This window comes from Ctenopharyngodon idella, chromosome 16 (assembly GCF_019924925.1).
Source record: "Ctenopharyngodon idella isolate HZGC_01 chromosome 16, HZGC01, whole genome shotgun sequence".
In the NCBI taxonomy this organism is placed as follows: domain Eukaryota; kingdom Metazoa; phylum Chordata; class Actinopteri; order Cypriniformes; family Xenocyprididae; genus Ctenopharyngodon; species Ctenopharyngodon idella.
Window position 1 is genome coordinate 13628725 of NC_067235.1, and position 144179 is coordinate 13772903.

Genomic DNA, 144179 nt, shown 5'->3' on the forward strand with positions numbered 1-144179 from the left:
GGCTAGTTGACTTGCGACGTCAGTTGCATTGCTTTACTGCCATTCACGACTTCTCTCCTGTGGCCTCATGGGATAGTAAAGTGTGTATGGGTACATCTCAATCAGTTCCCTAGTTCAGTACTCAAGGCACTGATCAGGGAGTCAGCCATTTTTAGGGCCGTCTCAATCGCAAAAACCTTCCAGGGCAATGAAACGTTTGCTCCCTAATAAGTCTCACAATGCACCGTAAAATCCAGGGAGCATCGATGCTCACTATTTTCCCTTACCGGAAGTTCTGAAGAGTTAATTCTTTCTATACTTTAGACATGTAGAACATATCTGCGTTTGAGCATAAATATGTGTGTTGTAGTTGCGAGATGCATCGTTCCAAGATGTAGGTTAATCAATATTGGTCAGTCGTATCCGACATAAAGGATCCGTGATCCAATGAAACTGTGACCACAAACTTGTGTGAAAGTGAATGAAAGGCAATAATTAGCAATATGCATTCACACAAATAAATGTTTATTTGAATGTTACAATATGCGTTGACACAAATTACTTTATTTGAACGTTTCATTGATATAATATGACAGTGAGCTGTTAGAAAAGAAATGCCATCATAGCATGATGATGTCAGGAACCTATGAATCGGCTTTTTGAACAGGTTCATTGACCCGAACTGTCCGAAAAGATCCAGTTCGCGGAAATGAATCGGAGTTTGCATCACTAAAGTAAACTGACTCATTTTTTTAAAGTTAGTAGAACTTAAAATGTTTGTGACAGGTGGGACAGGACCGAGAGCCGTGTAAGCGGAGCAAGGCCAGTGTGGTGCATAGGTGTCTCTCATTAACAATCACGTCACCCGCATCCCTTCATTCCCACAGTTCTCAGCCTTGCCAAACTCATTATTATGTTAATTTAATACGGTTCATTTACATAAACATCACATTCAGATCTTGGTTAAATGTTAGATAGCAAATAACATGCTATTATAACTATCAAAGAGACTGTCATTATATACTTGCATGTATATAATCAAACAACAAATAGTATTTATGGTCCTAAAAGTTTTGCAGCTCATCCTCAACCTAACCACAGGCTCTACTCTTCACCACAATGGTAACCCTACAAAACTAAGAACCCCCTGTAAATCCCAACATAACACAACATTAAACACTAACTTATGTCTCCCTATGTTAATCTTGTGCAAAAAACACACAAAATAACACCTAATTTCAACATTTATTTGTACAGCCTGACACAAAACATGCTGGGAATTTGAAATCTGCTGCAACTCAACTCAATCATATTAAGTTCAGCTTACTACAATGAAATTTTGAGTTCACACAATTTTTTCCTATTAAGTACAATGAAATTTCATTATTATTTGAATGAAACAAACTCATTTCATTTCATTAATTTCACTGTTTGGTTTTACAGTGTAGATGTTTTTTAAAAAACAAAAAAACAAACCATTATTATTTATATTTCAACATAAACCCTTCATCAATAGACACGTAATAAACATAATGTAGCTAACATTTATGGCTCAAAATGTTGCAGGGATATCTATCATAAAGTATCATGTACTTTTAAAAAACAAACAATTAATGTCAGAAAGATATCTGTGCTGTTGTTGTTCATAAATACCAGTAGTGACGTTGTACATTGAGGCTGTTGCCATATCACTGGAAATAGAGCCAGGGTCCTTACCAGTGCCCCAATTTTATAGCCTACGCAATATACTGATTCACAACCTAAGGAGCTAAAGAGCTGATTGAGACGCACCCCAATATATGCACACATCAGGAAATCACCAGAAGTAGTAGGCTAGGTCTCTAAGTACTTTTTGCCTATGTTTTATGAATACTATAAATTTGGGCATACTACTATTTCAAATAGGCTACTGTTTTTCACCTAGAGGGAGACCGGGGGCGATTGTAACAAATTTTGGTCTTGTCGCCATTACTCAAAAACCATTTAAAAATATTTGGAAACAATTTTTATGTCAGTAACTTGTATCTGTGTTCTACTTCTTAAATGTTTTTACAAGCAATGTTAGAGTCACAATACTGATTAAAACATTAGAAGTCAAATGTTACATCTGCCCCCACATGCGGAGGCAATTGTAACAACACATGTAATACCTCCATATAAATACCAATGGCCACAATAAACTCCAGAGAATATGGATATAGTTAAAACTATTTAATATCCACTACATCTGTATTATTCAGAACAATTAATTAACTCCCCTTGCTGTTTTCCTTGGTCTGAACCTAGGCATGCTGTGAACAGAGAGTAAACAGGGTCTACTTAGTAAAATGGATCCCCCAGATAGAGAGGCAAAAACTCTTTTCTTACATTATTGGAAAAAATAATCTATTTTGATGTCCTTACTAAATTGGACACTATTTTGATGGCGTCGGGGCAACTGTGATGCAGTGTTACGCTGTACCACCCCGTGACAAGCAACCCTGCTAGCTAGAAACAATGAAGCTAATGTTTGACAAAGATATCAAATATTAGACAACAGATTGGTCATCAAAACGAGACAGGTTTAAATTCACAGACATTAATGGTTAAGACAGTATGTAGATGAAACTGTAGTGTAGATGAAAAAAAAAAAAAACTTTTATACCTCAAAAATGAGTCTTTGTATAAAAAAAAACTTTACCAGTATGATTTAGAAGCTTGTCCTTTGGCATGCAGAGAGGGATCTCCACAGAGCACATGCAAAATTAGTTTCATGGTTCTGTCTCGTTTCTGATTGATGTAATTTGAGATGTTACAGTTGCCCCCTGTTACAATTGCCCCCGGTCTCCCCTACTACATAGGAGGTAAGTAGGCATATTTGGACAAAGGGAGAATCTTTTATTTAAGAGAAGCAATAGGCCTATTGTAAAATGTAGCCTCAGTGAAGCTGTCACTTTGTGGACAAAATCACCCTTTTATGTTTAAACCAGCTACTTGTCAAGCTATGTTAAAGGGTTAGTTCACCCAAAAATGAAAATAATGTTATTTATTACTCACCCTCATGGCGTTCCACACCCGTAAGACCTTCGTTAATCTTCGGAACGCAAATTAAGATATTTTTGTTGAAATCCGATGGCTCAGTGAGGCCTGCATAGCCAGCAATGACATTTCCTCTCTCAAGATCCATTAATGTACTAAAAAAACATATTTAAATCAGTTCATGTGAGTACAGTGGTTCAATATTAATATTATAAAGTGACAAGAATAATTTTGGTGCGCCAAAAAAACAAAATAACGACTTATATAGTGATGGCTGATTTCAAAACACTGCTTCATGAAGATTTGGAGCGTTATGAATCTTTTGTGTCGAATCAGCGGTTCGGAGCGCCAAAGTCACGTGATTTCAGCAGTTTGCCGGTTTGACACGCGATCCGAATCATGATTCGACACAAAAGATTCATAACACTCCGAAGCTTAATGAAGCAGTGTTTTGAAATCGGCCATCACTATATAAGTTGTTATTTTGTTTTTTTTGGCGCATCAAAAATATTCTCGTCACTTTATAATATTATTATTGAATCACTGTACTCACATGATTTAAATATGTTTTTAGTACATTAATGGATCTTGAGAGAGGAAATGTCATTGCTGGCTATGCTGAGCCATCGGATTTCAACAAAAATATCTTAATTTGCGTTCCGAAGATTAACGAAGGTCTTACGGGTGTGGAATGGCATGAGGGTGAGTAATTAATGACATTATTTTCATTTTTGGGTAACTTAACCCTTTAATTTTATGTTAGATAATTATATAATGTTTATTAAACATATCAAATGGATTCAACCTATTCATAGAATATCCAAGTTAGCCTACTACAGTTTTATACCTGCAGTAAATGTAGATTTTAGGGGAACTGGCTGCCATGGTAATTTTTATATTTGAGGTTCAATATCTAAATCTTAAAATTGACGTTATTGTTAACAACTGGTCAGCATAGAAAAAACAGGAATGATATTCTCTGTAAACTGACAGGGCATCTTCAGTAAAGAAGCGCTCTTAACAGACGTTAGTTCCCTACTCACAGTTCGGTCATTCAGTCATTAAGACCTACTGACACCAGGAACGAAAGGAAAAGGCGAAACGAATCGGCGAAGAATTAACTGAACACCGTCTCTTCTTTAGGCTACTCTTCACCGTTTCTTCTCGGTCATTCTTTGAAGAGCTATGATCATTGTATGCGAGGGAAGTCTCCATTTGTTGCTCTCTGAAGTCTCGAGACCCCATGCTGAGTTTTACGATGTTACTTAAAACCCCCTCAGATCTGAAAAGTTTAGCCACTGTTGTGTCCCTTTTTATCTCAAAGCCTCAACAGAACTGAAGCCTGGACTGGGCAAAATGGGGTTTAATCTGTTCCAGTATTTGTAGTACAGTAATTTACCTTGATGACCACCGCGTCTTCCAAAATCTCAAAGTTACTACAGTTATTGTAATACACGTTTTAGCAGAAAATAACAAATTTTAAAAAACACAAAAGATGCAAAACAATAGGCTATTTCAAAATATTGTGTAACACTGTACAACGCGGCTGTTTTCTAGCTAATATGACCGTATAATATATGGGCAGAGTCAAAATTATTTTCCCACAATAATGGCTTGTTGAAGAGTTTGATCTCCATCACGCGCCAGTCTGTCCAATCACAGAGCTCGTGTGTGAGGCTCTATGCTCGCGCGCATTTCTGGGGGGTTTATGTCCATCCCCCTTCAGCAAAAGCTATTTAGTCAACAGCTGACCGCGACCACAGCAGCAGTTGAGTGAAGGAAGGATCGCCACTAATTAGCAGATTTGACTGTGGAAACAGACGAGAGATGATGTAATGAACTTTTAAAGCTTTATACGAGGATTATCCGCATTTACTGTTACAGCGCTGTTCAGTGGAAGTCTCGAAGAAAAAAAAAGACTGCTCATATATATGGAAGAGAGTACCAGATACTTTCAACAGCTTCTGTATATGTCCGATGTTTATGCTTTGTGGTTATGAACATTAGTGCGTTTTGAGCACACGAGACTCGTTGCATTATTTCCTAAACGCTGAGGGAAAGAACTGAAGATGAAGGGAGCGAAGGGAGCGATGGCAGCAGCACTTCAACTCTGTTTGTGTATCTTGGCCGTAAAGGTAAGCTATTCGGCATCATATATATATATATATATATATATATATATATATATATATATATATATATATATGACGTGTAAACTCGTAACAGTTGGTTTAGTTTTTTATTTGATTTCTGGTGGCTGTAAACGGATGGTTTGGACTGCTCATATTTTCCGACGGTACTGGGTCTTTCCAGTTACTTTTTAATTAGGGGAGCTAAAGTGTTGTAACACTGTTTAGCTTATTATAACGTCTCTAACTCAATGATTTTGCGCTTTATAGGCTATCTCCCTATTCCCATGTTTTTCAGCTACAAATTAAAGTAGTTTAGAAATCCACAACTTATCCCTAAACAGTGTCAATGAATGTAAAGTACAAAAAGTGCGCTGTTGTTACAACCTCTGCTAAGTTGTAGCACTAATAAAGTTTGTGGTAACCAAATTTACTTGTTCAAACTAATTAAACACCCACCCTCATTTCATTTTAAATTTTTTAATTGAAACAGAGAGAAAATTCTAATTCAAAATAAATTCTGAAACAAATAGGAATAAAAACATAAGCTAAGAACTCTAAAAACATAAAAAATAGTCTGACTTTATGTCAGTGTAGCTTATAGAAATACATTGGAAAGTGTTACAATTAATGTTATATATCATATTAAACAAGATAACCTGATTTAGATGACACTTTATTTAGCATTCATTAACATAATATTCACAAATTAAATTAGCCAGGCATTAAATTTTACTTTCTTACCTCAAAATAGCAGGTTAAGAAAGAAATTTTAGCTAAATTCTAATTGGTTACGCTAACTAAACTGCATTACAACACTCCCTGTTCTCTCATACAATGTGTTCTTAACTAGCATGTTAGTCTGTCAGGGAACTGCAGCTTTATATTTTGCAGAATGTTTTGGTAAGTGTGTGGATCATGTATTTGTTTTCATGATTAGTTTTTAATAAATCCTGGATATTGCCTGGCACAAAAGCAAAGAGGAATGTAACACCCTGTGTCTCATTGTGACCTGCATAGCATAACTTTATGGGTTTTTTTGTTTTGTTTTTTAATCACGCTTACAGTGCTATATCCTGCTGTTGTTCTTAGCAGGTATAAAATGTTGAATATTTACCATCCAAATGGAAAGATATATTCCATCTTGTTTTCCAAATGATAAATTATGCTCAGAGAAATACGCCCTGCGGATGTCAAAGCAGAGCCAAATGGCCCTGTGATTTATTCCCGTTTAAACGAACGCCAAAATAAAAGGCTGCTTTCTCACAAATTAAAACAGTTAATCACACAACAACTGATTAATTTGTTCTGACTGTTACAGATGGATGCAAAACTTAAACGATGAATGTTTTTGCTTGATAATTTTGCACTCTTTTCAGGTCAGTGGTAGTTAATTAAATGCTACTGGCCTGATCCAGATCCATGTCTCCTGGTGTGTTCAAACAGTCTGTGGGGGAGCCAGGGGTAGCAGCAGACCCCCCCCCTCATGTCTGTTGGTTGATAGGCAACCACAGCTTAAGAAATGCAGGGGCCCGGGATATCCGGAGCATTGTAATTATCATCATTTTCTCTTGGTCTGTGGAGAGCGAGGGGGTAGAAATCGCAGCTCAGTAATTTGACTTTCCATTTAGCCACATCGCTTTACTTCTTTCGGTGGGGGCAGAATTGCGGTTTCCTCTTGAACTCACAACCTCTTTTTTTTGATAAGATTTTTCTTCCGCTCGTTTTGATAGAGAAGTATTTGGCGGCAAACTGACACTTTTGTAAATGATCTTGAAGTTCTACAGGCCCGAGGCTGTGTTTAGCCTGTCGTGAAACGGATCTTTTGCTACTGTTGGCTGCAGTGAGATAAGATAGCGGTCAGTCTCTAGCTCTGTCTCAGTGGATGTCTGTCTGTGGTTGTATGTTTGGCTGGTGGGGGTGAGGGGTCAATCACTGTTGCCTCCTGGGGCTCATGGCTCCTTTCATGTTTTCATCATTCAGACTGCTCTTTCCAAACTCGCTCATGGGCAACATGTGCTCATATATTATATTATATACAGCATTGGACTTAAAGGGATAGCTCACCCAAAAAATTATAATTCTGTCATTATTTACTAACCTTCATGTTGTTCTAAACCAACATGACTTTCTTTCTTCTGTAAATAAGATATTTAAAAGAAAGTTAATGGGGTCCGAAGTTGTTTTGGACCCCACTGACTTTCATTGTATGGATAAAAACAGTGCTTTAAACATCTTCTTTTTGCGTCCCGCAGGTCATACAGGTTTAGAACGACTAGTAAATAATGATTGAAATTTCGTTTTTGGGTTGACTATTCCTTAAGTTACAAAAGATCCCTTCATTCAATGTGTGGGGCAGGTTTGACCTACATTATCAAATGTGGCATCCAGACTGACATTGTCCTTCAGTGACGGGAACGAAATGTTTGGGTAGATCAAAGATGTTTTGTGTGAAGTTGCTTAATTCATATGCATTATCTCTCTGTATTATGTGGACTCAGCACTTAGGCTGGATGTGTCTGTAGTGTTCATGCTCCCCCGCCCCTCCTCCTCAGACCACTACATTCCTGCTCTGCCCAAATGTTTATAGGTGATATATCATTTGTCCCCACTTTGTACATTCTATTTAGCTAGACTTAGGTACAAATTATATGGTGAGATATTGTCATTGAGGATGTTAAGTTCTCCCTCAGCTTACTTTGGTTAGTATTAAACACCATATTAGGAAAACTGTTAATTCCAATGGTACTGCTCAGAAACCTCTGTCCTATCTTTCCAACAAATAATGTTGGAAAGATAGGACAGACCTTTTTTTCCCCAAACTTTTTTCCAATTAGTTTTAATTTATATGTACAGTACCTGTCAAAAGTTTGGAAACATTAATATATATTTTTTTATGTTTTTTAAAAGAAGTCTCTTATGATCACCAAGGCTGCATTTATTTCATGAAAAAATACAGTAAAAACAGTAATATTGTGAAATGTTATTACAAATTAAAAGAACTCTTTACTTTTTGAATATATTTTAAAATGTAATTTATTCCTGTAATTGCAAAGCTGAAATTTCAGCATCATTACTCCAGTCTTCAGTGTCACATGATCCTTCAGAAATCATTCTAATATGCTGATTTAGTGATCAGGAAACATTTCTTATTATTATCAATGTTGAAAAAAAGTTGTGGAAAAGTTGAAAAGTTTTGTGGAACCTGTGACCTGTATTACTATAACTACCAAGGACATTGAGGAATATAATATAAGTTTCTTTAATATTCAGATTTGTGGCTCAACAATATGGGCTTTTTGTGGAAGCTTGTTTCCACCATGAAACAAAAAATAAAAAAGGTAATTGCGACTTTTTATCTCACAATTCTTCTCGTAATTCTGACTTTTTTTTTCTCAGAATTGTGAGATATAAACTCACAATTGTGAGTTATAAAGTCAGAATTGTGTGATATAAAGTCAGAATTGTGAGATATAAACACACAATTGCGTGTTATAATTTCCAATTGTGAGAAAAAAGACTTTTTTTCTCAGAATTACGAGTTTATATCTCACAATTCTGACTTTATAACTCGCAATTGCATGTTATAAAGTGAGAATTCCAAGTTTATATCACGCAATTCTGAGAAAAAACATCAGAATTGTGAGTTATAAAGTCAGAATAGTGATTGCATGTTATAATGTCCAATTGTGAGAAAAAATACTGATGTTTTTTCTCAGAATTGCGAGTTTATATCTCACAATTCTGACTTTATTACTCACAGTTGCATGTTAAAAAGTCAGAATTGCGAAATATAAACATTTCTGAGAAAAAAGTCAGAATTGCGAGTTTATATAACGCAATTGTGAGTTTATAACTCGCAATTGTGAGTTTATATCTCGCAATTCTGAGAAAATAAGTCAGAATTGTGAGATATAAAGTCAGAATTGCGTGATAAAACCTTCCATAGCTTTTTTACATGGCACATTCTTAAACATTTAAATTTAGTCCCTTTCAATATATTGAATATTTGGTTAATCGCTACTAAGCTTTGCTTCTTTTTAAACAATGCAAAGATCCTGGTGTATCAGCAGTAGGCAAGTGTGGCTGAAATGCAAAATGAAGGTATTCTTTTTACTCACAAAGTGAAGGTTGTTGCCCTGTGGGCAGCTGTGTACAAATGTGTATTGGTGTTTCAATGAGATTATGAGCTTGTGCGCTCATTCAACAGGTTTACACACGCTCTCTTGTCCCAACAGAGATCAGAGAGAAGAAGAGACAGACATCAGAGAGGTTGCATGGGTTTTGCTTTCCCGCTTTGGAGGAGCTTTGCATGTTAGGCATCTGTTGGCTCTTGTCAGAGCCCCAGGGGGCAATTGTGAAGCAGAGGGGGTGTGTGAGGGGTAATTTTCCTAAACATATGCATGTTTAAGATGCCGCAGAACTGGCCTCCTCTATCACACCTGCAGAGCTGCGGGGAAGATCAAAGTCTTCTCTCTTATCCAAACAGACGCACTCACACATCACACCCTCCCCTGAGGACTTGAGCTGCATCGCCGTCCCATTGCTGATGCCTCTGTTTGAAATGGGTGCAAATACACATAATGTTCCATTCCCATGAGCCAGGAGTCTTTTTAAACATCCCCTAATGATGCTCTACCTCCCTCGTTCTTGATACTGTTAAAGCTGTGTGAAAGGGTGTGTTACACTCAGTCACTATTTACACCCAAATTGGAGTGTTAAAGTCACACAGACTCCTTAAACTAATTTCTCTCTCTCACACAGGAAACCCTGTGCAATTTAAATGCCTAGACTTCATTTTTGTACAAATTATATGGCCATTGAGGATGTTAAGTTCCCCCTCAGCTCACTATGTTTGGTGAGAATTAAACACCATATTAGGAAACTGACAAAGAAAATTCCAGTAATACTGCTAGGAAATATCTCTCTCTGTGTGTGTCTGTCTATGCCTTCCCTTCCTTTTCCAAGAAATTATGTATACTTTTTTATAAGCCATCTCTCTTACCAATCTTTTTTTTTTTTATGTTTTTGAAAGTCTCCAATGCTCACCAAGGCTGTATTTATTTGTTCAAAATACAGTAGAATCAGTAATATTGTGAAATATTATTAAAATGGATATAATTTAAATAGCTGTTTTATATTTTCTGTAATGCAAAATCTCTTATGCTCACCAAGGCTGCATTTATTTGATCAAAAATACAGAAAATTAGTAATATTATTAAAACGTATATTATTGACATTCCTGTTCTAATATCTATAATGCAAAATATGCGTGTTAGATGGAACATAGTGTTTCTTTCACACATGTCAGTGAGCAAACTACATTATATAGCAAGTTCTCCTCCAAATTAAAGGTTGTGGTTTTATGAAGTTGCTCTTAATGAATATGTACTTTACCAGGCTTATATTGTTTAGAACTTTATGATCTTCTTTACCTATAATCTTTATAATCACCATTTATATTGTTTTTACAGCTTTTATTCCACATATTCTTTGAACATAATTGTCTGGCTGAAGATATATGTTCTTGTTTCTGCTCTGGGGACCTCCTCAGTAGAGAGACTGAGAGGGTTCGAAAACTCTCAAACGTCATTCTGTCCTAGTATGTCACTGAGAGCAAAAATATACTACAAATTCCATTTAATTATTATAATTAATTTGAATTTGACATGTGGTGGTGTGTTTTGCAGGTGGCTTTTGGCAATGACTGTACCAGTGAGCAGTTCACAAACTCAGGCGAATGTTGCAGCATGTGTGCTGCGGGCACTGGCTTGGCAACCAGCTGTGGCCAGGAAGACACCAAGTGTCAGCCGTGTCAAGATGGTGAGTGTTTTTAAAACAAACTTTCATTTGTACTTTGAATAAATGCCTAAATGTGAATATTGTTGTTTTGCAAATGTTTACATCCATATTCTTGATAAAAATCACTTTATATATGTCCCAGGTGTGTCGTTTTCTGACTCTGAGAGTCTTTCAGCCTGTCGGCTGTGCGTCCGCTGCCCCCCCGGGATTCCTGAGCTGGCACGCTGCACTCCCACTCTGGATACCCATTGTGATTGCGGTGAGGGTTTCTTCCTGTGGCGGGAACATAACAGCACAAGTGGGCTGTGCGCGGCCTGCTCCATGTGTGGGTATGGAAGTGGAGTCGTTCAGCAATGCGGGAGGCTGGGAAATACCATATGTGAGCAGTGTAAACCAGGGACTTACTCAAGAGAGCGGAGCAACAGGAAACCCTGCGTGCCCTGCTCACGCTGTAGTAAAGACGAGGTGGAGATCAGATCCTGCCAGCCGGACTCTGACACCGTCTGTATGGGTGAGTGTGATGTTCATTAAATTCTACTGTGTCTTTATGTAAATGATCTTGGGTGTATGTACTGTAGGGAGCAATTTATCAAAATGAATCAAAATCATGATATGGCTTAATGCGATTATTAAATCGCAAAGAATGTGATTTAATTAAATAAATATATGCATATATGTGTTTCTTAGATACTCAGTTCTTTATTTTACAATGAAATATTACAATAGTAATATTTCTTATTTTGTTTAATATTGTTATTTAGTAATAATAATAATAATAATAATAATAATTATTATTATTATTTTATAGTAATTGATATATAATCATAACATGTTTGGCCAAGTTGTGCAGCCCTACAAACAAGCACAGCAAACCTGGAGCTTTTTTTATTTATTTAATACAATTTTAAATCGCACTTGCAATTTTTATCAGAAAAAGTACAATTCAATTTTCCCTCAAATCATGTAGCCCTATACAACAGGGTGATTCACCCGTCCTGATCATAATGAAGACAAAAGCCTCATTAAAATATGAAATTCTTGTAAAGATAAATTAAGTAATTTTTATTTCTTAGTAAAGAAATTGTGAAACGGTTTTGTTAAAATATTATAAATATTTAAAAACATTTTTCTGTAAAAACATAAAACAACATTAACACATTTTTTTTTTCATAGAGACGACCCCTGCAGACAATATCATATTAGCAAAAATGTTTAATAAATGATTATTTTACCTTTTTATAACGACAAGATTAGTTCAAATTTTAAAAAATATATATTACAATATGGTACTAACCTCGAATAAAAAAATTTATGAGTAAAAGAATTCATGATATTTGTAAAAATAAAGTTTAGTTTGAGAAAATAATTTTGTTAAAAAAAAAATTTTTTTTTTTTTAAATAATGATTAATATTTGTGCACTCCCATGTATTCAAGGTGTAAGGAAAAATATAACTTTTACTTTTTATTAAATTTATTTGGTTAAAAATGTTTTTTTTTTTTTTTTTTTTTTTAACCATGTGAAACCAACATGAATATAAAGCATGAAACATGAAGAAACATGCTTTTTAAACTAGATTTTTACTTGTCCAAGATACTTTTCTGTATCTTGCACACTTTTATTCGTCATTGATTTGACACACCTGTTAGTAAATACGGTTGTCAATCTCAAACACTGACTGTGTGAACGTAACCTGATATGCATGTGTGTCTTGGATGAAGTTTGTGCCAAGCTATATATAAAAACATTTATGCATGTGTGTGTGAGTGTGTATGGTTAGATTGTTAACATGTGGCGGACACCTGTGTTCAGTCAGAGAGAAGCCTTTGAGAAAATACAGCTCTCACTTTGACTTCAAATGTTCTGCTCATTCTTCAATGAGCTTAGCAACAATCCAGTCATGATCAAATTAAGAAGATAAACACTTTACAAAGATTTTGTTTGATCTATAAACAATCAAATGTTTCAATTTTGGCTTTTTTATAAGTATAAACTGTGGATTGCATGTTAAACTGTGGCCTGAGGTGTGTTAAATCGGTTTAGAGGTTAACCAGCTGGCTAGTGGGTCACATCCCACGCTGCCTTCTGTTCCCTGCAGGGAGGAGTCACCAGTTAGACCACTCGACCTGCCGAGGTCAGGGCAGCCACACCGAGTGTTTGATCCGTACAGGCAGCCTGTGGGGTGTGTGAGAGAGCGAGTGGACAAAAGAATGCATGCATCTGTGTGATAGTGTGTGGGGTGGCCTCGCCTGCACGATCTATTTCAGGATGGAGGGTGGGGGACATGAATCCTCCTGACCATTCCACACTTTTCAACATTTCGATCTGGTATTTAGTCTGTCAGCTGTTCCTGCACCCACTGATGATGTGTTAATCAGACTCACAGCAGATGTGCGTCACATGTGGGTTTCACGTGAAGGCTAAAATGAGCATCTGCATTTTTTTTGCAGTCTAGGTGTTTGAGTGCTCTAGGGTGTACTTGAGTGTGCTTCAAATGTCTAACTAATGTGAATCTAATGAGTTTCCCTTCATTTATAAAGACAGCTCAACTACTCATTTTTCAGATTATATCTATTTGGCATATAGTGTACATTTTGTCCTCAAAGTTGATGTGTTAGAAGCAGGAAAAATGGGCAAGCGTAAGGATTTGAGCGAGTTTGACAAGGGCCAAATTGTGATGGCTAGACGACTGGGTCAGAGAATCTCCAAAACTGCAGCTCTTGTGGGGTGTTCCCGGTCTGCAGTGGTCAGTATCTATCAAAAGCGGTCCAAGGAAGGAACAGTGGTGAACCGGTGACAGGGTCATGGGCGGCCGAGGCTCATGGGGAGTGAAGGCAGGCCCGTGTGGTCCGATCCAACAGACCAGCTCCTGTAGCTCAAATTGCTCAAGAAGTTATTTCTGGTTCTGATAGAAAGGTGTCAGAATACACAGTGCATCACAGTTTGTTGCGTATGGGGCTGCATAGCCGCAGACCAGTCAGGTGCCCATGCTGACCCCTGTCCACCACTGAAAGCGCCAACAGTGGGCATGTGAGCATCAGAACTGGACCACGGAGCAATGGAAGAAGGTGGCCTGGTCTGATGAATCACGTTTTCTTTTACATCATGTGGATGGTCGGGTGCATGTGCGTCGCTTACCTTGAAACTTTGGGTCTTGCCATCCATGTGGATGTTACTTTGACACATACCAACTACCTAAGCATTGTTGCAGACCATGTACACCCTTTCATGGAAACGGTATTCCCTGGTGGCTATGGCCTCTTTCAGCAGGATAATGTGCCCTAATACAAAGCATAAATGGTTCGGGAATGGTTTGAATAGCACAACAACGAGTTTGAGGTGTTGACTTGGCCTCCAAATTCCCCAGATCTCAATCCAATCAAGCATCTGTAGGATGTGCTGAACAAACAAGTCCGATCTATGGAGGCCCCACCTCACAACTTACAGGACTTGAAGGATCTGCTGCTAACATCTTGGTGCCAGATATCACAGCACACCTTCAGGGGTCTAGCGGAGTCCATGCCTCGACGGGTCAGGGCTGTTTTGGCAGCAAAATGGGGACCAACACAATATTAGGAAGGTGGTCATAATGTTATGCCTGATCGGTGTACACACTGCCCGGCCAAAAAAAAAGTTGCTGTTTGGATTTAAATAGGCAAACACTTTGATTGGATCATTATTGCAGTGATTATAATGTTTTTAGCATGTTATATGTTTGGCAACAGTTCTTCTAACCCTAATTGATGGAGTGTGTAGCTTTTCATTTTTTAAACAACCATGTAGAAAGACGTATCATGACCATATTCCAGGATAACAAAGTCAAGATTCATCAGGCTCAAACTGTGAAAGAATGGTTGACAGGGAGCATGAAGAATCATTTTCACACATGAATTTGCACCTCTGAGTCCAGACCTTAAATTCATTAAAAGTCTTTGGGATGTGCTGGAGGAGACTTTACAGAGTGCTCACCTCTTGCATTGTCAACACAAGAATCTTTACCAAAAAATGATGCACCTCTTGATGAAAATAAATATTGTGATGTTATCTCCTTTGAATATATAAAGGCATTCAAAAGGACTTATTCTGTTAAATCTCTTTTTGCAGTGAAAGATCTCAACATCCTGTCCCGGCCATCTGGTTCTGATGGTCCGCGGGAATTCCCCCGATGGCCGACTATGAGTGACGAAACAGAGAACAGGAGCAGCCCAGCACCAGGGTCCGGATCCACTCGAATCACACCACAGGACCAAGGGGGCAACAACAACAACATCCTGGTCTACGTGTCTGTACTGGCTGCAGTGGTGCTCGGCCTGCTGCTCTACGTTGCCTACAAATGGTGAGGTCATACAGCGATTTAAAGAAGAAAAAATACGCTTTACGTGGTTATACAAATCATTTCACACAAATTCATTCTATTTGTATATGTAAGATATAGAATACTATAATGTGTCTGTGAAGTGAAATATTATTCTTGTAGGTTTTTACTGTATGACAAGTGTGTGATTTGGTGTGTATGTACAGCTGGAAGTCATGTCAGCAGAAGCAGGCTCTGGTGAAAGCACGGGTTGGCGAGTTGAATAATGCCGGGGAAGGAGAGAAATTACACAGCGACAGTGGCGTGTTCCTGGACTCTCACAGCCTTCAGGAAAACCAGCCCAGCAAAGGTATGAGAGGACCGCTTAAACACAGATATATTGTCTAAGGCTGAGAATCGATACAGATTCCTGATTTGATTTGATTCTAGAAATCAAGACCGCAAACTCTATTTATTTAAAGAACTGGCTCATAAGAGTCATTCGTTCTATTCATTTGCCTTTTTGAACTGTTCATTAAAAGAACTTGCTCATAAGAGTATTTTGTTTTAATTCGTCTTTTTAACTGTTCATTAAAGGATTAGTTCACTTCAGAATTAAAATTTCAGTTGAAAAAAATTAAGGTTTTTGAGGAAAACATTCCAGGATTTTTCTCCATATAGTGGACTCCAGTGGGGTTCAATGTGTTGAAGGTCCAAATTGCAGTTTCAGTGCAGCTTCAAAGGGCTCTACACAATCCCAGCCGAGGAATAAGGATCTTATCTAGCGAAATGATCGGTCATTTTCAAAGAAATAAAAATGTATATACTTTTTAACGACAAATGCTCGTCTTGCACTGCTCTGCAATCTGCCAGAAAGGTCACGCGTGATGTAGGCGGAAGTACCGCGGTAGGGCGAAAAACATCTAATTTTCTCCTACAACTTCAAAATCGTTCGATAACGTTGTTTTTCTTTTTTATGTAAAGGGCGTTTGACTTAGTCTTTGCACGTTCACTTTGTAGACACTGAATCAGTACTTCTGCCTATGTCACCCGTGAGCTTTTTTAACCTGATTACATCATGCGTGGTGGATCGCAGAACAGTGCAAGACGAGCATTTGTGGTTAAAAAGTATATACTTTTTTATTTTTTTTAGAAAATGAACTGATCATTTCGTTAAGACCCTCGGCTAGGATCGCGTAGAGCCCTTTGAAGCTGCACTGAAACTGCAATTTGGACCTTCAACCCATTGAACCCCACTGGAGTCCACTATATGGAGAAAAATCCTGGAATGTTTTCCTCAAAAACCTTAATTTCTTTTCAACTGAAGAAAGAAAGACATGAACATCTTGGATGATATGGGGGTGAGTAAATTATCAGGAAATTTTAATTCAGAAGTGAACTAATCCTTTAAAAGGACCAGCTCATATGAGTCACTTGTACTATTCATTTATCTTTTTGAACTGTTCATTAAAGGAATTGTCTCTCATATGAGTCATTTGTTCTATTCATTCATCTATTTGAACTGTTCATTAAAAGAACAGGCTCATAGTAATTTGTGTCATTCGTCTTTTTGAAATGTTCATTTAAAAAACTTGCTAATAAGAGTCATTTGTTCTATTTATTCATCTAAAAGAACCAACTTGTAAGACTTATTTCTTTTTGGGATTCATCAGCCTACACTGGTTGTGTGGTATGTATTTTGATTCTTTAAAATAACTGGTTCATAAGACTCAGTCACAGCTGGAATCCAGCTACATTTGTTGCACTATATGTCTTTGATTCACTAAAAAGAATCGGTTCATAAGAGTTGTTCACCTACTGGACTACACTGGTTTTGTTGATTTTTTTTTTGTTGCATATATTTGGTTGTATTGTCACTATTAGTGTACTGTAAGCTGCTTTCACAAAAAGTGTCCGCTAAATGGCTGATTAGTAATTATTTGATCCCTTTCTCATACTCTCGGCAGGCAGTAAACGGGACAGCAAACAGGACACGCGGCTTTATGTAAACCTGCCTCCCCACAGGCAGGAGGAGGTAGAGGGGCTTCTCGCAGAGGGGGGCAGTCGGAGCTGGAGGCAGCTGGCCGCCACACTCGGTTACGAGCAGGACCGCGTGGACGTCTTTGGACGGGGCCAGGACCCCATCCACACCCTCTTAACTGATTGGGCCCAACAGGAAGGGTCCACGTTGGGCCTGCTCTGCTCCGCCCTGGCACGCATCGAGCGGCCGGACATCATCACCGCCCTCACCGCCACATCTCAAGGAGTGTCAGTGGTCTGAATACTTGAATATGTTTCTATGTTCGCCTTCATAAAAGTGAAAGAGACACTAAAATGATAGAGGAAGAGGGTCAACCGACTCATTTTCGAAGGCTAATGCCTTGCAGCATGCACTAAGACTTTGAAGAGCAGGATTGGAAATAATAAGGGGTTTTATTCAACATAAAGTTTCACTTATGTGTTTTATTTCAACAGCCTGAGATGTTCCGCCACCTCAGAACATTTTCTGCTCGAGACAGATGTTTCCTCCAGTATTCACGGGCAGTTTATGCTTAATAATATCCTCTTTGTAGTGTCAAAACAAACTCTGTTTTCTCCGAGACACATTCATGCTGAACATTTTCATTGTCAGTGTTTTGGCTGGTTGTGGTTTCAGTAGTGGTTGGTATCAAAGAACACGGACATTTCTGCGGCCTCATGAATGACAGTTTTCCATTTTTGCGGAATGGCATCATAGTGCCGGAGAAAGCATCATGCATGCGATTCAATCGTGCTTTTGTATTTATATTTCAGCGCTTCTGTCGTTCAAACAATGGTCAACACCAAAGCTGGACAAAGTATTCAGCTTTTATACCATGGCTTGTCAAGGGCAATGTTACACTGTGAGGTGTTTTATGTTTTCCAAAGAGGAAAACCACTAAATGGCCTGCACAAGGGAGTTGTATATTCAAGAAATATATAGATACACGGTCGAGTTGCCATAGGGAATGATCCTCTTTGACAAAGACAAAAGATGTGTCTCGTTTACACATTTGCTTGGTTTGCACTTTAACCAACAATGCAACCTAAAAGCAAAGTTATGTTTTTGTGAGTTCTGTGAGAGAAAAACTCTGGTGCCTTTACTTTGAACGCTCAGGTTTGTGCTTTGCTAGTTTTCTCTACCATGTATGTATTTTAAGGTCATTTCTGTATGTTAGTGCTGAGTACTGGGTGAGACTTGATGGTTTCTGTGCTGAGATGCTTTTCATATTAATAACATCCATGTTATGTATCTATCACTTATGTTTGTCCTTTATAATAATGAAATATTGATGTTTAGAGGTATCTTTGTATTTTTAAAAAAATAAATAATACATTGTGTGAGCAAAGAATTTGTCATTTTTATGACCCTAATGATGTATACTGGTGCAGTGTTACAGTGAAAACAAGATGGGATCCTGAAATTATAGAAAATCTCTTGTATTTCAAAGGCCTTTTCTGCACCATTAACCCAAACAGTCAAATCTGGAGCCGCCTGGTCTGATTATCCTCTTGTTGTTGATTTAATCATAATAATACAAACATCTCTTTGCCCTTCCTGTACATCTAAGGGACATGCTTTGAAAAATACTGTGTATTTCACTTTAAAACCATAGCGAATGGTGAAGCTGTCTTGTTTTTTTTTTCTGAGCTAACTGCTCAAATTGGCAAAAGAGGAAGCTGCAAGCAAGAAATGTAAATCTTTTTGAGAGCCAAAACGTTTGTTGTGCTAACGCCAACTCGACACCCAAACAAAAGCAGCAGTTTCTTGGCAGTCAGAATTTCTGATAATGACAAGCGTTCACAATAGTGTGCTTTGTTTACATAAAACGCGTTCTTATCTGCACGCCTTCCTGTGGTTATGACAACAGTCAGAATTGTAGGAATGATTTAAAAAGTGGGTAGGACACATCTTATTGCATATGGGATAAATAAAGTAGAAATAGCTCTAAGTTAACAACTGCATAAATGGAGGAAGCCTCCACAGGAGTTCACTTGCCTACAGGCAATGTTAAACGGGGAAAATAATATTGAAAAATTATTTAATTTTATGTAAAAAAAAATTATTTTAAATCCCACGACTTTAAAAAGACAAATTCCTCTAAGTAAGAATCATCGACCAGGCAAAAGCAGAGCGCGAGCGCTTGAGCAACGCACTGCCAACTTGCTATCAGGTGGTACATACGTCACGTGCGCGGACGTTAGAGTTACTTTCAGGTGTCGACTTCAGGTAAGCTGCTGAAAACACTTTATCTTTATAAAGTTTAACTTGAAAGATTCTCTTCTAACTATTACAAACAACAGTAGTCGAAAGATGCCGTAAAAGAAGACCGTTTACGCTATAGCGCCCCTCACGGTTATTAGGGTGACCAGACGTCCCCGTTTTCCATAGACAGTAACAAGTGAGGTTTCAGTGATATTAAGAGGAAATGTCTCCAGTTTCAGAAATATGGTCACCTTAGGTGACACTAAGAAAGCAGAGTATACTAACGTCTTTTAGCTGGGCAAATGTCCAGCTAAAAGACACCGCTGAGGGTAGAAAGGACAATTAGCCCTGCTGTCATTGCAGAGAAGTTTTGCATCTCAGGTGTGTTGATTTCCTAGCACTCTCTCTTCGAATGAAACGTGTTAATGATTTCTGTGACTGATCTGTTAAGTGAGAGCAGGGACTTGGGCGGCTCTGCATGCCGTCACGTACTCCAGACGGAGCTGCTTAACTGCGGTCTGGAGCAGCACAGCGGAATGCCCTGGCCCTGGAGCTCTGCTCAAGAAGGGCTGGGCTGAGGGGAGGGGAAAACAAGCTCTGCTCAGATGGTTAAGGCACCATGTAGGCAGAGTCTGAGCCCTGGAAGAGCCTCTAATGAAAGCAGTGCACCACTTTGATTCTCTGATTTAATAGAGCCAGATCTGTGCTGTGGTGGCAGTCTCTCTCTTTGAAAACAGGGAGTTTAAAAGGGCTTAAAGTCAACATGAAACCAAAATTACTTTAATATTTGGTCATATTGTACAAACCCGATTCCAAAAAAGTTGGGACACTGTACATATTGTGAATAAAAAAGGAATGCAATGATGTGGAAGTTTCAAATTTCAATATTTTATTCAGAATACAACATAGATGACATATCAAATGTTTAAACTGAGAAAATGTATCATTTTAAGGGAAAAATAAGTTGATTTTAAATTTCATGGCATCAACACATCTCAAAAAAGTTGGGACAAGGCCATGTTTACCACTGTGTGGCATCCCCTCTTCTTTTTATAACAGTCTGCAAACGTCTGGGGACTGAGGAGACAAGTTGCGCAAGTTTAGGAATAGGAATGTTGTCCCATTCTTGTCTCATACAGGCTTCTAGTTGCTCAACTGTCTTAGGTCTTCTTTGTCGCATCTTCCTCTTTATGGGTGAAAGATCTGGACTGCAGGCTGGCCATTTCAGTACCCGGATCCTTCTACGCAGCCTTGATGTTGTAATCGATCCAGTATGTGGTCTGGCATTGTCATGTTGGAAAATGCAAGGTCTTCCCTGAAAGAGACGACGTCTGGATGGGAGCATATGTTGTTCTAGAACTTGGATATACCTTCCAGCATTGATGGTGCCTTTCCAGATGTGTAAGCTGCCCATGCCACACGCACTCATGCAGCCCCATACCATCAGAGATGCAGGCTTCTGAACTGAGCGCTGATAACAACTTGGGTTGTCCTTGTCCTCTTTAGTCCGGATGACATGGTGTCCCAGTTTTCCAAAAAGAACTTCAAATTTTGATTCGTCTGACTACAGAACAGTTTTCCACTTTGCCACAGTCCATTTTAAATGAGCCTAGGCCCAGAGAAAATGCCTGCGCTTCTGGATCATGTTTAGATATGGCTTCTTTTTTGACCTATAGAGTTTTAGCCAGCAACAGCGAATGGCACAGGTGGATTGTGTTCACCGACAATGTTTTCTGGAAGTATTCCTGAGCCCATGTTGTGATTTCCATTACAGTAGCATTCCTGTATGTGATGCAGTGCCGTCTAAGGGCCCGAAGATCACGGGCATCCAGTATGGTTTTCCGGCCTTGACCCTTACGCACAGAGATTGTTCCAGATTCTCTGAATCTTTGGATGATATTATGCACTGTAGATGATGATAACTTCAAACTCTTTGCAATTTTTCTCTGAGAAACTCCTTTCTGATATTGCTCCACTATTTTTCGCTCTTTTTATACCCAATCATGTTGCCAATTGACCTAATAAGTTGCAAATTGATCCTCCAGCTGTTCCTTACATGTACATTTAACTTTTCCGGCGTCTTATTGCTACCTGTCCCAACTTTTTTGGAATGTGTAGCTCTCATGAAATCCAAAATGAGCCAATATTTGGCATGACATTTCAAAATGTCTCACTTTCAACATTTGATATGTTATCTATATTCTATTGTGAATAAAATATAAGTTTAAGAGATTTGTAAATTATTGCATTCCTTTTTTACTCACAATTTGTACAGTGTCCCAACTTTTTTGGAATCGGGTTTGTACATAATGCATCAGGGCACATTCTTTCAAAGAAAAAAAAACCCTAAATTTTCTTATTCAAATATATTTTATAATGCTTAATAAATATTAATAAAATAATGGTAAATAAATTAATGTAAGTATTGTTCCAGAGCAGCTTTAAAGATTTCTTCCCCCAACTATATGCCTATTTGGTTATTTCTTGCTGATAAAAACCTACCACTAATTGTGATTATTTCCTACTAACCTATAGAAAGAATGAAAATGAAACAGCAATAATATATGGGAACACTATTTTACAGTGCCGTAGTTACATGTTACTACATGTACTTACTATAGTAATAACAGTAAATTATGCATAATTACAAGTAACTAACCCTAACTGTAAAAGAAAATTCATCTATTTTTTTAAATACATGTTACAGATCTTATTGTTCATGCATGCATGTTTCATTCTTCTGGCACACGACACTGGTGATGTATGGTGGACTTCTTCAATCATTTAGTCCGCTTAAACTCCGCCCCTCCACAATCACCTGAAAGCTCGCATTCATTTGAGTGCAACTACAACATCTCAAAATCCAATCAACAACTGATGAACAGAACCAAGTCCCCGCCCTACATTTTTTCTTTTTTAATAGTTCATTACCAAATAGTTGTACGTCACAATACAGAAGATTTGTCGCTTCTTCAGTCTCATCTTTCTTTTCTTTAAACCCCCCTATTTTAGGCTACTGTTGTAGTTAATGCAGCCTTTCTAAAACCAAGGACTGGGCCTTCAAACTCCACATCAGAGGGTAAGAAAGCCTTTATATGCATTTAAATGTTGACTTTAGTAGTGTTAAGCACCAGAATGCTGGTTTAAACATTTAAACCTAGTCACCCAGGATTAAACACAGTAGCATTTAATTTCTGGACGTTGATGTACTGACACTTTCTCCAACACATAGGCATGATACAGGTGATAAGAAAACCAAGCCTTATTTTTAGAAAACAGTTTATTTTATCTTAAAATGTTTTTACACTCAGTATGACAATGTGCTTGCACAGTACTTACAGTGGAGTGGGGTGAGACTCCTATTTGCACATAAAAAAAAAAAAAAGATCCAAAATCTTTCTACAGAGAAAGTAAAGGAAAAAGAAACGATAATGACACCCCAACCTTTAAAACCCAACCCAACATATGAAGCAGTGGGATAGTGCGGAATTCTGCTTTATTTAGGAACACCGGAGATGCACCGGCGGGATGGAGGACTCGGATCTAGTCGCATCCTTCTAATCCCATTTCCCGGTCTGGTATACTTACACATATTTACACAAGACATCGTGGACCTTGACTGTCATTTTACAAAGTCTCTGCTAATGGTCTCAAAAACTAACTCTCAAAATATTCACATATAAAGCAATATAATACATGTTTGACAGATTTAATGCAGGTTAATATGGTGGGGTGAGTTGATTAATGGCCAGAGCTTATGGGATGGTAACCTGATCAATCCTTACATGACGGCCACAAAAATAAGCTACAAACTGCCTGGATGGCTTCACATTTGCCTTTGTGACATGGATAAAAAAATGTTAATGTAAAAACAGTGTGAAAGACCTTGATAAAATATCATTGCTACATAACCTTGCCCCCAAGAAGAGAAGAAGAGAAATAAGACCAGGGCAAATGGGGTTAGATCACAGATCTGCACACTTCATTAGCCTAAAATCCATAAAAACAATGCTGAGCTGGGCGACCCATGGCCAGTGAGTCCAAATAGACAAGTTCTGTGGATAGTTTATCTGAGACATATCATAATCCTTAGCGTCTGTCTTTCCGCTTCCCTCTTTCCTTGACTAATATCAGCAATTAATTGGACCTTCAGCAGAACAGGCAAGCTAACAAAAGCCCTTGGTAACAACTACAGTAATGGAGTGGGGTGGCTAAGGAAAAGGATTTTAATGGTCCACTTATTCTCCCCCCCCCCCCTTCTAGAGTTTAGGATGATCTTCTTCTGCAAAGTGATGAGACTTGCCTTTTCAATTTTGAGAAGACAAAAAAGATCTTGGAAAGAGTCTGTGTAGCACCCTTGGATTGCGTCCTCCACGCTTCATACCGCAGCAGTTTTATCTCATGATTAAAAACGTCCCCTTGTGTGGGACGGCTCAGGCAATGCCCTCTACCAGAGCAGCATTAGGGACATGGTTAGAAGGTCAGAGGAATAAAACATGACTCGTGCTGGAGCCGCTCTGTCCCGACGCACCAAAAAGGTTTAGGCCAGCAGTGTTCGGTTGGAAAGAGCTGCCAGGAGGTTCCTGGGTTTACTTTAGGCTAGTTAGTCCAGCTCTGTGTCTTCCTTAGGTCGGTACACAGGGCCAAACTTCTGCATGTACTTCTTGATGTACTCCTTGGTCTTGTGTTTGACGTTCTCATTGCATTCAAGATCTTCAGGGTTCTTGCAAGACTTTAATTCCTTGTTCATTACACCATGAGTCAGCTATGGACAGACACACAAACAGGTTTAGAGATGTAAAAAAAAAAAAATCAGCTATAAACATGACATGCAGCAATCCAATTACATCATCACAAAAGTCTTCAGTGAGCACATGATTTGCTCACCCTCATTCCATCACCAGATGTATATGACTGACTTTTTTTTTTTTTTTTTTTTCTTCAAATGATCAATTTGTTGTAAGTGAGTCCATATACTACAAGTATACAGATCCCTCAAAATATATAAATAAAAAATAATCATAGGCAGAGCTTATGCAAGGCTGGGCAAAGCTTATCCTTCCCCTGGCCACAGACTTGAAGCTAGCATGGAATTTTCTCACTCAAACCACTACCTGCTGCTGCTTCTGATTGCTTTTAAAGGGAAAAGCTGTTCATAACTGCTGGTCTGGGATCAGTTTCTCCATAATAATAGCATATTGGCAATTTGGCAAACAAGTGCGTATCTGTGTTTGTGCTATGGAGAACGTCAAAGGCTTCTATTTACAACGTGTTTTTATAGCACTGAGCATTGTAGCCAATCAGACATTTCTGTTAATTTCTTGCTTCATCGTGATTAAGATGAGTGACCGCTTTTTACTGATTATAAAGGGACTGTTTACTTTCTAGGAGATATAAAATCAGTTCAGAATTTGAATACATCTTTTGTTTTTCTTGCTTGACCAGCAACCACATAATGCTGCAAAGTTTCGGGAGTGACATCTGCTAAATTCATGTATTTGAGTGATTATTATAGTCATGAGTGATTTTTTTTTTCCTTTCACTCAAAATTTTTTTTTTTTGTCTCGTTTGAATGGGTGGACGAGCCGTCAGTCTGAGTGGGCCAGTGCCACTCTGGCACTTATGTAGCCTTGCCACTGCCTCTGACATGGGTTGGGTTTGGTATTAGCGGACTCGGGTCTCGGGTAATTCAAAATAAATATTTTTTTTACGGAGTGGACCAGAGAAGACCTGAATTCTTTTAAACTATGCCAACCCCACACACACAAAAAAAAAAAAACTTATAGCTGCAAGATCCATCAGGAAACACCACAGGTCTCTGCATTATGCTGCATCTTCATGCAGGGTTTTTCTTTTGCATGCAGAAGTAGTTCACCAGAAATTAGGTAAATAGCATTGCAGTCAACACTAGTGGATCCATGATTTATTAGGCTATCGATTTAATTTGTATCAAGCTATTGAGTTTTTCCAATCCACTGGTCACAGTTAAAAGCCAAATCCAAAAATCACTTGTGTCCATTGGGCAAGCAATAATATAAAGTAAATAAATAAATGAAAATGAATGTAGCAGCTGGCCTAATCAGTCGTCAGGCCACCGGGATTTCTCCTGGTGCTCCTGATGGCCTATCTGGGCCTGACTGGTGCGTGTGGGGCTGCTGGCTGTGTACACATCGATGTCGTTTACATTCTGTCTAGACGTGTTCACAAAAAATTGCTGTTGAGTCAGGTCTGATGTTATTGATGAAGTATTTTATTTATCCTGTATAACACAATTGTAGAAACAGTTTGAAAGCCAGATGCGTTTTGAAGGCCTTATGGCCTACGTGGCTGTGGGAAATAATTATTTACAAAGGTCAGATGCATCTGAGAAAGTTGTGTGGCCACTGAGCAGTTTTGCTTAGCCAGGGGTTTTTCCAGTAAGCAACAGGTGGCTGTGAAAGAATAAGACCATTATTAAGAGGTGTCACTTGGAGGCTTCTTGCCTCTGGGAAAGAGTTGATTGTCCTTGGAGAACGTTATATCTTGCCTCTGATAAAGGGCTTACCATCAATTGGCAGGTTTCCACAAGAGAGAAAGGCTAGAGAAGAAAGACTTAATTGTTTGAAACAGGAGGGGTGAATCTTACCAGAGAATTAAGTCACTTGGTTATTGCGAAATAACAGATAAGAAAAATGTACAAGAATAGTTCCCTGGCCAGAGATGAATTCAGATGTCCTGCAGGCATCTTGGCTTTGTTGCTTTGTCCTTTAAAGTCTTATTTTGACTTCTGGAACTCTGCCTCTTGAGCTTTATTTGCAAGAAAGGGATGGCTTTCCTCCACAACATTATCAGGTCTGTCTCGGGTCGGGTTTTTCTTTTTTAAAAATGTATTTATTCACGTCAGGTTCGGGTAAGAAGTGATACGGGTACAGATCTTTGGACCCGAGATGACCTCTACTTCTCACGCGAGTTTCACAACATGCTTACGTTTCAGTCACATGAACGCATGTATGACAGTTGCCCGGAAGCGGTGGTTTATAGTTTAAAAAGTTTAAAATATAATTTGTTTTCTCACACACCCCTTATTGTTTTGCTTCAGAAGACATCATTCCATCAACTGTCATATCAACTGTGATGACCTTACATTATATGGACTCTCAGAGATGGATTATTTCTCTAAAAATCTGTTTTTTTGTTCATCTGAAGAAAGAGTCATTTACATCTGGGACAGTATAAGGGTGTATAAGCAATTAGTCAGTAGGTTGGCTGATGTACACAACTGATGTATTGAACCATTTTTTTCTTGTTGATAATCCATTTCACACAGATGTTACAATAGAGAAGAAAAAAGTAGATGCTAGATCTGTTTCACAGTTTTAAAAAGGTAGGTAGGGCTGGGCGATATGACCAAAATCTTATATTACAATATGAGTAATTTTATATAACGATATATATAACGATATAGTTTTGCTTTAAATAAGATTATGATATCAACATTTTCCATATCACTGAAATTTCATAATTATCATCAATTTCAATAGAATTAAAAAAATTAATACTAGCCTAAAAACTCAAGCTTACTGAAGACAAATAAACTGTGATAAAGAGTTACAAGAATACAAACTACAATAGAACAAAGACAGATGAAATAGACCTACATGAAAAAACTTCAAGCACTAGAAAATGTATAAAGTAATCAAAGGTATAAAAAACAATGCATAGTCTTTACTGTGTAAATTATACGTTTATTCTTATTAAACTTACAAAAAAGCAAGCAGTGATAGATTTTCTCTCTTTTTTGTTGTTTGATTAGCATTAATAATGACAGCAGGTAAATTTGGATGCCGTCCCTTTAAGACTGACTGCACCGATCCATTAACTCGAGCCTCGCTGCTAATTGCACTTAAATGGTTTAAAACCACTTGTTTTTAAACCGCAATGCTTAAAAACGCATGCAAATTATAAGCTTTCGTGACCGTGCAGCATAGCAAACTCACGTGAGCGTAACCTTGACAGAGACGATAGTCCAAAATCTCTACCAGCTGACAAATTTCAACCGGCTAATCGTGCCTACCAGTATATCGCCCACCCCTACTTATTGTGCTTAATACACTTTAACATCAAGCACGTCTCTAATTCGCGATCGCCTTCTGAGAGAGGCAGGTTTCATGCGCGCACTTTGGCAGTGTGCCAGTCAACACGAGCGCTGCACCGAGTTCCTTTTCAGGATACATTGCGCTTATAACTTTTAATATCAAGCACGTCCCGCTCTTTATATTCTCATTCATGCATTTCCTCACTCTGAAGTGTCAATAGTGCAATATATTTACATACTACGATATAGCAAAATCTCTAACGATAGACATTTTATTTCGTGGTAACGATATATATCGTCATATCGCACAATCATGAGCTTTCACGTTAAACATGGAGACTGGAGCTTTCAATGTTGCTGCTATAGCTTCGGAAAGAAAAAAGAAAGAAGATAAAAAGACGAGTGTGCAAATTATTTGCTGAAAAGCAGAGAACAACACAGCCTTTCAGCAAAAACAACTAGAGTGTGTGTGTGTGTGTGTGTGTGTGTTGTGTGTGTCAGTATATGCGCATGCTGTAGGGTTGCAGCCATTGGGCTATAATAACATTCATAGATCTAGCCTATGTGAGATAGTTGTGTATGATTTGGCAACAGGGGACAGCCTACTATACACTGGTCAAAATCGGACCGACTCCCCAAATTTTTTAAACACGTTTAAACAACGCCTGCGAGCTCGTACGACAGCAAAAAAAAGCACCGTGTGCACCCAGCTTTATCTATATTTGAGCATTCAACAGGACAGACATATATGCTTTTTGCAAAAAGAATGTAATTTGTCTGTTTTTAAAAAGCATACATACACACGTTACCTTTCTAGCAAGATGTTTAAAGTCATCTGTGTTACTGATACGGCCCAGCTTGCAATCTGGCTTGCGGTACGGATTAAGGCAATGCACAATAAACTGTGACATCTGAAAAAGATAAGCAGGAGAAATTGAAAGGTTAGACAAGTCAGACACATGAGCTACCACTATAATAATTTGATAAAAAACCCAGGAGAATCTAAAGCTCACCTCCTTGCGGAAGACTTCTTTGCTTTTTTTGGCCAGCTCACTGGATGTGTCTGCCTCGGCGGTCTTTGTAGAGAACTGTGGAAAGGGGTCAAACAAAAAACCAATGCATGAAAATATAAACTGTAAATTCTGACAGTTTATTTGGAACATAAAAAACACTGACGGTTTATTTGACATATTACTCATGTAAGTGTATCTAGAGATTGCTTTAACATTCTTTTCCAAAACATACTGGGGAGACTAAATTCTGCAACAAGCAACATTAAAACACTGCAACTCCCAGAGCCCCCTTAGGCAGCCGATATGACAAATGAGACAAAAATCATGTTGAATCAATGCCAAGGCTGTCAATACACTGTCCCAAAAAGAAATCCAAAAGGGCAAATCCCTGCACATCAGACAAAATGCTGACATACTGACAACAGACAATGAAACTCTTTGGTAACGATATCTGTTAAAAGTTTAATAGTTACAATATTTTGAAGTCTAAAATGAAAAGGCAATTGCTGAAAAGACAAAAGAGATTCTGCAAAGCTCGACTCCCAAACGAGAAACCACACATAAATGAATGCAGTTTCAACAGCTGGGTTTGATTAGCATCAAAGAGAGCCAGAGAAAACACCAGCAAAAGCCTGAGAGAGAGAGAGAGAGAGAGAGAGAGAGAGAGAGAGAGAGAGAGAGAGAGAGAGAGAGAGAGACAGAGAGAGAGAGAGACAGAGACAGAGACAGAAAAAAAAAAAGAAAGATACAGAGTGGGTAATGGGGGAAGAGAAGACTGTAGTGAATGACAGATCAAGATGGTTCTGACCTTAGAGATGACATGTCTTTAAAACAATGTTTACTATAGCTTGTTTTTGACTTTGTTTTAATTGGGCTTGGCCCGGTCATACCTCTTGTTTATTTGCAACAGATAATGTCTTAAAAGCCATTTCCTTTTAAATGCTGAGGCAAATCTAAGTGGTCTAAGTGTTCTCTTCGAAAATCCAAATAGCTTTTCTCTATTTGGATGAACACCAGCTGCGAACCATTCCATCCTAGATGGCTGGAACAACATCTTCAATTATCCAGAGAGGCTGGGACAGTTTTAGGCCCAACATGTTATGTACTTAAGAGAACACTAGAGTAGGGATTATTAAAAAAGTACTTAAGTTCTAAGTCGATACTAAATCAATCAAATATAAATTAACATTAAAAAAAGAAAAAAAAAAAAAAAATTAATACCAGTATTTTGGCATTATTGGATACTTAATTTGGTAACAAAAATGTCTGAATGCACGTCTTGGTCAATATGACCATACCAAGATGGATATTATGTATATCTGCCAGTTTGTGTAAAAGGAATGTAAACAGGACGGACAAAATAATCAAATTTGTATAAAATTAAAATGCTTACAATAAGTCAAAAAGCAATACTGACAAGAGAAAAAAAAAAAAAAAAAAAAAAAAATTTAACACCCACTGCTCTTATCGAATTCATTTCTTTGTTTCTTATTACATCAAAAAAAGGTGTGTGTCAACAGTGTAATTATAAATGTAATTACAGAAATTAATTACAGATGTAATTACATGCAGGCATTTTTAAGATATAAGTACAATGTAAAAACATACACAATAAGTGCATTGTATCAAATGATTCATTTAAATGTAAGTACATAGTAGTATACCACATAATATAAAGTGGGACCAATAAAATATTTTTTAAATAAAGACGTGTGTTCTTTAGCATATTATATGCCACATTCTACACTTAAGTATCATAAACTGTGCACTTCAGGGAAAAAAAAAAAAAAAAGGTAATATTTCATGTCTCAAAAACCCCACTCATCTCCTTAGAATTAAAAGTAGGGTGGGCAATTTCTGAGAGGCTAGCAATAGCAAGCTAGCTTTGAAAACATAAGATCCAACCCTCTCCAAAGCCACGCCTCATCTAAAACACATGAATGCACACAGCAGAGTCTGCAAAGTGTCAAGAGAGATGGCATTAAATTACCTCGTGTCTCAAAGCACATAACATTAAAATAATAATGAATGTAAATGACTTAAAAAGCTCAGACTTGTACCACCTGACTGCTGCAGATTAATTTCAGCATTGATAGTGTTGCCATAGAAACACATAAATCAGAGTCAAGAAATTCAAGTAGAACGTCACGGGTTGCCATCCTTTAATTACAATAGTTATGGTGTAAACGCATCATAAGCTTGTTGTTTTTGTTCATGTGGAAGTGTAAAAGGCGGCTGCTGTTTGTTTTTGGTGCTCTGTGACTGTCTGTCTACAACTCTGCATAGCCTCACTGAACGCGCTGATGACGTGTAATGTCTGCGCGAGCGGGGTGTGCGGAAGAATGCAAATACATACGTTGATAGGCAGGTAGGACATCCTATTATTGCATTTGGACCGAATGTAATGATTGGATGAACATTTTTTGGTCCTGAGACTTCAAAAGAAGATATACGTACATTTTTTTTTTTTAATATTAGGACCACTTCTATTATTGATTGCTATCAGGATGTGAAGAGTTTCAACCAGTATAACAAAGTGTTTACTGCTAAGTGAAAATTATTGCCTACCCTGCCTTTAACCCCTTAAGCCCAAAGTGTACCGCTGGCGGTACACTACCCCCCGTGAAAAAATTCATAATCAAATTACTAAGCAATCACTGACAGGAATAACAAATAGGTATCATTTTACAGCTTAGAAACTCAGCTTTTTAATGCATCCAATCATTTTCAACTCTTAATTATTGCAAAGTCATCCCGTTAAACCGGAGTGTACCGTACGCGGGGCGCCACCTAGCTACAAAAAAATTAATAATCATTTTTCAAAACTCCTACATTGATCAACACAAAATAGGTGTCATTTGAAAGCTTAGAGTCTGAACTTTACAATGAATGATTAACTCCTAAGTACTGCTGAGTTGTTTGCTGAATAAAAAAAAAAAAAATGTTTTCATAATTTATGAAATATTTTTTGTGCTATGTACTGCAATGTGTCAAAAACATCATACAGCTCAGATAATCATGTGTCATATGTCATTTGAAAGGTCTCACGGACTAGAATACAAGAAGCATAATTGTTTTAGGCTTTGACTAAACTTCAGCGAGTTTTTGTATGTGAAGCCCCGCAAGACCCATATGTAAATAATATACTGGTGAGGCATTTATGTCATGTTTTTGCACATAACTTCATGAAACATGCTCCGATTGTGGAAGTTTGCACATTATTTACAGCAGATTCTCACGATTAAAATGACAAGATCAACATAATCCAACATCAACATAATCCAGTAAGTCAATCACGAGATATCTCTCATGGAATTACGACACATAAAACCCCACAGGCGCACAGACGCTAACTAAAACTAAAATGTAGCTTTCATGTGGCATTTTTGCTTATAGCTTCATGAAACATGCATAGATCGTAGAAAAAGGCACATCATTAATTACAGTGGATTCTCCTGGTTGAAATGAGTCCAAAACCAACATAATCCCTTGCGTCTATCATGAGATATTCCTTGTGAAGGAACGACTTTAAAAATGCCCATTAGGGGACGTCAAGGGCTAAACAAAAAGGCTACCTTGGTTCCAAATGCTGTAACTTTTGATTACTTTATGCGATCACCACAAAATTTGATCCAGATGCAGCTCACATGTATGGGATCTTCAACAAAATTGTCCTCCTACCATATTTCCTTCCTGAATTATTTCATGTCAAATAAGATAGATGTAAAATTTCCCTTGAGCAAACTTTTATTTTTTGTCTTTTATCAGCAGTTCCTCAGCAGTGAGAATGCCCAGATTTATTTTTTTACTTTTTTTATTTTAAATTTTAAGTTTTCTTTCAAACGATACCAACCTTTTGACTCTCCTTGCTATAGTTTTGGAGTTACGAGTCTTTATTGTTTTGTATGTCACTCAAAAACAACTCTGAAAATGCCTTCAGGGATTAAGGGGTTAAACATTCTTTTTGTTACTGTTCCTTTAAGATATCTAAATACAACTGACCTCTAGTATTAACTCCTTTGCATGTGAAATGAGTAACAAATGTCCCACAAGGTTGCTGATCTAATGTGTAATTGTGGACAGGCATCTGTTAATGTATTTAGGGTGGTGACATCAACACTAACAATTTCTAAACTATTTTACTGTTTGATTTCAGTAAATGGTCTGGGTGGACTGGGGTTGAAGCTGTGTGTTATTAAAGAAGAACATTTACCGTATTTCTAACTCAAGGTTGATGAAAATCCCAAGATTTTCCGCTTAAAGCATGAGGAACTCTTTAATACCTTTGAAGGATTTTCATCATATGTGGGCGTCCCGAGGTCCATCTCAGCCTCGTGTTCTACACTGGCTTCCTCTGTAGTCCCATCCCAGCTGGGAGGATCCCACTGTGTTTGCCTAAAAAGAGAGAGAGCACATGAAGCCATTACAATAGGACAATGGTATACATGGTCTGTCAGCAATGTCGTAACTCGTTAGATCAATCCATGCTGATGTCATTGAGTTTAACTGCATAAAAGGAGGTTTTAATGACATACAGAGAGTTTGTTTAATAAGAACCATTCATACCTGGTGATGATATGGTAGTAATAAATTCTGCCCTCTGGGTCTCGTGCCACTTTCCAGCTGGGAGGCAGGATAATGGTTTTAGGTTTAGGAGGGGAAGGAGGCGGCAGGTCAATGATGCTGTTGGGTACGATCATTTCCTGTGGTGAATCACAGTTCAGGGGAAGTTAGTCAGAGTGTTAAGATTACTGGAACCCTGTTGTCTATAAAATACTAATTACAAGATGTCATGCAGGAACTTGATAGTATAGTATAGGCTATGAGACCACATTAATTAATATTAAAGAGTAACAAACATATAGCTTGAAAGTTCTGCATCAGATTTACACACATCACGCTGAATCAAACTTGCATTATAACTTGTTTTAATTCAGAAGACACTAATCTCCAAGTTTCTGTCTCTCTACTTTGTTAATGAGTTTTGTGATTTTAATGAGCATGTCTTTTTTTTTTTTTTTTTTTTTCCCATCTTTATGTTTTTATTAATGCTTATTTTTTCAATAGAAAGAAATGGCTTGTTTAAGTTAGCTTATTTTGTTATTGGTAATAGAACCATGTGGGGGAAAAATATATTTTGTATACACTTTTTTTTATTTGACTAATCGATTACTCATTTATGTGTTCGAGTATTCAACTACAAAATGACTTGAAATTACAATTCCTAGTCCTTGCATGTCTTTATGAAAGAAAAAGAAAAAAAAGACAGAGAGAGAGAGAGAAAGTGTAACGGCACCCTCATCTGGTGAAAGTCATGACTTGCATACCTGTTGAACTGTCTGAGAGGTGACAATGGTGGTGACGGTGCCTCCCTGCTGCACTACCACACCTTGTTGATGCCCCGTGTACACCTGCTGCCCATGCAGGTAGTTGGCAGCTGGCTCAGTGTATGTCTGTACACAACCACAAACAAGAGCAATGCTGCTGCCATTACATACTACTTGTTATAGTGTTAGTTCACCCAAAAATGAAAATTCTGTCATTAATTACTCACCTTCATGTCGTTCCAAACCTGTAAGACCTTCGTTCATCTTCAGGACACAAATTAAGATCTTTTTGATGAAATCTGGGCTATTTCTGTCCCTCCATTGACAGTCCACACAACTACCACTTTGACGCTTCAAAAAGTTCATAAAGAGATCATAAAACTAATCCATATGAATTGAGTGGCTTAGTCCAAATTTTCTGAAGAGACTCAATCGCTTTATATGATGAACAGATTAAATTTAGGCTTTTATTCACATATAAACATTGATCAGCAAACATAAACAGAAGCTCAACCATATTTGCTTGATGCTTGAGAACAAACCTCTTGCGAAAGCTCAAATGTGCTGCGTAACATAAGAGAATGAACCTCGTTGGTTTTCGCATGTGTCATGTGAACATGCTTGAGCTTCCGTTTACCACAACTGATGTGTGAGTTGATGAATGTGAATGAATGTGAATAAAAGCTTAAATTCAATCCGTTTATCATATAAAGCGATCGAGTCTTTTCAGAAAATTTTGACTAAACCACTCATATGGATTAGTTTTACAATCACTTTATGAACTTTCTGAAGCATCAAAGTGGCAGCTGTGTCTATAGAGGGACAGAGCTCTGATTTTATCAAAAAGATTTTCATCTGTGTTCTGAAGATGAATGAAAGTCTTACGTGTTTAGAACGGCATGAGGGTGAGTAAATAATGACAGAATTTTTATTTTTGGGTGAACTATACCTTTAAGTGTTAATTTTTCCAAAAAAACACCAAAAAAAAAAACAAAAACAAAAAACACCAGACTAAGTACATGAAGAGGTTATGCACTGGGCTGTCATTAGGTGTAGATATTGCATGAGATGTCAGTTATACTACTGTATGACAGCCATTACATTCATATCTCACAGCACTGGTCCCATGTGTGATCATTTCCCAGTGGACAAAATCAAGTCCCGTCCATCATTCTTTTCTCATTTGAGAAGCTGTTTCACTCAGATACACATAACAGACTCGCAATATGGAAGCAAAAACAGTTGCAAAATCCGTTTCATGTAGACTTTAAATAGAGTCAGTTACAATCTAGTTATTTTTTTAGTCTAGCCAAACAAAGTTGTTTTGAGAACCTTTACTCTCCCTGAAAGGATATTATCCTGTCTCCAGCCACTAACATAAACGGTTTGTGGTTCAAAACCAGCATGTTACCAAAGTCGCAATGAAACAAAAATGAGACAAATTTTCTTCCATATTGTGGCGTACATCCAGGTAAAACAGATTATCGAAAAAGAAAAAATGCAGGATGGGGATTGTGTTCTATCGGTGGGATTTTGGAATGTGGGCACTGCACTCAAAAATGGAGGCAGATTAGAGTGAGAGTTTACTGTAAGAAGGGTTTAAAGAATTAGTTCAATTTCAAATGAAAATAACCCCAAGCTTTACTGACCCTCAAGCCATCCTAGGTGTATATGACTTTCTTCTACCTGATGAACACAATCAGAGATATTTTAATAAATATCCTGACACATCCGAGCTTTATAATGGCAGTGAACGGGACCAACGAGTATGAGCTGAAGAAAGTGATTCCATCCACATCCATCCATCATAAACATACTCCACATGGCTCCAGGGGGTTATTAAAGGCCTTCTGAAGCAAAGCGATGCATTGGTGTAAAAAAATATCCATATTTAACAAGTTATGAAGTAAAATATCTAGCTTCCGCCAGACCGCCTTCCGTATTCAAAGTTACGAAGAAAGTGTAAATTGGCGTTGCGTTAGTTAAGGTTTCTCCGTAAGACGTAGCGTAAGCTTTTTGAACTGCAAGAGTTTTACACTTTCTTTCTAAGTACTTCCTAAGAGCCATGTGGAGTACACGTTTATGATGGATGGATGTGGATGGAGGCACTTTCTTCAGCTCATACTGGTCCCATTCACTGCCATTATAAAGCTTGGATGCATCAGGATATTTATTAAAATATCTCCGATTGTGTTCATCAGAAAGAAGAAAGTCATATACACCTAGGATGGCTTGAGGGCGAGTAAAGCTTGGGGTAATTTTCATTTAAAAGTGAACTAATCCTTTAAGCAGACTAAATGATTGGAAAAGTCTGGCAAGAGAAATTTGTCATTTCACTGGAAGATTAAATTCAAATTAAGAGTTAAAAACTAACTAAATAAATAAAAGAAACATGTATGAATCGTTCACAGTAAGATAAATAACATACATTTAGAAAACAGATGGGGTTGTACAAAACCAGTTTTTCCAACTAAGAACCACCTTTTCTTTTAAGTAAATGCACAAAAATAGGGGAAACAAGCAATATATTAAAATAAAATATGTAATATCTGCCAGTAACCAATATTGTACAGATATATTGTGCATCCCTAGTTTCTTTTTTGCATGTAAAATGTTTAATTTGTACAATGTCTCATTTCATTTTATGAAATTGCATTGCATCATATTTTGTATTTACATATAGCTCTCTGCTCTCTAGATATCTGCAATGAAAAACTTTTATCAGTTGACCACTATGTATGAATACAGTGAGAATAATGATTAAAAGGGAAGTATTGGTGTCCAACCTGTATGACAGGAGTGCTGGTCTGTGGGTAGGCTGCAGGAATGCTATAGATGGTCTGGCATGGCTGGCCTTGATAGTAGATGGCAGTCTGAGGCTGTGCTGTGGTAGAATACTGCTGGGTGGGCTGCGTCTGCAACGTGACCGCCTGCTGTGTGTTGGGGTCCCAGAGAGTGGTGTAGCCCTGCTGACTCTGGACCTGCGTGCTGGCTGTTTGTGCAGGCACTGACAGGACAGCTACGCTCGGGTCCTGTGCTGGCACAGCAGGCTGGACAAACTGCTGAGTCTGTGTACCAGAGGAAAGCTCCAGAGAGGCAGGGATATGTGCCAAGCTGGAGGCAGGACCGGCCTGGGTGGTGGTGGAAGAAGAAGGTGAAGCTAGACCGAGATCTGATATGACAGGCTGAGTAGGTGTTTGTTCGAAGGTACCAGCAGCTGGGGTGACACAAAGAGGCTCTACAGCAGGTGTAGGCAGGAGCACTTTTCCTGCATTGGGATTGGTGGGATCCACATAGGTCTGGATAGGGTATCCAGGTGGGTAGGCCATGAAGCTTGGACTGGAGGTGTAGGCCAGTGGGTTAAACGCAAGCGTCTGTATTTGCTGTTGCTGTTGTTGCTGCTGTTGTTGTTGTTGTTGTTGCTGCTGCTGTTGTTGTTTCTGAGCCTCCCGCTGAGCCATTTCCTGCTCAAAGAGCTTTCGTCGTTCTTCAGTGGACAGCTTGTTACGAGACTCTTTGGTGTGGAGTTTCTTCTTGCTGCTGTTGGCCTGCTCGTAACTACAGAAAATAATGCAAGATCATCTAGGTGCCAGTAACCATACTTTGAACATCTCTCATGTCTTTTTAAGGAACAGTTTGGCCAAAAAAATAAAAAAATAAAATTTCATGTTGTTCAAATAGTTGTTCCATGTAAGAATGAAACTTGTATGAGTTTGGAACAACATGAGGGTGATTAAATAATTACAGAATTGTACATACATGTTTTATTGTGCCGTAAATCTTACCGGTCATCGTTTCTGCGGCCCCTCTCATAGGCTGAAGGCGGCAGAGGGGAGGTGGAGCCTCGTCGTCTTTTCCTATCTGCACTGCGAAGGGTCGATCTCTCTCCATCCCTCTCCCGTTCCCGCTCACGGTCCCAGTCCCGCTCACGCTCCCAGTCTCTGTCCCGGTCTCGATCCCTATCCCGATCTCGATCACGATCACGCTCCTTCTCTCGTTCTCGTTCTCGCTCTCTCTCTCGACTGCTCGAAGGAGTGCGAGGGGTCATCAGGGCTTCCCGATCACGACTGCGATCTGTTGGAGGAAAACAATGGATCAGAATTTGTTACAAAAAAAGTATGAAATGGTTCAAATTAAACTCGGTAGGAGTATGATGCGTTCTTGACATACCATTTGACTCTTTTTCAACCTGGCTCTTCTTTGGTATCCTGTAAACCTCCTAAGAGTGATATAAAACAGCTTGTTTATTTGTGATCCATCATTATCTAGTCTTCAAGTACACAATTACTTTTAAGAAGTGACAGAGATACAGTTGATAGTATACTTCAAAGTATACTTTGTTTTTAAGTGTATGCTTAGTATATGAGTAAAGCTCAAAAAAAAAAAGTGAGCTGTGTGGAGTATAAACGTACTTAATAAAGGGGTTAATAAAGGCCTTCTGAGGCGAAGTGATGCGTTAGTGTAAGAAAAATATCAATACTTAACACATTAAAAAGTAAAATAACTAGCTTCCGCCAGAACGCTTTCCGTATTCAATTAACGAAGAAAGTGTAATGCCTCTCGCAGTTCAAAACGTACAGTTTTTTTTTTCTTAAGTATACTTTGGGCTTTACTACTATCGGTTAAACACGCTACCTCAAATGATCAGTCCCATTGTACTGTACTTGAAAATTACAGCATTACTAAAAATACAGGTATCAGTGAGAACCATAAAGAATCAGTATTTGTATTTGGACTCTTAAAAAAAAAAGGTATCAATGCATCCCTGCTTTTAACAAATTTTAGTCTTGCCTTTAAGTCTTTCCAACTGTCCAGCAGCCGGGCGGCCATGTCACTGATATCAGAAGCCCGAACTTGTGGCTCCTGACTGCGCTCGCTTTCGACATCAGAAACACCTTCCTCCTCATCTTGAGAGGGCGTCCCCACTGCAGCGCCCTCGGCTGGAACAGCCACAATAGCCAGGGCCGATGCATCAGCAGACTCGGCGACTGCAACAGCCTCTGATGATGTGTTTCCAGTAGAAACAGCAGCAGAACCAGGTGGAGTGGTCTCCACAGGGACAGACGGTGATTCTGTAGGTGTGCTCTCTATGGCAGCAGCTGTAGATTCAGAAGTTACACTCTCCATTATGACTTCTGATGGTGGCGTAGGTGTGATTTCTGCAGTGCTGCAACTTGCATTCTCTTCAGAGCTGCACTGTTCAGAAGATGCGTTTTCCACCTGGGTCTCAGCGATGGGAGTTTCCACATCAGCAACTACATCGTTACTAACATCTTGTGCAGATATGGTGTCTGTGACTGAAGGGGCATCTTCAAGTGTCGCTGACTCTGTCTGGATCTCTGATGGCTCCTCAATCTTGGTCTCTTCCACCATCTTCTCATCCTCTAGTTGTTCTTCAGACTTACAGAGGGGTTTTTCTTCAGGTTCTTGCATTTCAAGTGTCTCTCCCTCATTTTCAATGGCCTCTGGCATTGAAATTGTGATTTCTACAGTTTCAGGGGGTTCCTGTTTCAATTCGGCCTCAAGCTCAGCTTGACTCTCAGAAGGTGCTTCAATGCTTTCTACTTTCACCTCCCTTTCAATCGTGGCTTCCAACTGTGAAGGCTCATCTTCCATCTCTTCCTCTTCCTCATCCTCCTCTTCCTTTCCATCTGAAGCTTTACTAGCATCGGACAGTGCGCTGTCCAGACTGTTTTCACTGATGATCTTCAATCTACGATAGACTGCTCGCTTGGGAGTGTCCCCGTCCAGCTCAGTGGTCAGCTTGGCCGGTGGACCATCAGGGGTGTTGAGGGGCGTTTGGGCACGGGAGGTGCTCTCACTGGAGTAGCCATCCTGTTCGGCCGGTTGGCTGAGTGGCCGGCTTTGAGCCCAGCGCTGGATAAACTGCAGCACTCGGCTCTCCTCCAGCATGTTCTTTGTTGAGATAGGAAGCACTGCCAGAGCCTTCATTATCTATGAATTTTGCAACAACAACAAAAAAAAAAAGCTTCAAGAGACTGCACCTTAAATTTCTTTGTAGGAGTTTAAAACCACATACAGCCTTATAATAATTAAGCTACATTTACTAAAATATCAGACCACTAGGTACTTCTGGAGTTTGCTTAAAGGGTTAGTTCACCCAAAAATTAAGATACACTGCCCGGCCAAAAAATAAAGTCGCTGTTTGGATTTTAATAGGCAAATACTTAAGAATCTATGAATGGATCATTATTATAGTGATTATTATGTTTCTAGCATGTAATATGTTTGGCAACGGTTCTTTGAACCCTTAAAGATGGAGTGTGTAGCTTTTCATTTCTTAAACAACCATGTAGGAAGACACATCATGGCCATTTTCCAGGATGACAATGTACATGGTTGTTTAAGAAATGAAAAGCTACACACTCCATCTTTTAGGGTTAAAAGAACCGTTGCCAAACATATAACATGCTAGAAACATAATAATCACTGTAATAATGATCCATCCATAGACTCTGTGTTTTCCTATTAAAATCCAAACAACGAAATTTTTTTTGGCCGGGCAGTGTATTTTTGATGAAATCCGAGGTTTTTTATCTCCCATTGAAAGCAACGAAATTACCACATTCAAGGTCCGGAGAAGTAGTAAAGACATTGTTAAAATAGTCAACGTGACTACAGTGGTTCAACTTTAATGTTATGAAGTGATGGGAATACTTTTTGTGCGCAAAAACAAAACACAAATAACGACTTTATTCAACAATTTCTTCTCTACCCTGTCAGTCTCCTACACAGTTGACGCAGTGCAGCACTTGTGTGTTTATGCCCGAATGCCAGCTCAGTATTGGCCAACGCTGTTCACGTGAGTACCACGACGCATGCGTGCGATGATGACGCAGGAGCCGGCCAATACAGAGTCGGCGTTCTGACATAGAACACGGAAGCTCTGCAATGTGTCTTCAACGTAAACAGCATAGGAGAATGACAGGATAGAGACAGGATAGAGTTATTTTTCTTTTGTTTTTGTGCACAAAAAGTATTCTCATCGCTTCATAACATTAAGGTTGAACCACTGTATTCACATTGATTATTTTAACGATGTCCTTACTATTTTCTGGACCTTGAATGTAGTAATAATTTCTTTGCTTTCTATGGGAGATAAAAAAAAGCTCTTGGATTTCATCAAAAATATTTTAATTTGTGTTCTGAAGATGAACGAAGGTCTTACGGGTTTGGAACGACATGAGGGTGAGTAATTCATTACAGAAATTTCATTTTTGGGTGAACCAGCAGAAATAGATTGTGTGTGAATGTGTGTTGAACTTTTACCTCCAGCTGTAGTTTAATGTTATTTACAGAGTTGCTCTTAGCTTCAGAAAGTTCAACCATAAATATCCACAGCAGCGAGAGGCCATGGTGATCCAAAAACTGCTTCAGGCACAAGGGATTCTGGGTATTCTGCACAGGCATGCAAAAAACTCAGTAAGACCAGTTTAACAATTTTTAAATACTTAACGCCACACCAAAAACATGCAGCAGTTTGTCCCCAAGCACTGCAATCTAATAAATCAAATTCATCTCAATGTGACATTGTTGCAGTTTACCTGGATGAGTTTAAGGCAGGTGAGTCGCTGCTCCATCGTCTCCACTCGAACCATGAGTCTGCAGAGTGCGATCACATCTTTCTCTCCACATAAGCCTTCTCCATTCTCCTGCAGAGCCTCCAGCTCTTCATCCAACTGCAGAACAACGTCAACCAGTTTAGACACCAGCAGCATCACAAGAGAAATCTTTCTTGTTCTCGATCAAACTGTGACCATGGCAAAAGCTCACTTCCAATTTTAAGTTATTTCATTTAATGTAACAGGAAGATGTTTCTACATTATATGCCAGAGATGAAGAGTGCTAGTTCAAACAAGCCATAAAAAATGCAAAATGCAATTAGCTTGAATGCATGCAGAATATATTAGCCATGTTATTTGTAGACTGGAACAGGCCCTGAAAGTCTCAGAGCAATTAACATGCAAGCAAGAACAAAGCTGACCCAATTCAACCACAAGATCATTGCTTTGGTACTGTTAGTCTTTAAGATAACACTTTGCTACAACAGTTTGAAAATCTGGCAGGCCATGTGTTAGTTAGTTGTGTCTAGCTTTAGCACATAATTCTTCATTAAATAAATAACAGATTATATCAGGTTGTGGACTTGATATGTAAAACACTTCCAGTCACTGCATGGGTTCATTCTGTCTTCCTCTTGTTATTTCCAATAGCTGGATGAAGCACAATAATTAAGCCCTCTTCCTCACCGTGGTAAGTCCACTGTCAGTGTCTTTCTTCCTTGAGCGTTCCCTCTGTTTCTTCCCACCTGCTGCTCGAACACTGACCCGAGTCTCTCCACCAATTAAACCCCGACAGCTAGGAGCTCCACAGAAACACTTCTGGGCCTCTTTACTGGTGGACAGGAGGAGGAAGATGTGACATTATGATCAACGTTTATGCTGAGTTTAATTTTAGGAACAGCAAAGCTATACAAAATAGAAATGACTGTTTTTTTACCCATATCTTTGGAACTGATAATCGAAAGTGAGCTCTGTGCCAGCTGTCACAGCTTTGGTGGTGAAGAAGCCAACACGGAGCTGGCCATTCACAGTCCACTGCAAAGGGTGCAATGGATTAGAAATGCAAAACAAAGATTTTACATGGAAATTAAAGGCTCTAAGTTCCAGTAGCACTGGGGTAAAAAGTCTGAGACCACAATGTAAATCAAGTGCACTTACTTTCTGAGTTTCACAATTGGGTTCACAGCTATGATTCATGAAACGGGAACAGTTTCCTTTCAAAGTAGCATCAATTATCTGCAGACATAATGGGGACATATGCTCATCTTTTTTAAACTTAACTCATGAAAGTTAGCAACAACATTTCTAGTTCTCATTTTTTGCACCAATGACACTAACCTCATTATTTTTCAAAGCCATGAAATAATAGTGAATGTTCTTGTTTCGAGCATACTCCTTCACCCTTGCTTTAAATTCCCGGTGATCCAAAACTTCTCCGCAATATTCTAAAACAAAGGTGTTCCTGCAAAAAAAAGATATAAATAGGTAACTTGCATAAAAGTCAAAGAACGTATCTAATAAGCACTTGTTAAGTGAAGCAAAAAATACTTACGGCTGTAGATCTTTGGCTGCTCGTAAGCCCCAACCTTTGCTCTCTGTCAAAATTACCTCAAAGTCTGCATGCTGTTTCATTTGGAAGCGCCGGTTGGAGCAGTATACTCCATTTAAACATCGGGAAGAGCTTGAAAGAAAAAGGAAAAAAAAAATATATTTTTCCTTCCATTTTCTTACTGCAATTTAGAACAAGTTGAATAAGTTGAAGATTCCAGTCTCAACAACTGCAATCTGTCAGTAATATAAAATCAGCAAGTAACATACAGGTTCTCTCTGCTATAAAGCAAATATTATGATGTAGTAGCAGGATACAGTACCACTCAATCATCAGCAAGCGATTGAGGCAATCGTCCCCACATGCCATATTCCCTCGGGCTCGCTCTTCTCTTGAGAGGATAGCACACTCACACTGCATACGCTTGATGTCACGATGAGACTTATTCTTCTTGCTGCAAGGACAAAGACCAGATTTTATGAGCTTTAAGAAAGATCAAATTAAATGGACAAACATTTAGAAATTAAAAAAAAAAAAAAAACAGTAGCGCATGGCACTACCAACACAAAAAACATGAATTTGTTTGCTAGGGACAAAAATGGTGTAAAAGGGAAAAATAGACACTTACCGTTCTGTCAGATACACATTTTCTTCGATGAGGTCAAAGTAGGGTGGCATTTTTTTCTGCTTTGCCTTTTCCCTCCACATAGATGGATCCAGGAAGTCTTTTAGACTGAGAAGTGGGCGCTGCACCTCTTGAATTTGATGGAAAGAATCCTTACTATCTTTCACAACCCTTGAGCTCTCATCAAAACTATCCCTTTTACTGTTCAGACCAGCCTCTGCCTCATTATCTGATTCAGATTCAAAATCTTGACGTCTCTTCTTAGGTGGACCCCTTCCTCGATGAGGCTTTTGGTTGTCTTCTCTAGGGGCTTCTGAGATGTTCTGATTTTCTGTGGTGAAGCTGCAATTACTACTTATCTCATGGGCTTGAACAAATGGGGATGATCCTGGAAGATCAGCAGATAGGATAGATCCTTGTTTGATCCCTACTACCCTTCTCTCACTATCGTAATCATGGTCATTGGTCAGAGAGTCTGGATGGATCTGGTTAACTAAACTGTGATACTGAAAAGGCACATGTGTGTTGACTGGTCTGCTGGTTTCAGAGATGGCAGACTGAGCCCATGGATCTTGTCTGTGAGCGTTATCAAACAGAGCAATTGCTGGCTGAGACGGGCGTTCGGTGCTATGACTGCTGTCCGGTTGCTGAAATGTACTGCTGGGCTGTTCTGACTGGTTAAAGTCCCAGGCCAAGCAATAACCCTTCCCACCACTGAAGTCATTTGAGTCCCCATATTGCTGCTTCCCTCCCTTCCTTCCATTCCAGCTATCTGGTCTATCATGGTACTGATGGTGATCCAATTCCGGTCGCCTGCATGTCTTCTCAGAAATAGAGACTTGGTTTATCTGGGCACAGACATTTGGTCTTTCTTGAGCACTCCAGTTCTTGTCCACATGAGCACTGGTAGCCTCCAAATGGCTGGTGCTGTCAACCATGTTGCTCTGCGATTGGTAGGAGACACCTTTAGCATCTGGAATTGCAGCCTGTACACCGGCCTTAAAAAGTGCAGCTGATGATTCCTCAAGCTTTGACTGATTGTTAAAACCATAGGCAAATTCCCTGTTAATGCTTTTATGTGTATCAGTCAGTTGCTGTTCAGAAAACACTGAGGACCCCAGAGACAGCTCAGTCAAATCATTTGTCTCAAGAGCAATGGTTGAATTTTTTGGCACAACCACCACAGAGTGCAACCGCTTTAAGGAGACCCGCTCATCATCTGAATCAGAGTCCGATTCTTCACTCTCACTGTCCTCACTGTGGCATTTACCATCATGGTTTAAGGAATCGGGGTCTTGAGTTTCAGGTTTATGTTTGTCTACATTGATTTTCTCTTTACTAGCGGAACGGCAATTAAGAGGAAGATCACTAACAACCACAGCACTTGTTGGCTGAGGAATTACAACAGTCTGATTAACTAGTTCACTATGGGTATGTTGGTTTCCAAGGTCAGATGCGTGGGAAATTACTTTGTGATGAGATTCAATTGAGGTTTCGTCTCGTATTTGTCCTTCTACAGATTTTTCAGATGGTAATTCAGAGTGTTTCTGTGTACATGATTCATTAGGGGTAGTATCATTGTAGACCTCTGTTTTTTTTACTAAAATTACCCTTTTCACATCTGAGTTCACTATTTTCGTAGGGCTTTGATATTCTGAAGGGACTTCACCAACAATATCCCATCGGGATTTTTTCGCACTACCATCCTTTTTCAAAATTCCACTAGGTTGTTCAGAATTCACACTAAGTTGCTCAGAATCTTTTTCACAAAGTTGAGCACTTGGTGTGACGGGCATAATGATTTTACTACTGATTAATGATGACCCATCCGATTTAGTGTTTAATTTCAAGCATCCTCCAGCTGGTAATTCTTTCACAGAAAGAGAAAGAGGGTCTGCCAGTGATCCTACTGAATCCTGACTGGGAGAGTGGCCTACACAAAATGTCTCCGCCGGTCCTTCTGTCAGAGCTTCGCTTTGGATTGGAATCTCATCTTTCATTCCAGGTTTATCAGCCTCAGTGGAACTTCTAACTTCAAGGCTTTTACTTGTTGGGGAAGTGGACTGCTTCAAACTTTCAGCTGTCTTGTGACTCTCAGGGACATTTGTGCACTTTTTCAAACTACTAAGATCTTGGTTTGGAGGTTGATGCTCAGTTTGTTGATTTGTTTCAAACAAATTAACTTTGTGTGTAGCTTCATGCATCTGTTGAGAACTGCATTTAGATTTAGGCAGGGTACAGTTGTCATCAATTTTGCTGGATTCCTTCTGAGGAGTAACTGGACTGGGGACTAACTCTGACTGCTTTGTGTTATTACTTAATCTGTCTGTTGATTGTCTCTCTGTTCCAGTAACATTATTTAAAGTTTTGTGATCCGATGAATCTGTTTTTTTGGATGATGAAGTTCGAGACCCAGATGACCTGTCTGATCCTTGTGACTGATGTTTTTTTCTGTGCTCCTCATCAGAGTCAGAGCTGTTTTTATGGACCTTTTTCTCAGATGTTCGGGATGAGGTAGCTCGGTTGGAATTTGAGGTTTTAGCATTAATTTCCGATTTTGAGTGGGAACTGGATTTCCTGTGAACTGCTTCTGCTTCAGGAGAGCTCTTCCTATTGGATTCAGAGTCACCAGCTTTTAAATTAGATCGTTCTGGTTTTGAATGCTGTGTTCTTTTGTCTGACTCAGATGATCGAGAACAATCTGTGGGTTTTGAGTCCCTGTGGGATCTGGAGTGAGTGGACGATTTCAATTCTTTTTGCGAGCTAGAGTATGTAGAAGATCGGCTTGAATCACTACCACGAGTCCTTGTCCGCCGGTGGTCATCCTCCGAGTCAGAGCTGTCACGAGACCTGCCATCAGTTCGAGAACGCGAGCTTCTCCTTTCACGATGAGGAGAACTTCTATGAAACCTCCGCTCAGACTCATGGTAATGTGACCTTGACTGTCTCTCACTCCTTGACCTTTCAGATCTGGAATAAGAACTAGTTCGACAGCCTCGCGATCTAGACCTTGAACGACTTTTGGTCCTTCTTCTGTCTCTGTCAGAACGAGAAGATCTTGAAGACGTGTGCCTGGAGTCACGCTCAGACTTTGTCCGACTCGACCCCTTTTCATCTTCTTTCCTATCAGGCCTCGGTTTTTCTAATTCCTCTGTTTTGGAATTAGAGGATCTTCTCGCTTCATTTCTCTGGGATTCAGATTTTGTTTTATTTCTATGGTCACTAGATTTCTGGCTAGATGATGTTCGAATTGAATCTCCATCAGACTCCGAACCTGGAAGTGTGCTGTCTGATCGGGGCTGGGATTTTCTGTTTTCCTCATGCTCAGAAATAATGGAAGAATCTATATCTCCCTTCCCAATATGGGAAGAAACAGGACCTTTAAGGCATGAGTCTAATTTCTCCTGAGGGTTTTCCTCTTTGATAACTTTTTCAGAGGAACTATCAATGACAGAGTTCTTGTGAGACTGTTGCACTGAGGTTTCAGTTTCAACCTTGGCTGAAGATCGAATTTTGTCTGACTCAGGTGGGACTACTGGCTCCGAAATCTCTGCTGAGGCAATGCTGACAATGGAGTTATCCTCAACAACAGTAACGCTGAGAATTTTTTTCTTAAAATGCATCTTTCCAAGAACATGTTTTGATTTGAGTGGGAAGGATACTGGAGCGGATGCAGTCTGGATCTCCCCCACTGCTGGAGTATTTGTGTCCACATTCTTGGTTTCATCGGTCTGTCCTGCTAGATCTGAAGTAGGTACAGCTCCAGCTTGCAGTGTAGAAGAATTTTCACTTGCAGATTTCTCTGGGCTTGGTGGGGCTAAAAATAAATTTTGACGTGGTTTCTTTGTCTGTGTAAAGCTAAAGGAGACCTTCTGTCGACCCTGTTCCTCAAGGTTTACCTTCGCCTTGGTTCCTTTAGGCAGGAGATGGTTTGTCAGTACAACCCTGGGTGCAAGGCCTTTGAATATTACTTGCTTCGGGAGGCTTTCAACCTTGATCTAGTGATATAAACATAAAAAATTCAATTTAGTATTTTATAACCATGTTTTAAGTATGTACATTTAACTGAAACAAAGATATCTAAACTTAAACACCTACCGAACAATCTTTCACATCTTCCCTGTTGTCATAAATGAACAGCATGTAAGAAAGAAAACAGAACATTAGTCCAATCAATTTAAAATTTTGGTTATTTCTGTTTTCAAATTAGACCAATCTACATTTTTATGTAACTGACTTAAAAACAGTTAAGAACAGAATTAAAGTGTTAGTTCACCCAAAAATGAAAATTCTGTCATTTATTACTCACCCTCATGTCGTTATACACCCGTAAGACCTTCGTTCATCTTCGGAAGTGAAATCCGATGGCTCGGTGAGGCCTCTATTGCCGGCAATGCCAACGAACATCTCAAGATCCAGAAAGGTACTCAAAACATATTTAAAACAGTTCATGTGAATACAGTGGTTCTACCTTAATATTATAAAGTGACGAGAATACTTTTTGTGTGCCAAAAAAACAAAATAACGACTTCTCAACAATATCTAGTGATAGCCAATTTCAAAACACTGCTTCGGAGCTTTACTAATCTTTTGTTTCGAATCAGTGGTTCGGAGCGCCAAAGTCACGTGATTTCAGCCCTTTGGCAGTTTGACACGCGCTCACTGATTCAAAACAAAAGATTCGTAAAGCTTTGAAGCAGTGTTTTGAAATCGGCCATCACTAGATATTGTTGAAAAGTCATTATTTTGTTTTTTTGGCCCACAAAAAGTATTCTCGTCACTTTATAATATTAAGGTAGAACCACTGTAGTCACATGAACTGTTTTAAATGAGTACCTTTCTGGATCTTGAGAAGTTTGGTGACATTGCTGGCAATAGAGGCCTCACTGAGCCATCGGATTTCATCAAAAATATCTTAATTTGAGTGCCGAAGATGAACGAAGGTCTTACGGGTGTAGAACGACATGAGGGTGAGTAATAAATGACAATTTTCATTTCTGGGTAAACTAACCCTTTAAAGAAAAAAATATGATGACTAACTTGTAAGACTAGTCTAAGCAGTTGATACAACTGGCCCCTGCTGTAAAAATTACATCACTCTTTTATCCAACACGCCAATGCCTAATAGTTATAAAAGGTCTATGACACACAACATAGGCATAGTTTATATTTTCTTCCTATTTTTGAAGTCTCTTCATATCATACACAACTGACACACTTGCAACAACAAAAAAAGCATACTGCTTGCTAGTTCTAATATGAAACCTAAATAAAGCTACCAAGCAACAACTAGGTTACATGTTCCTCTGAGACTCATTTTCTCCATCTGACCTTCCTAATGGAGTCACCCCACAATGATAATAGTAGTAATGGGAGGGGCTTCTCATGCCATTCATATCTGTCAGATGTCATATCTGTCAGCAATATTTTAATCTACCATGACCCCATTTAATATTTTTTTTTTAATAATGGCACCATCAAGAATCAGGTATAATGGAATGAATAGAATTTTGATAGTGACCCACTTTAGTCATTCTAATGCAACACTGCTAATGATATTGCTAAAATGATATCCCTAATGACACTCACTATTAGCATAAAATAAACTTAGATATCAGGCATGTGAAATCCATTTCATACATAAGCTCAATACTGAATACTGCACAAAAGGCAAGAGTTGCACTATTTGTTAAAAATGTGTATATAGCCATGTTCAAGCAAGTCCTGCACATAAACGTGGCAAACAAATGAGTTAACAACAGTACTGTCTAATCTGAACACAGATTCTTTGTTAAAACTTAGCCCACAATATTCAGGTATAATCCGGCCCACACATTCGGGATGTTGACATTTTATATCGTGATAAAATGCTGTGGCATTTATCTCAAATTTGTTTTAAAATAACTAAGGGGCAGAGTGTGAGGTGAAATGCAAAAAGGTTTTAAAATCTTTTAAGCCTACATATAATATATGCAAGCACTCGGTTATCTAAAATCCCTCAATAGTACAAAACCAAATTTAGCCTGGAACTGGAGAAGCAGGATTAATATTGCAGGGATGCATGGCTTAACATTCTTGCATACTGTCCGTTGACATAAGGAGCTAAAGATATACTGGCCCATGTCAAATTGGACATTGAATTCTGCAATTCGTGTTCACTGAAGCACAATTGAAGACTACTGCAAAGCTTCTGTTCTGTTACAGCAAAAAGTGAAAGTTTTGTTTTTGTCTGCAGTTTAAGCGAATGGAATACTGCACCCTACCTGAGATCGGGATTCAACAGAGCATCCATTTTGAGGCAGATCTGATGCTGAGCAGCTTGAAGGAAGCTGCAACACTGGGGCAAACCAACTCAGAGAATTATGCTCTTTGACAAAATGTCACACCTATGGAGAAGAGACAGTACACTTCAATTCAGTCAATTTAGATTCCCTGATACAAATATATTTGTTCTCCACATTTGAAAATATTTGTTTACAGACAGATGAAGCTTCCAGGTATCTAATTGTTAAAAGGTACAATTTTTGAGGATCTCCACAGATACACCACTAGATGTTTCTTCAGGGGCTTTCACACCAGAGGAACCTTTTCATAATTCCTAGAACTATTGGCTGAACTATTTGCCATGTTCGCACCACAAGAACTAGGAACGATTTTAGTTCTAGGAACTCCTTTTGGTTGAACTAAATTAGCTCCTACTCCAGAGTAGGGTCTAAATCAGCTCTATAGGAACTATCAGTGACGTGAGTGTACGTTGATTGGTCAAACGCATGTCAAACACCAGCACCCGTTAAAAAGCTGTGTAAACATATTTATTTTACAAAAATGGAAAACAGCAAAAACCTGTTGTCTGCAGGGTTGGGTTCATTTCTCTGCCTCGATACTGAAAGTTGTCATAGGATATTTCGTCTCTTAGCCCCACTTTTTGCTCTTTCAGTCACGTAGATTATGCGTTTGCATTCAATCTCCGTTATCACAAAACCCACGACACACAACAAACAGCTCCAATCACAGCATCGTCCATTCACCGGTTTTTAGCGTTTGTAAATGCTGCGCTTAAAGATGCCTCTGTCGGCCACTTCAGAGTTTCTATTCCCAGTGTGAATGCAACCATGAACAAGGCCCGGGGGAGAAATTAGTTCTGGGAGAACTATCCTAGTGGCTAGCTCCTATAACTGAGTTCCTAGAACTATTTGGTGTGAAAGCCCCTTATAAGTGCAAAATTTTTTTTTATGATTAGATTATTGTGTTTTTGCTGTCTAGGCCAGTGGCTCTCAACTGGTGCATCACAAAAAAAGGGTCAGAAGTCTGTTTTGATCTAGTCAAGGACAGCAGGTACAAGCAATGTTAAACTGCCAATGAAATTGATAGAGCTGTGGAATATAATCATTTTTATGATGCATTGCGATGCTGATGTGAGCGATTCTAAATTGACGCATAAAAACAAAATAATAGATTTTTAAAAATGTAGGCTAATTAAAAAGGCCCATCATACGTATTAATGTACTGTTTTATTGCAAATAAAGTACTCTTATTATATATTAATAAAAAAGTTCCTACGGAAGCAAAGCACTTGTGTCTGATGTTCACAGATAATGTACCAAGCTTCTTATAAGCAGATATTTGGACACATTTCTGTTTTTATGAAAAGAACATGCATGAATAAGAAAATGAAGTGCGTGACACGCTTGATGTTAAAGAGAGTTATTGAGTACAATAAGCCATGAAAAATCTCTCAATGCGTTACTTGTACTGACTGACACACCTTAAGCATGTTTACAGAAAGACCATCCATTTGTCCTTTGTGTCGGAAGTTACGTGAGCACTTGGAGTATGTCAGAAACATAACAGGGCATCAGTTTACTGTGGGGAATTTGTTATGTTGTGCCACGCAGCATGTAGACAGCGGTGCTGATTATGATGGGTTCAATTTGCTTTTGTCAAGATATTGTTGAATAAAGTCATTATTTTTGTTTTGTTTTTGCGCACAAAAAGTATTCTCGACGCTACATAACATTAAGGTTGAACCACTGTAGTCACATGGAGTATTTTAATGTCTTTACTAACTTTCTGGGCCTTGAAAGTTGCAATGACGTTTCTCGGTGGTCCAGAAACCTCTTGGATTTCATCAAAACCATCTTAATTTGTGTTCCAAAGATGAACGAAAGTCTTACGGGTTTGGAACGACATGAGGGTGAGTAATTAATGACAGAAATTACATTTTTGGGTGAACTATACCTTTAAGTGCACTAAATGATTGGAGTCTTGCATACGTGACCAGAGAGAAGCTGTCATTTTCACCAGTAGATCCAGTTATGACTTTTTGATTAAAACATTAAAAGTTCAAAAGAGAGAGAGAGAGAAAAAAAATGAAACCATTCACAATAAGATCTATAACATACATTTAGTAAATGGATAGTGAATTTTCATTTCATGCTGACTTTAAGATGCAACGAACTATATAATTGTGCTTTATTAAGACAGTAAAATAAATAGGCTTATTAACAGTTCAACAGGGAAACACTTCTCATTTTGCTGTCAAATCAAACTTTACAATATTCTGCTGCATATTCCTCTCACCTGAATATTAATGGCTAACAGTAATACAGTATTTGGCCTAGTGTTTGTTCCATATTTACGGCTAGTAAAGTACACTTCTGTGTTATTTGTGGATATACAAAATGACTGCTTTCATATTCAGCCTACATGTCATATTAATCATTTTGCATATTACTGGGGCTATGCAGTTAATGGCAATATTATTATTTTCATGTTTGAGTTTAGGGTATTTTGTTTACTTTTGTATGCTTTAATTTATATTTTTAATAATAAAAATAGTTTAAGCCTTAGATTTGCTATGCTTTTCGAAATGAGAAAACGTAGATTTGAAATGATCATCTGGCTGCTTGCAGCAGCAGACAGAAGTGGAGGGAACAGCACTTATCTGCCTCAGCAGGACAAACTGTCTTTTGTCTCAAATGTTTAAGGTAAAATGCGTGACCTGGACGCACAATATCAATAAGCACGTTTGGGGTTCTGACATAATTGAGTAACACTGAATTATGTAGTTTGATATGTCCAATAATAATAGCTTGATCGTTGATCATATAATGAAAGATTATGTTTAAAATAGGCATGTTGTGGCAAAGGGGACAAATAAATGCTTAAATACTGCAGAGGAGCCATGTGGGTGACATTTGTTTGCACAACATAGCAATATTTTGTCTATAGTTGACTCAGTTCATTTATTGCTGTGGATGACAATAACAAAACAACAACTCAGGTTCTCTAATAACACGGCCTTCGGTTCGTTACCAGTAACTCCAGCACTGACTGCCCGGTTCACAATGGCAACGCGCTGGCACTGAACCGCGGGGAGCTGAAAAATTTACCTCGTGGATATAAGGCCTACACGGAGGCCTCGCTGCATCTGTTTTCACTTGTGTATCCAAGAAATATCATATACATTGACATTACAGTATTGTATAAAAATATTTACAATTATAAATGACATTCTGTGAATTTCTAACAACAAAGAATATCAAATTTTATTTAATCTTATTTACATTTATTGATCGGTCCCAGCATGTAGTAGTTTTTCTCGGCTCGCTGGCTAACTGCAGAGTGAACTGTCGCTATGGTCACCATTTGAAACGTCTATGATTGTTTATTTTTTCATAACCGAATCTATTTATTGAGCTTAACGGGTTATCTACAGTATCCTTTTGTCTACAAACTAAAATGTACAGTTTGACCTGTGGTTTACGCTCTGAAACCATGAAGGGGTCACTATAATCGTTGGGTTAGCGAGTTAGCAGCACTAGATAACTAGATAGCTCAATGGCTAACTGGTTAAAATCTGTAGTGCATGTAGGTTTTCAATGGATATGTTTTGTGTGCCAAAACAAACGCATAGCAGCTGTAAAGTACTTACTTCGTATACTTCTCCAGTTCGGTCAAGCACTCCATCTTGTAGGACAATGATGGCAGTTTCTTCCACTTGATTTTTTCCTAAACATCCAGCAGAACACAGACGTCAAATCCACACGGGTCAACAAACTACTCTCGAAAACACAATTCGCCTGGTGTTAGATAGATCCAAAATGCTTGTGTTTAATGCTCGGTCCACGGTGATGAAATAAATACTCATTAGACGACTCCTCTGTACTGTTTTATCAGTACGAAGCGGGCTGTAGAAGGCACCATCCTTTTTGTTTCATGGTGTACCAGGGCAGCCTCAGATGATCTGGCGGAGTCGATATGCGATGCACCGGTCGCGGCTCCTCCTCTCTTTGCGAGCCACAGCTCATGCAGTGAAGGAGGTCGACATGCGCTGCTGTCCAGAGGGACTGATGTCGATTCGACGGTCTTGGGGCCTTTGTTAAGCTACGGAATCTTCTATTTTTACTAGACAACGTGGAATCAAATTGTTTAATGCAAAGGTAACATACGATAGGCGCAGCTAAAAACTCTGTTTCTTGCAATGCTTTTGGTCAGACAACATGGAACCCGGATAGGCCTTCAATGGTGTGGGATCCCCAAGAAGTCAGTTCAGCACTGTTCTCAGAGGTTAAACTGGAAATGTGAAATTAGGAGTAAAATGGGCAATGTGTATATGGCAAGCCGTTTTAACATTTATTGCTAAAAAAAACTAACTAGTTTATATTTTAATGTTAGTAGTTCTAGTAGTAAGTAATCCAGTAGTCACTGTATCTTCAATTTCATTAGAAACTAAAAAATGAATAGGCTGAAATGTGACTAGTAGCAACGTAATAAATAGTAGTATCTAATCATCAATATACTTGTATTTATTACTTTGCTACTAGTCACTTTCCAAATAGTGGCAGATTGCTAAATGCTCCGATTGTTGCTGATACTTGTTTCAGTTTACCTTACCTTACCTAACCATTCATTACAGCTAGTACTCATTTCTTTGTTACTATTCCAGTTTCTAATATCTGTTCCAGTATATACTGACTAGTAGCAAAGGGATATTAGCATCTAATGAATAATGCTAATGACTAGTTGAAAACCAGTCACTTTTGGATTACTTACTACTAGTAATTAAAAAATAAGTATTAATAACATAAAAAATTGCCTACTAAATTAAAAAATTAAAAAAAGCACACATTAGAAAATATCTGAAATCAAAACACTAGTTAGTTTTAAGAAGTAAATGTTAAACAGCTTGTGGTTTATATGGAGATATAATGTGTATCATACCTAAAACATGACCTGTTATAAGCTTTGGACATGCTGACTTTTCTCCAAAGTGGTATTTTCCAGGAATTTTTCAGTCTGTTGTATTCAACTGTCTTAATAAAATATTTTAATCTATAATACACTGATGCGTGTCTAGTTGTATGAAAAGCCCTTTCAGTGATTTTGGTTTGAATTTTTCCTTGTCATTTTTGCCAGTTATTAAAATAATCAAATTTAAGTTAAACATGTATGGTTTATCATTGCTCAGACTACATAAAGACTACATTCAGTGTCAATAAATTGTCAAATGCTTTGCATAGTGATGCCACGGAGACCTACTGTAGGCAATTTTTAACTAAATGTCTAATTGCACGATAGCTGTTGTGTTTGATGTTTTCTGTGGTAGACAATGCACTTAGTTACTAATAAAATACTTGAAGGCAGATATTCTCACACAGCATTATAGCAGACATCTCAAACCACAGGTATGGACATTGGCTCTTCAGATAAAGGCATGTCTTAAACATTTTGATGATCTGCACTTTGTCTCTTCTGGGGTCTGTTCATTTCACAACATGGTTAACTTGATAACAGTGTGTGCTGAGAGTGAGTCTATAGTCTTAGTAACTTCCTTACCAACTTCAGCTAAAATGTAAGATACTAGGGCTGATTAAAAGATTAAAATATTTACAATAAAAACCAATTAGTACCATGATTATTTTTTAATGACATGTGGTTTGGTGATGATGCACAAGCCTTGCTGATTGGGGTACATAATGTAAATTGTCTGTTGGTTATCTGCTTCTGCTTTATCTCACTGTTCAGTCAATAGGTTCTTGCTTTCAGCTTCATGAGGAAATTTGTGATGAGTTTCCAGCGGGAAACATCCTGACAGTTCCAGGTGGAGCTTCGTAGTGTAAAGATCCCCGCTTAGCCCAGCTGTACTGTGCAGGTCTCTTTCTTGTCTTCAAAAGTCCCACACTTGATGAATTGTTTGTAAATCTTTAAATTTTCTCTCTTCTACAGGTCTGATGTTTTGCTATCTTCAAATGGTCTTGTCTTTCTAAACATGTTTTGTTTGATCTGTCTGTCTTAGTTGAGAGTTCACAGTGAGAACACTTCAGATATCTCCACAGGTCCCACTTGATGACAGACCTGTATATTTTGACACATTTAGGGCCTTTATTGTATTTTCTTTGTTCAGTTAATTCCTGTGCATTTTATCTATGCTAGCTTTTTCATGGTTTTCTATTGTTTTATTAATTTGTGAATAAAGTATTTCAGCACTAGGCCCAGTATGATTATTAGGCAGTGTTGGCAGCTGGCCATGGTAACCAGGACAACTCCTTTATCATGCCTAAAGCCTCACAGAGGTTAAAATGAGGACATCATTGTGTTCAATGAACCACTGAATCAGTAACCCTTTGTTGTATCTCAGTTACTGGGATCTGCTCACAAGACTATACTGAAATCAGGTTGTTTGTAAGTTTCTAGATAACAGTCGTTATTTGGTTGTTGTACTAACCGTGAAACAAGTGTCTAAGCAGGGCTGTTTAACCACCATACGGGGGCCAAATTGTCTCTCCAATTTTTTTTTTTTTTTTATGCTTCTCTGCAGCACTTCATTGCAGGCTGCTTTGTTTGTTGTTAGGATGCCAAAAAGTTTTAAAAGTTACATTTTAGGCTGATCTGCCTCAGTGATCTAATGTCAAAATGATTAAGATGGCCAGTCAAGGTAAGATGGCCCCCTACCTGGGGCAAGAAGACAAACTTTTGCAGACTATAAAGGTACATTTACGTGACAATGTACAAAAAATGGAGAAGTTTTTCCTTTGCGCTTTTCAGATACATATACAACAATATTGTCAAAACGATCACATTCACACAAATCTGCAAAACTACTAAAAATGTTGTATTATGCATGCCAGGCCAGTAGTTGGCAGTGTCACTTTGTAAAGAATCACTACGTGCCTATAGACTGAACACGTAACGCGCGTAGTGTTTCTTTACAAAGTGACACTGCCAACTACTGGCCTGGCATGCCTTTCACGACACTAAAGGTCACCTTACAAATCTTCCTACAAACACCAGCATAACAACAATAGACAAACCATCGAAATAGACAACACCACTATAGCCCATAGACCATAAAGATCTACTTTTACCTTTTCACTTCAAATTTAAAATGATATTTTTTTACTCATTAAACATTATTGTGTACACAAAACCCTCATTAACAAACAGAAACCCTGGATATTCAACATAATATAATGTCAGAGGTCACTATTTTCCAGAGACACAAAATTAGATCATTTAACCTCAAAACTGTTTCATCTGAATAAATCTCAAAAATGTAAATAGTCAGACAAAATTAAAAAATTGGGTCATTTTACCCCATATTACCCTAAATTATTTGCAAATAGTTCAAGTTGAATGATTACTTTACCAAAAAGTCAATTTTTTTCCCTGTTCATATTTATTTATTTTTTAAATTCCCTCAAATCCCTTTAATTATTTAATTCTTTTAAATAAAGGACAATTACTATCCCCAACCCCCCATGTTCAAGACATGGTTATGGCCTTGTGTCTAAGTTGTAATTGTATACTAAGCAGGAACCCACAGAATCTTTATAAACATGTCCCTAAAAAGAGAATTTCCATCTTCATCAAAGCAGATTTTTTTAAATGTGTAATATTTAAAAATATAGTCATAATAATAATATAGTCAAATACAGTTAATAATAATTGTCAAAATGACTAGGTTGTGTGACTGTCAGAAAAAAAAAAATAATAATAATAATCTTTAAAAAAAAAAAAAATGTTAGCATAAAGTTTGGCATGATTCATTATTTCTTTTTTTTTAAATATCACATATTTTGATTAAATATTTTTATTTTATTTTTTTTCCAGGTGTATGGAGATGTTAAAAAAATGCTTAAATTATAGTTTATTAGTTAAATAAACTATAAACTTTTGAAAATATCAAGTAGTATACTCTGGTATTCAAGATGCAACTAAATAGGCCAAATTTACTTGATGGTTACACCACTTTACACTTTATAATCATTAAATCAATATATTTGTAGTGTGTAATTTTGTATTATTTGTGTTTTTATACCCATTTTGATAATTTTTTTTTTTTTACAATTTATTCATTGGAAATGGGTCGTTGCAGATATTGGAGATATTCTGATTTGATCAGACTGGCATCTATTGTGTCTAGAGTTTCTCGTTTGAGTTTTTGTGTTCAGCGCCTCCGGGTTTCCGTAGTTTTACAGATGGCGTTGGAGGAGATGCGGATGCGCTAGTTTCTTTTGGTTCGTCCTTGTGTCAGATATCACAAACAGCGAAATTGTTGCTTAGTCACGGTGGGAATCGGATATACGACACTGCGGATCGGCATTAGTTTCGCATTTCTTTATATTGGAAAGGATTGATATATCTTTGTTTTGTGTAAGTTTGATCAATATTGTGCGCTTCATATTCTGGCCCTCTCACGTTTAGCATTACCGATACTACCGAAGACAGCTGCACTCTTTGTTTTCTCCAGTGTTTTCTGTTATGACGGAATTGATGTTGCGCATTATATCGTATGTTTGTTAACGTATGTTCATTGGGTTCAACGTATATTGTGCTAAATTAAAACTGTTGGGTGGGTTGGTTGGTTGGTTGGTTCGGCTGAATTCGACGAGGCTCGTGAACGGTAGTTTGATTTCTGAAAGCACATAGCTCGCGGTTCACCACAAATAGAAAGTACGCGAGGCACTACAGAGGTGTACTTGTCGAAAACAAGTTTGTAATTGTAGCAAGTGTTATTATAAAACCGTTTGAAATTAAAGAGGTAATTTATGTACCACGAATTATTTTTTGACCAGATGAGAAAGCGGAAGCATTGTACAGAGACTTTTGTGTGTGTGTGTGTGTGTGTGTGTATAAATGCGCCCTCGGTCGCGTATTGGTTACAGTAACATGGTTGTGAAGTCGAGTTGTAAAAAGACCTTTCTTTTATTTGAAGTGTATTGCAACTGAAAATAGGACTTGTTTACTGTTCCTAGTGGATGGGCTCTGTGACATTGGGATTTTTTTTTCCTAATAGAGAGTTTAGGGTTTATAGAAACGAATTTGGAAGGTTTTTTCTCTAGATACTTGGGTTGTAAATCCGGTGTGAGGTTTGTGTATGTGTGTGTGTTTCATTGGCAGAAAAAAATGGGAAGCTTGCTGGAGGGTAATGCATTTTTAGTCTCATAGTTTGCATTTTAAAACAGTAGTTCTCACTCTTTTTTTACCCCAAGGCCCACCATTATCCAAAACAATGTAGGCTGATATTTTTATTTTTTTTTTAATTTTTCTGCTGTAGTGACTTGCACCGAAATAAAAATTCTGGGCTGAAACCAAAAGTTCTGGATGCACTGGGCTGAAAACTGAAAATGCTTTTTTTTAAAAATATTTCTTACTTTAAATTAGCTTTTTTTTTTTTTGTATAATTGTATTAATACTGCTTTTTAATAAAGTTCAATCATTTTAACAATACTGAATTTAATAAAAAACAAGCCAATAAAAAAAAATTAACCACACTTTTATTGAAAGTAACACACTAAAATTGGACAGAAAATATATTAATATTAAATATCAATATATTATTCTTCATCCAGTTCTATGCAACAGAATCAGATTTAGCAGATTTAATTTTTGACAAATTATCCAAAGAATATATAGTCCTACAAAGCTATTATTATCAGAGCATGTGAGCAGAGCAGAGCGTAGCATGGAGCATATCTGTGAATGAGAAGGTAGCATTATTTTACCAGTGTTGCCCAGCACAGCTATATCACACCATGTTACAGCACAGTAGGCAATTGCAAACAGAAACAAGTATACTACTACATAGGGCTGGGACAATGCTATCGATGCATTGTGATTCGTGGATCGTTTCTGATATTTTCCAAATGCATCGCAAATTGATTCTAAGCTTAGTTTTTAACAGCAGATGGCGCTCTAGCCTAGGCTATTCTTTAACTGCATGCTCAAATGCTCATGAAGAAGAGTGCTCGTGCATTCGGCTGAGTCTGACAATGTATTTGCACCTCAGAAAGCTTTTATGATGCGAGATTAATGTAAACAGCCCACTGCAAACACCCTTGTAATTGCATTCCTATTTGAATCAGCATGTTTTTTTTTTATATTATTAAAAACAGTGTAGCTTGTGGTCCTTTGCCGATCATGTTCTCCGCTCTCCTTTACTCATTCTTTCCTTTCTCTATCATTCACATTATCTAATAAAGGCAAGAAGTGCACAAAAAACTAAAAAAAATCTTATGTCCTCTTGCAGCCCCCTTATGATGGCTGAGGCCTCCTAGTGGGCCCGGGCCCCTTGCTTGAGAACCACTGATTTAAAAGCATTTATCATTCATATTTTGCATACAAGTGAAGTGGAATTGTGTGTACGGTGTATTGAACTTGTTTTGTTGTTTGGTTTGATGGCTGTGTAAGTGGCTTTGAGCGTCATGTAAAGTGCCTTGTTATTCTAATTGCTTAATAAGTTGATGGAATCCATTGTCTGGTATTGATAGGTTTCTGTTGGTGATTGTGGATATTATAAAATGGAAGCTAACAGGATTTAAAAGGAAAAAGTTTAGTTAATTAGCCGTAATATGTGTCTTTCATCTGTATGGATGCTAGAAGTGATTTGTGTAATTTCTTGATACTTGTATAAACTGTTTGATGTTTCTCTCTTGAAAGTGCAGTCAGCTGATGAGCTGTGTTTGTGAATTGAGTTCATATTACCTGTACATTTGCATGTAGAAGCTGAAAGAATGGTGTTAAAGGTTGGAAAACTAGTCTTTCCTGTTAATCTAAAGTACGTTATCTTGTTTTTCTGGATCAGAAGACGTTATTACTTGCTGCAGACCGGGTGTTATTGTTGTTAGCTATATTTATTGGTCGTGAGAGGTTTGTTTCTCCTAATTTTGCTGTGTAACCTCGGTTTGAAAATGATACTTGGGATTTCTTTTGAATATTGTTATATGGAGGCAATGGTTGTGTCAGCGATAACGCTATTGTATGTGCCCCTTTTGTCTGCAGGTGCTGTTGTGTGTGCTCCATCATGGCTGTGGTCATCCGATTACAGGGACTCAGAATCACAGCTGGTTCTGAGGACATTCGCAATTTCTTCACTGGGCTCAGAATCCCTGATGGTGGGGTTCATATAATTGGTGGGGAGCTTGAGGAAGCTTTTATAATATTTGCATCTGATGAAGATGCGAGACGAGCGATGGCGCGCTCGGGGGGCTGCATTAAGGGCTCTCCCGTCAACTTGCTCCTGAGTAGCAAGTCAGAAATGCAGAGTGTTCTCGAGGAAAGCACTAGAAGGTCTGAGTTAAAAGGCAGGGGAATATACAAGGAGGGTGTCAAAAGACCTTCTGCGGAACGAGGTCCTCTGCCATTCAATAAAGACCCGAGAGCAGACGTACGAAGGCCGGATCTTCAAGAGATGAGGAACAGGCCCTCTCCATCTTCATTCAATGAGATACGACACCAGAGAGAAGCGGAAGTGCCAGAGAGAGCTGATCTTTATTTAAAGTTGACAGGGATGCCATTCTCTGCAACAAAGGAAGATGTCTATACCTTTTTTAGTGGGATAAAGGTTGAAGATGTTCTGTTTTTGAGAAACCCCCGAGGAACGTTCAATGGACAAAGTATTGTGCGCTTGGCTACCAAAGAGGATGTGATCGAAGGTCTGAAAAGGGATCGACAATACATGGGGGTGCGGTATATACAACTATCAAGATGCTCCGAGGAGCAGTGGCTGGCAGAAGGAGGTGTCGTACCGGACACTCGGAAAAGACCGTCCTTAGAGCGAGTGAGATCTCGATCTCCCGTTTCCTACAGGTCGAGATCACGCTCGCCCCCTCATGAAGAATACTGCGTCATGTTTGAGAACTTGCCTCATGCGGTTGAAAAGAGAGATTTGAGGATGTTTCTTCATCCGGTTACTTTGAAGGATGACCAGATTATTATCTTTGCCCAAAAAAAGGACGATAAGACCAAATCGGCTGTTGTGGTGTTTAGAAATCTCACAGACTATTGTGCTGGCTTGGCTCATAATAAGGAATTGTTGCTGCATAAGGTAGTGTACGTGTCACCCATCTCCAAGGAGAAAATGGTCACTGTGTTGGAATCGTCCGTTGATGAGAGAGATGAGGGAAAAGGGTCGAGACGATCAGCTGAAGTGCCCCAGTCTCAACGAAACACTCCTGACTCTCAGTTGAGGTGTGTCTACGTACGCAATCTCCCATTTGATGTTCGTAAGGTGGAGATCATGGACTTCTTTCATGGATTTCCACTTTCAGAGGATAGGGTGGTCTTATTGCATGACGATAGAGGAGCTGGGCTCGGTGAGGCTTTGGTGATCTTCCAGTCTGAGAAGGAAGCCATGACGGCACAGTCCCTAAACGGACAGAGGTTTCTTGGATCCGAGGTCATGCTTAAGTGCATAACGATGGCCCAGATGCAGAATTTTGGTGTGAATGAGCAGATGACGGTTAGCCCACCAGAAAGGAACGAAATTTTGAATGACGGTCCTCGTTTTTCGAACATCCAGATGCCTCAAGATGATTGTGAGATGCAGCCTAATTTGCGCCAGGATTTTGGAGGTCGTGATCACTTTGAGCCTAATTTTGGCCGCAATAATGCATTTGGGCCTGGACTGGATGGCAATGGACGTCAACGTTACGGATCACCTGACCAACAACTTGATGGTCCGACCGGTGTTAAATTGCTCAATCTACCCTCTCAGATAAGGATCGATGAGATTTATGACTTCTTCTACGGATACAGATTGATTCCAGGATCTGCCTCATTGCAGTATGATAGAAATGGAGCTCCCAGACGTGCTGCAACGGTAGTGTTCGAAACCTACAGAGAGGCACTCACTGCTCTTCAAGAATTAAATGGAAGACCAATTGGCACCAGGAAGATTCAGATTGTGTTCGATTAGATATGCTTTTGGACTACAGTGTTGATGAAACTTGTGTTTTTGTTTTTATTTGTATTTTTTAAGTTGTATATGCATTTTCAGTGATTTGACAAGTGCAGACATATTTTCTTTTTTTTTTGAAGTACTGCTTTAATTTAGATTCATACCTTTATATCTTAACTATTTGACAATGATGCATTTGTGTGCATGTCAGTGACAGTATCTATACTCAGTATTATTTGTGCTGTCAAATATTTTCCCGCTCAGAGTACTGACTTTTCTAATCTAATTAAATTTCACTGTACAGATGTCAGTAATATTTTGTTTTCACATGAAAGCAGATAAAAGATAAAAGAATCTTCTTAACATTGTGAGATTGTGAATTTCCTACTACGCCCAAATAAATGGTCATTTCATGTTTAATGCTATTAAAGACATCAGCTTCATCTGATTTCTTTCTTAGTGTGTTTTTCTTTCTTTTTTTGTTTATTTTTCTTGCTGTAGTTCACAGTGGGTTTCTTATGCCAGGTTGGTATGGCTTCATTTGCAATCCAGTAATAATATGCATTTTATGCAACCCAGCCGCTGGAGGGCTACCTTTCTGCAGACTTCATAAACCTGCTCCAACACACCTGCCGGTTATTTTGAAGTAATCCTGAACACATGGACTGCATCTGAAATCACATACTCTAAGTATGCACCTATTGTGAATAAGTGATTTTTTTAGACTGTTAATAAAGTACACTCTTATGAATGTAACCCTAACTGTCACCTACCAGCATTACTTTACTGCCATTCACAGATCCTCTCCAGTGGCTTCATGGGATAAAGTGTCCATATGTGCACTTAAGATTCTCGCCGCAAGTAGTAGGTCATCCAAGTGCTTTTTGCCAACTCTTATGAGCACTGTAAATTCAGACATACTACTCGTCACATACTGTTTTTGCCTACTATGTAGTTGGGAAGTATGCTATTTTGGATGCAGACCTGGATTAGCCGGTTCAGGCATGTTAAATTGGAGCTAAACTCTGCAGGATGATAGCCTTCCTTGAGCAGGGTTGGCTACCCCTTTTTTTTTTCTTTTTTTTTTTAACACAAGCATAGCAATTTTTACTTTGAAATGTGCAAGGCTTCTGGTGCCAGCTGCTTCCAGTTATTTTAGCTGTACAAAATGAGTCCATTATGCTGCTTGATATAGAACTGGTAGAAATAGAACTGGTATTTGCAATCATATTTAAACTTAACTTAGTCATAAACACACTGCAGTGCAAATAGTTTCTGTTTATGGCACTTTTTGTTTTATCTGTAGTGGCTAATGAATCAGAAGTCTCACATATTCACAGGAAATAGTTTAATTCTGTGTTGAAAACTGGTGGATAGTGACAGATCTGGTTCCATCTGAATCAAACTAATTTATAAAGTGTTATTTTATGGCAACAGCTAAACCATATTTTCATAATTTTTGCTTTTCCATGTTTTAGAGGTTTTCTCATAACAGTTAATGAGATGAAGTAAATTTAAGGAACAAACATTTTTAGAAAAAAGGGAAGATTTGCATTTGAGTTTTATGTATTTTTGTGAACACTAATGTTCTGCTTTTTGCCTGTAGCCTATAAATGTTTTTTTTGTTTGCTTTTTTTTTTGTTTTGTTTTTTATGCCATACTGATCACACATTATTTCACATTATTACTGCAACTGTATTGTGAAATAATTAAAAATGCACATAACAAATAACCAGGTTTCTGTAGGCCCTATGTTACATGCAGCATTAAGCAACTGAATCAAGATTTAATTATTTATATGTAGATTGTATACATTACATGTAGTGATGCTTATTCCATTTTGTTTTCCCACAGCATGCTGTTCACAAACAATAGCCTATAGATGGTCAAACTGTTTAGCAGCATTCAGGCCTTTTTTGTTTTGCTTTACAGACTAGCTCATTGTCATGAGACCATTTTTCCAGTTAATTCAAACTGCAGTTAACAGCAATAAGTCAAATACATTCTTGCCCTATAACGACTTTTCATACTCATAATCCACTGAAAAGAAGAGGCCACTAGAGGGAAGTGCAGTACAACGGATCCGGTAAAAAAAAAAACAACAACAACAACAACAACAGCCTTGGTTTTACTTTTAGACGGAACTTAAGAAGATGGTAATGCTAATTCTGTACATGGTTAGTACTAAAATTGTCATTTTATTGAAGTAACTGAGTTTGGGAGACCATGCTTTGTGAAAAGGGTGCAAAAATCATATAGGCTTATACACTAAAGGCAATAGCCATATTGTCAAGAGTAGGATACAACCAAAAATTATAGGAGTTAAACAGAGATTTAATAATTTCACACAAAGAATGTGCTAGTATGTGTATCAATATTTTGTAGCAATGTGATTTACTATCGTCAGGTATTGACAGAAGAGTTGCAGGAAACAAGCTCTAATAAGCAGCAGGTTGGTTGGTAATTGAGGTCATGCTATTGGGTAAAATGATCAGTGCAAAGGTTTTTTGTAGTCAAGTAAACCTAAAGCAAAGGTCTGGTAAGTTGTTGCACAGGTGAAAAAAGGAAACAATAAGACTTTGTTTCTCAAAACTAGTTAGAAAAGTTTGTACAGCAGGTGTTAAGTGCCTTGAACAACAGACCATGGAGCCTGTGTCTTTTGCCTCTTACCAGAGTTCACAAGTTCACCAGGTAAACAATCAGGTACTAGTTAAACGAAGAACTTGGCTTCAGGACAGTTAACCTGCCTGAATGCTTATATCTATATAAACCTTATAACCAAATCGTGAATTTATCCCTGAATCTGTGTGTAGATCATTTTTATGCATATCATTAATCATAGAACCGACCTGTTCTAGGTGGGGGAAAAATGTATTTCAAATAAACCAAACTTTTTTTTTTTTTTTTTTTTTTGCAAAACTTGCTGACAATTAAAGATGTGGATAAGCACAATAAACATCTGTTTTGTTGTCTTTTCTTTTCTGTATGTGATGATGTTGGGTGAGTTCATCCAGATAATGAACGGACAGATGAAGAGTCACGAGCTCAGGCGGAATGAATGTGTTTGGAAATGACGGAGACAGACAGCACGGTGACTGAAGCTGGACGCTTTGTCAGTGAGAACAAGTAAGTTGGCAATATTATATTTACTCGTTTATTTTAGACTGATTGTGCTGTGACATTCTTCTACATTTTTGTCTGTCGTGAAGATGTTATGAGGGAAAAAAACTAGATTATCAAGGGAAAAGTTCGCAGTCATGGTGGCTAGCAGCTAGCAGCACCGTTGATGCCGATTGTGTCAGATGATAAAGTTTACGCCACCTTTTTTTCTAATCTTTTTTTTTTTTTTTTTTTTTTAATTTTTGTTTTACACGTACGTCGGCTTTATTTTTACAATGGTATGCCCCGTTCTAGTTTTTACAGTTCAGCAGGACATTTTGATGGTTTTCCCAAAGTATTTTTTCCTGACTCATGCGTCGTGGTGAAATATTAAAACCGAATTAAAAGTGAATAAAAGATTAAAGGTGTGGATTTGCGATAGGGTTGCTTATCTACCAATATTTCATCTATCATCATAACTTTTCCAGGGTTTTTGTTATATATTTGCATTATGAAAAATGGAGCAACAGTTCTGAATGCATTACCTTGCTCTAGATTGGTGACCATCTGCCTCAGTTAAAATGCAGTGGAAAGTTTATTTGTCTGATGTTAGTGTGAACCTTTTTACAGTCTATGGTGTGAACCAGTCTAATACTCTACAGCATCTAGTTTAACTGTGATAACAGAGGCACAGAAAACACCTGTTTCTGAGCTATAAATAACCAATATTTACTTGAACTAAAATATGCCCTTTATGGGCATTTTGAATAATGCATGTTAATATAAACAATAAATTCAGGTAATCCAAATAGCATGTTAACAGATCTAATTGACTTAACAAGGGCGTGAAAAGATATTATATTCTGATCATAGCAACCTATTTATGAGCTTATTTTTCCAGTTTTACTCAGACTTGATCATTAACAGTAGGGGGAGGGGTCTTTGTGGCAAGAAAATTGACATACTTGAGTAAACATTCATAAACCTATTACTATAATTTTATGGCTTTAAAGTCAGAATAATTAGAAAAGAAAATGTGTGGATGATTCTATAGCTGATCTCGTCCACCCATGTGTAGTCAGAAATTGCCCGGGTTTTACTTGTCAACTGAAATTGATGACAATGCAAATGAAAACACATGCATTTATTACTTTTTGAATGTTGGTCACACATTAATATGCTGAAATGTGTGTGTCCTTAAGCAGAAAAATGGACGTGTCAAAGAGGATCATCAGAAATCTGGAACCAGCAAGACCACTGCGCCGTCTTAACATGAATCAAGGTACAAAATGTGAATGTTCACACTAAGTATGATTCTTAAAAATGCAAAATACTGTTTCAGTCGATGCCAATTTTGATTTGTTTTTCTGTGTGTGTTTGTGTATTTGTATGTTTCTTTGGATATCTCACTTACAGTGCCTCAAAGCTATGCTGAGATTAAGCCAGTAGAAAAGCCAGTAAGACCAATTTTATTGTCCTAAGGTTATATTGTCATGTTTTGAATTTTAATTGTAGCTGCTGGCCTTTTTTTTTTTTTTTTTTTTTTTCTTATCGAGTTTCTCTGAGAGAGTGTCTTTTTCTGTCTGGTAACTGTTTTTACTGTTGACAGGACAACATTATTAAAGTGGAGCATTTCTATGAAATCCTGCATCTTCAAAGCACCAGCACCCAACCAAAGAAGAAAGGTATGTGTCTGCTGCAATACACTCTTTAAAACAAAGGTGGCCTATTTGGCATTTATGGTTTCATGAAGAAATTTAACATCCAGTTAGCCTTTCAGTTGACCCTTCGCCATGAGTTTGATTGACAGGCAATCTGATCAGTCATAACACTGAATCCGCTATTATGTCTGACAAAGCAGTCAGGGGAGTTAGTAAATTAACGTCGGTGGTACTGACATCTATCGGCGGTTCAAACAACATTCCTTCTGTCTTGTCTGTCAACTCTTCGCTCCGCGATGTATTTTTCACTGCGTGATGTGAACATAATGTGTGGCGTGAGAGCGGCATGTCTTTTCGGATATAGCAACAGTAACTAAAGGGGGTGGGTCTTTGCAAACGGGCAATAGCACAGAAAGTTATTTATAGTGGAAAAAGGTTCTTTAGATTATTAAAATATACTTGAAACTACTTTAAGAACCATTTACTGAAACATTATTTGGGAACCCAAAATGGTTCTTATATGGCATCACTAGGGGTTTTTGCACCAGGTAGTTATAGGATCTCAGTTATAGGAACTAGCTACCAGGGCGGTTCCACAAGAACTAAATCTTCCACTGGGGCCATTTTCCTTGTTGCATTTGCACCGGCAGTAGGAACTCTGAAATGATGTAAGCTGGCCGACAGCGATATCATTTAAGCGTGGCATTCAATACCTCCGTAGCGTAAAGGTTAAGAAGTAGTAATAATAATAATAATAATAATAATAATAATAATAATAATAATTAGAGATGCACCGATGTATCGGCCAACAATCGGTATCGGCCGATAAAAGCTATTATTATCACTATCGGCCATTGGCCGATTGTTTAAAAACTGCCGATGATCAGGGCCGATTATATCCTGTCAATCAAAAGGGTGCGGAAAGACGTGTTCAGACTGCAACTCATACATACTGTGTGTGAAGAAAATCACTCTTGTGTTGAATTTTAACGCATTAACAGTTTAAAAATAGTGACGTTAAAGCAGGCTCTTTTTGACCCTATGAATCACCCGTAGTTCAAGCCAGGGTTGCCAGGTCTACATTTTTTTTTTTTTCCCTACATCAAATATTATTTGTAGCGCCTCCCATCCAATAATCATAAAAAGATTTGTGCTTTATTACTTCTGATAAGAATTACAGTTTCAGTTTTCAAATTCTGTCCATTTTATCATGAAATTCAAACAATTAAATGGCGTTTTGACGCTCTTAAATGTGACGTGTCGGATCGCTGTAATGCCTCAGTTCAGGCGGCAGCTCGGAGCGCGAGTCTTTTCTTCCTCTTCAATACAAGTTATGTCTCGAAAAACATGAATGAACATCAAAGGTATGTTGAAATATATTGTACAACTTACCAGAATATATCATGTCTCATGTAATCACTTTATTTGTTTCAACCATGGAAAGACGTCAATAAAACTGCTTGTGAACAATGTCACATCATGTCACTTTTACCATAGGAATGTTTTCCAATGTTCCTTAGCCATATATATATATATATATAAAAAATACTCTAGAGAGCTTATTTACTGTTAATTATGTTTGTGCAAATTTGCCATGAAGACAAGTGCTTATGAAAACTACCTTATGTGATACTAAGTTTTATACATTTCAGTTTTTATTTGAGTGTAATTATTATATCTGAAAATAAAAAGCAGCTGAATATAATACCTCTGCTGTTAATTGTAACCTCTAATATTGTAGTGTACCAAATGATATAGTGTACCAATTTTTATTTTTTTTTTCCTTAAGAAAAACCAAACTATCGGCATTGGCCGATATTGTGAATAATCGGCTATCGGAATCGGCAGAGAAATTTAGTATCGGTGCATCTCTAATAATAATAACTTATTTTCTATAGTGCCTTTAAATGTACATCTCAAAGCGCTTTACAGAAACAAATAAAACAACAAAAATACACCACACAATATAAAATTAAAGTTAAAGCAACAAAATACACCATATAAAATAAGCACAATGAAACAATTAAAAGCTAAAAAAAATAAGTTTTAGGGTGAGATTTAAAAAGGCTAAGAGTTTTAGCTTCCCTTGTCTCAATCGGTAAAGAATTCCAAAGTTTGAGCTAATGAAGAAAAAGCCCTATCTCCCATCATTTTTAAGCGAGTTAAGGGAACAGTTAAGAGACCAGTTTCGGATGAATGAAGGTCACACACTGGAGTATAGGGAATTAAAAGCTCGGTCAAATATTGAGGTGCCAACCCATTTAAGGCCTTGTAAGTAAGCATCAAAATTTTAAAGTCTACCCTAAACCTAACGGGAAGCCAATGCAAGGACTCCTGGACTTCGCTGTCAGTCCATCTATAACTGTTTTCCATTTTTGTGGAGTAAGTATATGTGAACTGTGTTTTTACACAGCTTTTTAAAAATGGCGGATGCCAGTGTTTTGTACGGCATGCGTTTGGCCAATCAATGTACACTTACGTCACTGGTAGTTCCTATTGTTCTTGTTTACCCCATCTCTTAAGTAGGAGCTAATTTAGTCCCCCCAAAAGGTGTTCCCCAAGGCTCCAGACTAACATTCTAGAGCAGTAGCACCAGTGCCACTATGTTCTAGAGATGGTGGCACCAGCAACTGATTTGGTAGTGCATCTGTAGTGTCATACTGAACTGACCGCCAGCTTCAGGGATTATAAAAGGAGTGCTCTTTACTTGCTTTCTGTGTTATACAGTCGCAATTTGGAGGAGGAAAGAAAAAAAAAAAAGGTTTTGATTTTGTGACTTCATACTTAAGTACAGAAAGTGCCAAACTTTGACACAAATTGACTTCTTGATGGTTTGATGTTTTATAATAATGATTTCATAATGTCATCATTCGACTATTTCTGCCACAGTACCATGGTTACGGTTACTGTTATTACATTAAATCTATGGTGAATCTTGGTGATTTGTGGACTGAAAAGCCTTCTATAGCTTGTTCATTCAATGCACAATGTTTCTCCTGGTTTCCACGTCATCTCAATATAGTTTACAACAAAGAATTCTGTGCCAAATTTGAATGCATCTCATTAGATCTCACAGCGATGTTATTATTTCTGAGGCGAATTCAAACACTTTCTCACTGGATCTCCCAGCGCTGTGTAGTAAGGGTGTCACGTGATCAAAGATCGGCTCGCAAGTACCTGTTCTGAGCTTGCGCTGTTGTCTGTTATTGCTCCGAGAGTCTGAGCTGATAAACTGTGTAGCGCGGTTTCGTTCCGCTTTCGTTTCGTTTGCCATTTGATGTTACTCGTATGCAACAGAAATGGCAGCTCTTATCAGTTGAACAACGTGGTGGTCGCAGCAGTGCAACAAAATTTAGTCACACCAGCAGGAAAAAGGGTCACATTATGTGACCATTTGGTCTCAGTCTGGAGCCCTGTTCCTATAACTAAAATCGTTCCCAGTTCCTGCAGGGCAAACACAACAAAAAGTGGGTAAATCCGCAAATAGTAATAGTAACTATGATAGTAATAGTAAATGTTCCTCTGATGCGAAAGCCTTTTGAAACCTTTATTTTTAAGAGTGTATAAACTCCATAAAACCTGGAATTAGAAGTAAAACAATGGGATGATAATATAGTTCTTATAATACTCATGATATAATTTTTTTTCTTTTTTTTTTTTTTCTTCTTCTTCTTCTTACTGTAGTCGAAAGAATTTGCTACACACGGGACTTTCTCCTCAAGATGGCAAGTTGTCCAATGGCTAAGAAGAAACCTGAGTTTTTACCAGAACATCCAATCGTTTTGGAGAATGGAGTGAGTTTGAATTGATTTAAAAAAAAAAAAAAAAAAAAAAAAAAAAACGTTTTTTTTTTTTTTTTTTTTTTTAATTTAGATTTTTTTTTTTGAGGCACTTATATGTCAGAATATGGTTCTATAGGTGTGTTATAATAAAAATGCTTTGTACAACTTACGATTTTAATCTTTTTACCCAATTCAGAGAACCAATGACGTGCCCAGATACTTCATCACCAACTACAACAACAACAACGACGGCGAGGACATGTAAGTGAATTCATCAAACTAATATCACAACCAATGCAAGCGCTTGAGTTAAAATTAGTATGTTGTATGTTACATATTAATGGTTTCATTTAGGGGATGATTAACAGTTTATCTATTTATATTTCTTTTCATAGGGCTGCCTAATATGGAATTTCGTCTTTTTTTTTTTTTTTTTTTTTTTTTTTTTACAATGGTCTAAAACTGCACTGCATGGGAACCAGAGTGGAAAGTGTTAAAAATATATTTTTTATTTTTCATCACAAGTTAATTTAATAACTTTCAGTGTTATAAAAGGTAAAAAAAAAAAAACTTCTCACTTAAGCTTTAGAATAAAAAGGGTCTTGTAAAGAGAGAAAAATGCACTCATTGAATTCTGAACACATAATGTGTATTCTATGTAGGTGTTGCAATGCTTGTTCCTAACCAGTCCACAGTACAGAGTGTTAAATGATGCTAACAGGACTGATGCCTTGATCCTTGCAAAAGATTCCACTCACTGATTTTCCTTTCTTGACCATACCCTTTCATTTTACCTTGTGATGTCTAACTCAGGCTTGTGATCCTTGCCTAATGTAAGTTGTTACTACACTACACTAAAACGGATGTTCTAGTTTCATGATCTGCTGTGTTAAAATGTAATTATTGTGGATATTTGGACTTGAAGTGTTTAAGATTGAAGTGAAGTGCACCTTAAATTATAGACTGACTTCTAGCAAGTTCATACGTCTGAGTTAGTCATTAGAGAATCAGATTGGGAATGTGTTCACTTTGCCTAACTGTATTAACACTATAGAGTTTACTATAGTCTATAATTAACATTACAGAGAGAATGAGGCTGACAAGCAAAACAGAAAAACCACTCTCTTTTGACAATTATTGAGCCTGTGGATGGGTAATAAGCTTTTTTTTAAAGGTACAGTAAGTTATTTTCACTTTTTTGCAAGCATAGCACTTGAAAATACATCTGCTTTGTTTACATATGCCTATGTCTGAAATGTTTTAATTCATTGCTGTAAAGTGGATTGGAGCACAGAATAAGTGTTTGTTACAGTACTGTAACCCTTTCAGTATTATAATATTGTCTTATTAGAGGTTACTAGAAAAATGGTAAAATAATCAACCACTCTGGACCTTATGCAAGGATTTTTCCCCCATGATTTGCACATCTGGGCAGAGGCAATATTTGCTTTTTGTATCACGCTGTAATCTGTGAACTCATTGTCTTAACTTGAAATTGGATTTATTCCACTAAATTCATTACACTCAGTAAAAGAAGATTTGTTTTACTTGCTGCTCTACTTGTTTTATTTTTCTTACATTGTATACACAATGTTATTGCATTGATATATCAAACAAAAAGTATAGTTCAAAAAGAAAACATGTTTAATTATGATTTAATACAAATTATCAAAAGTTGGTGGAACATATCTAGTTAATGTAGTGTGATTTCAGGTAAATTAAGCAACTTGCGAAAGTCATCTGAATGATTTAAAAAGTAGCCCAATTTTGTGTGTATTTTGTATGACGTCAGTGGCGTCGGTACCCAGCCTATTAAAATAAGGCCCCGCCCTTATCCTGATCGTTGCTATGACGGACTTCTCAACTGCCCAATCCATTGCTTCAACTAGCCTGTCCTGCCGCAGGAGGCGGGGCTTGTGGTGGAAAAAAACCCACTCTTCTCGTGCGGTCACGGTGCTGTCACGTACACCAGTGGTACAGCCGGATGTTTTACAGCAACTGACCAAAACTGTCGGTATTTTATCAAGTGACCTTCCCGGCGAACACTGAGTCAGGAGGCGTTATAAACATCTCACGGTAACGAACACGGAGCTTCATTGAGAGACGCTACTCTTTTAGGTATGATGTTTAGTTCATTTTATTGTTTGACAAAGTTTATTCTGTATAGATTAAGTTGTTAGACCAGACGATCTTTTTACGTTGATAACTGATGGTCTGTTGATGTGTCCATCTCAGGTGAAAGCTGAAAATGCCGCTGGGTGAAGAGAAAAATGGGACATACGATAGGTACGAATATGATGATGTATTAATTTATTTCCTTGTTCTCTAATATATGTGCATGGGCTTCCGTTTGATATGTCATTCAATGATTTTTTTTTTGTAAAGATTTCATATTCTTAACGCAACCTAAAGCATTGTATAGCGCACTGGATAGATAAGATGTTCCATAAGCAAAGGTTCAATTCATTTTCGTGAGAAGTGGTACAAAACGGAAATGATGTTCCCCTCAGCGCCCTTCTCATGACCCCTGGGTTACATAGTACTTAATGTTATTATGTTATGGTGTGTTGTGAAAATGTTACTTTCAACTGTTTTCGTGATACTAGGGACAATAACCAACAGCTATGCTGTTTCATATAACTTTCAAATTTTTTCTGTCAAAAAAACTGTCTTGTATTTTCCTTGAATAGGTCAATATATGTGAACAATCCCCATTTAGACTCCATGACAGATGACATCCTTTACCATTTTAACCTGGGAACATCCACTCACGACTTGGCAGCGATGTTTGGAGATGTCAAAGTAAGCTTTAATTCACTTCCATTTCACAATAAAACATGACTCCTTCAGAATGATCTGAGTCTGTCTAACTCACTTTGTTGTACTTTTTGTCTCAGTTTGTGTGCGTAGGGGGAAGTCCATGGAGGATGAAGTCTTTCACTGAATACATTGCCAAAGAACTGGGGCTTTCAGACCCAAATGCAGAATATCCAAATATATGTGCAGGAACCGATCGCTACGCCATGTACAAAATTGGACCTGTGCTGTCTGTCAGTGTGAGTGAACTCAAATGTATCCATATGTACACTACTATTCCAAAAGTTTGGGGTTTGTAAGATTTTATTTTATTTTTTATTTTTTTTGGAAGAAATCTTTATTTAGCAAGGATGCATTAAATTCATCAGAAGTGACAAAGATGCTGTTCCTTCCTGAAGAAAAAAAAAAGTCATAATTTCTACAAAAATACTAAGCAGCAGAATGTTTTTAATCTGTGAATAAGAAATGTTTCTTGAGCACCAAATCATCATGTATGAATGATTTCTGAATGATTATGTGAAACTTAAGTATGTTTACATACACTCATTTTAATTGGAATGAATGTGCACAAGATAATTTTGAATCTGACTGAGAAATCGCATTCAGGCGTTCACATGCTTAATTTTTTTTCCTGTTGATCGGGTTATTTCAGGTTTACACCATCCCGTTCAATCAGCAACAGTAATAATTTAATTTAGATTAATTGAGGTGTTTGTCATTGCAAATGAAGTTTGTCTGAATATTAACATTGAATATTCTCTGTGTTCTAGCATGGCATGGGTATCCCATCAATCTCTATAATGTTGCATGAGCTCATCAAGCTACTTTATCATGCCCGCTGCACTGATGTCACCGTAATGCGCATCGGAACGTCAGGTGGAATAGGTACACTGCTTTTACCATTGAACTGCTTAATCAAAAAGGGTGTTCCCATGCTTTCAAAATCAGCTCCAACCTCACCCTGGTGTTGTAACAATGAGATTTTTGTGAATCATTTCCTGACTCTGAGTAGTTTTTGAGCTGTTTTTCTGTCTGTCTTTTGTCAGGTTTAAAGCCAGGGACTGTGGTGATTACCAAACAGTCGGTGGATTCTGTGTTTCAGCCTCGCCTTGAGCAGATCATCCTGGGTAAATCAGTGGTCAGGAGCACAGAACTCGATGGGGAACTTGCAGAGGAGCTGCTTCAGTGTGGCAAAGAACTTGCAGAGTTTGAGACTGTCATTGGTAACACAATGTGCACCCTTGACTTCTACGAAGGTAGAATTATTTTCAAGTAGACTCTTAAATATAACAATGTTATAATACACTGCCTGACCCAAAAAAAAAAAAAAAAAAGTCGCTGTTTGGATTTAAATAGGCAAATGCTTAAGAATCTATGATTGGATCATTATTACAGTGATTATTATGTTTTTTTTAGCATGTTATATGTTGCAACAGTTCTTCTATCCCTAATTGTTGTTCTTAAGTCCTGTTCGAATGGTAAAAAAATGTTCTCATAGGGACGTAAGGTATTTTCAACATTTACAGGGGCAAGTCTGGGATTTTATTGCCGTCCGAATCCAGAATGTCAGGTTGTTGTTTGTGTTTTTTTTTTTTTTTGTTTTTTTTTCCCCTCTCTTTTCTCCCATCACCCGTGTAAATATCCCCGGCCGAATTACCTACTGTGTTGTGTGTGGTTTTTTTTCTTTTTTTTTTTTTGGTTTTTTTTTTTTTTTGACAAACGCCAAGGTTGTGTGGTAATTTAATTGCCGTCCTTTTAGACTACTGAGGAACACCATATGAGCGCTTCACGTACACTTTAATTACTGAATAGTGGAAAGTTCTCAAGAACAATATTTCATCACCGCTTGTTTTCATTTGAAATGGGCCATTACAGGAATAAAATTATTATATACAAATATATACATTAAAAACATAAACCAAGCAGCTTTGTTTATTTCATGTAAATAAGAGGCTGCATTAACTTATTTCCACTAATTTCCATATTTTTAAAATGACATCCATCTTTTTGAGATAAAATGCAAGACCGAAAACCATTTCAACTATAGCGTATCTATCTTCCTATAACAGGAGATTTAAATAATCACAGAATAAATAGGATATTATTTTCCTGTTATTAAATTAAACATGAATTTATTAGTATTATTCCAAGCATATTACATTTTATTTACAGCAGACAATCATGTGTCCACATGAGGATCACTAAACTCGCTCCTCCACCGTGAATAAATCGCCATCTGAATGCATGAGTTTTATCACTGAGGAGCCATGCAAATTAATTTTTACAGACATCCACGTGAGAAACAATTGCCGCCCGAATAGGGATTTAAACATCCATGTAGATAGACACATCATGGCCACATTCCAGGATGACAAAGTCAAGATTCATCAGGCTCAAATTGTGAAAGAATGGTTGGGAGGGAGCATGAAGAATCATTTTCACACATGAATTGGCACCTCTGAGACTTTTGGATGTGCTGGAGTAGACTTTACAGAGTGCTCACCTCTTGCATTGTCTTTATTCAAGATCTTCACCAAAAATCAATGCCCTTCTTGATGTAAATATATGTTATGTTATTTCCATCAAAAGTTGCATCATTTTTTGGTGAAGATCTTTTACTGACAATGTAAGAGGTGAGCACTCTGTGAAGTCTACTCCAGCACATCCCAAAGACCTTCAATGAATTGAAGGTCTGGACTCAGAGGTGCCAATTCCTGTGTGAAAATGATTCTTCATGCTCCCTCCCAGACTATTCTTTCTCAATTTGAGCCTGATGAATCTTGACTTTGTCATCCTGGAATATGGTCATGATGTGTCTACCGAAAGGACATGGTTATTTAAGAAATGAAAAGCTCCATTTAGGGTTAGAAGAACTGTTCCCAAACATATAACATTTTAGAAACATAATAATCACTGCAATAATGATTCCTTCATAGACTCTTAAGCATTTGCCTATTAAAATCCAAACAGCGACTTTTTCTTTTTGGGCCGGGCAATGTAGTAAGTTAGCACTGAGGGATTTGCTGTATTTGAAGGCTCTGTCTTTCTACAGGTCAAGCGCGGCTGGATGGGGCCTTCTGCTCATACACTGAAGAAGATAAACAGAGCTATCTTGCCGAAGCCTATGCCGCTGGGGTTCGTAACATTGAGATGGAGTCATCTGTGTTTGCGGCCATGTGCAAACTGAGCAATCTTCGAGGTATGTCGTTTTTAACACACCATTTCAAGTTAATGAGTAATACTTGCATAAGTTTGTGTAATGGCCGTTTGAAATGGCTGCTAGAGGTTTATGATCCTTTATTGCAGTTAGTCTGTTTGAGCTGACTGATTTTGACCTCTTGTCAGACATAATGTTGTTTATTGTGGATGGGTTGAGATGTGATAATACAAAGAAACTTTTTTTTTTTTTTTTTTCTCTCCTGTTTTTTTCAGCTGCGGTTGTGTGTGTAACACTGCTAGACAGACTGAAAGGAGACCAGCTGACCAGCTCTCATGACGTCCTGAATAACTACCAGCAGCAACCTCAGGTCCTGGTCGGGCATTACATCAAAAAGAAGCTGAATGCCTCCAAGAAAAGCTAGTTCACTACTAGCCAGAAAACTTTCCAAGCAAACTTTCAGAGAGCTGAAGGTAGGGAACAGTATAGTGCAGTTTTGATGAGGACAATGATTATATTAATATATGGTTAAAAAAAAAAATGCAGCTCTTAAATGTTGTTCAGTTTTATAAAAAGTAACAGAAATACTTTAATTTTCTATGGTTTAGCACTGCGGTTATTAACAAGCTCATCCAAATGAATGCCTTGAATGTAATACCTTCTTTTACTTGTTTTGAAATGGTAATAGGCACATTATGTTCTAGACGGTTTGATTTGTCTTAAATACCGGATATTTATTATTGTTTTAAAAGTTACTTGTCTTAAAACTACTCCTAATGAAGTAGTTGTGTAAAAGGGAAAGATGTTTTAGAAATGAGAGAGAACTAAGCAGTTTAGGCACTAGCTACATTAGAAGGGTCCAAAGAGCATTTTCAAATGACAGTAAACCTCTCTTGCTTATGTTTATGTGTATGGTTGTTACAAACAAACTGTAAAATTCTACTGTAATGATCACAAATGTCTTAAGAAATATTATGCAATATTTAACTAAGTTTGCAATGTTTAACATGCAAGTGTTATTTTAATTGTCACTGAATGTTTTGTTATACAGCATTCTGAGAAATAAAACCCAAAGATCAAGTAATTTCATAAATAAAATTTATATGAAGCTAATTTGTCTAAATTCAGTCTCGTATTAAATAAATGCAAAAAGAAAAAAAACAGTGGTGTGTGTGTGTGTGTGTGTGTGTATAATCAGTCAAACCAAAAATTCAGACATTTTTGATATATTTTTACTAGTGGGTGCAGGACACTATAGTTCATTTATGTAAGTGAGGATATACATATTATACCCAAAAATTCTTCATACAGTGGACTACCAGTAAAATTTATAAAAATTTGGGACCAAAAATTATTCAGACACTTTGACCTGACCATGTTTTGCTTAAGTGTTATCTGACATAATTAAGATTAATTTTTTTCTGACACAGTTTAACTCTGAGATCCTGTCATATTTTATTACCATTTTTTAAACTATAGTGCAGGGGTCTCCAAACTTGGTCCTTGAGGGCCACTGTCCTGCAGAGTTTAGCTCCAACTTGCCTCAACATACAAGTCTGGAGGTTTCTAGTATGCCTAATTAGACCTTAATTAGCTGGTTCAGGTGTGTTTAATTGGGGTTGGAGCTAAACTTTGCAGGACAGTGGCCCTCCAGGACCGAGTTTGGAGACCCCTGCTATAGTGGATAAACTGTATTAATGAATGAAATGTTCAAGGTGTCTGAATAGATTTTGGTTTGACTGTGTGTGTGTGTGTGTGTGTGTGTGTGTGTGTATGTATAAAATATATATATATATATATATATATATATATCAGTGGGTACGGAAAGTATTCAGACCCCCTTAAATTTTTCACTCTTTGTTATATTGCAGCCATTTGCTAAAATCATTTAAGTTCATTTTTTTTCCTCAATGTACACACAGCACCCCATATTGACAGAAAAACACAGAATTGTTGACATTTTTGCAGATTTATTAAAAAAGAAAAACTGAAATATCACATGGTCCTAAGTATTCAGACCCTTTGCTGTGACACTCATATATTTAACTCAGGTGCTGTCCATTTCTTCTGATCATCCTTGAGATGGTTCTACACCTTCATGTGAGTCCAGCTGTGTTTGATTATACTGATTGGACTTGATTAGGAAAGCCACACACCTGTCTATATAAGACCTTACAGCTCACAGTGCATGTCAGAGCAAATGAGAATCATGAGGTCAAAGGAACTGCCTGAAGAGACAGAATTTTGGCAAGGCACAGATCTGGCCATGGTTACAAAAAAATTTCTGATGCACTTAAGGTTCCTAAGAGCACAGTGGCCTCCATAATTCTTAAATGGAAGACGTTTGGGACGACCAGAACCCTTCCTAGAGCTGGCCGTCTGGCCAAACTGAACTATCGGGGGAGAAGAGCCTTGGTGAGAGAGGTAAAGAAGAACCCAAAGATCACTGTGGCTGAGCTCCAGAGATGCAGTCGGGAGATGGGAGAAAGTTGTAGAAAGTCAACCATCACTGCAGCCCTCCACCAGTCGGGGCTTTATGGTAGAGTGGCCCGACGGAAGCCTCTCCTCAGTGCAAGACACATGAAAGCCCGCATGAAGGACTCCAAGATGGTGAGAAATAAGATTCTCTGGTCTGATGAGACCAAGATAGAACTTTTTGGCCTTAATTCTAAGCGGTATGTGTGGAGAAAACCAGGCACTGCTCATCACCTGTCCAATACAGTCCCAACAGTGAAGCATGGTGGTGGCAGCATCATGCTGTGGGGGTGTTTTTCAGCTGTAGGGACAGGACGACTGGTTGCAATCGAGGGAAAGATGAATGTGGCCAAGTACAGGGATATCCTGGACGAAAACCTTCTCCAGAGTGCTCAGGACCTCAGACTGGGCCGAAGGTTTACCTTCCAACAAGACAATGACCCTAAGCACACAGCTAAAATAACGAAGGAGTGGCTTCACAACAACTCCGTGACTGTTCTTGAATGGCCCAGCCAGAGCCCTGACTTAAACCCAATTGAGCATCTCTGGAGAGACCTAAAAATGGCTGTCCACCAACGTTTACCATCCAACCTGACAGAACTGGAGAGGATCTGCAAGGAGGAATGGCAGAGGATCCCCAAATCCAGGTGTGAAAAACTTGTTGCATCTTTCCCAAAAACACTCATGGCTGTATTAGATCAAAAGGGTGCTTCTACTAAATACGGAGCAAAGGCTCTGAATACTTAGGACCATGTGATATTTCAGTTTTTCTTTTTTAATAAATCTGCAAAAATGTCAACAATTCTGTGTTTTTCTGTCAATATGGGGTGCTGTGTGTACATTAATGAGGAAAAAAAATGAACTTAAATGGCTGCAATATAACAAAGAGCGAAAAATTTAAGGGGGTCTGAATACTTTCCGTACCCACTGTGTGTGTGTGTGTATAATACAGTGCACAGCATAAATGAGTACACCCCCTCTGAACAAATGCAAAAGATGTATTTTCTTTATGATCACTAACACAATTCATGGAAAGATGGCAAAACTAAAATGTATTAAACATATACATAATAAAAGCTGAGAAATATATGTAATTAATAGCCATAAAATAAGTAAATTAGCCAATTTTGTTTAAATTAAGGATTGCAGAAATGAGTACACCCTAGATTTAATTCAACAAATGTATAATATTCTAGCACTTAGTATGCCTTTGTTGGGGATACAAAATATGTGTGGTAAGAGCCATGCTTTTTTTTTTTTCTAATTAATCTTTTAAAGAATTCCCCCAAAAATGTTCACCTGGGGGTGATTTGTTTCCTTGACTAAAAACATTTCTTATAGTTTTATTACTACATTTTGGGTCTTAAATGCTCTTATGTTCAACCTTTACAATCTCTTCAAATGTTAAATTACAGCTCATTAAATCAAATGAACAAAACTACAAGCCTTTATCATTGTGAGAAATTCCTAATGGACAACAGATTTCGATGCAAGAGGGAGGGAAAGATATTTTGATTACGGTGGGATATGAATAAAAAACATGGACAAATCATTTAGAATAAATACTGCAATATTCCATTAAAAAAAGTCCATTTTGATTTCATAGTGACTAAGTATTTTAACCCACGTACGAGGCTAAAACATTGTGGCTCGCGACAGTAACAGCAGCTAGCGCTCGATTAGATGCAGGCCAGTTTTTTTCCTCCCACACACGTCAGTGAAGTGAAGTGTTGCCGGTGGCCAATCTGCTGTTGCGCGGACTGGATCATAAGTCAGCCGCTCCCATTCCTCACATCCTTCCGCGCTCCTCATTGTGCTCTGCTGACTCAGTGCCTTAAGCATCATCCGCTCTCAACGCCACTGGCACAAACCACGACCATTGTGGAAAATAATACCGATTCAAGAAAGGACACCATGGCCAAAACAGCTATCGGTACGTGCTGCGCATTTCTTCACTTGTCATCTTAATCCATTGTTGCATTTGTAAACGTGTTAATGGAGACTGTCTATGAAAAGATATACTGAGCGTTATACCATGCACGGTTTATTTAGAATATATACAATGCTATATTAACATGTTTCTTATATAGCCTATTCGTGCATAAAACACATTTGTATAAGCAACTGCGACTTGAGTCTGCGTTTACATTATCGGAGGCATCCTACAAAGGTACGTTTCGCAATTTCTCCCATTATTATAGTTTATAATATTCAGTGAAGTGATTGTAACTTGCATTAGGAATTAAAATAAACAGCGTACGTAAATTTCTCAGTTTAGTGACATGTATGTAAGATGATTGGCGATGGCGCACCTGCTCCTGCTGCCTCGCATCATAATGCAGAAAGACCGCACCCAAGAAACGATGCTCAGACAATATAGCCATAAAAACCACACAAATACCTCCTCATGGAGCATTTACCTTAATAAGACATATTTAACCAGCGATTCTTGATTTATATGGAATAATCATGAAAATTAGAGCAGCTTTTTGTTATGGATGTCATCGTCCTTGTTTCATATGAAGTCTGAGTGCTGGCATAAAAGCTGGCATCAAGGATAAGGTGACAGATTCTCATTCACACTCCATTTTATTTTTTTAATTAGCCATTTTATGCATTTAGAAAACAAAAGCAGACTAATAAGGCTCATCTTGAGATATAACACACAGGCCTGGTTCATTCATCACGTGCATTGTTATAATGCAACAACACTGATATAGCTCTGCTCATTTTAGTATATAAAATATACAAAATTTTAATGATCTATTGTGTTTAATTCCAAAGTGAAATCAGCCTTTATTTTGTTGTGGAGTCAGGTCCATACAATTCATGACCAGATGGCATGGGCGGATTTCACTGTGCATTTTTTTGGGTATCCTGTAGAATTGCTGAAGCAGTAAAGTCGCCTTTCTGAATCTATCACGGGCTGTTCTGTCAGGTTTTATTGATCAGTGTAAGGCTCCCGAGCCGTGGGCCTGCTTGTTGATATTGCTAAGAATGGCTGGGGGGTTGCAGGAGGCCGAGGAGACGCAGACTGGGAGACCGGCCAGCCCTGCAGCAGTGGGATGCTGCATGGTGGCCTTTGCAGCACCGGACAAATAAGTATTGACACTATGTTGGACACCAGTATGTGAACCTGGCAGGAAATTGCTCCTGCATGCGATTCAGAAATTAAAAGTATGGGATATGTAGCTCATCCTAGGTTATAACTACTTTATGACTCATAATATTTACTTTATTTTCTGACTTGTTTAGTGTCTGACTGTAATTTTCTAGCTAATGGGCTGTTGGATGTGCTTGTAATCTGTAAAACACTACAGAGGGCAGGAAATGGGAAGTGTCATTAGTGTGCCTCCTGCATTTTTCATGAGTCTGCAAGCTCCATTTGTTTGAATGTAGAGAAGTCTCTCAGTAGACTCCGTTTGTGCCACTTTTGTGCGTTTTCAGGGATTTGCTTTGTTGTATTTCAGTTTGTTTATTGTGTTTGTTATCCACTTAGCTGTAAAAAAAATTTTTTTTTGAGTGAAAACTGATAAATACACTATTTTTCATTATATATGTAGCCTATAGTGATAGTGTTGGGAACTGAATTCCTGATATTTACCTATTTGAATCTACTTTTTTTTCATTGTTCACCGCTGTAATGATAATTATAAGCTTTTGAAAAGAGCTAATGTAGCTAAAGTAGCAGTGTCGATCAGTCACTCAGTTGAAGCATCATAGAGACAGACACTCACAGAGATGAAGTACAGGGTATGTTATAGCCCCCAATTGAGTCCTCTAAAGAGCTGTAGAGACCAGGCGATATGTTCCGGCCTGTAAACTTCAGCACATTTGTGCTTGAGTAGTGGATGTGTGTGCGACTAACAAGGGGCCAATTTTGTGTTGTTCCAGCATACAAGGAGAAGATGAAGGAGCTGTCCATGCTCTCACTTATTTGCTCCTGCTTCAGCCCACAGACACGCAACAACCTTGTCTGTGAGTTTGAAGGTAAGTGAGAGAACAAATTAGCTTTCATTTGAAGCAATATAATACTATATATGAAATGCATATTGTATACTATTCTGGTAACACTTTACAATAAGCTTCCATTTGTTAGCATTAGTTAACATGAACTTACAATTAAAAATAGTTCTGAAAAACTTAATGTTAATTTCAGCATTTACTGAAACATTATTAAAATCAAAGGTTGTCTCTGTTACCTGAGCTACTATGATCTAACAATGAACAGTATTTTTATTACCTAATGTTTATTACCAAAGATTAATAACTACTGTAACAAACATGTATTGCTCATTTTTAGTTAATGTTGTTAGTAAACGTTAACTGATGGGACCTTAGTGTGAAGTGTTACTGATATTTTATATAATAAATATAAAAATAGTACATTTACGTAATAAATATGAGGAAATATAAGAATTTATATAATAAAATAAATAAATAAATAAAAGAACGTATTAAAAATGTTGATAATTTCTTGATCAGAATCTTGATTAATTATGCTCTGAAATTTATGAAAAGATGAATTCATTGAAACAGAAATTAATCATGGAAGCCCATTTGCACCACGTAAGAAAAAAATCAACAGAATTATGACATAAAAAGCTGAATTGATGACAAAATGTCAAATGTATATTAAAAGTCTAAATTATGACATACTAAGTCATAATTATGAGAAGAAAGTTGAAATTATGAGATAAAAAGCCTCATGTCATGTCATAATTATGACTTTTTAACTCTTAATTAGGTCATAATTTAAATTTTTTATCTCTTAGTATCTCATAATTGTCATAATTTATGTCATATTTGTCATAATATGAGGAAATATAAGAATTTATATAAATAAATAAATAAATAAATGCATTAAAAATGTTGATAATTTCTTGATCAGAATTTTGATTAATTATGCTCTGAAATTTATGAAAAGATGAATTCATCGAAACATGAATTGCATCACATAAGAAAAACAATCATCTTTTGGTACATCAGAATTATGACATAAAAAGCTGAAATGATAACAAAATGTCAGTTTATATAAAAAGTCTAAATTATGACATACTAAGTCATAATTATAAGATAAAATTGAAATAACAAAAAGTCAAAATTATGAGAAAAAAGTTTAAATTATGAGATAAACAGTTTTATCTTTTTAACTCTTAATTAGGACTCAGTATGTCATCACTTTTTTCTCATAATTGATTACTTAATAATTGTCAATTTGACTTTTTATCTCATAATTATGTCAAAATTTCATTTTTTATTTCTTAGTATCTCATAATTGCCATAATTTCCACTTTTTTTCTCATAATTAAGGCTTTTGTTATAATTCTGACTTTTATGTCATAGTTATGACTTGGTATCATTATGTCATCATTTCTACTTTTTGTCATAATTATGACTTAGTATGTCACAATTTTGGCTTTTTATCTCATGATTATGACTTTATCTCATAATTATATTATCATTTTTAACTCATAATTAAGACTTATGTCATAATTCCAACTTTTGTCAATTTAGACTTTTTGTCATATTTATGACTTAGTATATCATAATTTTGACATTTTATTTATTTTTTTTTTTCTTATTTGGAGGAAATGAGCTTCCATAATCAACTGACATGCATTCATTGAATCTATGCCCCCTTTATTAAGTGAGGTCATTTGACGTTGGTCATTGTCTTGTAGATATGGAAGTAAAGCCCATAAACAAAAGGGCTTCAGGCCAGGCCTTCGAGGTGATCCTGAAACCGCCCTCACCGGTGTCAGATGTGGCCCACAGCATCACCTCCCCTCCAAAGAAGAGGGATGTGTCACTGGAAGACATCCAGAAGAAATTGGAGGCTGCCGAGGACCGCAGAAGGGTTAGTGGAACTGAATGTATATATGCTTACTTAGCTGTAGCTATAAAGCTTAGAATTTTATTAAAACAGACAAGTGAATTAAAGCATCAATAAATATTGGTTAACCACTTTGAAATCCATTTAACCCTCAGGAAATGTTTGGCCTTCCATGCTGTAATGTTTGGATGCTCATGTATATAATGACTTTCCTCAACAGTCCCAGGAAGCTCAGGTGCTCAAAGCTCTGGCTGAGAAACGTGAGCATGAGAGGGATGTGCTGCTCAAAGCCATGGAGGAAAACAGCAACTTCAGCAAGATGGCAGAGGAAAAGCTCATCCTGAAGATGGAGCAGATCAAGGAAAATCGGGAGGCTTACCTGGCAGCCATGATGGACCGCTTGCATGAGAAGGTGAGCAAAGCAGTTCGACTATATATATAATTATTTAAAACATTATATATAGTAATATTATATATATAGTAAATTAATTACTTATTTTTAAATGTAATTATTTCATATTTATAATAATATTAAATATTAAATTAATAATAAATAATAACAAATTAGTTTGGTAGTTAAAGGTACACTATGTAACTTTTGGCCCTCTAGTGGTTAAAAAACACAACTGCTTCAGCTCTGCGTGACTTTGCAGATGAATATGGTACTTTCTCATAAGATTATCTTACTGCTCATAAAACATTCACTACTAGGCTTAAGAGATATAACCACTTTAGATGGAAAGGATTTCAAGCTGACTAGCTGAAGATGTTACTGTGGCTTTACCCATTAATTTTATGACACGCTACTTCCTTGAAAATAAATTCCAACAACCATAATGAAGTCACCCTTCACAATAGATAATGCTTCACAGTGATCTCTGTTAGAGAGCTACACATGGCAGTTTATCTGTTAAGTAATAAAAACACCATCTCAGCGTCGCTTTTACAACATTTCAAATCCCTCAATTCTCGCCATGTCCAAAAAGCCAAGCTAATGTTGATTCTGGTTTTATTACGAGCTCTGTTGCCATCTCTTTTTGCCAGTAGACTCTCCTCTGTTCAGCGTTTTTTTAAATGGGTGATTCCCCAGAGGTTAGAGATTTAGCTTGCTCCAAGTCAAACGTTTCCGCTCTTTCTGACAGCTAACCTTTGCCACTCCCACACCATACACAGAGTAGCCAGAGCAACTTTTCTCTATTCACAGAGAAAACCATCTATTTTCTATTCCCACGAAAACCATCCCAGGCTAAATATAAACTCTTATAATAGGCTTACCATAGTGAATCAGGCTAAGACAAAAACATGTTTTGGAAGAAGGATTGATAATGTATTGACTCATTATTTAAAGGTCCAGTGTGTAATATTTAGGAGGATCTATTGACAGAAATGCAATATAATATACATAACTGTGTTTTCAGTGGTGTATAAAGACTTTACATAATGAACCGTTATGTTTTATTACCTTAGAATGAGCCATTTCTATCTACACACACCGGGGGTCCCCTTACATGGAAGTCGCCATTTTGCACCGCGATGTTTCTACAGTAGCCCTAAATAGACAAACTGCTCCACAAAGCGTGTTTCATCACTACATTGAATATGCATGTAGAAAAAGAAGCAGTAGTAGTAGTCGTCTGGTTTATTAGAAGCAGAAACGTTCTTTATTAGGAGTAAGAAGAAACCTCATTGCTTCACTGGCTACTCTCTGCTGTCTCAGACGACATTTTTGTCCTGTGTCGGCCACCGTAGCTACTCTATGTGCTTCGAAAGGGAGGGGTGGGCGGTGGACTGAGCTGTTGGTTGCAATTCGTAACCTCACCTCTAGATGCTGCTAAAATGTACACACTGAACCTTTAAATGTTGTTAATTTTGAACAACAAAAAACTTACATAGTGTACCTTTAATTATTTTAACATTTATTATTTCAGTCTTAAATTAATGATCAGTATTATAGTATGTGATACTATGTGTCTGTTTTGATCCTATCAGGAGCGACATGCTGCAATTGTCCGCAGGAACAAGGAGCTGAGGGAAGAGCTAATAGCGTGAAGTTCTCCTCCTCCTCATACCCTTCATCAGCCAACCTGTCATCCTATCCTGCTCACGCACACTCACACACAACCACTGGTAAAATCCAGTCAAAACAACTAGCATCACACTCGTATACTGTTTGAACGGTCTTGCTTGATTTCATAGATTAATGGGAAGACACAAGTATTATTTTGTAAATACATCTTTTTTTATCTATCTATCTATCTATCTATCTATCTATCTATCTATCTATCTATCTATCTATCTATCTATCTGTCTATCTATCTATCTATCTATCTGTCTATCTGTCTATCTATCTATCAGATTGAATGATAACAAATCAAATGTATCAAGTCTACATGGTACATTATTAATTCTTTTATTATTATTGTTTGTCAGTTTCTCAGTTTTTTTGTTTTTTTCAGGCACGTCTGGTTTGATCATGTGAAAGGTTTTTGGTGTTGTGAGAAAGCTGCTCGCTTACGTTTGCAGTGTTAAATGATGTAAAGTTTGGTGTAATTGTGAAGAATGCAAAAAGCTTCAGTGCTCAGGCCCCAGGTCAACATAGATTTTAAAAAGGAAACATACCCCAAGACTCATAAATATATAGTGCACTTAAGTTTATATACAGCATGATCAAGACATAGCCACTTTTTGCTGAACAAATAGCTTGAAGTATGAGTACTGAAACAAATAAAAACATGTTAATAGTGTCTCCTTTGAAATTCTGTATTTTTGTTCCTTTGCTTAACCTCTGTAAAATGAAATATCCCTCTCTTGAAATGTTATGAACATCTGCATGTCGACATGCTTCTTTTGTTGGCTGACGATTGGGAACACTGCACCCTTTCTGGACCCTTTGGACTAGACAGCTTGACATCGTCTGCGTTGTATTAAAAGAAAAGGAAAAAATAACCAGCCAGTTCCTATCCTGTTGCCCTATCCCGTACCCACACATTGATTCAGGCCTTCGGCTCTCAAAGCTGATGTTCGTCATCTGTCTCTAGCAGGACATCTTCATTAGTACAGTGGTGTAATTAAAGGAGTTGTATCTCCCCGAATGTTCTGACATGTGTCTGGCTTGATAAAATAGGTAACATCCTTACCAGCTGAATGTATCCTCATATACTCCCAACTACAGCCTTTGACGTGTGACTATTTTCTATTTGGTTTATTTTGGTGAGATTAGAGGGAGTGTGTGTAAGTGTGTGTGTACATGTTAGGTTGACAGAGCATTTGTGTCCTTTCTCTCCAGAGGTGAAGTGATGGGCAGATGCAGAATATGCACTGAATAATGATGATTTTATTTCAATTTTTTTTTTTCAGATCACTGTCTCTTCTATAAATATGCTTGAAGTGTCTTCGGCTGCCAAAATTGTCTTTTCCCCTCTCATTTCTGTGTGTGCAAACTTTGGTGAAAATAAAGGTTTGGGGTTCTGTGAACATGGTGGACTCTGTTGTTTGCTTTTTTATGAAGCTTTTTGTAATGTCATTATAGCGCTTCACCAGCAGATGACAGTAAACCTATTGTAACATATGGGCTAATAAGCTTATCAACACAACTCGGTAATGCAAATATCTAATCAGCCAATCACACAGGAGCAACTCAACGCATTTAGGCATGTAGACATGGTCTGCTGAAGTTCAAACTGAGCATCAGAATGGGAGAAAACGGTGATTTAAGTGACTGAATACGGTGTGGTTGTTGTTAATGCCAGACGGGCTGGTCTATTTTAGAAACTGCTGATCTGCTGGGATTTTCACACATAACCATAGGGTTTACAGAGAATGATCCGAAAAAGATAAAATATCCAGTGAACGGCAGTTCTGTGAGCCTTGTTGATGCCAGATGTCAGAGGAGAATGGCCAGACTTGTTCGAGCTGATAGAAAGACAACAGTAACTCAAATACACTCGTTACAACCAAGACATGCAGAAGAGTAGGCCTATCTCTGATCACACAACACGTCAAACTTTGAAGCTGATGGGCTACAGCAGAAGAAGACACACCTGGTGCCACTCCTTTCAGCTAAGAACAGGAAACTGAGGCTACAACTTACAGGACCCATCGAGGCATGGACTCCACTAGATCCCTGAAGGTGTGCTGTGATATCTGGCACCAAGATGTTAGCAGCAGATCCTTTAAGTCCTGTAATTTGCGAGGTGGGGGCCTCCATGGATCGGATATGTTTGTTCAGCACATCCCACAGATGCTCGATTGGATTGAGATCTGGGGAATTTGTAGGCCAAGTCAACACCTCAAACTCATTGTTTTGCTTTGTGGAAAGAGGCCACAGCCACCAGTGAATATCATTTCCATGAAAGGCTACTTGGTAGAGGGTACATGGTCTGCAACAATGCTTAGGTAGGTGGTACATGTCAAAGTAACATCCACATGGATGGCAGGACCCAAGGTTTCCCAGCAGAACATTGCATCACACTTCCTCCGCCGGCTTGCCTTCTTTTTCATTTTTGGGTGAACTAACCCTTGAAGGGAGCATCCCTATGCCCTACTTTCTTTGAAGGTCAGAGCCCTTGAAGTGGGGACTTTGGAGGGAGCAGGGCACTTGCGTGCCATTATGTAGCCGTTTGGAATGCACTTGGCAAAGGGAGCAGTGAAAGACAACGTAATTTCTTCATTATCTTCACCTGGGATGTTCCCATGACAACGCAGCATGGTGTCCATCAGCTCATTGCTGTTCTTACGACAGAAATGTCTTAGTATTGCTGTTAACATAGCTGTTGCAAATAAAGATACATTTATACATATTTTAAAATATGTTATATATGTGTGTGTGTATTTCTCTGTTCTCAACTTGAAAACTTGCCGTCTCTTCTTTGGACACTGCATAACATGACGTGTGAAATATATCACGGGAAAAAAAAAAATTAGTTCACTTTGAAATGTAAATGAGCCCAAGCTTTACTCACCCTCAAGCCATCCTAGGTATATGACTTTCTTCTTTCTGATGAAAGGGTGAGTAAAGCTTGGGCTAATTTTCATTTGAAAGTGAACTAATCTTTTAACTCGAACTCTCCTGCCATCTACCTATAAAATGAATGAATCACGAGTGTTCGCTGGGTCACATGACCATAAATAATAAAATTACTTCCTCGAAATGACCATGGCATGTACCCTTCGCTAACGGCCTTGTGGAAGGGCCGTTCATGAAGGGATTCAGTTGTTCACTTTCATTTGGAACACCCCTACAAATGGCGTCCCCTTCTCGAAGTGCCCTGGGTGCAAAAATGCCATTTGGAATTTGCCCAACATATTCACTTGCTGCCTAATATATCCAACCCACTAACAGGTGCTGTGATGAAGAGATAATCAGTGTTATTCACTTCACCTGTCAGTGATCATAATGTTATGCCAAAGCCACTGGAAGGCAAGCCTGCAACCTTTAGCCAAAAAAGCGTAACGGCTAATGCTAACACTCCGCCTCTGGCAGTACGCAGGGAATGAGACCAGAGGCCGTTTTTTGAATGTATGTCAATGGATGAGAGGCTTTACTTTGCTGATTAAACAGCTTTTGTGGGGAAATAGCTAATCATTTAATTAATCGACAGCCTGTTTGCTAATCTTCAGCATGTTTTACACTAAACAATACTTTCGTAGGGAACTATATGTAGATTTTAGCTTTATAAAAATGTATTTTTTTAAGAGAAGGCAGACTAGGGAATGTTGCGACAGGTAGGACTCATTTACGGCATTACCAACAGCAAATGTGCCGCATTACTGTTTAACAGATAAAACTATAGATGTTGTGTAAAAGCCACTGGAAGGCAAGCCTGCAACCTTTAGTCAAAAAAGTGTAACGGCTAATGCTAAGGCTCCGGCTCTAGCGGTACGCCAGAGATCGTGTTATTATAGGGAGATAAGAGGGTCTGTATTTCTTACCATTGGAGAAAGCGTAACGGCTAACTTAATCACGTGCGGCACCTCTAAGCCTATCGTGTCGCCATTCAAAACTCCTCCCTGTGTACCACCAATGCATACCGCCCATACCGCCAGTTAGCATTAGCCGTTACGCTTTTTTGGATAAAGGTTGCAGGCTTGCCTTCCAGTGGCTTTGCGGTACGCAGGGAAGGAGTTTTGAATGGCGGGCACTGGTGTCACTGCCTTTACACAATAGGCTGAGAGGTCACACGTGATTAAGTTAGCTGTTACGCTTTCTCCAATGCTAAGAGATACAGACCCTCTCATCTCCCTATAATATACAATCTCTGGTTATGCCTGATCGGTGTATATATAGCTTTGTAATATTCTTTCCTGGCACCCAGTGGTATTTTTAACCATTCATTGATTTTTATTGCCTTAAATATGCACGTTTGCTTTGAATGTTACAGTATACTTTAATGGCAATTACTGTTACTGTAATGAAATATAATATAAAACTATTTATCTTGCATAAATCTGTTTTGATTGTTAGATTTTAATTATAGTACTATTCTAGTTACTGTAATGAAATTTAAAAAGATACTTGTACATATAAAAATGTTATAAGCTATATAATCAGTATATAAAACATTCAAAGCAAAGATTTGACATAATTTTTTTGGGGGGGCTGGAATTATGCATGCCATCATTTTAGAGGGCAAAAAAGAAAACCCTTTTGACAGGAAAGTTCGTTTGATTCTTTCTGTCAAACTGTCCACATGGATTCCACTGTAGCAGCTGCTCAGCAGCAGAGACAGCAGGTTCAGCCTGTGGGAAAATATGTGGAAGGCAGTAATTGATGCTAGTGCAGCAGAACAAGCAATAAAATAATCATCCCTCTGTAAGAAGCCTGTTATTGCCCTACATTTTCTTATTTCCCCCCTCTTTCTGCTCTCTACAGATTCCTTAAACTAATTATTGTTTTGTTGAGTGCAGATCTTTGCACTCAAAGACCTTTGTGCTATATTGTGTACTCCATTATGGTTTGTTTCATTCTGTATTTGCGGTTGCAACTTACCACATAATTGCCATCCCCTAAAGCTATTTTCATGTGCTGCACTACAAACTGTTTGTGAAGGGAGTAAATTAACTTGTCTCACATACACACACAAGCGTAAATAGTATGTTACACATGCTAACACTTGTTTTGTTTTTTATAAATTACTATTTACAATACTAAAGACAGTCATTTACTTGTAATGAATTATTAATAGCAGTCATTTGGTAGGTCAGAGATTGGACAACAGCATCTACAACTAATTAAGGGGAATTAATGTCTGTGTTTAATTAATTAATAATTAAAGTGAGCTCGATGCCAATGCACCTGCACTGCAAACATGCTTGGGTTTACCATGAAAGGCACAGAGAAGTCTTCATTATTTTTATGAATAATTTATTTAGAAGGAATATTGGCATAAATGGTATATGATTTATTTTAAACTGAATACTTGTAAATTGATTTAAGATTTTATTATTGTTTTGTTTAAACTAAAGCTGAGCATTTGCCTTAGAGTTGGGGGGTGTTGTACATGGTTTAGATGTTGGGAGGACAAATGTTAATTCAATTGCAGAAACACAGGAAATAAATTCTTTTTAAGGTAACATTATTCTTTTGTGAACATTATTTTTGTTTGGCATGTCAGCATACTCCTCTCCAGCACTGATCCTGAGTGAATAAAAACAGAAACCCTATTGATGACCCTCATGTCTGACTATTTTGCTCTTTAATGTCAGGACTACAATGCTGCTGTATATTCTGTTGCAGAATTGCTGTATTATCAATCATCACCAGTAGATGTCACCGTTTCCGTTCTGCACTGAACTTGGACAGCGAGAAAGAAAACATACATTACAGTCGGGCTACCATGGGTTTGTCGTGTTTAGCTAAATCCTTCCTATTTATGGACTCATTAAGTGCAGATTTTGAACTGTTAAAAACTGTTAATGCTCATCAAGAACAAAGCTTTAGTTTTGCATTAGTTGTGTGTCTGTCAACTGTAAACTGCATCAGGTCCATACGCTAATTCTTAAACAACATATTGTTTAAGAAGTTGTCAAGTTAAACATTTTATTATTATTATTAGCATAATCAACATATCCACTTTAATTATTCACTATAAGAGGTAAACGATTTTTATATAGCTTGACTTTTGACCTTATATTCAAATTCAGATCTATCAAGCCCTCCCATTTCAAAATCTGTTAACCAATCAAATTCTCAGATATCACAGCAATGTTACTGATTGGTCAGCGAGTGGTGACTCTTATCCCTGCACTCTTTAAATCTCCATCTATTCTGCTCTGCGACTTTGTAACACTTTACATACATATATTAAACGTCTTGTGTTGTAATTGTCCTTTCTTTCTTGTAACAATGGTTGAGCAATTTGTTGGCAAATGGAAAATGACTTCAAGTGACAATTTTGATGAATACATGAAGGCTGTAGGTAAGACTAATAGTATTATATACAATAATGTATGTATAACTATGTTTTTTTTTTATGCACTTATATCAGAAGGCAACTTTTTGTCCAGTTGTAGGCCTATTACAGTCATGCACCTGTTGTAATACCAGTAATGTCATTTTCTGTATTGCTGGTTGCAGGTGCTGGTTTTGCCTCTCGGCAAATGGCTAACCTTGCAAAACCCAGTCTGACGATTGCTTTGGATGACCAGGGGTTCATCTCTATGAAAGCTGTCACTACTTTCAAGACCCTGGAAATCAAATTCAAATTAGATGAAGAATTTGATGAGACAACAGCAGATGACAGAAAAGTGAAGGTAAGAGCACTGTAATAAATAAATAAATATGTCAGAAAAATATATATATTTAAAAATGTTATATTTTATTTTTCTCATTTTTAAGCATTATTATTATGTTTTATTTTAATTTATCTCTTTATTCTCCTGTTCAGACTATTATGAGCCTTGCAGATGGTAAACTTATTCAAACGCAGACCTGGGAGGGGAAGACCACAATAATTGAAAGAGAGATTCAGGACTCCAAAATGATAGCGGTATGTTTACAAAACATCTGCAATTTGTAGAAGCAAATACTCTCTCTACCTATATACGTAAAAGTAAAGAGATTTTGAATATTATATTATTTTATTAGAAAACCATTTGGTTAGGCTTCTCAGTGTTGCATCCATTGTTCAACATGCTGTTAATCTCTCTCTCTCTCGCTCTCTCTCTCTCTCTGTTCTTCCATTCATCTGTACAGAAATGCACCATGGATGATGTGGTCGCTATCAGGACATATGAGAAAGATGCATGACCGGATGAACTCGGATGAATTATGAAATATTTTAATGACTGACTCTTAATTTGATGTGATATATACATTGCATTGTTGCAGTAAAACTTTTTTTTTTTTTTTTTTTGCTTTATAAACATAATAAAATAATAAAAAGGATAAAATGTCTCTTTACTCATTTGATATAAATGACTATATAAGAACAGAATATATGACTGAAGAGAGGAAGAATTGGGAAATAATTACATGAAATTAGTTGAGTATAACAATATTACACACACAGCATAACTTAATTAGATTATACTAAGTAGACACTTTCATTTGAATTTGGACACAGATAAAATGGTAATCACCAAGTTTACAAGGACTAAAGTCAGATCCAGTAAAGTTCTACTAGTTCAATGCAATTGCACAGTTCTTTCCTCAGACTCTCCTTAGTGTTTTCAAAGGCACTGGCATGAACCAGTATGCACTATGTCAGTAAGGTATGTGCTGACACATTATGGGCCTGCATCATACCCCATGCAAAAGTGATTAGTATTTCCATTAATATGCGGTGTAAAATTCGAACAGTCTACATGGCAAGATGCTTATCATCCAATCGCATACGTAAAAAGATATCATCCGAGCACCATTCATCAGCACCTCCTAGTGCCCAGTGAACATGTGATGTGTTAATCCTCAGCAGCCCAGTTCACAATAGTTTCCTGAGGCTAATAACCTCAATACCCCCAGGATTAGCACTACTTTAGCAGTTGGAGTGGCCTGACCATGCGCTCCTTGCAAACTTCTGCTTCTAAAATATTCATTCCTCTTTTGTGATCCTAATCTCACTGAGTATTATAATGCAATTTATATTAAAGCATGTGGTATGAAAGAGGATTTTGATTTATTTGTAAGGATTAATATGCATTCATTGGGACCCAAGTTAAGGTATTCTTTGAACAAATAATGTTTTAGGAGAGGCAGCAATTGTTGTGCATTGATATGCTTTTAATTAGCTTTCTAACCATTATTTTGTAATTATACAAATTGTTTAATAATAAATGTTCACAATTAAATTTGAAATAAATGTAATTATTATTTTAATAATTCATTATATTATTGTTATTATTATTAATGTATACAATTAAGAATTAATAATAAGAAAAAAAAAAGCAGTATTTCTGTACAGTTTCAGGCAGTGTTATATCAAATGATGTAAGCATTATAGGGTCATGAGACAGATTTAAGTCTGAGAGAGTGAAGCCTTGAATTTCCTCTCAATGGTCCATTGTTTTCGAGGTTTTACTTATAAGGGACACCCTTTTAAGAATGTCCTTACAGCTTAAAATGTCAGGGAATTTGATGATATTACACTGCATTAGGAGCATACTGTTGGATTTGAAAGTAATTAAAGGGATAGTTCACCCAAAAATTCTGTCATCATTTACTCACCCTCAAGTTGTTCCAAACCTGTATGAATTTCTTTCTTCTGCTGAACACACACACAAAAAAAAGATATTTTGAAGAATATAGGTAATTAAACATCTCAAACATGTGGGCCCCAACTGTTTGGTTAAAGAAATTGAAGAAAGAAACTCATACGGGTTTGGAACAACTTGAGGCTGAGTAAATGATGACATAATTTTAATTTTGGGTGAACTATCCCTTTAAGAGTTAGCTGTCAGTGGAAAATAAAGACAATAAAAAGAGAAAAGTGGATACAAAACAAAAAAAAAAAAAAAAAAGAAAAAGAAAAAAAAAAAAGGAAGAGGAGTTTAATAGAGATCACTGTAAACTCTTAGAGTTTATGTGCTACAGTTAACATCTGTTTGTAAAATGTAATATAGAATTTTACAAATGCAGTCTAGTCTTTGTCTGACTGTATTTTCAAACTAAGTTTATACAGTAGTTCAATTTATAAACAAATATATGGATTTTTATTATATTTTCAAAGGTTAATTAATAATTTCAGCCGTTAGGCTACTTCTCAAAATCAAAACAAAACAATATTCACAGTATATGATGCAACTTGAAGCGTGTTTGTACCGTGAAGTATGAGTAACATTTTCTTACAACACTGCCACCTGGTGTTCAACATTATCATTATCACGTTTCCTGTTATCTTGTTCAATCTTATCTCTCTGAAATGTATTTGCATAAACACTTCATTCAGTCTCCATTGAGTAAACAGTAGCATCACATTAATTTGTAATAACAGCAGAGTTTTGACAATAAGGTTCATTAGTAGTTAACATTAATGTTAACTAACATGAACTAATCATGAGCAATACATTTGTTACTGTATTTGTTAGTCATTGTTAATGTTATTTAATAAAAATACAGCTGTTCGTAGTTTGTTCATGTTACTTCACAGTGCATTAACTAATGTAAACAAATACAACTCTTGATTTTAATAATGTATTAGCAAATGTTGAAATTAACATTAGCAAAGATTAATAAATGCTATAGAAGTGCAGTTCATTATTAGTTCACGTTACTGACATGAACTGCACTTCTATAGCATTTATTGACTAATGTAGTTAACTGTTAACTAATGAAGCTTATTGTAAAGTGTTACCATAATAATAATAATAATAATAATAAAACCGTATTTTGGCTTTTGTTTCAAAACAGAATATGTTTTTTGTAGCACTTAATCGTCATGTTTTTTCTCTATTGAATTAGTTTAAGCAAGACAATTCTAGTGATGTCATACTCGCCAGTATATTGTAAATTCCAAAATGTAAAATGTATTGCTATTGGGGTGAATGTCTAAAAAAAACATTTTCCATCTAAAAGAAATTGACATTTATTAAAATTAGTTAATAAAGGATTAAAGATGAAAGAGAACTTTTTTTTTTTTTTACATTTTGGATGGAAAAATCTGTTTGCTTATAGTATTACTTGTAACAGTATAGAAAGAACACAAAGTAACCCCGGTTTTGCGTTGTCTATATTGTGGTGGTGCAACTAGTAAACCGAGTAGCTTGTGTGGCAGCGACCCGGGTTTGAATCTAGTCCATAATGTTTCCTACATTCAGTGTACACATATCTGTTCCCAGTGTCTCTCTGATGTTCTCCAGATAAGTGAGCTATACTGGTATACTAGGGGGTGTCTGTAAAATATCAGTAAAAGGCAAATTCTTAAGCTGTGCCATTATTTATAAAGATAACTTTATTTAACTTTACACACAATAATGATGCCATTAGCACTCTTCAAGTTTACAAACAAGCATATTTAATACAACTTGAACTTCAATGCATTTGGACAACTAAAATGCATTTAGTATAAAATTAGATGTTCCAATTTAACAGACTTTAAGTATTCCAATTTACAGTGTGCCACAAATACATTTAGTTATACTAAAGAACATTTGAATAAATTGTGCTTAAGTACACTATTTTTTCACTAAGGAAGGATTGACCAAAGCCAGCTTCCAGGCAAGTACAAGCGTGGCGTTAAATTGTGTGGACATTGAAGCTGTGTGAAATCCACTGTCCAAAGTAATTCCACGATGCTTGTCTGAAACACGGTGGTCTGGCCTGGAAGAACGCAGTCCAAATGTAAGCCTCCAGCACATCCTGACAGGCTGCAAGGTGGGGCTCGCACAAGGCCACTATCAGTGGGACGCGATAATGTTCTGAGTAGGTTGGTGGAGAAGTTGGAGGCACACAGACAGGATACAAGTAGAGGACAGTTGCCATCAGTGTCATCATGCAGGGGTGGAAGGGAGACGTCCCGGGGTTAAAGCCGTAAACCGTCCCCGGGGTCCCTGGCTGATGACCCTGCAGCTGAGCTATAGGCCATGGCCATAGGCTATAGCTGCCGAAGCAGGGGAACCTGCCAAATTATGAGAGCATGATATTAAGGTCAAGAGGTGCCAAGAAGGCCTGGATCTATCAAAAAAAAAAAATCTCTTTTTCTTATGCTTACATTTCTTATGCTTCGTTTTTTCTTTTAAACCAGTCATGATCCAAAATGGCCTTTAACGTCATTTGTGACTCTCCGTCATGAAGGCGCTCAAGAAGATCCAGGCATTCTGTAAACGTTTTTTAGAAGAGATCTGATTAGTCATGTTTGATTGAGATATGTAGTTCATGTAAGGTAATGTTACCATGAAATACACTGCATTTGTTGCTGTTACTATGACATTCTCTGGATGCCCATGAACATTTATTCATTGCTAAACATTCATTGTCAATCTCCTGTGTTTTACACTCATCAAGGTTTGACACTAACAATTTTACTGTCACTCATGTCAGGGCTTTATGTGTTTTTCAAGCAATGTCATTTCCATTTTGTACTTGTTATTGGTCTCACCTTTGGACATGCATGGTCTTATCCACGTCCCAGGGTTAAAGGCGTGAACCGTCCCCGGGGTCCCTGGCTTTATGACCCTGCAGCTGAGCTATAGGCCCCGTGGAGGAGCTGCCGATGCAGGGGAACCTGGCAAATAATGAGAGCATGATATGAAGGTCGAGGTGCCAAGAAGGCCTCTGAATCTATCAAAAAACAAATAAACAAACAAAAAACATCTCTTTTTCTTATGCTTACTTTTCTTATGCTTTTAACCAGTCATAATCCAACATAGCCTGTAACGTCATCCGTGACTCTACGTCATGAAGGCGCTTAAAAAGATCCCGGCATTCTGTAATAGTTTTTTAGAAGAGATCTGATTAGTCGTGTTTGATTGCACTGATACACTGCATTTGTTACTATGACTTTCTCTGGATGCCCACTAATAATTTTACTGTCACTCATGTCAGGGCTTTATATGTTTTTCAAGCAATGTCATTTCCATTTCATACTTGTTATTGGTCTCACCTTTGGACACCCGTGGTCTTATCCAAAACCAACGACTTATTCTTGGGACCATCACATCCAGCAGTTTGCATATGTCATCAGTTGTTGCCCATTCAGCGTACTTTCTGATTGCACTGATTAATATAGGTTCGTCTTCTCCTGTAAGCAATACATGCTCAGTGTTCAGTAAAACATCATCAGTGAACTGAAGTAAATAAGTCATCAGTGAACTGTGCTTAAAAGCCAACTCACGTCTTTCTTCGACGAGCAGTGCGCCTTCAAAGTCCATCAGCTTTACTTGCAGGGTTTTTGTGCAGACAAGTATGTTTTTCATATGCGTCTCATGATAAACACCACGACCCGTGCAGTGCTGAAGAGCAACAATGAGCTCCCGAATGATGTGTTTCACCGCGGTTTCAGTCAGGTTACCTCTGTTTCGTTGGACATACTCAAACAGGGTGATGTAGGAACGTGGATACTCCATAATCAAGATGTCTTGATCTTCCATGACAAAGTGATCATATAATTGTACGAGATGCTCGCTAGTTGGAGGCTTTTGCACCATCAACATCGCAGCTGCCTCTTGACTTATAGGTTTGGAATACCCAGGCTAAAGAAAAGAGATTGACAAAAGGTTAGTTAACTCCTAACTAATCTCAAATCTCCTAAGTAAAGGCCCGGGTACACTTCATTTACCAGGTTTAACTCCTTTTAAAGTATACTCTAGGGCTGCCGAAGATGAAAGCAATGTACTTTACAACTGATGTTTCTAGGCTATTTCAATTATATCTTATACTGTCTACATACAGATTTATCAATTACCAAATTAGAATTCAATAAAACATTTTATGAAGAATAAAGTCTTTTCAACTTACCAATTCCAATAGTTTCTCAGGCAGGTTCTTCTTAATAAATTTGATGATCACCTGAAAAATGAAGAAATTTTTGGCAAACATAAGTAAACTGATTTATTTTTGTTTGTGTACATGGTAATCTAACAATCTGTACATTTTTGCTCAAAACTGTAAACACTGATGTTTACATCAGGACTGAAAGACTAAAGACAGAAGGAAACGAGGCAAAAGGTTTGGTGTATACAGAAAGAGCAACATACTCGTTTGTCATCGGAGTTTCGAAATCCCACATGATAACTGACACCGTGTCTCGACTTCAGTTTCTTTCCCACATCATAAAGAGATTCAAAGGATCCTGAAAAATGCACAACATGTTAATATACAGCATGAGAATGAACTCCAGAAGCAACTGCTTGTGACGAAATACACCTGTGCAGATGAGGTAAGCAACCAGCAAGAGAACGAGGAAAAATGAAAACTAAACCCAGAAACATCAGGCTGACATGGACATGAATCAGAGTGGTAATATCTGGAGACTCACCGTCTGTTGGCTCAGACTCCAGCGGATCTGTGCCTGTGGGATCCACACTGGATGTGTGAGGAAGCTCCTCTGATGGATCCTCAGGCACAAAAGCACACACTTGGGTTTCTTCCTGGGTGTGGATGGGATCTTTTATAGACTTCCACGCTCTCCGTAGGCCAGCAAAGAATTTCCACCCTTGTGTGTGCTTTTCTGCAATCAGAATCAGAATCAGAAAGAGCTTTATTGCCAGGTATGTTTACACATACGAGACAGAATGACAGTGACAAGACAGATAATAAAATAGAATAAGTAAATAGGAAATAACAATATACAAAAAATATATATTTTAAAAATAAACAATATACAAAAATAGACCCTATATGTACGAATATTTATTAGAAACATCTGTTTTTATTAGCACAGATTACAGCTAAATGATTCACAAGTAAAACTGTCCTAATGCTGTGAGTTCATGTGAATAATTAGCAGGTTTTGCATTGTTTCTGGGCTCAGCAAATTTCCAAGAACACTTGAAAAATTACACACACAGTGCTGATGCTGTATAACATAGAAGTCACAAAGTAATTGTCTCCTACGGTTTAATTTTTTTTATATATGTCATTTTTGATTTATTAACGTTGTCAGTTACCGGTTGTGTCGTCCTCCCAAACGACTCTAGGGAGAGACGGTGGTTGAGGCGCCTCTGTTGGGCGGCAGCTGCTACTGCTGGGCTTTCTGTCAGCCGGCATCACAGCGCCACTCAACGGCTCAACTTGAGCGTCCTCAAACGAGTCGAAGCTGCTGCAACTTTCCAGCTCCATTGGAAAGTTTGCAAACATAATGTCCAGTGTAGTCGCCAGATTCTGCATCTCAACGAGCTGTGTGAACACTGTATTTGCCTATTGGTTATAGCGGTAGACTTGTAACGCTTTCGTACAGATCGATCGCTAGTGACCATCGACAGCAGCTTCTGACTCCGACAACAGCTGAGCTGAACTGACTCAACTTATGTAGCGTCTGCGCGCACTGTGACGTCACAATAACGTGCATTCCAAGCCAGGCAGTCTGGACGATAGGGCGGGGCACAATTTCATTGGTTGATAATACAGCGAATCTTATTGGCGTAGACGCTTCGAGCCTGAGCATGCGCATTCCTTTATGTACGATTCTGTGAATGATTTGGCCATATACAGAAATTAAATGCTAACTATAATCTTATTATCTGTTTATATATCCATATGTATTTAAATAGGCCTAAGACATTGGACAAACACAAACACAAGCGGCTGATTTTACATTTTAAAACACAAACTCATGTTTCCTTGTTAATAAATATGTGGGCCTATATAGGCCTATTGGTTCTGTAGGCCTATGTTGTAGTTTTTAAAGGTTTCTATTTTATAGTAGGCCTAAATAAGTGTCAACGGGTTAACATGTACGACTGTGACATCAGGTATTAAAAATCCAATTATTTATTTATCCATGAAAATAGTTTCAAATATTAACACTTACTGTACTATAAAAATCACGTGAAGCCGTAAATCTGTGCAATATAAAAATAAAAATAAAAAAAACAGCAGAGAAGTGATATGAACATTGCTTAAATATGCACTTGAGCACATAAATAATACTATTTGCTATAGATCAACATAACATCTGTTTTAGTGAAAAAAAAAAAAAAAAAACGAAATACATCTTTGCATACAAAATAAATGTAAAGATGATTTTTTTTCACCATTGCAAGGTTTTTATTCTCATTGTTCGCACAAAACATATGGTCAGGGCGTGTGGGCTGTTGGTAGCCTATTACTGTCTTATTTGTCACCGCAGTTTTGCTTTAAAATATAAAATCAAACACACTTTTATCCGATGTCATACTGAAATACGGTGAATTATCATTTGTGTAAAATCCCGACTTTGTGCTTACCCACCGATCCTAATGGAAATATGAAAAAGCCTAAATGAATTATGTAAAATTACAGAGCCCTGCATGACATGCAGAAAATATAGTCTAGAAAATATATACTATTGGCCTAAATGTCTCTTCTTTGCAATGCCAGTAATTTCATGCAATCCTAAAAGTGGCACTGAATTATTTGCTGGATAAATTAATAAACACAATATAGCTAAATCTCAAACAGTGATCATTTATATCAGCAACATATTTCGTGATATCTCCCAGCCCTAAAACTGCTCAGCATAAAAGCTTATAGACAATATGACTTTTTGTAAAGCTGCTTTGAAACGATGTGTATTGAGCGAGGGGGTGGCTTCTGGGGCTCAAGCCCCAAACGTTTTTTCAAAACTCTGACTGAAACACTACCAACATCCCTGACCGGCCATGCATTGGAATTGTGGTTCCCCAGAAGAATGTCCTTTGACTAAGAACTTGTAGCCCAGCTTCAAACTGTTAGTCAGCCAATCTCACAACTATGGAAGAGACATATATTTCTCTGTACTGAATGTTGTGCTCCCACATACTTGAGATTGTCAGTTCATGATCTTCATATGTAACAGGAACAATATAATTAATAATTGGCCAAGTCATTTTATACAGATTTTATTGTCAAAGGATTCAGAAACTTTCAAACTAATAAAACTTGTACATCAACTAGCAAATGTCTTTGTATATTTTAATTCTGACATAAAACAAGAAATTTAATAATGCATAGCAGGGCTTTTTTATAGTTGTCTATTTATACAACATCTCTCATCAGTCAAACCATTGTTATGCTTCCTATGGAGTTTATTAATCTAAAATCTTAACGTTGTATGGTATGTACATGAATAAGTCTTTATGAAGTAAACAAGAATCCATCAATACTTAAAATAAATGTTTATGTTCACATGTGGACTAAACAGCAGTCAATAAACTATAGCTTTAAAGTGCCCCTATTATGGATTTTTAAAAATTACCTTTCATGTAGTGTGTAACATAGCTCTAAGTGAATGAAAACATCCTGCAAAGTTTTAAATCTGAAAGTGTATCTGTTACGGTTGGTTGCAGGAAGGAGCACAGACGAGGAGAATAAATCCAAATACTAGTTTAATGACGTAATCCACAGGTTAACAGGCATAGAGATGCAACACAACTTACTCAAACGGTGAATGGACAAAGACTGAGTGAACAGGGGGAAACTAAATAGAGCAGAGGACGAGCTGGAGCAACTGAGGGCGGAGGTGGAGCCTGAGGGAGGGCGGAGCTTGCCGAAGCCGAAGGAGTGGAGGGCCGGAGAGCAGCGTACGGCCCGCAAGTCCGCAGCGGAGGCTTGGCGACGTCCGACCCAGGGGGAGCCGACGTACCGAGGGAGTCCGGCGAGTCTGAATGCTTGATGGTCGAAGCCGGAGTCGAGGGGAGGAGGAGTGTAGGCGCAGGAGCCAGGTCGACGGGTCGAGGCAGGACAGAGCATGATGAGGCAGGAGGCGGAGCCACGGACTCCTGACGCCCAGAAAGAGTGACCTCCCAGCAGGACCATGATGAAGCCTCGCCACTGGAAAATGGAAAAAAATCATGGCTTTCCCGGGCCACGTTGATGAACTTAGCCCGTTCATCAAAGTTGGGCGGTCCGTTCATCTGTTAAGGTTGGTCGCAGGAAGGAGCACAGACAAGGAGAATAAATCCAAATACTAGTTTAATGACGTAATACACAGGTTAACAGGCATAGAGATGCAACACAACTTACTCAAACGGTGAACAGACGAAGACTGAGTGAACAGGGGGAAACTAAATAGCAAACATAACAAGGTTGATTAATGAGACACAGGTGATACAGATGAACTAATGATGAAGGCGGGAAACAGAACATGTGACCATAGAATGCATAACAATGCATAGCATAACAGAAAGTCCATAAACTGAAACTAAACAGACTGTGACAGTATCGTATATAAAGTTATTGTCTCTCAAAAGTAAGAGTCGACTCTGAGTCAATTAAACGAGTCGTTTGTAAAACGAATCCCAAGCTGTTTCGTTGACGTCACAACGAAACATTACCATATTGCCCACCCACTTATTGCGCGTGCAGACGGCAGGGAAAATTCATTTTTTCAGCAATACCACAGCAGTATAATCTTTTGTTGTGTTCCCGTCATTTTACTGACGACTGCTTCTCAAACCTCAGGGAGTTTAACGCAGGATACACAAAACGCTTGGTCTTAAAATATGGATCAGTGACCAGTATATTTGGACCAGCTTGCTCCTCTGAATCTCAACCTGTAAGTATGATTAATAATTGATGTTTATATTTTCTAGCGATCATTAAAAATTCGTAGTTTTGTATGTTATATTGTGTAACGTACACCAGTCTGTCTCCTGCTAATCGGCTAACTCACGTTTCTGTAGTTCTGCTATTGAGATGTGGGTCCAATATTGTCTAAAAATGTGTTGATTAATGCAGCTTGTCTGTCTTATTACTTGGAGTAATGATCAAAGATGGAGCATGACTTTTGTTTAAAGTGTAATGCATTATAAGCTATTCACATTTGTGCTCGGCTAACGTGTGAGTTTACAACATACAAAACAAACTGTTTTTTTCCTCTGCGTTTTTATTACAATAGAGTGGAGCTCTATCTGTATTGTAATAGGATGTTAAGATGCTAGTCCGTGCTAACTAGTTGAAGTATTCTCTCTGTAAACAGTAAACACCCATTGTAATGTCAAACAATGATATAGACATTTTTCTTTGTTAACAGTTATGACAAAAAAGTCTGTACACATCTGGCCTAAATGTTTATCTTATTTTAGAGGTTTTCAGCTTCGCTTGGCATTCTGATAGTTCCCACAGGTGCACCTACATAAAGTATAACAGTGACGCTGCTATCACGTCTTATAAATAACTAAGGTGACACTTACCAGTCGTGATTGCGAATCAGTTTCTGGTTGATCGACTACTTCAGGCGTTTCATCGTCGAACTCGGGCTCGAATCGATACGGTAAAATCGATCTTTTCTGTCCATACATTGTATACATTGTCTTGTGAATTAATAGCTGTCATTCAGTTATGGCAATGGGCATGGTGCGCACAGTAGACCAATCACAAAGGATTGGGCCATCTGACCAATCAGAGCAGTGTTGGCTCACGGAAAGGAGGGGTTTAGAGAGACTGATTCATTGAACTGCTTCAGACTAATCGTTTACCAATCTTTGGTGAACTGAGGTGAAATTAAATGTATATTATGAGAAAACGAAAGTGTTTTTTGACCTTGCACGCATGTAAACCTATTGTAGGAGACTCCCAAAACAATATTAGGAACCTTAAAAAAGGCATAATAGGGGCACTTTAACTGATCTCTAACTTCGTTTACTTCAGTAAACAGAAATGCAGAGAGCAAACTGCACATACACTACATTGCCAAAAGTTTCAGTAGCCCCTCACTGCAGAACACACGAGATCCAGGGGGCAGAGACGGATAGGTTAAGGGATATGTAAAGTGGGAGGAGTTGGATCCAGGGAGTGGAGATGGGCAGGTTTAGATCCAGGGGTCAGAGACGGGTAGGTTTAGGGATATGTAAAGTGAGATGAGTTGGATCTAGATCCAACCCCACCTCCTGGATCTCATGTTCTGCAGTGAGGACCATCTCAAAAGTTTTGGGACGTCTGCCTTTACATACACATGAACTTTAATGACATCCCATTCTTAATCCATAGGGTTTAATATGGAGTTGGCCCACCCTTTGCAGCTATAACAGCTTCAACTCTTCTGGCAAGGCTTTCCACAAGGTTTAGGAGTGTGTTTATGGGAATTTTTGACCATTCATCTAGAAGCGCATTTCTGAGGTCAGGCACTGATGTTGGACGAGAAGGCCTGGCTTGCAGTCTCTGCTCTAATTCATCCCAAAGGTGTTCTATCAGGTTGAGGTCAGGATGCCAGCCAAGTTTCTTCCACACCAAACTCACTCATCCATGTCTTTATGGACCTTGCTTTGTGCACTGGTGCGCAGCCATGTTGGGGGCCATCCCCAAACTGTTCCCACAAAGTTGGGAGCATGAAATTGTCCAAAATGTCTTGATATGCTGAAGCATTAAGAGTTCCTTTCACTGGAACTAAGGGGCCAAGCCCAACCCCTGAAAAACAACCCCACACCATAATCCCCCATACACTAAACTTTACACTTGACACAATACAGTCAGGCAACTACCGTTCTCCTGGAAACTGCCAAACCCAGACTTATCCATCGGATTGCCAGACAGAGAAGAGCGATTTGTCACTCCAGAGAACACATCTCCACTGTTCTAGAGTCCAGTGGTGGCGTGCTTTACACCACTGCATCCAACGCTTTGCATTGCATTTGGTGATGTAAGGCTTGGATGCAGCTGCTCGGACATGGAAACCCATTCAATTAAGCTCTGTATGCACTGTTCTTGAGCTAATCTGAAGGCCATATAAAGTTTGGAGGTCTGTAGCTATTGACTCTGCAGAAAGTTGGCTACTTCTGCGCACTGTGCTCCTCAGCCAGTGTTGGGTGTACCGCGTTACTGTAATTAAATTACTTCTCCACTGAAAAAGTAAAGTAAGGGATTACTGTTCATTTTTAGGTAATTTAATTACAGTTACTTATAATGTACTTGCATTACATACTGTAAATTAGTTCAACAGTTCTGTATGAATCAATATTGAATTTAAAATCTAAATTTGTCGTCTAAAGGTAAAAGTGAACGCTGCCTCTTTAAAATTGTTAGCTGTAGTGCAGTTGCGCGTGAGTTCGCAACTTCGCAACAGTTGGCTGCGTAGTCGCTGTCTGAAGATGTCAGCAGAAGCGAGTGGCTGTTTTGCAGAATGGAAATATTCCAATCACTTCACTTTTTTGACACAGGTAGGCAAAAACATTACGGTAAAATGTAAGCTATGTCTTAGGGAGAAAAAACTACTTGCGCGCTCTCTGAGAGACGGTCTTCAGTCAGTGCGCTCTCAGCCAAAGCGCACACACATAGCCGCCTCTCGCGAGTGTCAGATTTTCGCGGTCTATTACACATAAACGTTCAAATACTCACACACAGTTATGTCAAAATGCCCGTCTTGGCGTATATTTGCGTTGGTTATGTGAATGTGAACAGCATGTGTAACAGCATATTGTCTCCGTCCATTAGGTCTTAGTGACAGCAGTCTTTAAACATGCTACTGTCTACTATTGGCTGTCTGTATTATAAATGATATTCAAACAACAAAAGAAAAGCTTTAATAAGGATTAATCTATATTTAATTTATACAGTTATGACTATGCAGAGATATTTTATATTTGGTTATTCAATTTCTGTGGTATTTTTACTTATTACTATTAGACCTACCTGAAAAAATATATAGGCCTAGCATTGTTTTATTTGTATCTTTAAATATTTTTACCGTGGTATTGACTTTGGTATTGAGTATTGTGCACTTTTGGTGGTATCGGTACCGACTACTAGATTTTTGGTATCCTGACATCCCTGTTTGTTACTAAAAAATTTGAAGTATTATAGTATGTTTTAATAAAGCTAAAATGTTTTAAAAAGCTATAAAAGGCTAAACTATTGCATGTTTGACTTTTAAATATTTAAATTATTAAAAGAGTTTCCTTTCTATTGTCTATCCAGTCAAGGTTTATAGGGATTTTAAGAATTAATTACTAATGAGTTGAATTACTTATTGAGTAATTAAATTACTTTTCAGACAGAGTAATTAGAAAAGTATTTTAAAAACAACTTTGATGATGTAATTAGTAATTAGTAATTAATTACTCTTTTGAAGTAACTTACCCAACACTGTCCTCAGCACGCACTGACCCCGCTCTATGATTTTCCGTGGCCTACCACTTCGTGGCTGAGTTGCTGTTGTTCCCAATTGCTTCAACTTTATTATAATACCACTAACTGTTGACCGTGGAATATTTAGTAGTGAGGAAATTTCACGAATGGACTTATTGCACAGGTGGCAACCTATCACGGTACCACGCTTGAATTCAGTGAGCTCCTAAAAGCGACCCATTCTTTCACAAATGTTTGTAGAAGCAATCTGCATGCCTAGGTGCCTGATTTTATACACCTGTGTCCATAGAAGTGATTGGAACACCTGAATTTAATGATTTGGAGGGGTGCCCCAATACTTTTGGCAATATAGTGTACCTCTCTGCATGACTTGAACTGGTCGAAACTCGAAAGCTGATGACGTAACACCCAGGTAGGCACACCCTCACATGATAATGATTGGTCAATTGATAAGCTTCAATCTGATTGGCTAAGGAGTATGAATGACCCAGGTGGGAGCAGAGCGCTGCCAGGGAACATTCAAAACTTTTTGTGCACAGTTGTATCTCTATGAATTGTGTTTTGCATTTGTGAAATGTATTCCATGAATATATAATTTTATTTTGTGAATGTGACTTGCTTTTTGTGAATGTATTTTTTTTCGTGCATGTAAATTGTTTTTGTGCACGTGAATTAGGTTTCATGCATGTGAAATTGGCTACTCATGTGTGCATCATGTTTTTTGCGTGAATTATTTATGAGTCTAATCTGGCTCCATAGTAGTCTTCTTGTCCTGGCAGCGCTCATACTACTACACAACACAATGCCGATAAGGTGTGTTGGAGCCATTTAAGTTTGAATGTTTGAATGTTTAATGTGTATTAACTTAATTGTTGACTTAAACTATGATTTATATGTTTTTGATGAGTTTAAAGATGACTTTTATTTTGTAAGGTGACTCTGTATAAGGAAGAGGTCAGATTGGAATCAGGTGTGATATGATATTCACAAAAAAGAAATCAAATTATGAAACAAGATTGGCATTATATAATGAAAATATAGAAAAAGTTAAAGAATTTAAATATTTGGGATTATGGTTGGATGAAAAATATTCATGGAGGAAGCATATTGAAAATATTGAAACAAAGTGTAAAAAAGTTATAAATCTTATGAGATGTATATCTGGCATGGAATGGGGAGCAGAAAGGGAAGCTCTTTTAAGTATATATAGAACACTGTTGAAATCAACGTTAGGTTATGGATGCATGATATATGGAGCTGCGGCCAAAACTTATTTAGAGAAATTAGACAGAATGCAACATAGAGCATTAAGAATTAGTATAGGATCAATGAAAACTACTCCAATTAATGCACTATTGGTGGAATGTAACAAAACTCCTCTAGATTTAAGATGGAATAAACCAGCTCTTGCTTATTGGTTACGATTACAGAATGAGAAACATTTTTCATCTTCAGTGATTAAAAAATGCTGGGAGTATGAGAAGCATGTAGGTAAAGGATTTGGTTGGAACATAGGTAAGAAAGCTGAAGAGTATAATATTAATAAGTAAGAGTTTATTACAGAAAATATCATAAGTAGAATTCCACCATGGATATTTCCAGAACCTACGGTTAACTTAGACTTAATTAAAAAGAAAAAGGAATGGTTGGAGAATGGAAAGGAGAATATTTGCAATTTAATACAAGAATTCATGAACAAAAAATAATATGGATATTTAGAAATTTACACAGATGGCTCTAAAGATCCAGGTAATGGGCATGTAGGAGTGGGCATTGCTATTCCAGAACTCAAAGTAAAGTTCAATAAAAGAATATCCAATCATGTATCTGTATGAACAGCTGAACTAGTTGCAGTATCTCTGGGTTTGCAATGGGTGGAGGAAGTCAAACTGGACAGAGTGGTAATATATTCAGACTCAGCAACAATATTACAGACTCTCATTACTAGTAAAACAACTAGAGATGATATTTTAATAGAAATTTACACAGCATTGTTAAATTTAGAAAGACTGATAGATGTTCAGCACATATAGGAATCTTAGGTAATGAGGAAGCTGATAAATTAGCAAAAAAAGCACTAAATCTTACTGATAAAATTGAGATTCCTCTTGGAAAAAATGAAGGTAAAACTATAATAAAAAGTAATATTGACAAACAGTGGCAAAAAATATGGGATTTAGATAATAAAAGGAAGAGAATATTACATTGTTCAAAAATCAATTAAAGTTAGAACATTTAATAGTAGAAATAGAAGAGAGGAAATAATCTACATAAGACTACGGTTAGGACACACAAGACTTAATAATACGTTATTTCTTATGAGTAAAATAAACAGATAAATGTGAGGTATGTGATTGTAAAGAAAATGTAGAACATGTTTTAATAAAATGTAGAACATTTCAGGGAGAGGAAAATTTAAAGAATGTATTATTAAAATAGGGAGGGAATGGGATATAAAAAGTATTTTAGGTATAGGAAATTCTCAAAGCGAAGTTGTTGAGGCATTAATGAAGTTTATGCAAGAAACTGGTATAGGTAGAAGAATTTAAAAGATCAATGAAGCCATGATTATACACACTCCAATATAGTAGGTGGCGGTATGCATCTTTAATGATGGTCTGTAACCCGCCATAAAACTAAAAGAAGAAGAAGGAATCAGGTGCGAAGGTGGAGAGAGTACACAGCTTTCGACCACACATTGTTTGATTGACCAAACATTACCCTTTTTACTGCTTTCTTTTGAAAATAAATACTTAATTTAGCATTTACATTGGAATGGAGGTCATTTCTTGGATTATGTGCATCAAAGAATCCCTCAACCTTTATACAAGATGGGTGGCTTTAATTTTGGATTAATTGTGGACAAAAAGCCCCTACGTCTTCAAGTCGAAAGCTTCTCTGAGCTGGGATTTGGATGGAGCAAACAACCAGCATTTGACCAGTATGTCTGTGAGTAGAATGGAGTTCATTTGAAACATCAGGCCTAAGCTTCCTTACTTGGCTGTTTTGAAGCTTGCTGTGTCAAGAAATATGAAGAAAGAGTGTGGGTTGGAATTTTGTGTTTGAAAGCACTGCCGTTGTGCTTCATGATGGATGTGAATATGGAGGTTGCAAAAGATGATGAATTACGGGATGATAAAATTCCAGAAGCCTTCACAGTTCAGTGGCAGAATTGGTTGGAAGAACTTCCTCAGTTACATGCGTTTCAAATAAATAGATGTCTGGTTCCAGATGGATTTGGAGAGGCTACTACCTGCCAATTACACAATTTTTGTGATGCTAGTGAGATGGCATATGGAACAGCATCATATTTGAGCATCATATTCTTACAAATCAATATGGCAATGTACATGTGTCCTTTCTAATGGGCAAAGCAAGGGTGGCTCTATTAAAGCACGCAACAATTCCGAGACTTGAACTTGTTGCAGCTGTTCTGGCAGCATGGATGGATCAATTCCTAAAATCAGAACTACAGATGGAACTAGCAAATTCTGTGTTCTGGTCAGGCAGCATGACAGTTTTAAAATACCTGACAAACTCTAACAAGTGTTTTCAAACTTTTGTTGCCAATCGAGTCTCTGCTATTAGCAGCTTGACAGAACACACCCAATGGAGGTACATAACTTCTAAACTTAATCCTGCTGATGATGCATCTCGTGGGTTGAAACTTACTGCATTTCTTACATCTAACAGATGGATTGATGGACCAGCATTTCTTCAGATGGCAGAGTTCGAATGGCCAAAGCCAGTTCTACTTGGTTCAATAGCTGCTGATGATCCTGAGGTAAAGAAGGACATCAAGGTGTGTTGCACTACCATCAAAGCTGAAAACCCAGTGGATAAATTGCTGGCCCATTATTCATCATGGTGCAGCAAATTAGCTCAAATAAATATGATAATTAATCATAACTAGTTATAATTAATTATAAATATTTGGATCAGTTAATAAAATTAACTTAATGTGATAAATTTAATATGACAATCAATTAACCTGTTTGGCCAGCAAACACTCAGTACTGATCGTCTATCAATTTTTCAAGACAGAAAAATAATGCTTTCTTAGCATGTAACTGTGATCGAATCGTTATCAGGGACATTGGGTTTATAAGCAGGTCAGAATCAACTCACAAGAGTGTGCACACAAGTTTTATTTAACTAAATCACAAACACATCACTAAACTAACAAACACATAACATACACGCAAATCACACACGTAAATCACACACGTACATAGGTAAAAATGAGCAATGATAGAGTTGAATCGGAAGTGGGACAGGACATGGAGCTATGGGAAAAAGTCAAAAACAATCTGGAACAGACCAGATCAGTTATAAAGCATCTTTGCTAACAAAGTTGGTTCACAAATTAGTACTAAATTGCTGTTTAGTGTTCAAAAGTACGATGCTTGCAAAATGCCTTTAGGTCGAGGAGCATCGGATTTGCAGGCTGAGGAGAAATCCTTGATGACTCGGTCCTAAGTTGTAGTCAATATCTTCTGCGTTGGATGAAGAAATATGAAACAACTTAAGCTGTTAGTTTGACTCTTAGTGGGGAAAGAGTTCTTTCTCTCTCTCATAGATGAGCACATGGCTGGGTTTTGCAGGCTTAGGCCTACAGGCCTTGCAGGCCCACAGGCCTTGGCCTGAAGAGGCCTGCAGCAAAGGGGTCTCTTCAGTCGTCCAAAGAAGCAAGAGAGAGAGGGAGGTGCATTGTGCACTGGCTTTTAACCTCTGGTCAAAGTCACACCTTATTGGGTTGACCTGACCAATGAGAAGGTTGAATTTCCGGGGCGACAACATCCCTCCTGTCGGGGCTTTTACGACCGAGCATGCTTAAACTGGCTGAGTCGTTGGAGAAAAAATATTAAAGATTCTTGTAATACTGATGTGCACAGGTATCGACATATCGTATACACAAGCATTTAAATCTTCTCGATACGAACCCATAGACACTAAACATGGCATAATTGAAGTTACATTACATGTATCATAAAACATGTGAATACAACAAACAGTAATAATGGATACCATTTCCTGGGGATATGCATGTCCATTTATAGAACAGTCTGTCTATAAATTAAGGCAGGAAGGTCTGTTTTCAGGCTTTGTGTGCTTTTTCTATGGGCCTGACTCAAAATGACTTTTGGATGCAGATTTCTGCATAGCTGCATAGTTATTCTGCGTTACATTCAAAATCAATATTTTCCTGAAGAGTTTCAGTGTCTACAAAAGGAAAAAAATGATGTTGGAACACGGAGTGCAATATACAAGCTAGATCCTCAAATGCTTGATGGACTCATAAGAGTTGGTGGTAGACTTTGTCGAAGTGCACTGCCTACTGAAGAGAAACATCCTGTTATCCTTTCAAAAAGAAGCCATGTAACCACACTTGTTATACGGCACATGCATAAGCAAGTTGGACACCGAGGAAGGAACCATACTCTCTCAAAATTGAAAGAGAAGTTTTGGATTCCTCATGCCAGTGCTGCTGTTAGAAGGGTGATAAGGAATTGCATTACTTGCCAGTGCTTGCATGCACTGAAAGGAGAACAGAAAATGTTTGACCTTCCTGAAGATCGCTTGGAGGCAGATCTTCCTCCATTTACAAATGTGGGGGTAGATTATTTTGGACCAATTATGGTAAAAAGAGGAAGAAGCAAGGTAAAACGATATATGGCGTATTGTTCACCTGTCTTGTTAGTAGAGCTGTCCATCTAGAAATGGCTTATTCTCTTGATACTGACTCCTGTATTAACACCATACGCCGTTTTATCTGCAGAAGAGGTCAGGTGTCATGCATTATACGACTGACAGACTGCAACGGTTGGAGTTAAAAATCATCATTTGTGTTCTACTGAAGAAACAAAGTCACCTACATCTTGGATGCCCTGGGGGTAAGCAGATAAACATCAAATTTTCATTTTTGGATGAACTATCCCTTTAATTGCCCAAAATTAAAAATCTCCAAAAAAATCGCTGATTTTATTAAAAATAACTAAAATAGCTCCTTGTCGCAAAACATAAAAAAAAGTCGCAGCAACAATGAGAAAGTAGCTAAATTTGGCGACAAAATCCCCAAATTGGCAACACTGAAGGTGACTCTGTATAAGGAAGAGGTCAGATTGGAATCAGGTGTGAAGGTGGAGAGAGACCACAGCTTTCTCGCTGCCTGATAGGCAATGACTTGTAAGGCAGCGTTTGTGCATGAAGGCACCTCACGAAACGGATTTCAGACAGACTTCTGAGACAGCGTAACAGTTTAATGATCTACAGCAAAAAAGGGCGAGCTTTGGTGAAAACTAAACAAATATTTAATTACTACAGTAGTAATTTCTTGTTAGAAATTACATCAAAAGTAGAAAATGTTGGTCAAAAAGATACATTTACACACAAACTGACCAGCAACCGCAACTTTCGGACGCCATCTTTATTTTTCTTTATATTTCCATGACACGAGCAGAACTCTTCACTCCAGTTCACTTGCAATTTTCATTACTCTGATTATTCACTAATAGGTATGGTTATACCACACTCAGATAGGCATACAGTATGCATGTTACCTGCCATTGTTTTTATTCTACTTGCATCAAATTCAAAATACATTTTTATGGATGTACTGGATATTATTTGGCACCGTGATGAACATCACAATGCTGGGTCTGCCTGCGCTTCCGTCGCGTTCTTCGCACCGTCTGGATGAAGATACGGAGCAGAGACTACGCAGCGAGTTGTGTTGATGAAATTTAGTGATTTGGTGAAGAGAAAACATCAGAATAATGTCACGGAGTTCATTCATGAAGTTGTGTGACCAACACACGGCATCTGTGTACGTCCGAGCACATGCGCACTTTGGTCAGTAGGAATAATCTGATTAAGGTGTTTACATGCCTGCATATTGCGATTAAAATTGGCGTACACCACCTATTTTACTGTGATTATGAGCTTAAACGCATTACTTCAATCGAAGTATTGCGTTTACATGAGAGAAAGTTTAATAGCAATATTGCCAAAATCCCATTATAATCGCATTATGAGAGTGCATGTAAACGCACTGATTGTCTCTCTGATGTTCTCCAGATAAGTGAGCTATACTGGTATACTAGGGGGTGTCTGTAAAATATCAGTATAAGGCAGATTCCTAAGCTGTGCCATTATTTATAAAGATAACTTTATTGCATTAGAAAAACACACAATGATGCCATTAGCACACTTCAAGTTTATAAACAAGTATATTTAATACAGCTTTAGTTGAACTTCAGCACTTCTTTTGGACAACTAAAATGCATTTAGTACAAAATGAGTTGTTCCAATTTAACAGACTTTAAGTATACCAATTTACAGTGTGCCACAAATACATTTAGTTATACTAAAGTACATTCGAATAAATTGTGCTTAAGTATACTATTTTTTCACTAAGGAAGGATTGACCAAAGTCAGCTTCCAGGCAAGTACAAGGCATGGCGTTAAATTGTGTGGACATTGAAGCTGTGTGAAATCCACTGTCCACAGTATCTCCACGATGCTTGTCTGAAACACAGTGGTCTGGCCTGGAAGAACGCAGTCCAAATGTAAGCCTCCAGCACATCCTGTCAGGCTGTAAGGTGGGGCTCGCACAAGGCCGCTATCAGTGGGACGCGATAATGTTGGTTGGTGGAGATGTTGGAGGCACACAGACAGGATACAAGTAGAGGACAGTTGCCATCAGTGTCATCATGCAGGGGTGGAAGTGAGACGTCCCAGGGTTAAAGCCGTAAACCGTCCCCGGGGTCCCTGGCTGATGACCCTGCAGCTGAGCTATAGGCCATGGCCATAGGCTATAGCTGCCAAAGCAGGGGAACCTGCCAAATTATGAGAGCATGATATTAAGGTCAAGAGGTGCCAAGAAGGCCTGAATCTATCAAAAAAAAAAAAAAAAAATCTCTTTTCTTATGCTTACATTTCTTATGCTTCGGTTTTTCTTTTAAACCAGTCATTATCCAAAATGGCCTGTAACTTCATTCGTGACTCTCCATCATGAAGGCGCTCAAGAAGATCCAGGCATTCTGTAAACGTTTTTTAGAAGAGAGCTGATTAGTCATGTTTGATTGAGATATGTAGTTCATGTAAGGTAATGTTACCATGAAATACACTGCATTTGTTGCTGTTACTATGACATTCTCTGGATGCCCATGAACATTTATTCATTGCTAAACATTCACTGTCAATCTCCTGTGTTTTAAACTCATCAAGGTTTGACACTAACAATTTTACTGTCACTCACGTCAGGGCTTTATATGTTTTTTAAGTAATGTCATTTCCATTTCGTACTTGTTATTGGTCTCACCTTTGGACACGCATGGTCTTATCCACGTCCCGGGGTTAAAGCGTGAACTGTCCCCGGGGTCCCTGGCTTGATGACCCTGCAGCTGAGCTATAGGCCCCGTGGAGGAGCTGCCAATGCAGGGGAACCTGGCAAATAATGAGAGCATGATATGAAGGTCGAGGTGCCAAGAAGGCCTCTGAATCTATCAAAAAACAAACAAACAAACAAAAAACATCTCTTTTTCTTATGCTTACTTTTCTTATGCTTTTAACCAGTCATGATCCAACATAGCCTGTAACGTCATCCGTGACTCTACGTCATGAAGGCGCTTAAAAAGATCCCGGCATTCTGTAATATATTTTTAGAAGAGATCGGATTAGTCATGTTTGATTGAGATGTAGTTCATGTAAGGTAATGTTACCATGAAATACACTGCATTTGTTACTATGACTTTCTCTGGATGCCCACTAATAATTTTACTGTCACTCATGTCAGGGCTTTATATGTTTTTCAAGCAATGTCATTTCCATTTCATACTTGTTATTGGTCTCACCTTTGGACACCCGTGGTCTTATCCAAAACCAACGACTTATTCTTGGGACCATCACATCCAGCAGTTTGCATATGTCGTCAGTTGTTGCCCATTCAGCGTACTTTCTGATTGCACTGATTAATATAGGTTCGTCTTCTCCTGTAAGCAATACATGCTCAGTGTTCAGTAAAACATCATCAGTGAACTGTAGTAAATAAGTCATCAGTGAACTGTGCTTAAAAAGCCAACTCACGTCTTTCTTCGATGAGCAGTGCGCCTTCAAAGTCCATCAGCTTTACTTGCAGGGTTTTTGTGCAGACAAGTATGTTTTTCATATGCGTCTCATGATAAACACCACGACCCGTGCAGTGCTGAAGAGCAACAATGAGCTCCCGAATGATGTGTTTCACCGCGGTTTCAGTCAGGTTACCTCTGTTTCGTTGGACATACTCAAACAGGGTGATGTAGGAACGTGGATACTCCATAATCAAGATGTCTTGATCTTCCATGACAAAGTGATCATATAATTGTACGAGATGCTCGCTAGTTGGAGGCTTTTGCACCATCAACATCGCAGCTGCCTCTTGACTTAAAGGATTGGAATACCCAGGCTAAAGAAAAGAGATTGACAAAAGGTTAGTTGACTCCTAACTAATCTCAAATCTCCTAAGTAAAGGCCCGGGTACACTTCATTTACCAGCTTTAGCTCCTTTCAAAGTATACTCTAGGGCTGCCGAAGATGAAAGCAATGTACTTTACAACTGATGTTTCTAGGCTATTTCAATTATATCTTATACTGTCTACATACAGATTTATCAATTACCAAATTAGAATTTAATAAAACATTTTATGAAGAATAAAGTCTTTTCAATTTACCAATTCCAATAGTTTCTCAGGCCGGTTCTTCTTAATAAATTTGATGATCACCTGAAAAATGAAGAAATTTTTGGCAAACATAAGTAAACTGATTTATTTTTGTTTGTGTACATGGTAATCTAACAATCTGTACATTTTTGATCAAAACTGTAAACACTGATGTTTACATCAGGACCGAAAGACTAAAGACAGAAGGAAACGAGGCAAAAGGTTTGGTGTATACGGAAAGAGCAACATACTCGTTTGTCATCGGAGTTTCGAAATCCCACATGATAACTGACACCGTGTCTCGACTTCAGTTTCTTTCCCACATCATAAAGAGATTCAAAGGATCCTGAAAAATGCACAACATGTTAATATACAGCATGAGAATGAACTCCAGAAGCAACTGCTTGTGACGAAATACACCTGTGCAGATGAGGTAAGCAACCAGCAAGAGAACGAGGAAAAATTAAAACTAAACCCAGAAACATCAGGCTGACATAGATATGAATCAGAGTGGTAATATCTGGAAACTCACTGTCTGTTGGCTCAGACTCCAGCGGATCTGTGCCTGTCGGATCCACACTGGATGTGTGAGGAAGCTCCTGTGATGGATCCTCAGGCACGAAAGCACACACTTGGGTTTCTTCCTGGGTTTGGAAGGAATCTTTCTTAGACTTCCACGCTCTCCGGAGGCCAGCAAAGAATTTCCTCCCTTGTGTGTGCTTTTCTGCAAACAATCAGAATCAGAATCAGAAAGAGCTTTATTGCCAGGTATGTTTACACATACGAGACAGAATGACAGTGATAAGACAGATAATAAAATAGAATAAGTAAATAGGAAATAACAACATACAAAAAATATATTTAAAAAAAAAAAAATACACAATATACAAAAATAGACAGTATATGTATGAATATTGATTAGAAACATCTGTTTTTATTAGCACAGATTACAGCTAAATGATTCACTAGTAAAACTGTCCTAATGTAGAGCTGCTTTATGTTGCGAGTTCATGTGAATGTGAGTTTCTGGGCTCAGCCAATTTTCAACAACACTAGAAAAATTACAAACACAGTGCTGATGCTGTTTTACATAGAAGTCACACCGAAATTATCCTAATTGTGCATACCATAAAAGGCACTAACCTAATGCCAGATTTGTTTTTCCAAATTGATTATTAATCTGTGTATACTCATGACATACTAAGAAAGCAAGAGAGAATGAGAATAAATAAAGGTGTGCGTTTGTGTGTTGTAAAGTCAAATGTGTATGTGTGTGTGCATGGGTGAGGGATGGGTAAAGAGGAATCTGATTGGCTAGTTCAGTTTTTAGTAATTGGTGCTTTTTCCACACACTAAAAAAATGACCTTACAGATCTTCTGGTGGTCTTTCAGGTGAGGAACCAGCAGAAGAGAAGGAAAAATGAAAACTAAACCCAGGAACATCAGGCTGACATAGACATAAATCAGAGTGGTAATATCTGGAGACTCACCGTCTGTTGGCTCAGACTCCAGTGGATCTGTGCCTGTCGGATCCACACTGGATGTGTGTGGAAGCTCCTGTGATGGATCCTCAGGCACAAAAGCACACACTTGGGTTTCTTCCTGGGTGTGGATGGGATCTTTTATAGACTTCCACGCTCTCCGGAGGCCAGCAAAGAATTTCCACCCTTGTGTGTGCTTTTCTGCAAACAATCAGAATCCAAAAGAGCTTTATTGCCAGGTATGTTTACACATACGAGACAGAATGACAGTGACAAGACAGTGACAAGAAAGATAATAAAATAGAATAAGTAAAATGAAGTAAATTGGAAATAACAATATACAAAAAATATATATTTTAAAAATACACAATATACAAAAATAGACAGTATATGTACTAATATTTATTAGAAACATCTGTTTTTATTAGCACAGTTTACAGCTAAATGATTCACAAGTAAAACTGTCCTAATGTTGTGAGTTCATGTGAATAATTAGCAGGTTTTGCATTGTTTCTGGGCTCAGCAAATTTCCAAGAACACTTGAAAAATTACAAACACAGTGTTGATGCCGTGTAACATAGAAGTCACAAAGTAATTGTCTCCTGCGGTTTATTTTTGATATATAATGTCATTGTTGATTTATTAACGTTGTCAGTTACCGGTTGTGTCGTCCTCCCAAACGACTCTAGGGAGAGACGGTGGTTGAGGCGCCTCTGTTGGGCGGCAGCTGCTACTGCTGGGCTTTCTGTCAGCCGGCATCACAGCGCCACTCAACGGCTCAACTTGAGCGTCCTCAAACGAGTCGAAGCTGCTGCAACTTTCCAGCTCCATTGGAAAGTTTGCAAACATAATGTCCAGTGTAGTCGCCAGATTCTGCATCTCAACGAGCTGTGTGAACACTGTATTTGCCTATTGGTTATAGCGGTAGACTTGTAACGCTTTCGTACAGATCGATCGCTAGTGACCATCGACAGCAGCTTCTGACTCCGACAACAGCTGAGCTGAACTGACTCAACTTATGTAGCGTCTGCGCGCACTGTGACGTCACAATAACGCGCATTCCAAGCCAGGCAGTCTGGACGATAGGGCGGGGCACAATCTCATTGGTTGATAATACAGCGAATCTTATTGGCGTAGACGCTTCGAGCCTGAGCATGCGCATTCCTTTATGTACGATTTTGTTAATGATCTGGCCATATGCAGAAATATTAAATGCTAACTATAATTGTATCTTATTATCTGTTTAGTATTTTAGTTAGGATCTATTGGCTAATGTTTCATTGTACTTAAGAGACAGAATAGATGAAGTTATTGTTTACAAACGAACGCTTGGTCACGGCACCTCCAGGTACTTTAGGCTTAATATATCCATATGTATTTGAATAGGCCTAAGACATTGGACAAACACGAACACAAGCGACTGATTTTACATTTTAGAATGGTCAAAAATTCCCATAAACACACTTCTAAACCTTGTGGAAAGCCTTCCCAGAAGAGTTGAAGCTGTTATAGCTGCAAAGGGTGGGCCAACTCCATATTAAACCCTACGGATTAAGAATGGGATGTCATTAAAGTTCATGTGCACATAAAGGCAGGTGTCCCAAAACTTTTGGCAATATAGTGTAAATAATGCTATTTGCTATAGATCGACATAAGATGTTTTAGTAAAAAATAAATAAATCAAAATACATCTTTGCATACAAAATAAATGTAAAGATGTATTTTTTCACCATTGCAAGGTTTTTATTCTCACTGTACGCACAAAACATATGGTCAGGGTGTGTGGGCTGTTGGTAGCCTATTACTGTCTTATTTGTCACCGCAGTTTTGCTTTAAAATCTAAAATCAAACACACTTTTATCCGACGTCATACTGAAATACAGTGAATTATCATCATTTGTGTAAAATCCCGACTTTGTGCTTATCCACCGTTCCTAATGGAAATATGAAGAAGCCTAAATGAATGATGTAAAATTACAGAGCCCTGCATGACATGCAGAAAATGTAGTCTAGAAAATATATACTATCGGCCTAAATGTCTCTCCTTTGCAATGCCAGTAATTTCATGCAATCCTAAAAGTGGCACTGAATTATTTGCTGGATAAATGAATAAACACAATATAGCTAAATCTCAAACAGTGATCATTTATATCAGCAACATATTTCGAGATATCTCCCAAAAGACAATATGACTTTTTGTAAAGCTGCTTTGAAATGATGTGTATTGAGCGTTAGGGGCGGAGCGAGGGGGTGGCTTCTGGGGCTCAAGCCCCAAACGTTTTTTCAAAACTCTGACTGAAACACTACCAACATCCCTGACTGGCCATGCATTGGAATTGTGGTTCCCCAAAAGAATGTCCTTTGACTGAAGAACTTGTAGCCCCAATCATGGCCAAGTCATTTTATACAGATTTTATTCCCAAAGGATTCAGAAACTTTCAAATTAATAAAACTTGTACATCAACCAGCAAATGTCTTTGTATATTTTAATTCTGACATAAAACAAGAAATTTAATAATGCATTGCAGGTGTAGGAACTGTGGACGAACCAGATAAATGAATCATTCAGATGATTCTTTCAAAACATAATTCCAGAAACCCAAGCTCAGAGAACCTAATTTTCGGCTCCAGGGGTGGTTCTGTCCATCTACAGAACCACCCCTGCTAGGTACTTTTATGGCACCCATGCTTCCTGACTGAAGGAGAGGTGACAAACTTAAGCTATTTGTAGCAACCAAATGGTCACCAGAAGAGTCTTTGATCTCCAGATCAAAAGAGACAGAGAGACAATGCAGGCCTGTTTCTCTGAGTGACCTAATTTTACAGAAAAACCAACAAAGACTGTTTCTACAACTAAAACTACATCGAATTGTTCCAAACAATTTGAAATGGGCTTATCAAACATCTTTCAACTGCATAAATTTTATATCATGTCCACACATACTACCTGTAACCAGTTATGTTTTAGAACACCCACAACTCATGTAACTGTATAACTATTGAATGGTTGAATGAAAGTATTTCGTGTTTGATATATTATATTTTATATATATGTTATATTTTAATCTCTTCTTCTCATTTAAATCATGGCTTAAATGAAATCTGCGTAAAATGTATCATATTCCATTTAACAGAAATTTTGTCTAAACGGTAGGCTACTCTCTGCTGAAGCCGGCAATTCCAGAGACCGGAGATAACGCTTATTTTATGATTGGGGGCGGAGAAAAGCCACCTTTTGAAACAAGACGATATCTGATTGGTCAGAACTCCTCACAGAGGTGGGACAAACACCTAAGTTTAAATAGTCACATCACAAGACAAAGAACTAGTAACAAAAAAGTAAAGAGTAACAAAAAGAGACGAAGACAAGACTAAGCTGACAAAGGACAGACAAGCAGCTCATTCAAGCCATCCAACTTCTACTCACTTTTCGTTTCTTTTACTTAACTTTCTTTCCCGTTGAGAGTCTCGTGTTCTAAGTTTTGCAACAAAGTTTAACCAACGACTTTTGCCGCCTCAACTTTAACTCCAGCCACGACAAAGAGACTTCCTTTCATTTTGCCAGCACGCTCAAACGGGATTGGTTTTTACCTAACCACAATCCGGATCTGAAAAGACAAATCATCGACTTGGAAAAACCCTTCTCTCCACGCCGACGAGGAGTTTCCCAGTTAAAGTCGACTCAAGAAGCAAGTACCTCCAGATTCTAAAGCTGAACTGGTGCATTAAATTAATGATTCATGGTTCGTTCAGGTCAGGTCTTTTGAAGTGCATATTTTGCTAGAAATCCTGCTCATCATTTCATTTTCTCTATAAAACTCTTACTCGCCCAATCCCGTCTATGGATAATCCGGCCCTGCGTGTATGAATGTTTGTGTGTGTATGCGTTTGTGTTATATTAGTTTGTCAATAAAGTCTCCTGTAGATTTTAAAAGAAAGTGTCTTGTATTATATGTTTGTAAAATTTAATGTCTTAAACTGTCGATCTTAAAGTTACCGGGCTCTAATCAGTGTTTTCACGATAGTTGGATATTCATATTCACTACAAGAGCTTATTATGGCCCGAGCGAATGAACGCTGGACGATTCAGTTGCTCGGTCGTAAACTAAATGACTCTTTATAATTCCCTATAAATTAATTATTTCATTTGAGCTGATTTGGTCCTACACAGGGCTTTATTCCTTGAGTGTGTATAGTCAGCAGGATACAAATTAATACAGTAACAATGCATGACTTTCAACCTAATGTTGAAACAACTGTCAAAATGGATGGCGTGCAACATAAATGTTTTGAAAGAACTACAGTAGGAATGGTAAGGTCAAGGTACTGGTTGTCTCTGCAACACAATACTGTGACTGCTCTTTCCTATCATTATTTAATAATACTACAAGAGACCATGTGAAAAATATCCAAAAACGTCACATTTTTATAATCTGTTTATATACAACATCTCTCATCAGTCAAAAATTGTTATTCTTTCTATGGAGTTTATTCATCTAAAATCTTAACGTTGTATGGTATGTACATGTGAATAATTCTTTATGAAGTAAACAAGAATCCATAAATACTTAAAATAAATGTTTTTGTTCACAGGTGGACTAAACAGCAGTCAATAAACTATAGCTTTAACTGATCTCTAACTTCGTTTACTTCAGTAAACAGAAATGCACCGATCAAACTGCACATACCTCTCTGCGTGACTTGAACTGCTCAAAAGCTGATGACGTAACACCCAGGTAGGCACACCCTCACGTGATAATGATTGGTCAATTGATAAGCTTCAATCTGATTGGCTAAAGAGTACAAATGACCCAGGTGGGAGCAGAGCGCTGCCAGGGAAGTCTCAAAAATACACACACACAAATCCAAGGCGATTCACAGGCGAATGTGATAAACTGGTAAATTTTAAACATTCAAACATTTGTGCACAGTTGTATATTTATGAATTGTGTTTTGCATTTGTAAAATGCCTTTTATGAATATATAATTTTTATTTGCGCACATAAATTGCTTTTTGTGAATGCATTTATTTTGAATTAGGTTTCATGCATGTGAAATTGGCTACTCATGTGTGCATCATGTTTTTTTGCGTGAATTAGTCTAATCTGGCTCCATAGTAGTCTTCTTGTCTTAGCAGCGCTCATACTACTACACAACACAACGCTGATAAGGTGCACAACCTACAAAATCTTTGGCCAAGTGGCAACCCCGACCAATAACGAAAAAAACACTTTCTTACATGAATTCACATGAGACATTAGAGAGCCGCTCATGTGCTGCTGCTGCCTAAGTCATATACAGTCAAACCAAAATTTATTCAGACACCTTGAACATTTCATTCATTAATACAGTTTATTCACTATAGTTTAAAAAAATGGTAATAAAATATAAGATCTCAGAGTTCAACTGTGTCAAAAAATAAATAAATAAATAATCTTAATTATGTCAGATAACATTTAAGCGAAACATTGTCAGGTCAAAGTGTCTGAATAATTTTTGGTCCCAAATTTTTATAAATTTTACTGGTAGTCCACTGTATGAAGAATTTTTGGGTATAATATGTCACAGTTTACTTTATTTTGCTATGCTCACTTACATAAATGAACTATAGTATCCTGCACCCACTAGTAAAAATATATCAAAAATGTATGACTGTGTAAGAAAAAAAGATTAGATAAAAAAAAGAAAAGAAAAATTGTGCAGAAATATACACGGTCTGGATGCCTGTGTCTGTTCATCAAAAACTGATGGTAAATAAAATATATATTTGTATAGAATTATTTTCATTTAAAAAAATATATTTCTTGTTAGATTATTAGTATAAAACAGTTCAAATTGTCACCTTGCATTTATATACATTGCATGATATCATTAGAGCAGTTTACCATGTTGTTTCATTGCTCACACTACAAGATCATGTGCAATAATATCAATCAGGTTTGAAAATATCGCAGCATCTGTGACTGCTGGAGACAGGCTCTGATCATGTTGCTGACATGCACATACAGGCATGAAAACAGGTCAGGGGTGAAAAAGGTGAGAAGGATATTACCCCTCTAGGGGGGTCCAGGGGCATGGTCCCCCGTAAGAAAAATTTAAATATTCCATATTTTAAAGCATCAATCTGATGCATTTTGAGATGCTTTTTTGCCAACCTGGGGAGAGCTGGAGAAACTTAACTTCAGCCATGAGTCAAAAATTATTATGGCCTCCTTACTAAGTATTATGAAGGGGGATCGAGCGGGAATCTTTATTGGTGTCGATTTTCAGTCTCTTTTTAATGATAGGCTTTACGCATCTGTCAATCATCCCCACTTGCTATTTGGGGGAAGAACCTAGCGCTATGATTGGTCGAACTCTTCTTCTTTTGCTGTTGCTTGATTTGAGGACTGCACAGATGCGTCACCAGGTTTTTGCGTACTTTAGAGTGACAAATCGTACCAGCGTACTTTGAAGTCAAAATGCGTATCCGCTACGCAAATTGCGTACAGGTTGTCAGGTCTGCTTATTGATAGAACGGTGGACCACTTTACCTTCTGCCTTGTCAGTCCCCTCACCTCAAAATCTACCTCCTCAAAAACGGTAGCGTTAGCTAATAATTTTCCACCGGAGCTTTAGCTAGCTGGCTAACGTTGCGTTCTCCTGCTGTGTTCAATGACTCAATCCATCAAGCTGTAGCTAACGTTAGCTAAGTCTATGTCAGCAGAGCTCCTGGGTAACTTAACTTAGATATACCAGAAAATATTAAAATTATTGAAACCATCACTCACCAAATTCAGTCAGGTAAATCGCTGAGGCCAGGCGTGCTTTCAGCTTCTGATGGTGAGGCAAGGTCCTTCGCGTTAATATTTCCATGCACTCGCGCTCCCTTCTGGCACGCGCACCTGTTCGCACGCGCACCTGTTCGCACCCCCCCTCAACTTTTGATTTTTTTTTTTACAGTGCAATCGACCTCCCAGACACCACAGGGCTGGACTGGAGATAGACCGCCATCAGGTGTCTGGAGAGCGTCACACCCCGATTCAGAGCACAGCCAGACCCAGAGCCTGTTTCACCACCATCGTCCGCGGAGAAGTCACATGAGCCTCCCGCAGACCGAGTGGCACCACCTGCCGCAACGAGTGAGCCAGAGCCCGAGCCCGAGGATAAGAGGTTAGAGTTTACCATTGCCCCAGAAGCAGTGCCCCAGTGTGGATCTGACCAGGGGTGTTAGCCCGAGACACCAGCGGCCGAGGGAACTGAGATGGAGGATTGGCTAATAGACTTCGATAGGGACTTGTCAACTTCCACCCTATCCCACCCGCTATCAGAATTATCTGTATTATCCAAAGAGAACTTTGAGAGCTGGGAATTATTTTTTGCTCTAACCTGTGTGGACTGTGTCATGATTACCGTTATCCTCTCAAGTCTTGTTTCATCACCACCACTACTGAGCTCAGCCAGTCCTCCAGTCCCATTGCTGCCAGATGTTTGCAGCCCTGTGCTGTCTCTGGGAAGTATCTGCAATGACGTCGAGCCGCAAGTCGAGCAACCACCAGCAGCGCTTATCCAGGAGGATCCTTCGGCTCCGTCTCCGGCCTCGGGTTCCTTTCACTCCATCTCGGACAGTCGACCTGCTGGCTCCGTCTAGTGGCTCCTCCAGGTTTCCTCGTTCCACTGGCTCCACATTGGTCAGTCGTCACACCACTTCTGCCACAGACTTACGGGCCATCATCCCAAAATGATACAGATAAGGTTATTGTTAGGCATTAAAAAAAATATTCAAAATTATTTGTTAATCACCTGTACAGAGTATCTGTACTAGGGTTTTTAAAAATTCATTTTAAGGTTTTTAAGACCTTTTCTAGAACCTGCACAAAGATTAGTGTTTATGGTAACACCCTAAACCATAAAATGACTGTTAAAACTATGATTTCAACAACAGTTCGAATAATACAAGTTTTGAAAAAAAAAAAAAAAAAAAAGAATTTTATAGAAAATATATAAAAAATAAAAATCAACAACATTTCAGTGGGAATGAATGAGTCAAAATTATTAATGATTATAAACAATTTAAAATATGATTATATATAATATTCTAGATATCTTATTATTCAACATTTTTTGGAAAGCACATTAGCTTCTTATCAATCCACCGGTTAACATTTACATCACTGTAACTGTAAGCTGTGTGAAAATATGGGACAATCTTCGCATTGGTCTGAACAAAAATGGGAAATGCGCTGAATGAAAATGCAATTTGAGTCTCTCAACATTGCGTACAAATAGTGCTGACACATAGGGGAAACACCTTTCTCCTCATTAGAATATTGAAGACTGATTCCCTTAACGCCATTGCATTGCAATGGCCAATGGCACTCAAGCGTGCGAAAATAACAGGGCGTGGCGCTCTCAGAATCTTTCTCCTTCAAACCTGATTATTTAGAAGCCTCTCCTTCGCCGTTGAGTCATTGCAAAAAAGTGGATTCGGCCCCGCATTCGGCTCGTTGTCACAGACCCGCCAGGCTCCACCAGCATCCAATCACAGCGCAAGAAGATTAAGAAGATGAAGCCTCTCACTACCATTGTAATGCTTACTGGTGTCGATGTTTCCATTCCAGTCAATGCTCTCCTCGACTCTGGGTCAGCCGGCAACTTCATCTCTGGTACCCTTTGCCGCCAGCTCAAGCTCAAGACCACAACTTCACCGTCCATCTACCAGATCCACTCAATAACTGGCAAACCTCTCAGCCATAAACGGGTTCATTTGTGTGCTGGTCCAGTTGAGCTACAAGTCGGTACACTGGAGCATCAACATCTTCTGGTTCTGGAGGATTCCACCGCTGATGTGATTCTAGGGCGCCCATGGTTGGAGCAGCACAACCCCGTCATCTTGTGGAAAACCGGCGAAATCCTGAAGTGGGGCGACAGCTGTTTCCCGAACTGTTTCCCTCTTCTACCTCTGTTTCCCTCTCCTCGTCCTGAGACGCTGCCTGTCTGTACAACCTCCATCGAGAGTCCAGTGGAGAAACGTTCGGTGGATATTCCTCCATGTTACGCCCCCTTCAGTGATGTGTTCTGCCCGAAGAAAGCCTCCAAGCTGCCTCCACACCGGCTGTGCTATCGATCTGCTTCTGGGTGAGTCAGTGCCCCGTGGGAAGATCTATGCAGCTCACCACCAGCTACAGCGAGCTTTGCACAGACGCAGGATGACAGCCGACCTGAGACGTTCCAACACTCCAGTCTATCAGCCAGGACAGAAGGTCTGGCTGTCAACCTGGGACATCAGAATGCGTCTGCCCTGCAAGAAGCTCAGTCCCAGATTCATTGGTCCCTTCACCATCTCGAAGCAGATCAACCCGGTCACCTATCAGCTCAAGTTACCCTCACAATACAGAATTCACCCTACCTTCCATGTTTCACTTCTCAAACCTCACCACCCTTCTGTTTATGGGGGGGTACTGTCACAGACCCGCCAGGCTCCACAAGCATCCAATCACAGTGCACTCCCTCACCAGAGTTCTGATCACACGCACCTGTCACCAATCAGCACTCCATCATCACCGCTACTTAAGCTCACCATTCACCTCAGTTTGTCGTCCGGTCTCGTTTGCACAAGGACTCTTTATGCTTCCCTCGAGAACTCCTTTGATACTTACCTTCTCCACTCCAGCGTATTACCCAATTCCTCCTGTGGCTTCGTCTGTGTGTGAGTCTTCCGATCATCGTCATTCCTCCATTCTGCTCTCCGGTCTGCTACCATCCACAGTCCCCATTCCTGCAAAGCAAAGGTCAGTATCAGTCTTCAAAGTCTATATCTGCTGTTTAGTGTTTAGTGTAGCTGAGGGTGAAGTCTGCAGCCATGCATCCTAACAAGCCGTGCCGATCCACCGCTAATATCGCTGGAAAAGCATACATGGCAACGGGCCAGGCAGTGTCAGCCCTCCACTCTATGGCTGTCCTCCAGGACTTCCAAGCGAAGATGCTGACTGCTTCACATGAGACCGTTCCAGCTGTGGCTAAAGAGGCGCGTTCCCGTGTCAGCTTGGCACACAAGCTCATTGCGCATTTTAGTAACACACAGATGTGTAGAGACACTGGCCCCCTGGATGGACACTGCTATCTACGAGCGGGATGCCCCGCAGGGTCAGATAAGGGAGCGTAGGCTGGGGAGCCCTTTGCGACGGCGGCCCAGCATCCGGCATCTGGACAGATGCGGAGAAAAAGTGGCACATAAACTGCCTAGAGCTCAAGGCAGTCCACCTGGCGCTCAAGAGTTTTTATACTCAAGTCCATCACAAACATGGTCTCATTCGCACAGACAACATGTCGGTGCTGGCGTACATAAATCACCAGGGAGGTATTCGTTCTCCCTCTCTTCTCTCGCTCACGACGAGCCTGCTGATATGGGCGGATCAATATCTCTTGTCAATTTGTGCCGTTCACGTTCCTGCCTGCTTGAACCATGTGATCTGGAATAAATATTATGATCTGGAACATATTCGAATGAGCAGAGTTAAACCTCTTTGCATCAGCGGAGAACACTCATTGCCCACTGTTTTTCTCCCTGACCGAGCCCTCCACACTGGGAGTGGATGCGCTCGTCGACCCCTGGTCGAGAATGCGCAAGTATGCTTTCCCTCTGGTGAACATCCTGCATCAGGTGCTGTGCAGAATCAGACAAGAGAAGGAGTCAGTTCTGCTAGTTGCGCCGAAATGGCCCACTCAGCCCTGGTTCCTGGACCTTCTCGAAATGCTGTCGGACCCCCCATGGCCCATTCCTCTTATCTCAAGCAAACGGCTCGATCTGGCACCCCAACCCGACGTTGTGGGACTTGCACATCTGGCCACTCAACAGAGTTTGCCAGCTTCAGCCACATTATCCCAGCAGGTGATTAAAATGATTTCAGAGGCGAGAGCCCCGTCCACCAGATGCCTCTATGCACATAAATGGAAGGTTTTCATTGACTGGTGTGACTCAATCTCAATCTGCTCGATCTCATTCGTTTTGTCCTTTCTGCAAGAATGCTTAGATGATGGCCGCACGCCCTCTACGCTCAAAGTATATGTGGCTGCTATATCAGCTTTCCACAATGGTTTTGATGGGCAGTCAGTAGCACCTATGTTGAACACACCAAGCAATTCAGACTCTCTGAACAGCTTTTTGTGTTATGGCGGTCCCACTAAAGGTCTACCGGTGTCAAAACAGAGGCTATCCCATTGGGTTGTGGATGCGATAGGCTTATGATTCACAGAATGCAACTTGCCTTATAGGCGTGCTAGCCCACTCCACGAGGTGTATGGCTTCCTCTTGGGCATGTGCCAGGGGTGTACCTATTGGGGATATCTGTTCAACAGCAGGATGGGCCTCACAAAACACTTTTGCCAAATTCTATAATTTGGATGTCTCTTCGCTAGCTGCTCAGGTCCTTTCAGTACAGGAAAGCTAGATGAGGTGAGCCTTTCTTATTATGTCTATTGCTTCTGCTACACATAAGTGTCCTAGAGCTACTGTGTGCTGATAGCTGTGTGCTGCAGACGTTGGAAGCTCCGACTGATAGTTAGCGTTCTCAATATTATGTATGCACTCATTCAGTGACTGTTTTGCCCCTGCCTTCCCCGTCTGGGAGCACGGGATTCAACCAGGTCCGCTGGTATGCAAATTCAGGAGACCCCCTGAATCAATTTCTATTGGCTTGTGCCTAACTACTCCTCATGAGCCCCACGATGATAGGCTGGGTGGACTGAGCTATTATTATTATTAAGGAATATCCCGCCCAGGCGGCATATGTGCTTTTTCTGCTTATGCTACACTGAATTATGTCAACTCTCTGCTTAGCTGAGCGCCCTTCGCGATAACACGGTGTGACAGTACACGTTCCCCAATGTGTCAGCACTAGCTGTATGCAACGTTGAGAGACCATCTCGAAAGGGAATGTTTCCGGTTACTGAACGTACGTGCCGTGTTTCTCTGCTCAGGTCTTGGTATTCAGTTGAAAGATTCTGAGATAATGCCACTCTGCGCCGCGTTATAAAGGGCGCCATGCCCTGTTATTTTTGCGCGATGGGGCGCCATTGGCCATTGCAATGGCATTAAGCGAATCAGGCTTCAATATTCTAATGACGAGAAAGGTGTTTCCCCAGTGTGTTAGCACTAGCTGTACGCAACGTCTCGTTCCCTTCTCAGGGAACCAAGGTTACGTTCAGTAACCGGAGACGTTTCCCCGGTTACCTCTGTAAACAAAGCAGAGCTGCGCTTATAAACACTACTTTATTAGACATAATTAATTGGAACTTTGATTAACCAGTTTTTATGTAGCTCAAATACTGAGCCAAGCATCATTGTATTTGCGCTTCCCTGGCTAGTTAAAGAGCTCCATGCTTCTCACGCGTTCATCATGCAGAGCTGCCTCTGTGTGATCACGACCCATCACGCCGATTTTTTTTCACGTTTTTCCCGCTTTCCCCTCAATCAGTAGCGCTGTTTAACTCTGGCTTGGCAGCACATAAAGGCAAATTTTTGTAGTAGCACCATACTACTCTAACAAAATTTAGTTCAAGTTTAATTCAAGCACTTTCAAAGACCTATGTTTGTTTTCACAGACTTTCCAGGCCTTGAATCCATGTCTGAAATTCAAGTACTTTCAAGAAGCGTAGGAACCCTGCACGTTTCCTGTTATCGTGTTCAGTCTTATCTTTCTGAAATGTATTGGCATAAGCACTTCAGTTAGTTTCCATCAAGTAAACAGCATCAGTGGCGGCTTGTCGGGTAAGGCAAGGAAGGCACAGCCTACTACCCAAAATTTTGAGGTGAAAATGGGAAAAGATGATTTAATGTTAATAAAATTTCCAGTTATTCATTTAATTTCATGTTTTAGAATGTGTATTTTTGTAACACCATAACATGTTACTGAAATCGAAAGCACCGCTACTGTTAAAAAGGCCATTATATTCATAAGAATAATATGCCTTTTGATTTAAATCTCTCTCTGTTTTGCCGAGATTGATTGGCACGCAGCATCCAGCACAGCAGCCAATCAGCGCTCACGGATCGACGTGCAGGCGATCATCCCGCCCATAGCGCTTAGTGCAAAGTTGAAAGCGAGTCCGGCGGAGCGCTGACGCGGATGCTGAACTTTTACGTTATATATCTTATATAGTTTTATTCATTGTTCGGGTGTTGTGCGTCTATTCAAAGTAAGTGTATTATATGTGATCTTTGTAGGATTGCTTGTGTGTTATGCTATTCTATTTGCTGTTATAAAGTGCGTCACTTATTATGGCTAATGATAAGAGATTATTGTATCTTTAGCACAATGTTACGCTGTATATATGTTACCTTTATTCATACTTGCTTATACTGATGTTGTGTTTGTATATTTCGTTTGTATTTCGGTGCAGTTTACTTGTCAAAGTGCTCATTTTCGAGGGATTTTAAGTTGTAAACAACTTAATGCGCATGCGCGCAGAACATGTCCAGACCAAGCACCGCTAGATAGAACAAATTAAGCTGTTTTGTTTAACCTGTATGACATACCTAATTTGTTTTCTTGCAACTATTACTCCTTTTAATTCTGTATTTTACTAAATATACATTGTGTATTTCTGTTTAGAACAGTCAACGTTAAACCATGTATATTTATTTTTACCCTGTATTTTCTGTTTTATAGAAAAACCACACACACACATACTGAATATACCCAACTAAGACGACTCTTCAACTTTTTACTAATAACTGAGTTGTTGTGGTGACAAATAAACAGGTTACTCCCATATTTCAACCATCTTTGCCCTAGTCTCTTACCGGACACCCTGTGGTGGGTTTCAAACCTAACCAGCAATATACTGCAATGAGAATGTGCTACCAACAGCTAACTCATTTTTTCATGGTCCTTCGAGCCGGAGTGAGACTTGCTGCAGGCTTATAAGATGTCAACATATGCAGTAGATGAGCCAACTGGGCGCGTCAGAAGGAAGACTGCCCTTCCCGCCCGATATGAGGATTATGATCTCACTGGCTTTGCCCTGCCTACGTTGTATCCAGAACCCATGTCACCACACACTCAGATACCCTCCAACCTGTCAGAAGGTGAAGACCAAGAGGAGGGTGCAATGGCATTCAGTCTTCCGCCGATTCCAGGTGATGAGCCTCACAGTTCAGAAGAGTGGTCCGACACAGACCCAGGCAGGTCTGAGAATGCCATACTTCAGCAACGAAACAGGAATCTCCGCCATGCAAATGAGAACATGCGTCACACTGTACAGATGATGCAACAGGAAAGAGATGCATTGCAGCAGACAAATCAGCAGTTTTCTCAAGAGCTCTCACAGCTTAAGCGTCAAATGCAGCAGCTACAAATTCAGGTTGATCAACAACAACCTCAGCCCCATCCATCTGCTATTCCTGCCCGTCAACCTCATCCTTGCAAACCTATTCCTGCACCACGCCATGTTAAGCACGTGCAGTCTGCGGAGAGAAGCTTCAGGCCAGTACCAGCACCGCGCTTCAGGCGAGACAGTTCTTCAAGTCAAGAACAATCCCCAGCTTTGGTGGCTGCTCCCAGAGACAAAATGTACTCCCCCTATGACATTCCAAGTGCCCAGCCACCCAGCTGGGGGGCCCCAAAGGAAGAATGCTACCACCATGACCGTGATTATTATCCCTCATACCAGCGGGAGTATGAAACCTCCTCACCTTATGATTCTGGCTGGCGCCACAAAATGCCCCATAGTTCACCAAGTCAAGTGCCTCAGTTTGAGCCAGAGTCAATGTACAGAGGCCCTACTCCCACCATACCAGACTTTGTACATCCAAACCCGAGAGAGTTTTCACGGTTGAAGATCGCCTTAGAGAACACACTCCCTGCTAGTGCCACGGAGAGGTATAAATTTCAGATTCTTACAGACCATCTCAAGCTAGAAGAAGCGTTACTCATCGCTGATTCGTACAGCCATTCTCAATACCCCTTCACAAGAACGATGGCTGCGCTGGACCAGCAGTATGGTCAGCCACACCAGCTTGCATTACAACGAATAGCAGAACTTATGGATGGCCCAAATATCAGCAGCGGGGACATAAAAGCATTCAGACTGTTTGCACTTAAAGTTCGGTTGCTCGTTGGCATGCTGGGGCAGCTCGGAAAGAAGGGCACCTTTGAACTGCAGTGTGGCTCCCATGTCTCCAGATTATTGGGGAAATTACCACATGATCTTAGGTCAAGTTTTCGCCGGTTTGCACATCCACACCGTGTTCCAATTCCAACACTTCTGGATCTTTCTGAATGGTTGGAGTATGAAATCCAAGTACAGGAGGACACGTCAAGATTTGTTACCAGCCAACCTAGAGGGCCCACTGCACGGACCAGAGAGGTAATCAAAGACCACAAGTCCTTTAACAAGAATGCAAACATTCTGCTGAACACTGAGAAAGCCCTGCTTGACACGAGTACCTCAGCTCCTACTGTGAAAACTGTTCCAAAACCCTACTGCCCCTACTGCGAACAAAATAAGCACTCTTTGAATAACTGCTCAAATTTCAAGCAACTCACTACAGATCAGAAGCGTAACTGGGTCAAGGAGAACAATCGCTGTTGGCGCTGTGGCAGGAGCCATCAAGCAACGGAATGCAGTCTGAAAATGCGCTGTAAGCAGTGTAACGGTCGACATCTGCTAGTTCTTCACGACATTACAGTGAAAAGTGCTAAGAGCTCACAGACTGTGCCAATTGAACCTGCTTCCACTCCTGCAACCAACTCCTGCCTTCTTAATACCATGAACGAGATTCTTCTCATTCGTAAGCCTCCTGCCAGCCGAAAAGTCCTGCTGAAGATAAGTAAAGTAATACTCAGGAATGGAAAACACCACATGACTGCCTATGCTATCCAAGATGACGGGTCAGAAAGAACCATCCTTCTTCACAGTGCTGCTCAACAACTTGGCCTCAAAGGTAAACCAGAAGACCTACCGCTCCGCACAGTCAGACAGGAGCTCCAAGTCCTCAGTGGTGCAGCTGTGTCATTCTCTATCTCTCCCCTGTCACAGCCCAAGAAGGTGTTTCACATTAAAGGTGCATTTACAGCCCAGCAGCTAAGCCTGGCTGAACATACACATCCAGTCAAAGCTTTAAGGGAGAAATATCAACACCTGAGGGGTCTTCCACTACGACACCTAGAGACTGTGCGTCCTGTGCTCCTCATTGGTTCAGACTACCCCCATCTGATTACTCCAGTGGAACCGGTCCGCCTTGGACCTTCAGGGGGGCCGGCTGCTGTTAAGACGCGGCTTGGATGGACATTGCAGGGGCCTGTGCAGCATCTCCAGTGGGAAACCAACGAACAACACTGTTTCTTTACCTCAACTTCATCTCCTGAGACAGATCTCTTTAAGCATGTTGAAAGACTGTGGCAGATGGATGCGCTACCCTGGCGCAATGAGAAGACCAGCACCAGATCCAAACAAGACCGTGAGGCAATCGAGCTCCTTGATGCCAAGACGGTCAGGGTTGAAGTAGATGGGGTAAAGAGATATGCCACTCCTCTGTTGCGGGTCAAAAATATGCCACAGCTGAAAGCTCCCAAAGAGGCAGTGATCTCACAGCTGAGAGCTACAGAGAGGCGACTGGTTAAAAATCCAGAACAAGCAGTTGCTTACTCAGCAGAAATCCACAAACTGGACCAAGCAGGCTATGCTGTTAAGCTGGATCAGCATGCTGAACAGGACTCTGCTTACTCATGGTATATCCCACACCATATTGTCCACCACAATGGGAAAAACAGAGTAGTTTTTAATTGCTCCTTCAATTATCAGGGCCAAAACCTCAACGAGCTGTTGCTCCCAGGGCCAGTACTGGGACCGTCTCTACTAGCTGTTCTGCTCCGATTCCGGGAACACTCCATTGCAGTCAGCAGTGACATACGTGGGATGTTCCACCAGGTCAGGTTGCTCCCAGAGGACAGACCACTGCTGCGTTTTCTCTGGCGAGATCTCAAGGTACAGGAACAACCTAATGTTTTTGAGTGGCAGGTCCTTCCCTTTTGGGACCACCTGCAGTCCCTGTTGTGCAGTGTACGCCCTTCAAAAGCATGTCCTTGATCACAGCAGACCTGAAGAAGATGTCAGGCATTCAGTCTTGAAGTCCTTTTATGTCGACAATTGCCTGCAAAGCTTCACTACGACGGAAGAAGCTAAAAGCTTCGTCGACAAACTCAGGACCTTACTGGCAGATGGTGGTTTCGAATTGAGACGGTGGTCTAGTAATCAGCCATCAACCATAAAACACCTGCCCTCACAGTTGAAATCGGCCAGTGCCGAGCTCTGGATTTCTCATGGCAAGACAGATACACAAGAATCTGCTCTGGGACTGCTTTGGAACCATCAAACAGACACCATTTCCTATAGGTATCGTCCCACAGAGAGTACTGAGATCACTATGCGTAACATCTACAGAACACTGGCCAGTCAATATGATCCCCTGGGCTACCTCATTCCATACACCACCAGGGCAAAACTCATAGTCCAACGCTTGTGGGACAAAAAAAGGGACTGGGATGATCCAAACCTTCCCCCTGATCTATTGCAAACTTGGACAGAGTGGGAGGCAGAGTTACCATCTCTTTCGCACATTGCCTTCCCAAGATCCTACACTGGTCCGGCTAAAGACAAAGAAACAAGTCAGCAAGACATCCACATCTTTTGTGATGCCTCTGAACGGGCATATGGTTCAGTTGCTTATTTAAGGACAGAAGACCAGCAGGGGGATGTGGAGGTCTCTTTCCTTACAGCCAGATCAAAAGTAGCGCCCAAAAAACAGCAGTCCATACCCCGCCTAGAACTCTGCGCTGCGCTAACTGGTGCTCAACTGGCCAAAGTTGTAAGTTCTGAGTTAACCTTGCCCATTCATCACATCACTTTGTGGACTGACTCAACCACCGTCCTTACCTGGCTCAAGTCTGAGTCTTGTAGATTTAAGGTCTTTGTCGGCACCCGAGTGGCAGAGATCCAAGATCTCACGGATCAGCACACATGGAGATTTGTGCCATCCTCCAGTAACCCGGCTGATGACATCACGCGGGGACGAACATTGAATGAGCTTGGTCCAGACAGCCACTGGTATCAGGGACCATCATTCTTAAAAGGCTCTCCCAGTTCGTGGCCTGAAACACCACCTCCTGTGGAGGTAAATGGAGATGAGCTGCGCAAAACAGGTTTGTGCACACTTGCATGCTTCACGACCAGCACATCAGTCCTTAACCCTGATCGTCATAAGACTTTCCAAGAGTTGATAGAGTCCAAGGCTTCTCACGGGGCGGCTGCCTGCAGCCTGACAGCTAGTGCCTACAGAGATGCTGAAGTCACTCTTCTACAACAATCCCAACAAGAGTCTTTCCCCTTAGACCTTGAACAGTTAAGGGCTGGTAAAATTCTCTCTCATAACAGTCGCTTAAAAGCTTTGGCACCTGAACTTGACAGTGAGACCCAGCTAATTCGAGTTGGAGGTCGCCTACGTCACAGTCCCTACCTTGAGCGAGACACTGTACACCCCATCGTTCTTGATCCAAAGCACCCAATCACACAGCTCATCATACAAAGTTATGATGCCAAACTCCACCACCCAGGATATGAGAGAGTATTTGCTGAACTTCGACGCAAGTACTGGATTCTCCGCGGTAGGGAAGCTGTTAAGCGGTTTCAACGGAGCTGTGTAGAGTGCCAGAAATGGAGGAAGAATCCAGAGATCCCCAAAATGGCAGACCTACCTCCAGCCAGACTACGCTTATTCCGACCTGCATTCTATTCTACAGGTATGGACTGTTTCGGCCCTTATACTGTCAAGGTTGGTAGGAGGACTGAGAAGAAATGGGGTATCATTTTTAAGTGCTTAACCACTCGAGCAGTGTACATTGATGTTCTACATAACCTCGATGCTGACTCTTTCCTCATGGCCCTCCGACGCTTCACTGCCAGGCGCGGAACCCCCTTTGAACTCATATCAGATCAGGGTACCAATTTTAAGGGAGGAGAAAGGGAACTCAGAGAAGCCTTTGCAGCTCTTGCCCCTGAACTTCAGGCACATCTAGCCAGACAACAGATTGAATTCCGTTTCAACCCCCCAAATGCTCCTCACTTCGGAGGTTGCTGGGAGCGAGAAATACGTTCTCTCAAGCAAGCACTGACCGCCACCATCGGAGCTCAGTCAGTAACCTTTGACGTGCTACAAACGGTGTTAGTGGAGATTGAGGGAATTCTAAACTCAAAACCCTTGGGTTATACTTCCTCTGACATTGCGGACCTAGACCCCATCACTCCAAACTCTCTCTTGATGGGGCGGCCAGATTCCACTCTACCTCCAGTGGTATACCCAGAGTCTGAGCTTATAAGCAGGCGGCGATGGCGCCACAGCCAAGTTCTTGCAGACCACTTCTGGAGACACTTCCTGAGGTTTTACCTTCCTGGTCTGCAAACCCGTCAGAAGTGGCAAGGGGACATATCTGACATTCAAGTTGGCACCACAGTGATGATCGTCGACCCACAGTTGCCTCGAGCACTTTGGCCAGTGGGACGAGTGTCAGAAGTCTTCCCTGGGGCTGACGGTAGAGTGAGGACAGCTAATATTAAGGTGGGCGAAAAGACATACACACGCCCAATAGCACGTATTATACAATTGCCTAGCATTTCTGAGTAATGTAAGATTGTACACCAATATGTTACTTAGAGGCCCTTTTTGTAATTGTACAGATTCTGTCCCCAGAATCTGGGGGCGGCTGTTAAAAAGGCCATTATATTCATAAGAATAATATGCCTTTTGATTTAAATCTCTCTCTGTTTTGCCGAGATTGATTGGCACGCAGCATCCAGCACAGCAGCCAATCAGCGCTCACGGATCGACGTGCAGGCGATCATCCCGCCCATAGCGCTTAGTGCAAAGTTGAAAGCGAGTCCGGCGGAGCGCTGACGCGGATGCTGAACTTTTACGTTATATATCTTATATAGTTTTATTCATTGTTCGGGTGTTGTGCGTCTATTCAAAGTAAGTGTATTATATGTGATCTTTGTAGGATTGCTTGTGTGTTATGCTATTCTATTTGCTGTTATAAAGTGCGTCACTTATTATGGCTAATGATAAGAGATTATTGTATCTTTAGCACAATGTTACGCTGTATATATGTTACCTTTATTCATACTTGCTTATACTGATGTTGTGTTTGTATATTTCGTTTGTATTTCGGTGCAGTTTACTTGTCAAAGTGCTCATTTTCGAGGGATTTTAAGTTGTAAACAACTTAATGCGCATGCGCGCAGAACATGTCCAGACCAAGCACCGCTAGATAGAACAAATTAAGCTGTTTTGTTTAACCTGTATGACATACCTAATTTGTTTTCTTGCAACTATTACTCCTTTTAATTCTGTATTTTACTAAATATACATTGTGTATTTCTGTTTAGAACAGTCAACGTTAAACCATGTATATTTATTTTTACCCTGTATTTTCTGTTTTATAGAAAAACCACACACACACATACTGAATATACCCAACTAAGACAACTCTTCAACTTTTTACTAATAACTGAGTTGTTGTGGTGACAAATAAACGGGTTACTCCCATATTTCAACCATCTTTGCCCTAGTCTCTTACCGGACACCCTGTGGTGGGTTTCAAACCTAACCAGCAATATACTGCAATGAGAATGTGCTACCAACAGCTAACTCATTTTTTCAGCTACTCTTTCGCGAACGTGCCGAATCTGCTGATGTCGTTACAACCGCTAAGGGAATAGAGAAGGGTAGGGGGAGGCACATCCTCTGTCTTGTGCCTCAGTTGATTAAAAAATTAGCCAATCACCATCGAGTGTTTTACATTCAGCGCTTAGGAGAGTTGAGAAAAGATACATTGCAGGGGAGGCTAGCCTGGTATATCAACCAATCCTCAAAGAGACATGGGCTAAATTACGTGATATTAGTTTGCCTCCTCTGTTTTAAAACCCACGAGCCGCCACTGAGCAGCATCACATTAATTTGTAATAATAGAGTTTTGACAGGTTTAAAAAAATATGTAAGAATATAGCAATCTTACAATAATAAGCAGTTAGCAATTGTAGAAAAATAATAATGGTAACACTTTATAATAAGGTTCATTAGTTAACATTAGTTAATGTATTAACTAACATGAACTAACCATGAGCAATACATTTGTTACTGTATTTGTTATTCTTTGTTAGCGTTAGGTAATAAAAATACAGCTGTTCGTAGTTTGTTCATGTTACTTCACAGTGCATTAACATGTTAACAAATACAACTCTTGATTTTAATAATGTATTAGCAAATGTTGAAATTAACAAAGGTAAATAAATGCTGTGATTAATAGAAGTGCATTTCATTATTAGTTCATTTTACTGTAACTAATGTAGTTAACTAATGTTAACTAATGAACCTTATTGTAAAGTGTTACCATATAATAATAATGAAAACATATTTTGGCTTTTGTTTCAAAACAGAATTTTTTTTTTTTTTTGTAGCACCTAACTGTCATGGTTTTTCTTTTATTGAATTAGTTTAAGCAAGACAATTCTAGTGATGTCATACCCTCCAGTATATTGTACATTTAAAAATGTAAAATGTATTGCTATTGGTGTAAATGTCTAAACAAAGAACATTTTCCATCTAAAAGACATTTATCAAAAATAGTTAATAAAGGATTAAGGATCTGTTTGCTTATAGTATTACTTTTAACAGTATAGAAAGAACACAAAGTAACCCCGGTTTTGCGTTGTGTATATCGTGGTGGTGCAACTAGTAAACCGAGTGCGCTTGTGTGGCAGCGACCCGGGTTTAAATCCAGTTCGTAGTGTTTCCTATATTTAATGTACACATATCTGTTTCCAATGACTACATTTACATGTACACCAATAATGCGATTATTTCTCATAATCAGAGTAAGGTCTTAATCGCAATAAGATGTTTACGTGACACAAGCAGAACTCTTCACTCCAGCTGACATGCAATTTTCATTACTCTGATTATTCACTAATAAGTATGGTTATACCACACTCAGATAGGCATACAGTATGCATGTTACCCACCATTGTTTTAATCTACTTGCATCAAATTCAAAATACATTTTTATGGACGTACTGGATATTATTTAGCACCATGATGAACATTGCAGTGCCGGGTTTGCCTGCGCTTCCGTCACGTTCTTCGCACTGTCGGGATGAAGATACGGAGCAGAGATTGCGCAGCGAGTTGGTGAAGAGAAAACATCAGAATAATATCATGGAGTTTATGAAGCTGTGTGAACAACACACGGCATCCGTTTACGTCCGAGCACATGAGCAGAGCGGGAATAATGCGATTAAGTTGTTTACATGCCTGCATATTGCGATTAAAATCGGCGTACATCACCTATTTTAATGCGATTATGCTTACTATGATTATGAGCTTAAACGCATTACTTTAATCGAAGTATTGCCTTTACATGAGATAAAGCTTAAACACAATATTGCCAAAATCCCATTATAATCGCATTATGAGAGTACATGTAAACGCACTGATTGTCTCTCTGATGTTCACCAGATAAATGAGCTATACTGGTATACTAGGGGGTGTCTGTAAAATATCAGTATAAGGCAAATTCCTAAGCTGTGCCATTATTTATAAAGATAACTTTATTGTATTAGAAAAACACACAATAAAGATGCCATTAGCACACTTCAAGTTTACAAACAAATATATTTAATACAACTTTAGTTGTATTAACACTTCTTTTGGACAACTAAAATGCATTAAGTACAAAATTAGTTGTTCCAATTTAACAGACTTTAAGTATACCAATTTACAGTGTGCCACAAATACATTTAGTTATACTAAAGGACATTCGAATAAATTGTGCTTAAGTACACTATTTTTTCAGTAGGGAAGGATTGACCAAAACCAGCTTCCAGGCAAGTACAAGGCGTGGCGTTAAATTGTGTGGACATTGAAGCTGTGTGAAATCCACTGTCCACAGTAATTCCACGATGCTTGTCTGAAACACGGTGGTCTGGCCTGGAAGAACGCAGTCCAAACGTAAGCCTCCAGCACATCCTGTCAGGCTGCAAGGTGGGGCTCGCACAAGGCCGCTATCAGTGGGACGCGATAATGTTCTGAGTAGGTTGGTGGAGAAGTTGGAGGCACACAGACAGGATACAAGTAGAGGACAGTTGCCATCAATGTCATCATGCAGGTGTGGAAGGGAGACGTCCCGGAGTTAAAGCCGTAAACCGTCCCCGGGGTCCCTGGCTGATGACCCTGCAGCTGAGCTATAGGCCATGGCCATAGGCTATAGCTGCCGAAGCAGGGGAACCTGCCAAATTATGAGAGCATGATATTGAGGTCAAGAGGTGCCAGAAGGCCTGGATCTATCAAAAAAAAAAAAAAAAAAAAAAAAATCTCTTTTTCTTATGCTTACATTTCTTATGCTTCGTTTTTTCTTTTAAACCAGTCATTATCCAAAATGGCCTTTAACGTCATTCGTGACTCTCCGTCATCAAGGCGCTCAAGAAGATCCAGGCATTCTGTAAACGTTTTTTAGAAGAGATCTGATTAGTCATGTTTGATTAAGATATGTAGTTGATGTAAGGTAATGTTACCATGAAATACACTGCATTTGTTGCTGTTACTATGACATTCTCTGGATGCCCATGAACATTTATTCATTGCTAAACATTAATTGTCAATCTCCTGTGTTTTACACTCATCAAGGTTTGACACTAACAATTTTACTGTCACTTATGTCAGGGCTTTATGTGTTTTCAAGCAATGTCATTTCCATTTCGTACTTGTTATTGGTCTCACCTTTGGACACGCATGGTCTTATCCACGTCTCGGGGTTAAAGGCGTGAACCGTCCCCGGAGTCCCTGGATTGATGACCCTGCAGCTGAGCTATAGGCCCCGTGGAGGAGCTGCCGATGCAGGGGAACCTGGATACTAATGAGAGCATGATATTAAAGTCAAGGTGCCATGAAGGCCTGAATCTATCAAAAAACAAATAAACAAACAAAAATCTCTTTTTCTCATGCTTACTTTTCTTATGCTTTTAACCAGTCATGATCCAACATAGCCTGTAACGTCATCCGTGACTCTACGTCATGAAGGCGCTTAAAAAGATCCCGGCATTCTATAATAGTTTTTTAGAAGAGATCTGATTAGTCGTGTTTGATTGAGATATGTAGTTCATGTAAGGTAATGTTACCATGAAATACACTGCATTTGTTACTATGACTTTCT

General features: G+C 38.7%; 9 protein-coding genes and 1 long non-coding RNA gene across 13 annotated transcripts; 9 read left to right on the forward strand and 1 right to left on the reverse strand.

The window, feature by feature from the left end:
- Positions 1–4725: 4725 nt before the first annotated feature.
- On the forward strand, positions 4726–18592 carry nradd (neurotrophin receptor associated death domain). 2 transcript variants are annotated; one of them, XM_051866347.1, is made up of 7 exons: positions 4728–5132; positions 10601–10728; positions 10817–10949; positions 11071–11439; positions 15032–15263; positions 15449–15591; positions 17189–18592. In XM_051866347.1, exons 3-7 carry the CDS (start codon positions 10877–10879, stop codon positions 17500–17502), a joined length of 1131 nt encoding a protein of 376 aa, XP_051722307.1. In that variant the 5' UTR covers positions 4728–5132; positions 10601–10728; positions 10817–10876; the 3' UTR covers positions 17503–18592. The 2 variants fall into 2 exon arrangements, with proteins under 2 accessions (XP_051722306.1, XP_051722307.1); XM_051866346.1 differs by lacking the exon at positions 10601–10728 and having other exon boundaries at positions 4726–5132.
- Positions 18593–18997: 405 nt separating this feature from the next.
- Positions 18998–50000, forward strand: LOC127497710 (uncharacterized). The gene is made up of 3 exons (XR_007925635.1): positions 18998–19470; positions 22459–22525; positions 49853–50000. It is a non-coding gene; the product is annotated as an uncharacterized LOC127497710 (long non-coding RNA).
- Positions 22709–50003, reverse strand: setd2 (SET domain containing 2, histone lysine methyltransferase). The gene is made up of 21 exons (XM_051866395.1): positions 49881–50003; positions 47716–47737; positions 43621–47615; positions 43315–43446; positions 42996–43124; positions 42782–42905; positions 42602–42679; positions 42381–42478; positions 42131–42275; positions 41426–41560; positions 41151–41279; positions 38652–39815; positions 38031–38079; positions 37646–37934; positions 36647–37418; positions 33861–33986; positions 33100–33236; positions 32817–32928; positions 28534–28608; positions 28330–28431; positions 22709–24211 (listed from the first exon to the last, which is right to left on the reverse strand). The coding sequence occupies exons 1-21, from the start codon at positions 49907–49909 to the stop codon at positions 24050–24052; spliced, it is 8004 nt and encodes a 2667-aa protein (XP_051722355.1). The 5' UTR covers positions 49910–50003; the 3' UTR covers positions 22709–24049.
- An 8030-nt stretch (positions 50004–58033) lies between these two features.
- Positions 58034–63245, forward strand: rbm12bb (RNA binding motif protein 12Bb). 2 transcript variants are annotated; one of them, XM_051866397.1, is made up of 2 exons: positions 58034–58136; positions 60901–63245. In XM_051866397.1, the coding sequence occupies exon 2, from the start codon at positions 60923–60925 to the stop codon at positions 62813–62815; it is 1893 nt and encodes a 630-aa protein (XP_051722357.1). In that variant the 5' UTR covers positions 58034–58136; positions 60901–60922; the 3' UTR covers positions 62816–63245. The 2 variants fall into 2 exon arrangements, with proteins under 2 accessions (XP_051722357.1, XP_051722356.1); XM_051866396.1 differs by having other exon boundaries at positions 58100–58272.
- On the forward strand, positions 58127–72886 carry gra (granulito). Of its 2 annotated transcripts, none has more exons than XM_051866400.1 (8): positions 58127–58272; positions 63299–65923; positions 67099–67178; positions 67313–67353; positions 67506–67581; positions 71242–71351; positions 71536–71600; positions 71735–72886. In XM_051866400.1, exons 2-8 carry the CDS (start codon positions 65856–65858, stop codon positions 71742–71744), a joined length of 450 nt encoding a protein of 149 aa, XP_051722360.1. In that variant the 5' UTR covers positions 58127–58272; positions 63299–65855; the 3' UTR covers positions 71745–72886. The 2 variants fall into 2 exon arrangements, with proteins under 2 accessions (XP_051722360.1, XP_051722361.1); XM_051866401.1 differs by having other exon boundaries at positions 67102–67178.
- A 330-nt stretch (positions 72887–73216) lies between these two features.
- On the forward strand, positions 73217–78426 carry upp1 (uridine phosphorylase 1). The gene is made up of 8 exons (XM_051866398.1): positions 73217–73457; positions 73575–73625; positions 74030–74141; positions 74237–74395; positions 74927–75041; positions 75203–75412; positions 77209–77355; positions 77589–78426. The coding sequence occupies exons 2-8, from the start codon at positions 73588–73590 to the stop codon at positions 77735–77737; spliced, it is 930 nt and encodes a 309-aa protein (XP_051722358.1). The 5' UTR covers positions 73217–73457; positions 73575–73587; the 3' UTR covers positions 77738–78426.
- A 3101-nt stretch (positions 78427–81527) lies between these two features.
- Positions 81528–89098, forward strand: stmn2a (stathmin 2a). The gene is made up of 5 exons (XM_051866399.1): positions 81528–81721; positions 83683–83778; positions 85473–85648; positions 85845–86036; positions 87614–89098. Exons 1-5 carry the CDS (start codon positions 81703–81705, stop codon positions 87671–87673), a joined length of 543 nt encoding a protein of 180 aa, XP_051722359.1. The 5' UTR covers positions 81528–81702; the 3' UTR covers positions 87674–89098.
- Positions 89099–93617: 4519 nt separating this feature from the next.
- Positions 93618–95024, forward strand: fabp4b (fatty acid binding protein 4b). Its single transcript, XM_051865505.1, has 4 exons — positions 93618–94041; positions 94200–94375; positions 94510–94611; positions 94818–95024. The coding sequence occupies exons 1-4, from the start codon at positions 93828–93830 to the stop codon at positions 94869–94871; spliced, it is 546 nt and encodes a 181-aa protein (XP_051721465.1). The 5' UTR covers positions 93618–93827; the 3' UTR covers positions 94872–95024.
- Positions 95025–132851: 37827 nt separating this feature from the next.
- LOC127497468 (uncharacterized) lies at positions 132852–137007 on the forward strand. Its single transcript, XM_051865941.1, has 2 exons — positions 132852–133113; positions 133587–137007. Exon 2 carries the CDS (start codon positions 133846–133848, stop codon positions 137005–137007), a length of 3162 nt encoding a protein of 1053 aa, XP_051721901.1. The 5' UTR covers positions 132852–133113; positions 133587–133845.
- A 1226-nt stretch (positions 137008–138233) lies between these two features.
- LOC127497783 (uncharacterized) lies at positions 138234–140635 on the forward strand. The gene is made up of 2 exons (XM_051866523.1): positions 138234–139942; positions 140416–140635. Exon 1 carries the CDS (start codon positions 138659–138661, stop codon positions 139595–139597), a length of 939 nt encoding a protein of 312 aa, XP_051722483.1. The 5' UTR covers positions 138234–138658; the 3' UTR covers positions 139598–139942; positions 140416–140635.
- The last annotated feature ends 3544 nt before the right edge of the window (positions 140636–144179 follow it).

Excerpts from the sequence above, each read along its gene's own strand:
- LOC127497783 (XM_051866523.1), top strand. The coding sequence starts at position 138,659 with ATGGCAGACCTACCTCCAGCCAGACTACGCTTATTCCGACCTGCATTC.
- LOC127497468 (XM_051865941.1), top strand. The coding sequence starts at position 133,846 with ATGTCAACATATGCAGTAGATGAGCCAACTGGGCGCGTCAGAAGGAAG.
- setd2 (XM_051866395.1), bottom strand. The coding sequence starts at position 49,909 with ATGGATGCTCTGTTGAATCCCGATCTCAG. Across the intron at positions 42,276-42,380 it reads TATCAGTTCCAAAGATATGG|TAAAGAGGCCCAGAAGTGTT; the intron begins GTAAAAAAACAG and ends CCTGTCCACCAG. Across the intron at positions 39,816-41,150 it reads ACATTAAACTACAGCTGGAG|ATAATGAAGGCTCTGGCAGT; the intron begins GTAAAAGTTCAA and ends CAAAATTCATAG.
- upp1 (XM_051866398.1), top strand. The coding sequence starts at position 73,588 with ATGCCGCTGGGTGAAGAGAAAAATGGGACATACGATAG. Across the intron at positions 73,626-74,029 it reads AAAAATGGGACATACGATAG|GTCAATATATGTGAACAATC; the intron begins GTACGAATATGA and ends TTCCTTGAATAG. Across the intron at positions 75,413-77,208 it reads CACCCTTGACTTCTACGAAG|GTCAAGCGCGGCTGGATGGG; the intron begins GTAGAATTATTT and ends GTCTTTCTACAG.
- gra (XM_051866400.1), top strand. The coding sequence starts at position 65,856 with ATGTGTTTGGAAATGACGGAGACAGACAGCACGGTGACTGAAGCTGGA. Across the intron at positions 67,179-67,312 it reads CCGTCTTAACATGAATCAAG|TGCCTCAAAGCTATGCTGAG; the intron begins GTACAAAATGTG and ends TCTCACTTACAG. Across the intron at positions 67,582-71,241 it reads CACCCAACCAAAGAAGAAAG|TCGAAAGAATTTGCTACACA; the intron begins GTATGTGTCTGC and ends TTCTTACTGTAG.
- fabp4b (XM_051865505.1), top strand. The coding sequence starts at position 93,828 with ATGTTACTGATTGGTCAGCGAGTGGTGACTCTTATCCCTGCACTCTTT. Across the intron at positions 94,042-94,199 it reads TGAATACATGAAGGCTGTAG|GTGCTGGTTTTGCCTCTCGG; the intron begins GTAAGACTAATA and ends TGCTGGTTGCAG. Across the intron at positions 94,612-94,817 it reads AGGACTCCAAAATGATAGCG|AAATGCACCATGGATGATGT; the intron begins GTATGTTTACAA and ends TCATCTGTACAG.
- nradd (XM_051866346.1), top strand. The coding sequence starts at position 5,067 with ATGAAGGGAGCGAAGGGAGCGATGGCAGCAGCACTTCAACTCTGTTTG. Across the intron at positions 10,950-11,070 it reads GTGTCAGCCGTGTCAAGATG|GTGTGTCGTTTTCTGACTCT; the intron begins GTGAGTGTTTTT and ends TATATGTCCCAG. Across the intron at positions 15,592-17,188 it reads GGAAAACCAGCCCAGCAAAG|GCAGTAAACGGGACAGCAAA; the intron begins GTATGAGAGGAC and ends TACTCTCGGCAG.
- rbm12bb (XM_051866397.1), top strand. The coding sequence starts at position 60,923 with ATGGCTGTGGTCATCCGATTACAGGGACTCAGAATCACAGCTGGTTCT.
- stmn2a (XM_051866399.1), top strand. Across the intron at positions 83,779-85,472 it reads CCTTGTCTGTGAGTTTGAAG|ATATGGAAGTAAAGCCCATA; the intron begins GTAAGTGAGAGA and ends ATTGTCTTGTAG. Across the intron at positions 86,037-87,613 it reads TGGACCGCTTGCATGAGAAG|GAGCGACATGCTGCAATTGT; the intron begins GTGAGCAAAGCA and ends TGATCCTATCAG.